General features: G+C 39.2%; 3 protein-coding genes and 3 pseudogenes across 13 annotated transcripts; 2 read left to right on the top strand and 4 right to left on the bottom strand.

Annotated features, from left to right (window-relative positions):
- Positions 1-39,838: 39,838 nt before the first annotated feature.
- On the top strand, positions 39,839-44,915 carry LOC149029153 (uncharacterized). Of its 2 annotated transcripts, XM_089140711.1 has the most exons (6): positions 39,839-40,023; positions 40,812-40,994; positions 41,150-41,540; positions 41,644-41,732; positions 41,906-42,003; positions 44,700-44,915. In XM_089140711.1, exons 3-6 carry the CDS (start codon positions 41,447-41,449, stop codon positions 44,842-44,844), a joined length of 426 nt encoding a protein of 141 aa, XP_088996837.1. In that variant the 5' UTR covers positions 39,839-40,023; positions 40,812-40,994; positions 41,150-41,446; the 3' UTR covers positions 44,845-44,915. The 2 variants fall into 2 exon arrangements, with proteins under 2 accessions (XP_088996837.1, XP_088996844.1); XM_089140718.1 differs by lacking the exon at positions 41,150-41,540.
- Positions 44,916-56,280: 11,365 nt separating this feature from the next.
- Positions 56,281-57,066, bottom strand: LOC149029152 (uncharacterized). Its single transcript, XM_089142333.1, has one exon. The coding sequence runs from the start codon at positions 57,064-57,066 to the stop codon at positions 56,281-56,283; it is 786 nt and encodes a 261-aa protein (XP_088998459.1).
- A 321-nt stretch (positions 57,067-57,387) lies between these two features.
- Positions 57,388-63,794, top strand: LOC149029151 (phytolongin Phyl1.1 pseudogene; annotated as a pseudogene). Of its 2 annotated transcripts, none has more exons than XR_016170815.1 (3): positions 57,388-57,554; positions 57,817-59,148; positions 62,787-63,794. The product of XR_016170815.1 is annotated as a phytolongin Phyl1.1 pseudogene, transcript variant X1 (transcript). The 2 variants fall into 2 exon arrangements; XR_016170818.1 differs by lacking the exon at positions 62,787-63,794 and adding an exon at positions 62,709-62,785.
- Positions 63,795-66,133: 2,339 nt separating this feature from the next.
- Positions 66,134-137,662, bottom strand: LOC149029148 (MBOAT (membrane bound O-acyl transferase) family protein). 8 transcript variants are annotated; one of them, XM_089140642.1, is made up of 20 exons: positions 137,490-137,662; positions 136,506-136,733; positions 134,513-134,568; positions 115,327-115,508; positions 115,179-115,227; positions 114,898-115,001; positions 114,730-114,794; positions 100,230-100,300; positions 89,700-89,813; positions 89,218-89,342; positions 89,005-89,056; positions 84,019-84,081; positions 83,655-83,764; positions 83,479-83,571; positions 83,285-83,366; positions 71,953-72,030; positions 67,797-67,872; positions 67,661-67,710; positions 67,457-67,562; positions 66,140-67,374 (listed from the first exon to the last, which is right to left on the bottom strand). In XM_089140642.1, exons 2-19 carry the CDS (start codon positions 136,603-136,605, stop codon positions 67,491-67,493), a joined length of 1,542 nt encoding a protein of 513 aa, XP_088996768.1. In that variant the 5' UTR covers positions 136,606-136,733; positions 137,490-137,662; the 3' UTR covers positions 66,140-67,374; positions 67,457-67,490. The 8 variants fall into 8 exon arrangements, with proteins under 8 accessions (XP_088996790.1, XP_088996777.1, XP_088996783.1 ...); XM_089140613.1 differs by having other exon boundaries at positions 137,495-137,662; XM_089140627.1 differs by lacking the exon at positions 137,490-137,662 and adding an exon at positions 136,830-137,055.
- Positions 67,881-71,935, bottom strand: LOC149029150 (fasciclin-like arabinogalactan protein 12 pseudogene; annotated as a pseudogene).
- LOC149029149 (ubiquitin-conjugating enzyme E2 28 pseudogene) lies at positions 94,285-98,471 on the bottom strand (annotated as a pseudogene).
- Positions 137,663-144,179: the final 6,517 nt, after the last annotated feature.

The raw sequence follows: 144,179 nt of genomic DNA, 5'->3' as shown, positions 1-144,179 counted from the left end.
GATTTATGACCTCTCACGGGTTGGTTACCGGTCTTGAGTGCCCACAAATCCCCACTGCTACCACGGGTCGTTCGGTCTCAATGCCCTTCCGATTTGAGTCTGATACGACAGGGACATCCTAGCCAAATAACTAGACAATCCTATGTATGTCATCCAATAACCAGGGAAAGTGTCGATAGGAATCTTCGAAGAACATCCCATACTATTCCCTCTGATGCCCAAGGACAGAAGCGTCAATAGGACACTTCCCAATCCCAAGTTATACCTAAGCAATCGCATACTCAAGTCCATCATATCTCATACATTTAATACATCATCATGATAAAAGTTAAATCATAACATCGAAATGATCCATCATGAATACAAGTAACAAGAATAATAAGTCATTATGACAAGAGTATATGAAATCACAATACTATTGTTCTAAAACATGTATAGCAGTCCTATGATATTTGAAAGCAATTAGGAGACTATGTTCACTAAGTAAAAGCACCAAAACATAAGTACATAACCTATGTGTTTATGGAGATAACCATCCTTACCTTAGGTTGAGTTGATGACAAATCAAGAGTTACCAAGGAATGATCCAAAAGTAGCCCTAAACAAACACAAATAAGAGATTAGAGAAGAAATCAGGAAGATCGGAGGTCGAACGGGTCAAAACGGAGCAAGGTTGCTGTCAGTAGCATGTTTGGTCGATGGTCCTTGGTTGATGGCATCGACCAAAGAGGATCGACCAAAATGTCTTCAGGACAGAATAGTGGGTTTTGGGGATTTTGGTCTGAAATTGGTCTTCCGGGGTTCGGATCGATCCGGAACTTGGAGGAATGCTTAAGAACAGTATGAGGACACTACAAATCAAAGAATTTACATAATCTAATGGTCTAAATAGAAAGCCCCAAATTGAGCTACTAAGTTCAAGAGACAAGCATCAGAGCATGGATTGAAATTGATTGCATTAGCTAAGGAAACTTATAGGAATGTGATTAGGATCATATGCTATTGATAAACGTGTACATAGTACACTATATACCTCAGTTTTGTACAAGAAGGCATGATGTTAAGAAGAAAATCAAAGAATGTATATGCAAGGCTTGAAATGAGAGCATAGCATCAATAGATGAGTGAGAGGATCATAGGTTAAGCAAGAGTGGACACTTGGAGTGATGGTTGTAAGGTTGCAGCACCATCTCCAAGGTCTCAAAAGCAAAAGAGGGATAGAAAAGAATAGAATAGAGAGTGGAAGTGATGAATCATACCTTGTAGTTGTTGATGGAGACAAGGAACAATGATTAACAATGAGTTTTGGTGGAATCTTCTTCACAAATGCCTAGGAGGTGCTTTGGGAAGCTCTCCCCACGTTCTCAGGAGTGATAATGATTGGAATAGGGCTCAAAACACAAGGCTAGTATAAATAGAATAGGGAGTATTCCAAGAATCATTAACTTGTCTGTCTGGGAAACTTTGGTCGATGGCATCGACCAAAGAGGATCGACCAAAATATGATTCAACAGAAAAATCAGGTTTTGTTCAGCAACTTCGGACAAGGATTTGGAGGGCTATACAAGGTCAAATTGAATGGGGTTTTCTTCTACAATTCAATCAAGAAGTCTAGTTTCGAGGAATACCTTCAGATTGAGCACGGGAGTTCATTTGGTACTTCAACTAATTCACCCCTCTTCGGTGCGTAGGTTTTCACTAAACACCGACAATGTACCCAAGTAAGGGGTGTCATCGTCAATGTCCATGGGTTTCGGGTCAAACACCATGTCTTCCACAAAGAGGGCCCACAAGGACTTCTTCCTTCACTTCGGGACATTGGATCTACTCTAAGGGAAAGGTTGGGCATAACCTCCTAAGGCTCTCAAGGATAATAACACTGAAATTAAGTCTAATATTAAGGTCTAACATCAAACAAGTCTTTCTTTATCTCAAAGCAATTAGGGTGTCTTGGTTAGGTTTGGGTTGGATTTCACATCCTCACTCATATAACCCTCTTCCCTATGACGTCTTCTCTCACGGTGAGTTGGGACAGGAACGCGAGGTTGGAACCTAAAACCCCTCAAACTCTTCTTTGGCACCATAGTCGGGAGAAAAGAACTTACTAGTGAAAGATCAAGAAAGCTTGGCAGGCTAGTAGGGAGGAAATCTTGATCAAGAGCTATGAAAACGATGGATCAAAACAAAGAAGGAAAGGGGGTATTTATACTACTGGAAGAGGCGTTATTGGTCTTGATCGAACGGTCGCAACGTAACAAGATCAACGGTTCAAAAGAAGAGACACTTAGCCTTCCCGAGGCCGTCATGATGACAATTAACCTTGCCATTTGACGTGGCAACATGGGGCTGGACGCAATCTTTGAGGTAACCATTATCATAACGACTAATCACTTCATACAAGGGTAATAAATGCACCAGGAAAAAAAATCTCTGAAGGCTATCCCACATGTTGCAAACACCATACGAGATAGGGGGCTTGTGATACGAGAGGTTTCTACCCGACTGACTTAAGCTCGGGCTGGGGCTAAACCTGATGCTCGGTCGGGACAGTTACCGACCGTCTAAGATAGGGCATCACTTACGCTGGACTTATATGGCAACAACACTTAAGATGGAAGGTCAACCAAAGGATGATTGATCGGGACCAACAACAAGGAGGCACAATCTCAAGAGCAACAACAACCCTCCTTGGGTAAACTTACAAAATCCAGAAAAGGTAATACATACAGTATAAAAGCAATGATTCACCCTTCCGGTAAGCATCCAATACATTCTGAACATAGCCTTATGTAGCTTTTGCACGAAATCTTAATCTATTCACTGTCTGACATAGCCATCGGAGGCAGTTGCCCGGCATTGGAGCCGGCCCGCGTTTAATGCAGGACTCATCGTCTGGTAGATCAAGAATTATAACTGTGACGCATCACTTTTGATGTTTGAGAGAAAATTCTTGAACCATTGGAGTTGGAATTTTTTTCTTGGGTAAAGAGTTGGAATCTAGAAGAAAAAAAAAGGAAAAAACCACAAAAGAAGAAGAGAACAAAAGGAAAGAAACTAGAGAGACCAACGGACGGAATATGGAATCATTCTCACTTTTATTTCCACTAAGTGGTCCCCACTTCCAATCATCCACCCACTTGACCACTCTAGCTCAGCTTTGGTTATTTAGATTTCATTATTTATTTTTGGCAAAATTTAGATTTCACTATTAAAATAGAATGTATAGCAGGTTTTCTTTTCCATATTTTTTTTTTAATCAGAGGATAAGAACTTCATTAAATAAAAGAGGAAAAAAAAATCAATGCTAGGTGCAAATGTGGCTGGCATGAAAAGTATCAAACCACTTTTTCAGATTCACTACCATCAAAATTGTTCAAATGGTAATGAACACCACCTTTTAATAAAGAGGTTTAGATTCAATTCCCCCTAATGAAATATGTAATACTTTCCACTCCTATACATAAAGCTGCAAATTCTTTTTAATAAAATAATAAATAATTAGTTTCACCCCTTGCGTTATGCCTAATATTAATGTCACCACTTAGTTATCCAATTTATAAGTCAAAACCCTTATTACTAGTATTGTCAATTTTAATTAGTTTTTATTTATTAATTTTCAATATTAATCCCACATCTTAAGTTTAAAACACTATTTAGGAACCATCTCTCAGACTCTGTGAGGTTTTATGATTGGGAGAGGAAGATGTCATAGACGGTAGAGGGAGACAAAAAAAATGAGTCAAGCATAGGTTTTTTATTCAAGGTTGTTCTTGCCCTTTTCAAATATTTGCAATTTATCTTCCTCTCTCTTCCTTGCCGCTTCCATCTAGTTCCTACATTTTAACGTATAAAAGGTTTAAAATTCACCCAACTACAGCCAACGTAAAAGTATTCTAATGGCAACTACTTTCTGATAGCATCTCTGTGAATTCTGTTATGGCCAAATGGATTAATCATATTTCTCCATTGTGTCCGATGTGTATTGATCGGGAAGAAACTGTCTGCCATTTTCTATTTGGTTGTGAGATATCTACGTGTTTGGTTTAACAATTTTGTGGAGTCAATATCATAATCATGTTTCTAGAGAATCATGATTATGTGGAATTAAGTTTTATAAATTATATTTGTGATAAAATAAAATGAAAATAAAAATAAAAAAATTTGTTTGGGTCTGCTAATTCTAACAAGTGAATATGTCCGAAAAACTGTATTGTTACCTTGATTCTAACAAGTGAATCTGTCTGAAAAATTGTATGACTACCCCATGAGTGGATTCAACCTAATTAGTAAATTATAATTTCTTGCACCTTTCTATTCTATTATATATATATATATATATATATATATATATATATATATATATATCGTGCTTTTCTTTTATATAGGGGGTAATAGGTTTGTGAGCTATATATTCCGTGTCCATGGCTTTGACTAAGAAATCCAAACCAACCCACTGGGAGAGAATCTTCTGACTTAGTCCATTGTTGCAGGATGTGGCACCGGGAGAGAATCTTCATATTTACTCAACCTCTCCACTTACTCAAATAAGGGGGCTCATCCCTTGCTTGTTCTGGTGCGCTAACCGTTGTGATCTAGTTGGGCCCTTGCTTCTTTAGGTTGAAGCGCGTTAGCGCAGTAGTTTGATTGCGTATCGCGCTAGCCGCTCACCTTTTTTGGCTTCGCTGGGTGTAATGAATAGAGATCTCCCGCCAGCAGTCTTCTCTTCCTATCACTTCACTTCGTTCGAGAGATCTAATCTCTTTGGACCTCACCGGGCCAAGTGATGGGGAAGGAAGGGGTGTGTGGTCCGGGAACAGCAACGAGAGAGGGCTCGTAGCCCCCCCCCCCTCTCCCTCTTCCCCACGCCTATTTGTTCCCCAAGCCCCGAAGAGATGCAGAACTCTTTTTTTTTTTTTTAATAAAAAAGATGAATAGATAGGGCCATGATACATTCCGGAATATTGTAAAGGAAAATAGACTCTTTTCGTCCCGTCTGCCTGAGGACCTATGTGAATGTTTTGGAATGGGGATGTTCGCCTTTTGTAACAAGTAGACCCACGATACAGACTAATAGATGTTCCTACTGTTACCTGTAAGTAAGATCTTTTCATAGTTGGTCAGTCCCCCACGGCATGGCTTCTCGCTTTTCATGAATGTGTCTCCCCCTTTGCTTATGTGAGTTTGACCCGCCTTTGACTCTACTTGCTTCTAACTCCCTATGAGCTGTTTTACGACCAACCTTTTTTGGAGGGTTGGCGGGACATGGGAGCCTTAGCTCATGCATCGGTTTACCGAAATCACCCCTGCTATCCCACTTCCTTCTATTCAAAAGGCGAGCCGCCCTTAAACAAAAAGGCCAAATTTGGGCTCTTCGACTATATTTATGTTGCCCTAAAGTAGGTAGCCTCGAAAGCCTCACTCATAAGTCACCGGGGTTGACAATGGAAAAAGCAGATGGGCTGTGGAGTCATGGGAATGAGGAAAAGTCGTTATTTGTTGGAATATAGATGCGAATGGCCCGCCCCCACTCCCCTTTCTCCTCCAACCCACAACCTTCTAGAGAGGCCTATACCTAGCCCAAAGCTGGGGGCCACAAAACAGATCAAGCAGGAGTTTCAGTCAGAATCACCCCACTGTGCCGCCGATCTATTGATTCCATTCATTGCCAAAAACAAGGAGCTGCCATTTGAGGAGGGCATTGTGGAAACTTTGGATGCTCAGCCCTGTACCAACGTCCAACTTCGCCCACTACGAGCTTCAGTGTTTGCAGTCGTCGTCCCTCTTGCACCCTGATTTCGAGGCCTTTAGTTGGCTGTTGGAACTTTGGGCTTGCCCCCTGGCCCTAAATGGAATAGGTCAGCCAGATGGCTTATATATATATATATATAGTGAGTGAAATCCACAAAAATCATATAATGTGGACCTTGGGGGATAGATTTCAAGTATCAATATGCACACGCATGGTTCAGAAATATGGACAAGCTTATTCATGATGTTAATAAGGCAAGTCTTCCTTCACAATGGTGCCATACAATACTAGACCAACATTTTAAGTTATAAATGTACATTCATGCTGACTTCTATTAATTTTTGTTTTTTTGTTTTGCTTTGTCTAGGATTCGTAGGTTGCATGCACATACTTTCATGACCAGCTTATTGTTATGCATTTCAGTCTTCGACTATCTCTTGATCTAAGCAACACGGGAGAGGGGGGGGGGGGGGCTTGAGGGGCTTGGGGGTGTTATATTTTTTTTTACAAGACTAGAAGTTTTTAAGTATTGGTTTTGTATGTTAATTACATAATTTCTGTCAATTCTGTCCTTTGCTGCAAACTTATATCACTCGTTATCTTCATGGTGTATGTTGTCCTCTTTATTTTATTTTTTTTGGGATAGATATTTTCATTACAAATCAAGGGAAAACAAAGAAGGGGGAGGGGAGGGAGTCCGGATCAGCGACCCCGACGGGGAGCACAAAACGCTTCCTGACCACAAACATCAGTGGGGCCTACGGTGAAAAACACTTTTGAAAAGAAGAAAAAAAAAATTCACCAGTGGGACCCACTGGTTTTTGTGGTCAGGAAGCCATGAGTGCTCCCCTGACAGGGAGAAGATCCAGATTCAAGGGGAGGGGGTAATGGTTATGGTTATGGTATCTATTTGGTAATTTAATGGTTATGGTATCTGTTTGTTTCACTTTCACGTATATTTCATTACACATACGCTTAATGCCTTCCATGCATATCCAAACTGTTTCAAGTTAAAGAAATACCTTAATGCGTATTGTGTTACCCCAATTTAATGCCCTCTATTCTACTCCATCAATTTATACTGATAAAAAACATGCAACAAGTGAGTCCTGGCCGCCAATCAAGTGAGCATATAAATCTGCATGTACACACCTAGAGCACCATCAATGAATTCAAGTTTCTGTTAGTACGTGAGTAAATAGAGCCTTATACTGCTCTTAAAACTCCATTCGTTCTGGGAAATTTTCATAACCAAAGTTCAAATTAACAAATTACCAAGCAATATCCGTGGAAGTCAAATATGAAATTTGAACCTCAAATTTTGAAATCCCAAATCTTAACGTTCGAAAACAATTACCATAACATGTTAATTTACAGATAAAAGTTCACAATTCCACTTCCATGTTCAAGTTTCTCAAAGATGTATTATCAAAGCTAATTAATTACTACGGAAAGTACAAATTCTAATACCATCTTTGTTCCAAATTCTCATATCATCAACTGTAAATACCAATTGTTCATAAATAAATAAATAAATAAAAAGCCTTAGACGTCAAAAGTACTCAAGTAGCATATTATCAAGTAAAACTTGATTATATGAGATGTATTCTCCTTTCTCTATCAGCGTTGAGATCACTAGCTGGCTGTGGGATGTGAAAAGCTCCTTCACACATAGGCGGATGTCCAAATCAAGCTTTGGAACTTCACTTGTTAGTTTGTTATTCACTAATTCCACCTTTAAATTCAAATTTTAAGGCTTGATATGTTCTACATGGGAAACATGTCTTAAATAGCTAACAACTGAGCAGTGAAAAGACATTGCAATTGAGATGAAGTAATGAATGTCTCTGATAAGATAGTAATGTACAAGAGGATTGCTGCTTTCCTTGCCTATTATAACAACAGAACCTCTTGGTTATGAGATTACCTGCAAGTTCTTTTTTTAAAGGTAAAATTAACTATAAGGTTAACCATCTTTTATTTGGTAGAACATCTATGAACTCCAGTAAGAAGTTGAATCTGTCTGAGCACCAAACAAGCACAATATATTAATAGCAATAAATAAAGAACCTTTCACCCAAACCAAAATGAATTGAAATGAGAATTTAAAAGGAACTTTATCAAGTGACCAAAAAGAGTCAAACATAACCTATCTGAATCAGCCTTGGTTCTTGAAAGTTGAAACACTCTGTTTATGAAAAAGGGTCATATCAAGAAAAATCAGCATTGGTTCTTGAAACAGTTGTTGGGTGATATCAAGAAAAATCATTACTGTAATCAACCAAAAAGAAAAATCGAACATAATCTATCTGAATCAACCCTGGTTCTTGAAACAATTGCAGGGTCATGTCAAGAAAATCATTACTTCAACCAATTGTCAGAATTTCATATGGACATCTAACACCTACAAGCTAAAAATCGAAGTAAAAGATAGAACAACCAATCAGGAGAAACAAGTATAATTTGAATCCATTCAATAAAAATAAAATAAGATAAAACAGTAACACAGTTAAAGTTGTACCAAACATGGTGCTTGGGCCCTCTATATGTAAGCCCCAACGCCCATCTTCATTCAATAAACCACATTTGTCAAATGTCAGAAAAATGTCATGCTATCGCAAAGACAAATGCATCAAAGTCGAAAAAAAAAAAAAAAAAAAAAAAAAAAAACGAAAAGAAGAAGAAAAAGAAGAAGAATCAACAAACAGAAAGTTTTGGGAGAATCTTCTTATTTGGTGATTGGGCCCTCTATATGTAAGCCCCAACGCCCATCGGATTCACATCTTCTGTAATTCCTTTCCCTAAAATTCCCTGTAATTCCCTCCTAGGATTATGCCATGTGGCATTTAAGTAATCTAACGGTTACCAATTCAAACTAAATTAAAATTTATTTAAACCCACCTATAAATTTGAATTTTATTTAAACTCTAGTTTGTTGAGTGACCGTTGGATTACTTAAATGCCACATGGCACAATCTTAAGAGGGAATTACAGGGAATTTTAGGGAAAGGAATTACAGAGGATGTGAATCCACGCCGATCTTCATTCGATAAACCACATTTGTCAAATGTCAGAAAAATGTCATGCTATCGCAAAGACAAATGCATCAAAGTCGGAAAAAAAACAAAAAAAAAACGAAAAGAAGAAGAATCAACAAACAGACAGTTTTGGGAGAATCTTCTTATTTGGTGATTGTAAAGGTATGTCAGATATAGCAAAACAATAGTAATCAAGCATATCTATCTAAGTAAAACTTGATGACAATTGCCCTATCCTCCTCTTCTTTTGTAAGTAGTGCGTTCCCTAGCAAGTAGGCTGGTCTCCAAGTCAAGCTCTATGACTGCGTTAATTGCCTCACTGATGCGTCCAAAATCTGCTCAGCCCTTAGATCTCCTGAGAATGACCTGCAAAAACGAACGTCAGATGTGGCCTGACCGTTGGGATCGGGAGTCCATCTCCGAAGGTTAAGTCAGTTGATGAACTTAATCACAAACGGCTCTGCTTGATCATAGAGCTAATGAATGAATAACGAGAATACGATTCAGAGTATATGTGTCCTTCTACCTTGTAAGTAAGTGATGTCTTATATAAAGTGTACCTTCGAATCTCCTTCGTTGGATGTATTTGAGCCTTCTTCGGATAGTCGTCAGATCTTAACGGATAGATCCGTTGAGTGATAGATCCCTACTAGGTTGGACTAGTAGATGACTCCTTTGATAATACGATCATTATATGGTAGTTATACATATAATAGCGATAAGTGACAGCTGCCAAATGTTGCTACCCATCTCTTTGTTGAATAGTATATTCCGATCGTAGCGGATTAGGGCGTGCTTGTTACTGAGTTAGTTTTCTTCCTCAGCAAGCTATCTCCTGGACCCGGCTCGCTCGTAAGCGAGTTGATTCCTTTCGTCCTGACCGGAGTCGAGGATTGAACCAAGATTGAACCAAGTTCGGTTATATTTTCTCCATATCACGAGCCCCCCAGACCAAGTGTTCGGATGATCCCGAGGGCTTGGTTTTTAACTAAGTTCCATGTCGAACAATTGTTTTGCATAATCCCCAACCCATTAAATGACATATCACATTTAATGCGGCTGTGTCGCTTTTTCCTCAAGCATTGTGAGTATTCTCACTTTTTGTGGGGGTGACGCCACGCGTCCTTTGTAGCCGAAACTATCGTTGCTCACGAAATCGAAACGACAGTTTTTCGAACGCTGTTTTTGATTCGTGAGTTCAAACTTTTGAACCGTCTCTAAATCTCGATCGTTGATGTTGAATCCATCTCGATTGTACACGTCCTCGAACACTCGTGCAAGTGCTTAAAAGCAATTCGTTGTCTTCGTAGGTTTCATTCTCTTTGTCTGGAATTTTGAAACTTCGTCGTCTTCTTCGCGCCCTAACGATCTTCTCGCTCTCGAGCGTTCTGCTACAATGATTTAGTAAGTCTACTGACTCCTTTGCAAAGTTTACTTTCGTCTCCAGGTTTCTTTTTTCTTGCTAGAAACCACAATTAGACTTTTTAGTAATGGAGGGCGGTAGGGTTTCCTCTGAAATTCCTCCTGAACTTAGCGCTGGTAAGGGCAATACTGGTGATGAGGCCTTTGCCTCCGTTCCCTCTGAGTAGTCAGATAGCAACAAGAAAACCCTAACTACTCTCTGGCGTGACTTCGCAGAAGTTAGCCAACAGAGAGAAGCAGAAGAAAATGCTGAGGCTTCTTCTGCCCTTCCTGAGTCTGGACCATCCAGGACTCCGAAGGTGACTGCCGAATCCTCTGGGCAGTCCAAACAACCTATCAAGTCCATTGATGGACCTGGTTCTGTTGCTTCCTCCTTTACCGAGGAGAATCTTCCTTTATCCATCCAACGCTTTGACTTTCCTTCTTCGTACCAACTTAGGGCTCCCACTCCTAATGAGAGGGTTGATTCGGTCCTTCCTAGAAAATTTTCCCTGTACATAGATACTCTGAAAAGCGGAGTTCGCTTTCCCTTCTTCAATACTTTGTTTTCTGCTGTTCTAAATCATTGGGACATTTGTCCCGGAATGCTTCTTCCCAATAGTTGGCGTCTCATTGTCAGCTTCTTGGGTTTATGTTTTGAACTCGGCATCATACCTTCTCTTCCTCTTTTTGTACATTTTCATGTTCTTTCTCTTTCCCATCCTCCTGGCTGGGTTGTGCTTTCCAAGCGCAACTAAGTTGAGCTTGACTGGTGGGGCAGCATCTTGCCAGGGGAACCTGCCCTTCCAATCACAAGGGTGGCGCAAGCGGTACTTTTTCTGCCGAGTGCCTCAATCAGATCTTAACTTCTCGGCCACCTAGAAACTGTACACTTCATACTCTAAGGGCAACCAGGTCCCTCAACTATCCAAAGAAGACAGAGCTGCTGTCAAGAAGATCAAGTAGATTCCATGGTATCAAGAGATACATGGATATGAGATGGAATACAACTCCATTCTTCAATACTGGGGGCTGGCTTGACGTGAGCTTTCTAACTGCCACGTTTCGTTTTCTTGAATGCACTGCGAACTTTTTCAACTTTTTGACTTTCGTCTTTCTTTGTAGTGCCTCCCAGAATGAATCCAGACAACCTTCGGGTGAAGGTTGCTAAGGTCGTTGTGACTACAAAGCAACGGTCTCCTCGAGCATTGACTACAGAACAGGTGGCCTATATGCCTCCTCCAGACCCTTCTTACAAAGGTATTAGAAACCTGAAGCCAGTGGTTGAGGCTTCGGGGAGAGGGAAAAAACCAATGGTGGAAGAGTTCGAGGCCCCCTCTCCCATTCGAACCGAAAGGAAGCATGACTCGGTCGATGCTTCTGCTCCGAAAAAATCCAAGAAGAATAAGGATTCTGAGGAGATCTTCGTCCCTCAGTGGTCGTTGACGAAGACAGACCGAGTCACGCAGGACCACGAGAAGGCTGCTGAATGGAGCTCTCTCAGCCTTATGCCTACCGATCGGAAGGCCTTCGAAACCCTGCAAGACGACACTCTGGTTCGTCTTTCCACGAGGTATTACTTTTCTTGAGTTTTTACTACTTGCTTTGTGATCTCTCCTGGGATATTTTGATAATTCTCCTACCTTTCAAGGAATGCTGTGTTGAGCTTCTATCAACACATGGAAGCATTGAGCTGAGTCAGTCGTAGCGGCTCCTTGCTGCAAACTTGTGAAGAGAATTTGGCGAAGGCCAATTCTGAGGTTGACCGATTGAAGAAAGTAGCCGAAGAGTCAAAGGAGAAGAATGACGAGACCATGAGTTCTTTGAAAAAAGATCTTGACTTGTCGATCAATAGCGTTGCTGCTGCCGAACGCGAAGCCAAGAAGCAGAAAAATATTGCTACCGCATTAAGCGAGAGCCTCGAGCTTCAGGCCCTGGATAACGAACGCTTGAAGAAGATGGCAGTTCCTAGCAAGCCCGAACATCTTTCACAAGATCTTCAGAAGGACTGTATTCGGAAGTATCAGAACATCGTTCCTTTCACTGACCTAATGGATTCATTCAACCTTCAAGCTTATCGAGAGGGGCAGAATGATGTTTGGAAAAAGTTTCTTGAAACTGACCCTTCCTTTAACACAACTCCCTTTCGGGGGGGGTTTGTCACAAGGAAATTTTTGAGAAGCTTGAGCTGCCTTTCCTTGATTGGGTTTTGGAATAGGAGGACCCCATGTCACATCCACCTAGCCGGTACACTATCTGGCATACTCGGGATGTAATCCACAGCCCCAAAGATCCATAGTCCAGGGACCACACCATCCACATCGACGATAAAACAATCAATATTAAACTAAACAATTGATAATAATAGAATCCAGGAATGAGATACCAAAGATAATCAGAGTGCGGAAATAAATATCTTATCAGATAAAATTAAGAAGGCAGTGGGCGGAATCCACTCCTTCAACCAAGCGGAAAGTGAGGTCAAAACTAGATAATTACAAGTCTCAAGTTATAAGGATAAATCAAAAGTTATTACAATTCTTCCAAGTTTAACAAACATAAAAGAAGGGAATGGGCCTCTATGCATAAGTCTCCTCCACAATAAATAAGTTCTCTTCAAAAATGAAGACCATAGAGATACAACATGGCTGCTCCCACACTATCCCAGGGCTAACTCTGATATGCCGAAGGATCTTCTTCGGTACCGTCACCGAAGTCTTCATGGTAGCTAGCCTCCGGATAGTAGTATGGGGTATCCGGGTCCGCCTCGGGGAACATACCATCAAAATAATCACCTGCAGAGTAGTCTAACACAACATTGCAACAGAAAAGGAATGAGTTCAAAAGAACTCAGCAAGGTAGTTATTCCACAACACATAAGCCACATGATAACAATAATAAGATAATGCAGATGATATGAGACATATAATGCAATATGATTCTACTCTAAGTATGTTGGTCATCTATGGTAGACATGCTTTAAGCCGTAGCACCATACTTCTTCAGGTAGTCTCAGTCACTCATCACCGGGGGGAATTGGGTCATGCATCCCTCTCGGACAAATCCATGGTTGGCGGTTTCGATCACCACTCTCTCACATCACCATTTGGCCTAAGTATTGGTGCATGTCAAGGTAAAGCCTAGCCCAATGCAAGTCATCTACTTAGTCATATCATGTCAGTTCCAGATACGTCCATTCCTCCCCTCTCGGGATCCTTTCCGGTATCCTTCACACTAGAGTCACAGATATTACTCACTGGACTCATCAACCCTATTGGTCATCCACAAATAGTAGACAGGAAGCTCTCACGTCCTCTCACGGATCATTTCACCGGTCTTGAGTGCCTGTGAGCCCAAGTCTAGCCATTTGCAACCCTACCAATAAATGGCCCCTTTTGGGTATCCGTAATGCAATTTATGTCCTCTCACGAAGTGGTTACCGGTCTTGAGCGCCCACAAATCCACACTAATACCACGGGTCGTTCGGTCTCAATGCCCTTCCGAATCGGGTCTGATATGATAGGGACATCCTAGCCAAACACCACTAGACAAGTCCTATGTATGTCATCCAATAACCCGGGAAAGCGTCGATGGACATCTTCGGAGAACATCCCATACTATTCCCTCCGATGTCCAAGGACAGAAGCACCAGTAGGGTACTCCTCAATCCCAAGTTATACTTAAGCAATCACATGCCCAAGTTCATCATATCAATTCACAAGATACAACATCATAGTAAACATTTTATTCATGACATTGACATAATTCATCATATATTGAAATTGATAAACATAATAAGGCATTGTAATAAAACAAATATGAACACAATGCTACTGTTATAAGATATATGTAGCAAGTCTAAAATGGTAAGAACATGAGATAGAGACTATATGCACTATGTTAGGAATATAAAGTCAGAATCACACATCCTAAGTAATTGTAGTGATAACTATCCTTACCTTGAGTTGGGGAAAAAGATGGTCCAAGATCACAAGCAAGTGGCCCAATTAGTTTTAAAACCCTAAACAAACATATATGAAGGATTAGAGAAGAAATTAGAATAATTGGAGATCGAACGAATCAAAACTAGGCAAAAGTTGCTGACAGCAACTCTGTTGGTCGATACATTGGGTCAATGGCATCGACCAACAAGCATTGACCCAAAGAGTTTCGGACAGCAAGCTGGGTTTTTGGGTTTTGGCCCAAATTTGGTCTTCCGGGTCTCAAATCGATACGAAACTTGGGGAACAGTCTAAACACATTATAGAGACCTCAATTATCAAGGAATTAACATCATCCAATGGTCAAATTAGAAATCCCCAATTTGGCATATCAAGTTCAAGAGTTGGAAATCATGGCATTGGTTATTACTTAATACAAATTGGGGGAAAACATAGTGAATTAGGTAGGGAATAACTTAGGAGCAATATTGAAATCATATGCAAGGTATAGATTAGGTTAATCATAGGCTTCATCTTAGTTTTGGTAAATAAAGTAAGTTGGTAAGCAACAAATCATGGAAATGCATAGTAAATGATCAAGAGGTAAGTAAATTATAGTAAGATTGGGGAAAACATCAATGTATGAGGTAAAGAAAACTCATGGCAAGGTGTTTGCAAGGTTGCAGCACCTTGGCCATGGTCCAAATAGTAAAAATGAGAATAAAGATGAGTGAGAAAGAGACTAGGAGAGAGAGTCATACCTTGAGAGTAGAGTAAGAGAGTAGAAGTGAGTGGTTGGCAATGATTAGTGGGGAAGATGCTTCACCATTACCAAGGAGGAGTTCTTGGGAGTCTCATCCACGTTCTCAGGTGCCTCCACGATTAGAATAGGGTTCAAAACACGAGGATGGAATAAATAGAGTAGGGAATATTCCATAGAATCTTTAATTCGGATTCAGTAACACTGTTGGTCAATACATTGGGTCAATGGTATCGACCAATAGTATTGACCAAGACATGTTTCTGCAGAATTTTTCCAGAATAGTTCAGCAACTTTAGGTGTGGACTTCGAGGGCTATACAAGGTCAAATTGCATGGGGTTTTCTACTATAGTTCACTCAAGAAGTCTAGTTTCGGGGAGTACCTTCAAATTTTGCACAGGAGTCCGTTTGATATCACAATTGTCTCACTCTTCATCAGTGCGCAGATTCTAACTTAACACTGATAATGTGCTCAAGGGAGGAGCAACATCATCAATGTCCATAGAATGGAGTTCCGACACCACATCATCAACTAGTAGGGTCCACAAGTCACTTCTACCACCACTTCGGGTCTTCGGACCTACAAACACAACAATTTCCTGGTCGGGTCAAGGTTAGGTAAAAACTGGATTTTACACCATATTCTAGCAGACCCATACATCGAGAAGTATCTTACTGATTCGCCGCCTCTTCCCGAAGAACCTCAAAAGCCTGCCTCAGACAATGATCCTTCGGCCGAAAATGTAAAAAACCAATAGGAAGCTATCTTCTTTTTTTTTTTTTTTTTTTTTTTTGTAAGGGTTGGCCCCCCACGGTCTTCTATAATGAAATAGTAATTTGCCTCCTTTTTCTCGGACTCTTCCAATGATTGCCACAATACTTTCATATCCAGGGATTTGTTATTCCCTCACGTAAGAGATATTTAAGAACGAGACAAGTTATTATGTAGATTAACTTGTACCTTAATTGAAGCCAACGCTCGGGACATCAGAGAGATGCGTTCGGTATCGTTGATTCTTCCGAACCTTTTATGACACTTGAACTTTATCTCCCAATTGCTCATTCTTTATGACGAAGCCCAAACGTTTCCTTGTATTCGCGTACAAGTTGCCCTTCCCAAGGAATTGTAAATACTTTCTTATGTAATACTAGTGCGACGGTTGGTATTTGGCAGTATCCTCGTATCAAGTGCACATTGTTTCACATGGAAACTTAGGTCAGCCTTCAAGTTTCGAATTTGAAGCGCCGTTATCTCCTGACCGTTGATCCTGCATTTTTTGGAATTCGAAACGTCTCTTCCATCCTATCCCTTGAATAACTTGGGCTTTCAACCATCGCATCACTCCTTGAGGCTATTTAAGTTCCTCAAGGGTGCTTCATTTTTATTGTGAAACCCAGCCCTAACCTTGACCCGGAAACCCTGTTTTTTGTAGGTCCGACAACCCGAAGTAAAGCGAGAAGTCAGCTATGGGCCATCCCAGTGGAAGAGTTGGTGACTGACTTTGAATCCATGAGTGTTGATGATAGTGTTCTATTTATGGAAATTGAATTCAGATGAAGATCGGATTAGTTGATGGACTTGGAGTGCTCTCTATCATGGTTCGAAGGCATTTCTACCTACTAGGTAAGTCACTTGGTGTGTGTGCAAAACCCCTTTATGTTTGGATTTGATCTGAGCCTTCAATTCCCTGTTTTGGACTTGCTGTTCTGATTGGTCGACTGGACCAGTCGACAAATCCAATCGACCAATGGGTTTTGTCTTTGCTAATTAGGTCTTGCTTGCTTTATTTAAGTCCAATCTCGAGTCTACTTCGTATTTTCTGCCTCCAAACTCTTTGGAACGAACCAAAGACCTTTGCAAGTAATCTCCCTTGCGTTCTTGGTGTTTATATTGACGGATCTTCGTCAAAACTCGTGTTCTTACACAAAAAGGTATGTCTACACTCTCTTCTTCTTCTTCATCTTTGTTTTCTTTCCTTTTTGGGTTGAGACAGTAGAGAAGATGCTGCATTCTCTGTTGCAAACATCTCTGTACTTATCTCTCATGATCTTCCTAAGGATTAATGGCTAAAGCAATGTTCTTAATCATGATCATTGCAAGCTTTTGAAGGAATCATGATCTAAATCATGATCTTGTCTTCGTTTATCTTTGATTTAAATTCTGATCTTCTTAGATCTATTTTATTGATCATATTAGTAGTCAATCGCTGTGTTTTCTTTACATGATCCATGATCTATCAATCTCTAGATTATTTCTCCTTTATCATACCATGCTTTCTTCAAGAATCATGATTGATACATCTATGGTAAGTTTTGTTTCCTTATTTAGATCCATGTTCTTCAGTCTTAGATCTATTATCTTGAAGATCTATGCATGCCGTTCATGATTTCTTTATCAAAATCAATGATCCATCATCCTATTGTTCTTGTCCATGATTTTTACTATGAATTCTTCAAGAACTATGATTTGATCTAATTATGGTAACTTTTGTTTCCTAATTTGTAACTTGAAGACTTGATTCAATTAGTGTTTTGAAGTCCTCTATATACTAGGATGCTATCATAGTAGTTTACCCTTTGTTTGGTACCCTTTTGAACCACCAAATTTGGTTCTATATTGTCACACCCCACCCAGCCGGATCCGGTCATTACCCGAATGCCCGTGGGGGTGATACACCGCAAGATCTAGGTTCAGTGACAAATCCATACAAAACATGATATAGCATAATTAAATGGACAAGAATAAATCAAGTTTATCATACTAAGTTATCAAAACCGAAATAATGGTTACAATCATCCATTACTTCAAAATAAAAGGTATAACATCAGAGTTTTGAAAAGAAAAGAGAGTAGTTTTATTCACAGCGAAAAATAAACTAAACTTGTTCTCTAATGGAATCCAATCCAAAAGAACAGTCCTGATACTGGCATGAAACTCCATGTGCGTCCACTTCTTCTTCGATCACTCCTTCAATAAGATATATTGGTAACGCATCCTCCATTTGGAAGAAGTCCTCATAACCTGCAGCATAATCTAATAGAAAAAAAAGACATATAAAAGGAATGAGTTCAACAGAACTCAGTGAGGTCAACTCAACATCATATCACACATTCATTCTCAAGATTCCACACCACACATATAACATGAATATCAATAATGTAATTAATAACAATGATATGATATGTGAATGATTATGCTCCTAACTCTATCATGAAGTCTCTATGGTAGACACGCATTAAGTCATACACCAGTCTTCTTTGGGCGGTCTCATCACTCTTCCCTCACGGCACTCAAGCACGTCTGTTGGGTTCTCCGCGGTTGTTGTGTAAAGTCTTGTCAAGCCATGGTTGGGGATTAGGTCACCACTCTCTCACAACACCATTGGTATAAGATCTGGCGCGTGTCAAGGATAATCTTAGGCCCAATGCAAAGTCATATGGTCTCGTACTACATATGGTCCGGATATTTCCCCTCACGCCTAGTGCTCTGTTGGTTCAATACCTTCCCACCTATGAATGGAATCCTCAATGGAGGCATCTGTTGGACCCCATTCATTAACCCAGTGGTCATCCACATATAATGGACAGGATGATCTCCATGTCCTCTCACGGGTCATTTCACCGGTCTTGAGCGTCCATGAGCCCTTATCTATTATATGCAACCCTACCTCTCTATGATGATAGTGGGCCTGCTTGACATACAGGACCCAGCCACTAACATCACGGGTTAACCGGCTTCAATACCCCTGCCGAAAGGGTAGTAGTACTCATGAGGTCACCTAACCAAACACTTCTAGACATGCCCTAAATATGTAAATTAGTAATCGGGAAAGAGCCAAGGGCACCATAGGAATGCGTCCCATACCGCCTCCTTTGGTATCCTATGGCAGAAATGCCCAAAGGGCATTCCCCATTCCCAACCACAATATAAGCAATCATATAATATTACTAGGGCAATGGGTGAACCCACAACCCTGGTAGAAAATACAAGGTAGAAGAAATATAATATTTCTCCTCTCATACAATCACATTCCATTCCACAACAACAATAATAGATCTCAAAGCAAGGAGCAACATCAGAAGTAATAATAAACATAAATCATAGCAATTCATATTTAACAAAAGACATAAAATAACCACAAGATAATACTAAAGCAATACAAGATATCAATAATGAAAAGTAACTAACATCATTACACATGTAATATAAAGTTAAGTATATTCCTCACCTTTTACTTTGTTCTTCCTTCAAATCCAAGAATCTACTCCCACAAATTAGTGATTAAAGATATATTAACCTATTCATGCAAAAGAAATAATTATCACAAATTAGAGCCAATTTGGGTTTCAAAGGATATCCTAAAATCTTCCCACAAAAACCCAAATCTGAAAACTAGGCTAAAAAAGGGTAGTTCTCAACCTCACTAGTGAATGGTCACTAATTTGCCACCAACTCGAAGTTTATAATGAAACAAAACTTTGGGAGAATCTAATTGGAAACAAAAGGATCCTACGGGTACTTTTAATTTTATCCAATTTGACCAAAATCAAAATGCCCCAAATCTGGCTCTCATAATTCACCCGTGGGTAACTTAGAGAGTCAAATTCTAAAATCTTGCAAGGAGATAAACCAATACTCCCAAACTCAAGGGAAACATTAATATAAGAAAATATAAGCATCTAGGGTACCTAACATTATTCCCTTTCACAGATCCCTCAATAGAAGAGAAAAGATATCACTCCCACAAACTAGGAAGGGACATTAATACAATAAAGGAAAGCAACAAAGATACCTAACGACCTTCCCTTTCAAGATTTCTCAAAAAGAAAGGAGAGAAAATACTCACAAAATTGTGAGTAAGAGAAGCATTAAAGAAAATTAACCTTTCGTAATGATTTTGCGAAGATTCGGATCACAGACACCTTCGGAAGAATGGAAATCGCTCCTCTCTTTCGTTTCTCCTTTTCTCCAAAGCCTCCGCCTCTTTCTAGCCTCCAAAAATGCGTTTACGGATGAGATAAAACATAAATAGGGTTTAAAAATCCGAATTTCCAATTTTGCCCCTATATAGAAAATAGGGTGGGGGTTGGTTCACCTAAACGGCTCAAACTTCTGGCTCATGGTTGGACCCCCAAACGAACTCCGATTTTGATGATCTTTGGCTCGTTGGAAAGGTCTTTCGACGATCTTCGATTTGATACATTATTTATGTCAATCGGATTCTCCATCACTGATCTACATATATTCCAAAATTACCCTTTTTACACTATCGAGACTAATCTTCTCTCTTCACTTAAACTTTAGGAGAGTTTTTGAGTCATTATAAGGGTCATCTACCAACATTTGTTTAATTTCCAATCCTTCGGGCTCGAATTGAATGGTCCACAATTGTCGCCGAATCAAGGCACAGGTTCTCGGTCTTAAAACCACGGGTTAAAGGGGTAGAAATCTGGGGGATTTCACATATATTCTCAAAACTCTGATTTTGAAGGCCACTGTCTCTGTTGGTTGACTAATTGGTCGACTGGGACAGTAGACCAATCCAATCGACCAATGAGTACAGCAACTCCAGATTTGGTCTGTTTTGGATGTTTTGATATCTTTCCCTTTAGGGATCTTTCCTAATATGTTGTATACAATTGTTTAGGACCTTCTTCTCAAGTTTGTCAAGAGCTTACTTGAATTCTTAAGATTCCTTTGCGAGTTATATAAGGTAAGGATGGTTACTTCCTTAACAACATAAAGTGTATATCTTAGTTTCTATATTTGAATCTTGTTAGTTCATTTCTTTAATTAGATTTTTGCAATGTTATACTACTGTTGTACTGTCTTGATATCAGTAGCATTACTTGTTTATATTAAATTGACTCATGTATGATTTACTTACTAGTTTTATACAAGTTGAATGTTATTATTGATTTCTTTCCATGTATGAAATTACCCTATATGTGATGTTATGAATTAATGCTTGTGTATGCTTAAATATGGTTTGGAAAGGGGAGGTGTCCTTTTGACACTTCTGTCCTAGGACTACTACAGGAATATTATGGGATGTTTCTGGAGATGCCCTTTGGACACCTTCCTAAACTGTTGGATGACATATTTAGGACTGTCTAGTAGTGTTTGGCTAGGATGTCCCGTTATGTCAATCGGAGGGGTATTGAGACCGAACGGCCCATGGTAGCAATGGGGATTCATGGGTGCTCAAGACCGGTAACCAATCCGTGAAAGGACAGGAATCACATTGTGGGGACCATTTATCGGTAGGGTTGCATATGGTTAGACTTGGGCTCACGGGCGCTTAAGACCGGTAACCAACCCGTGAGAGGACGTGAGAGCTTCCCGTTTACCATATGTGGATGACCTATAGGGTTGATGAGTCCGTAGTCAGGGACTATGAGGACTCTAGTGTGAAGGATACCCGAAAGGATCGTCAGGGACGAGGAATGGATGTATCTGGATCTAACTTGATGTAACTGAGTAGGAGACTTGGATTTGGCTAGGCTTTGACCCTGACATGCGCCAGTACTTAGACCAATGGTGATGTGAGAGAGTGGTGACCTATACCCCCAGCCATGGAATGTCCCGAGGGATGCCGGACCCACTACCAAAAGGCGTTGTGTGATGAGACCTTCCTAAAGAAGTACAGTGTCATGACTTAAAGCATGTCTGTCAATAGAGACCAGCATACATAGAGTTAGAATCATATTGCATCATGTGTTTCATATCATATAGCATTTTACTTTGCTTTGAAATCCTACTATATATGTTGATATGGATTAACTGCCTTACTGATTTTCTTTGAAACTCATTCCTTTTGTACAATGTTTTGTTAGACTACTCTACAGGTTCTGAGTATCATGACTGCTCGTATGAAGAAGCGCAAGGAGAAGAGGCATATCTTCATGAAGGTGATTGCAGTTATGACAATTACACTGAAGATTCCGTGGGTGGTTATGCTGCGTACGATGCTTAGCCCGACCATAGAGTGGAAGTGGCCTTGTGCCATTTTTGAGATTTATACTTATAGAGATGTTGTCTATAAGATTGAGAACAATTTAGTTACCTATTGTACCTGCTATTGGGATTAGATTTTATTCTGTTCCTTTTCTTTTAGAACTACTATTCCGCTGGTTGTAGAGTGGGATTCCGCCTCACTTTACTTATTAATTTAGACACTCTGATTGTCTTTCGTACTCTGATTATATACATGGTGTATTCTTTCCTTATTTGGATCTTTGGTTTATCTTTTGTACATTGATTATTATTGTTCATGATTATATTATTGTCTATGTGGGAGGTTGATTACTCGATACTTGGTCTTCGGGGCTGTGGATCACACACTCGGGTATGCCAGGTAGGGTACCGGCTGGGTGGATATGACATTTATCTTCGCTATCCACAAGCTATCCTTGTCTGCTAGATTTGCAAAGTAGTATTTTGTTTTCCTTTGCCGTCTCTGTACTCTTGTCCTCCAACAATATCTTCGATCAGAACCTGAACGAGTAAGTTTTCTCATCTGTTATTCAGTTTTATCATGAACTTCTTCTTCTCCCTGAGTAATCTCCATAGTATTCATACTTGGGGTTTGCTCATTACGGAATTTCCCTGTTGGGTATTCGTTGCTTCATCTGTTCGACAGAAATCTAGGGTTTTCCCTTTTCTGCTATATTTTGTTGGATTTCTCGTACCGACGATACTTGCCTTTTGTAAAACCCAGCCCTAACCTTGACCCGGAAACCTTGTTATTTGTAGGTCCAGTGACCCGAAGTAAAGTAAGAAGTCAGCTTTGGGCCATCCCAGTGGAGGACTTGGTGTCTGGCTTTGAATCCATGAGAATTGATGATGAGGTTCTATTTATGGAAACTGAATCTTGATGAAGATCGGATTAGTTGATGGACTTGGAGTGCTCTCTATCATGGTTTGAAGGCATTTCTACCTATTAGGTAAGTCACTTGATATGTGTGCAAAACCCCTTTAGGATTGGATTTGATCTGGGTCTTCAATTCCCTGTTTAGGAGTTGCTGAACTGATTGGTCGACTGGACCAGTCGACCAATCCACTCGACCAATGGGTTCTGTCTTTGGCAATTAGGTCTTGCTTGCTCTATTTAAGTTCAATCTCAAGTCTACTTCGTATTTTCTGCCTCCAAACTCTTTGGAACGAACCAAAGACCTCTGCAAGTCATCTCCCTTGCATCCTTGGTGTTTTTCTTGACGGATCTTCGTCAAAACTCTTCCTCTTGCATCAAAGGTATGTCTACACTCTCTTCTTCTCCTCCATCTCTGTTTTTCTTTCCTTTTTAAGTTGAGACAGTAGAGGAGATGCTGCATTCTCTGTTGCAAACATCTCTGGACTTGTCTCTCATGATCTTCCTAAGGATTAATGGCTAATGCAATGATCTTAACCATGATCATTGCAAGCTTTTGAAGGAATCATGATCAAATCATGATCTTGTCTTTGTTCATCTTTTGATTTGAGTTCTGATCTTCTTAGATCTACTATATTGATCATGTTAGTAGTTAATTGCTGTGTTTTCTTTATATGATCCAGGATCTATCAATCTCTAGTTGTTTCTCTTCTACCATACCATGCTTTCTTCATGAATCATGATAGTTACATATATGGTAGGTTTTGTTTCCTTATTTAGATTTATGCTCTTAGGTCTATTTTCTTGAAGATCTAAGTATGCCTTCCATGATATCTTTATCTGAATCAATGATTCATTCTCCTATTGTTCTTGTCTATGATTTCTATCTTGAATTCTTCAAGAACCATGATTGATCTAATTATGGTAACTTTTTGTTTCCTAATTTGTATCTTGAAGACTTGATTCGATTAGTGTTTTGAGGTCCCCTATATGTTAGGATACTACTAATGTAGTTTACCCCTTGATTAGTACCCTTTTGAACCACCAAATTCGGATCTTATATCTTAAAACTCTGATTTTGTAGGCTACTGTCTTCATTGGTCGATCGATTGGTCGATTGAGGCGATAGACCAATCCAATCGACCAATGAGTACAAGCAACTCCGGAATTGGTGGTCTGTTTTGGATGTTTTGGTATCTTTTCTGTTAGGGATCTTTCCTAATATGTTGTATACACTTGTATAGGACCTCCTTCTCAAGTTTGTCAAGATCTTACTTGATTTCTTAGGATTCCTTTGCAAGTTACAAAAGGTAAGGATGGTTACTTCTTTAACAACATAAATTGCATATCTTAGTTTCTATATTTGAATCTTGTTAATTTATTTCTTTAATTAGATTCTTATAATGTTATACTACTGTGGTACTGTCTTGATATCAGTAGCATTACTTATTTATATTGAATTGACTCATGTATGATTTACTTACCAGTTATATACAAGTTGATTGTAATTATTGATTTCTTTCCATATATGAAGTTACCATATATGTGATGTTATGAATTGATGCTTGTGTATGCTTAAGTATGGTTTGGAAAGGAGAGGTGTCCTTTTGACACTTCTGTCCTTGGACTACTACGGGAATATTATGGGATGTTTCCGGAGATGCCCTTTGGACACCTTCCTAAATTGTTGGATGACATATCTAGGACTGTCTAGTAGTGTTTGGCTAGGATGTCCTGTTATGTCAGACCCTAATCGGAGGGGTATTGAGACCGAACGACCCGTGGTAGCAATGGGGATTCATGGGCGCTCAAGACCGGTAACCAACCCGTGAGAGGACAGGAATCACATTGTGGGGGCCATTTATTGGTAGGGTTGCATATGGATAGACTTGGGCTCACGGGCGCTCAAGACCGGTAACCAACCCGTGAGAGGACGTGAGAGCTTCTAGTTTACCATATGTGGATAACCAGTAGGGTTGATGAGTCCGTAGTCAGGGACTATGAGGACTCTAGTGTGAAGGATACCGGAAAGGATCGTCAGGGACGAGGAATGGACGTATCTGGATCTGACTTGATGTAACTAAGTAGAAGACTTGCATTTGGCTAGGTTTAACCCTGACATGCGCCGGTACTTAGACGAATGGTTATGTGAGAGAGCGGTGACCTATACCCCCAGCCATGGAATGTCCCGAGGGATGCCGGACCCATTACCAACTGATGATGAGTGATTGAGACTTTCCTAAAGAAGTACGGTGCTATGACTTAAAGCATGTCTGCCAATAGAGACCAGCATATATAGAGTTAGATTCATACATTCATTGTTTGTCTCATACCATATTGCATCTATGCTTGTTTTGTAATCCTGCCATTTATGTTATTATGGATTTAATCGCCTTTACCGAGTTTCTTTGAAACTCATTCCTTTATTGTACAATGTTTGTTAGACTATTCTACAGGTTCTGAATATCATGACTGCTCATATGAAGAAGCGCAAGGAGAAGAGGCATATCTCCAGGAAGGTGATTGCGGTTATGACAATTACACTGAAGATCCCGCGAGTGGTTATGCTCCGTACGATGCTTAGTCCGACCATAGAGTGGAAGCGCCCTTGTGCCGTTTATGAGATTTATACCTATAGGGATATTGTCTATAAGATTGAGAACAATTTAGTTACCTATTGTACCTGCTATTGGGATTAGATTCTATCCTGTTTACTCTCTTTTAGAACTACTTTTCCGCTGGTTGTAGAGTGGGATTTCGCCTCACTTTACTTGTCTGATTTAGACACTCTGATTATATTTAGTACTCTGATTTATATATGATTCATTCTTTCCTTATTTGGATCTATGGTTTATCTTTCGCACTTCGATTATTATTGTTCATGATTATGTTATTGTTTATGTGGGAGGTTGATTACTCGATACCTGATCTTCGGGCTGTGGGTCACACTCTCGGGTATGCCAGATAGGGTACCGGCTGGGAGGATGTGACACCTTTCATTTGTAGTGCCTCCAAGAATTAACTTGGATAATTTTAGGGCAAAATCTTGCAAGAAGACTGCTCCAGTGCTGACGAAGGTTGTTCCCTCTGAAGTGATTGCTGTTGGTGAATCTTCTAAACGTCGGGAGATTGCTGTTGGTGAATCTTCAGATCAGATTCCCACAACTTCTCCTGATGCTTCTCCCAAGTCTCCTTTGCCTAGAGAGACCGTTCGGTCTCCTAAGGGGGATGTGGCTCCCTCAGTCGTTGTTCGCACTGCTAAAACCCCTGCTAGCACTACGTTGGAGTCCTCTTTCATGATGAAGACCCTTCGGGCTTCTAGGAAGATGTGGTCCCTGCAGTCATCGTTCGGGCCTCCAAACCCAACTCTAGTGCTTGTTTGGCATCCTCCTCCAACCCTCCTACTTTGGAGGTTTTCGAAGAGGCCGAGGATTCTGGTTCTAGGAGCACCCTCAGTTGGTCGATGATGTGTTCCATCCTTCCTGGTCGTTGAAGAGATTTGACTTGGTAACAGGCGATTTTGACAAGGCACTAGAATGGTGCACTGCTATTCAAATGCCTGCTGAGAGCAGAGCCTTCTCTACGGTCCCGGATAGGGAATTTATAAAATCCCTGGTGATGTAAGTTTTTCTTCATTACCTTTCATTCTGAAGATCTTTCTTTTGCTCTTGACTAACCCTTAAGTTGTTGCAGGAGTCTCACTGGTAACATCCACAATCAAGTGGAAGCAGCCTTTAGACTCAGTAGACTGAGTGATGATGTGAAATCCAGCCCAAAACCTAAATTAGATACCCTATTTGTTTTGGATGAAAAAGAACTTGTTTGATGTTTGACCTGGAAGTTGGACCTTGAGTATGGTGTTGATATGTTTAGAAGGTCCTAGGAAGTCAAGTCGGACCTCTCCCTTAGTGTAGATCTAAAGGCCTGAAGTGAAGGAAGAAGGCTTGTGGGCCATCTCAGTTGAAGACATGGTGTTCGACTCCGAAACCCATGGAGTTAGACAATGATGCCCCATACTTGAAGACCTTGATTGATCTAGAAAAGAGGCTACGCCTTGATGAAGAGAAGATTGGTTGATGACCTTAGAGCTTGGATAGATATGATTCACAGCCATTTTTCCATGCTAGGTAAGTTGTAGTTTATGTGTTTAAAGTTTCGTTTGATTCCGAGTAGCGGAAGGCCCTCAAATCCCTGTTTCCGGGTAAGTTGACAGCCTGGGTCGACTGGGCCAGTCTACCCAGCCAATCAACCCAAGGATGCTGAACTCGAGCAGAATCTTCTGAATAAGGTTATATTGCTATATATACCATAGGACTTCGTGTTTTAGTATCCCTAGCCTCCAAAACACCTAGAGAACGAAGGGAACTCATCTCCAAGCCTCCATTGGTGTGGAAGAAGATCTACATTCAACTCTCAAGCTTTCTCTCTCTTGTTCTTCAATCAAAGGTTAGTATTCAATCTATTATGTTATTGATTCATTCTTACTATGATCATCCTCTTCTCTAAACTGAGATTATGAGGAAGATATTGCATCTCTGCAATCATATCTTCTACAATCTCTTCTCATTCTACATGCTATGATTTCATATTCATTCTCAAAATGATTTTTATGATTTCTTCTTAAACTATGATCATGTTCTTATTTTGATTTCTTCTAGCATATTAGATGCATCTCTATGATCATTCTTACTCTTGATTTACTATGTTCATATACTAGAATGAGATCTCATCATCTCTAGTTCATCTCTTTCATTCATTGCATGTTTTCAATGAAAACTATGTTTTCTAAAAAATTAGAAAGTATGATTCCAAATTAGCAGTAGCAGAAGGATCTGTCCAGTTGGACTTATCTATTGGAAGTTTTCCCAAGGAGGCGACCGTCCGAATCAATTTTTTGGTGGTTCGGGAACTTCCAGCTTATAATGTTATCCTCGGACGACCATCTTTGTATTTGCTCCAGCTTTTTTGGATTTGCTCCAGCTTTTCTATTGGCTTGGGCCTTTGCATTTCTGCTTCTTCCGGATCATCTCGAACTTCTATAGGTAGGGCAATCACCTTCCTGGGGCCTTCCTTGTCTTTTGAATAGGCAACATAACATTGCCGAGAGATCCTCTGGTCAGAGGAAACTTGACCAATTCCCATGTTAGTCGGGAATTTTATCTTTAGGTGTTTCGTCGAAACAGTAGCACCTATCTTGGACAAAGATGGTCGTCCGAGGATAACATTATAAGCTGGAAGTTCCCAAACCACCAAAAAATTGATTCCGACGGTCGCCTCCTTGGGAAAACTTCCAATAGATAAGTCCAACTGGACAGATCCTTCCGCTACTGCAGATGATCCTGCAAAGCCATATAAATGCGTGGATGAAGACTCCATCAAGTCCTCATCCACCCTCAGCTTTTGATACACTTCATAAGAAATTAGGTCAGCTGCAGATCCGATATCAACTAAAACTCTATGCACTTCTCGGCGTGCAATCTCTACCTTGATGACTATGGCATCATCGTGAGGTAGACAAACGCCTCTTTCATCCTCCTCGCCAAAGGTGATAGAATCTTCACCATTTGGCCTCTTCCGCTTCTGCATCTCTCCGGTTCCGATAAATTTAGATTTTGTCTTTAACCTTCGGAGTGATTCGGGTTCTGGACCTCCGAAAATTGTAAGGATCGGTGATCGAGTAGCATCAATCACCTCCTTGCCTTTCTTAGACTTCAGAGCCTCCTTTGATCATTCTGAACTAACCGAACGATCCCTTTTAGGAGCAACCTCGCGTGGCTCACGTGGCTCCTCTCTCCTTGTGCTAACAAAATTGGACAAATGTCCCTGAGATATTAATCTCTCAATATCTGCTTTTAGATGACGACAGTCATTAGTATAATGACCATAATCCTTGTGGAATCGGCAATATTTTTCTCGATCCTGCTGCTCTCCAGGCTTCAAAGGAATTTTGGGTGGTCACTTCAGAATATTTCGCCTTTTGATGATATTCAGAATATCAGCCCGAGGAGCATTTAATGGAGTATACTCACTTTTATCGGGAGATCTCTGCCGCCAGGCCTGAGGTTTTCCAACCCGATCGCGAACATTCTTCTTTGGCTTCTGCTTTTGCTCAGGAGCCTTCTGTTCCTTAGTGGAGGCTTTGTTGTCTCCCTAACGCGCATCTAAGATCTCCATGACTTCAGCCTGCTTTTGGCATCTCTGTACTAACTCAGCATAAGTTGCAGGCATATCCTGTAGTAATAACTCCAGGAGTCTTCGGTTAGTGAGTCCAGTGAATAGAGCAGTTTTAGCTACTTGCTCATCCAGATTCTCTATCTCCATCGTTACTCTGTTGAATCTTTTCAAATACTCTCTGATCGATTCGCTCTTTCCTTGTTTGATGGTAAACAAGGTTTCTTCCGTTTTCTTGACCTGGATTCCACTCTGGAATCGCCCTATGAATTTGCACGCCAACTCATCAAAGTTTACGATCCTTCCAGATGGGAGGTTTGAAAACCACTTTTGTGCTGCTCCGGTTAAAGATGAACCAAAAACCCTGCAGAGAATTTCATCAGAATTACCTGCAACTGCCATGGTCTGTTGATAATAGCTGATGTGGGCCGTAGGATCTTCGGAGCCATCGAATGTAGAAAAGGCAAGAAAACGGAAGTTGTGGGGAAACTGATATTCTGCAATTGGCTCGGCAAAGGGGGTATTCCGAATAACTGAATAAATATCCTCGGTTATCCTTCCCCTCGCCAACTGTCCTAGTTTTTTATTGATGTTGGCCAACTCCTGACCAATATGAGTCGAGTGATCTTCTACATTACGATCACGACCTCGAACAACACGATCTTCCCGAGCTATCCGATCATCACGAACGGCCCCGTCTGTGAAATCCAGCCCAAACCTAGCCAGGGCACCCTATCTGTTTTGGGTAAAGAAGGGTTAGTTTAAATGTTACACTTTAAAGTTGGACCTTGATTTGATCTTAGCTTGTTGCTTGTAGACCCTTTTGGTTGATGATTTGGTGTCAGAACCCAAGCCCATGGACATTGTCGATGATGCCCCTCACTTGAGAGCATTGTCAGTGTTAGTTTTGAATCTGCGCACCGAAGAGGGGTGAATTAGTTGAAATACCAAATTAGTAACTAATGGTTTTGATCGTGTTTGATGTCTAAACTATGCTTTTTAGTCTTAGATTACTGTTTTAGACATTCCCTCCAAGTTTCGTAGCATTCCGAATAGTGTAGAATAGGTTTCGGACCAAAAATCTGATTTTTGACTCGTACTGTTCATTGGGTCGACTGGATCAATCAACCCGCAATGACAGCAACTCCGTTTTTGATCCGTTTCGACTCCAATCTTTTGGAATTGCTTCTTATGATCTATACATGTTTTGTCAAGCTTGTTTAGGTGATTTTGGATCTGTTCTCTGATCTCTTATCTGAAGACTATAAGTTTGGATTACGAGGTGAGTATTCCAACTCACAATATGCCTATTTACATGTCTTTATGTATTATGACATGAATGCATGATTTAACTGTTGTTGTTTGGTTTTCTTTACATCATGATACTTTTGCAACTACAGTTGCTTGTCCACATCGTTAATTTCATATTAGAATTGATTATTGATTATGAGAATGTGATATGGACTATGATGTGGATATGAGTGTGAATATGATATGTTTGGAATCATGATGTGATGTGGATGCCTAGGTCGTAGTTGTGGAATGGGGAATGCCCTATTGGCATTTTTGTCTTTGGACATCAGTGGAAGTGGTATGGGACGCTTCCCTATGGTGCCCCTTGACTCTTCACCTAACTACTTGTTGACATACCTAGGATTGGTCTAGCAGCGTTTGGCTAGGAATACCCCTGTTATATCAAACCCGATTCGGAAGGGTATTGAGACCGAACGACCCGTAGTAGCAATGGGGATTCATGGGCACTCAAGACTGGTAACCAACCCATGAGGGGACATGAATCACATTGTGGGGGCCATTTATGGGTAGGGTTGCATATGGATAGACTTGGGCTCATGGGCGCTCAAGACCGGTAACCAACCCGTGGGACAACATGAGAGCTTCCCGTTTACTATATGTGGATGACCTATAGGGTTGATGAGTCCGTATTTGAGAGAGTTGGATACGCTGACTCTAGTGTGAAGGATACCGGAAAGGATCCTGAGAGGGGAGGAATGGACGTTTCTGGATCTGAGTTGATATAACTAAGTAGATGACTTGCATTGGGCTAGGCTTAACCCTGACATGCGCCAGTACTTAGACAGCAGTGATGTGAGAGAGTGGTGACTTAACCCCTAGCCATGGATTGTCCAAGATGGATGAAGGACCCTTTGCCAACTGAGGATGAGTGAATTGAGACCTACCCAAAGAAGTATGATGCTATGACTTAAAGAATGCCAAAAATAGAAACCAGAATACATACATAGAGTTAAAAGCACATTACATTTATTGTTTCATATCATTGCATATATGTTTGTTTGTGAATGCATGTGAAGATGCTTATTGTGTTTGGGTTACTTGCTAAGTTCTTTTGAGCTTACCCTTCGGGGGACTTGTTTTTAGATGACATTGCAGGTACGAAAGAGAACCCGTGCCCCAGTACGGAGGACCTTTCCGTACATGGTACAGCTCCAGATGTCCTTGGACAAGGTAATGAACAGCGAGGCAGCCAACACTCGGATTTTGGGATGCACTGACGACTCCTATTGACGGCAGCCGGCATCGTCTTATTCGTCAATGGAATCATGTGCTAGATGCTGATCTGAAGCTTCAAGAGCATGACCCTAAAGCGAAGAAGATGAAGACTGAAGACGAAGAAGTGCCAACTGAGGATGTGGATTAGATTCTCTTATTTCTTTAGACTTTTATTTTACTTGTATTAGCTTAGAGCTTGCTTTAGATTTCGATCTACCTTCCGCATATGTTGTGGGGTATATTTCCGCTATACTTTACAGTTGTCTTTTGATTTAGTGTCTTGTTATTCCGCACTCTGATATTCTTTAGTGATCCTTCTGAGATCCTTTCTTGACTTTTATTAGTAAAATACTTGAGTACAATGATTTGTTTTTGCTTTTGATTATGTTATTGTGCTAAATAGATATGATCGTTCCTAAGCTTGATCTTTTGGGTTGTGGATCACTCCCCGAGTTATCCAGATAGGGTATAGGCTGGGTGGTTATCTGGCGGGATATGATAGATGAGCTTTCCATTCTTCAGGAAGAATCCAAAGCCAAAGATGCTGAGATTGCTCGTCTTGGAAACAAAGCTTGGGAAATTTCCCGAGAGAAGAATTCCAAGAACGAGCATCTTCATTTGGATTTGGATGGTGCAAGGGAGAAGATCCGGCAGCTGGAGCGGGAAGTTGGAAAGCTTTCAGCAGGGGCGAAAGGGTCTAGAGCCGTATCAACGCCTCAAAGGCAAGCTGTTACCCTTTTGCCCGAGTCCCTTTCGACTGATGTTTGCAAGGTGTGCATCTTCAAGTATTTGCAGAGTAAGCCTTTTGTTGACATGCTGAACGCTTATAACTTGCAGGCATACCGGGATGGTGAGAACGAGGTATGGGCATTGATACTAAGGAGAAATCCTTATTTCAACACGTCTCCCCACCGCGCCAATTGTCATCCTAAAGTGTTTGCAAAGTTGGGACTTCCTCTTCCTGCCTGGGCCAAGGATGTGATGGACCTTCCACCTCCGGATCCGGATATAATGCATCATCTTGACGACCCTCATCCTTTGTCTCCTCTTAAAGGATTCAGCTATGAAGAGCTTGCCTTGAATGCAGGTTTGATCAAAGATCAGGCTTCTTCCGGAAAAGCTGGATAAAGAGTATGGAATTGTGGAGGATTTTGTATTTAGAGAATGCTTCGCAATCTTCGAGGGAGATAAACAAATGATAACATATGTTTTCCTGACTTTGTTCTTCTTCTTGACTCTGTGTTGCTTCTAACAAAGCTGCTTCAATCTTGTGTTAGAGTTCTTGACGATCACCGATGATGACTTTCCTTTTTGACCGAACCAAGATTGTACCTCCACACTTGTTATCTCATATGTATATTTGATGTAAAGGTTGGCCCCTTTTGGTCATTTGAAGGAATAAAGAATTAACTTCATCTTTGAACTTTGTCAGTCACTTGAGTCTTTGTTGCAGTAGGTCTTAGTTGTTTCAAAACAATGCCTTTACTTTTTGAGTTTGTCGCTGGATCTGATCTTGAGTGTTGTGTGTTGCCCCCAATCAAAAGACAGTATGTTTGAAAACTGAAATTGTATTGATTGAGTTGAATTTTGTTACATCTTGAATGAAAATGATAGTCTCCTCAAGGATAATATTTCTTCAAGTACATGGCATTCCATGAACGATCCAGCTCTTTCTGCGTTGTCATGTTCTTTAGCTTATAAGCTCCCGAACCGATGGTTTAATAACCATATATGGGCCTTCCCATGAAGGGTCTAATTTCCTTTGATGGCATGGATCTGAAGCTAAGGTATTCCTTAATACCAAGTCTCCTGCTATGTATCAACAATTCTTCACTCGGGAATTATAATGTGACGCTATCCTTCGTTGATAATGTTGAGTTTGTGCTATTGCTTTTGCACAAACTTCATCTAATAAGTAAAGGCTATCTAGCCGTCCTTGTTTGTTCGCTTTTTCCTCGAACTCTCTTTCCCGTAGTGTTCCAGCCATTACTTCAACAGGTGCCAACGCTTCAAATCCATAAGCCAGTTTAAAAGGAGTTTCTCCTGTTGTAAAATCCAGCTTTTAACTAACCTTGACCCGACCCGGTCATTGTTGTGTTTGTAGGTCCGAAGACCCAAAGTGGTGGTAGGAGGGACTTGTGGGCCCTGCTGGTTGAGGACGTGGTGTCGGAACTCCAGTACATGGACATTGATGATGCTGCTCCTTCCTTGAGCACATTATCAGTGTTAAGTTAGAATCTGCGCACTGTTGAAGAGTGAGACAGTTGAGATATCAAACGGACTCCTGTGCATAATCTGAAGGTACTCCCTAAAACTAGACCTCTTGAGTGAACTGTAGGAGAAAACCCCATGCAATTTGACCTTGTATAGCCCTCCAAGTCCACACATAAAGTTGCTGAAATATTCTATTAAATTCTGCAGAAACGTGTTTTGGTCGATACTATCGACCAAATGTATCGACCAACAGGTTTGCTGAACCCAGGTTTAAAGATTCTCTGGAATATTCTTTTCTATTTATTTATTCCTCGAGACTGGAGCCCTATTCTAGCGTTTTCAACATCTGAGAACATGGGAGAGCCTCTCAAGAACTTCTCCTTGGTAATGGTGAAGCATCTTCTCCATTAATCATTGCCAACCACTCATTCTCACTTTCTTGTTCCACTCTCAAGGTATGACTCTCTCTCCTCATCACTTTCTCACTCCTCTTTTCTCTATTTTACTGTTGGGACCATGGCCAAGGTGCTGCAACCTTGCAAACACCTTGCCATGAGCCTTCTATACCTCATATAGATGTTTTCACCGATATGACTATGATTTATTCACCTCATGATCATTAACTACACACTTCTATGATTTATTGCTCACCAACTTGCTTTATTTAGCAAAACTAAGATGAAGCCTATGATTAACCTAATCTATACCTTGCATATGAGTTCAATGTTGCTTCTAAGTGATTCCCTATCTAATCCCCTATGTTTTCCCCCAATTTGCATTAAGATATAGCTAATGCCATGTTTAACAACTCTTGACCTTGATGAATCAATTTGGGGGTTTCTAAATGGACCATTGGATTATGTTAAATTTTTGATAATTAGTGTCTCTATGTTATGCTTAGACTATTCCCCAAGTTTCGTATTGATCCGAGACCCGGAAGACCAAATCTGGGCCAAAACCCAAAAACCTAGCTTGCTGTCCGAAATCTTCTTGGTCGATGCTTGTTGGTCGATACTATCGACCAAATGTATCGACCAACAGAGTTGTTGTCAGCAACTTTTGCCTAGTTCTGATTCGTTTGATCTCCGATTGTTCTGAATTCTTCTCTAACCTTTCATATATGCTTGTTTAGGGTTTTAAGACTATTTGGGCCACTTGCTTGTGACCTTGGACCATTCTCTTCTCCAATTCAAGGTAAGGATAGTTATCAGTATAATTACATAGGACATGAAATTTTGACTTGGTATTCCTAACTTGGTGAACATGGTTTCTATTTCATATTCTTATCATGTTAGACTTGCTACATATGTCTTTCAACAGTAGCTCTGTGTTTACATTAATTTTATCTCAATGTCTTATCATATTTATCAATTTCAATATATGATGAATTATGTCAATGTCATGAATCAAATGTTTACTATGATGGTTATATTTTATGAATTGATATGATGGACTTGGGCATGTGATTGCTTAAGTATAACTTGGGATTGAGGAGTACCCTACTGGTGCTTCTGTCCTTGGACATCGGAGGGAATAGTATGGGATGTTCTCCGAAGGTGTCCATCGACGCTTTCCCGGGTTATTGGATGACATACATAGGACTTGTCTAGATGTATGGCTAGGATGTCCCTATCATATCAGACCCGATTAGGAAGGGCATTGACACCCAACAACCCGTGGTAGTAGTGTGGATTTGTGAGCGCTCAAGACCGGTATCCACTCCGTGAGAGGACATAAATTGCATTACGGTTACCCGAAAGGGGCCATTTATTGGTAGGGTTGCAAATGGCTAGACTTGGGCTCACGGGCACTCAAGATCGGTGAAATGATCCGTGAGAGGGACGTGAGAGCTTCCCGTCTACCATTTTTGGATGACCAATAGGGTTGATGAGTTCAGTGGGTAATATCCGTGACTCTAGTGTGAAGGATACCGGAAAGGATCCCGAGAGGGGAGGAATGGACGTATCTGGAACTGACATGATATGATTAAGTAGTTGACTTGCATTGGGCTAAGCTTCACCTTGACATGCGCCAATACTTAGACCAAATGGTGATGTGAGAGAGTGGTGACCGAAACCCCCAACCATGGATTTGTCCGAGAGGGATGCAGGACCCAATTCCCCCGGTGATGAGTGAATGAGACTACCTAAAGAAGTATGGTGCTATGACTTAAAGCATGTCTACCATAGATGACTAGCATACTTAGAGTAGAATCATATTGCATTATATGTCTCATATCATTCGCATCATTTTATGATTATCTTGTGGCTTATGTGTTGTGGAATAACTACCTTGCTGAGTTCTTTTGAACTCTTTCCTTTTCTGTTGCAATATTTTGCTAGGCTACTCTGCAGGTGATTTCTCTGATAACACATTCCCTGAGGCGGACCCGGATGCCTCATACTACTATCCGGAGGCTAGCTTCAAAGAAGACTTCGGTGACGGTACCGGCGCAGATCCTCCGGCGTATTAGGGTTAGCCCTGAGATAGTATGGGAGCAGCCATATTGGGTCTCCGAGGTCTTCACTATTGAAGAGAACATATTTATTGTGGAGGAGACTTATGTGTAGCTACCCACCCCCTTTTTGTGACAATTAAACTCAGAGGAATTGTAATAACCTTAAATTAAATTTCGTAACTTGAGACTTGTACTTATTCAGTTTTGACCTCACTTCCGCTTATTTGAAGGAGTGGATTCCGCCCACTGCCTTCTTAATTTATCTGATATGATATTTACTTCCGTACTCTGATTATCCTTGGTATCTCATTTTCTGAATTCTATTGTTATCAATTGTTAGTTTAAATATTGATTGTTCATAATTGTGTTATCGTGGATGTGGATGATGTGGTCCCTGAACTACGGATCTTCGGGGCTGTGGATCACATCCCGGGTATGCCAGCTAGGGTACCGGCTGGGTGGATGTGACACCTGTGGGTGTTCGAACCGTAGTTCGATAGGCCCACAGTACGTTGTGCAATTCTTCGACCTATAAGGCTTTATCAGCTTCGAGTCTTCTCTTTATTCCCTCAAGTAATGTTCGGTTTGTAACCTCTACTTGGCCGTTGCTTTGGGGGTATGCCACTAACGACATACGATGCTCAATCAAATAAGTTCCGCAAAATTGTTCAAATTGTGGATTATCGAATTGAGTGCCATGATTGGTCACAATTATTTTTGGCATCCCTAACTGATATATGATAGACTCGAGCACGAACTTCTCCACCTTTCGTTCAGTGATGGTTGCCAGGGCACTAGCCTCGACCCATTTGGTGAAGTAGTCAATCACTACTATAAGATATTCTCTTCCGCCCGATGCCTTGGTGAAATTTTCCATAATATCGATTCCCCACATCGCGAAAGGGATGGGATCTAGAATCGAAGTCAAGGTTTCAGCTGGGCGTTTAGATACTGTAGCATGGTTTTGGCAATTGCTACACTGACAACATATTCCATAGCAGCTTGCTGAAGCTTAGGCCAATATAGACCAAGCCTCAAAATTTTGTGTGCCAGGGCCAGACCACCCAAGTGAGCACCACAAATTCCTTCATGTACTTCGGTCAGAGCTAATTCCGATCCTTCGGGACCCAAGCATCTCAAGAGGGGTCCAGAATAAGATCTTTTGTATAGCCTTCCGTTCTGCATAATAAATTGTGCCGATCGCACCTTGATTAATCTTGCTTCTTTCGGATCTTCTGGCAGTTTATCATCTCTTAAATATTCCACAATCGGATCCATCCAGCGTCGTTCCGCTTCAATATAGGATATTTCCTTCTCCCGATAACTTGGGAATGTTATTTCTTCTATGTAGACCGAAGGGTCTAAATTCTTTTCCTTGGCATTGGCTAATTTGCATAGCTCATCTGCCATCGTATTTTCTTTCTTAGGATTTGACATACTTTCAGATTCCTAAATTCCTTCTGCAATGCTTGCACAATCTCTTGATATTTTTGTAACCGGAGTTCTTTAACGCCATACTCCCCTTGTACTTGATTGACAATAAGCTGTGAGTCACTAAAAATAGTTACGTCTGCTATTGTCAATGCTTTTGATAATCGAAGTCCAGCTAACAGGGCCTCGAACTCAGCCTCATTGTTACTCGCTTCAAATGCGAATCTTAATGCATATCGAATAATAAAACCTGTTGGACTCTTCAGAAGAAATCCAGCCCCTGCTCCTTGGTTATTACTCGAACCATCCACGTATACCTCCCAAACAGTTGGAATAGTGGATTCGGCAATTTCCTCCACCGGTGCAGTAGTCTCTACTACGAAATCGACCAATGTTTGAGCTTTAATTGCCGTTTGAGGCTTAAAGCTTACTTGGAACTCACTGAGTTCGACCGAACAAGCTACCATTCTTCCAGACAAATCAGGTTTACGAAGAACTTTACAAAGGGAAAAAGTAGTAAATACCTCGATTGGATGAGCCTGAAAGTATGGCCGTAATTTTCTAGCTGCTATCATAAGAGCCAGAGCCTGCTTTTCGATCTGAGAGTACCATGTCTCTGCGTCGAGTAATATGTGGCTGGCATAATAAATTGGCCACTGCTTTTTGTCTTTTTCCCGAACGAATACCACGCTAACTGTCGAAGGGGATGCTGCTAAATACAGCTGTAAAACTTCTCCCTTCTCGGGTCTGGACAATAGCGGTGGTCTTCCCAGTGTTCCCTTCAGATCTTTGAAAGCCTTCTGACACTCATCAATCCATTTTGTCTCCTTACTACCCTTCAAGTCTTTGAGTGCTTTGAAAAAAGGTAGGCACTTTTCTCATGACTGTGAGATAAAACGATTCAACGCGGCTACTCTCCCCGTTAAGCATTGCACATCTCGAACAGTCTTGGGGGCTTCCATATCAATCAAAGCTCGTATTTTGGCTGGGTTAACCTCAATACCTCTTTGTGATACCATAAAGCCCAAAAACTTGCCCGACAAAACTCTGAAGCCGCACTTTTCGGGGTTCAGCTTTATTTGATATTTCCGTAGTACTGAAAATACCTCTGCTAAATCTTCAATGTGCTTTGTTCTCGCAGTGCTTTTTACCAGCATATTGTCAACATACGCTTCTACGTTCTTCCCGATCAAGTTTTTAAGATTTTGTTGACGGCCCTCTAATAAGTAGCCCCTACATTTTCAGGCCAAACGACATGACTTTATAATAAAAACTCTCACGATCAATCATGAAAGCCGTAAACTTCTTGTCCTCTTTGTTCATGAGGATCTGGTTGTATCCTGAGTATGCATCCATGAAACTCAATGTTTTATATCCTGTTATTGTATCTATCAACAGATCAATCCTGGGCAATGGGTAATAGTCTTTTGGGCAAGCCTAGTTGAGATCTGTGTAATCTGTACACATCCTCCACTTTCCATTTGCCTTTTTGACCATTACCACGTTGGCTAACCAGATCGGACACTCAATGGGTTCAATTGCGTACCGAAACAGTTTAACCGTACCTAACCGTGCCGTCTAAAACCCCACCGTACTGTACCCTTCAAAATTCGGTACGGTACGTATCGAAACCGATTTTTTTCGGTACGGTACGTATCGAAACCGAATTTTTTCGGTACGGTTTCGGTTTTAAGTACTCATACCGTCGGTATGTACCGAAACTGTACTGAATTGGTACCGTACCAAATTAAGGGATATAAATTGTAATTTTACAACTAAAACACTTACCTTTATCCTATCCCTAATTCTCTATTTCAGTTTTTCGTTTCATCATTCACTCATCTTCTTAGATTTACTTGTTTTGTCTTTATTAATTAGATTTACTTTCTTTATCTCTGTTAATTTCAAATTCTATCGATTGGTTGATCATAGTTTCATTAGGATCTTAATGAACTAATAACAAAAGTGGCATAAGATCATTTGTACCAAAATTGTACCGCATTAGATACCGTGTTTAAACCGTTTTTCCGTACCAATTTAATACCGAAATCGTACCGAACCGTTTTTGTAAATACCGAAACCGTACCGTATTGTTTAAATTCGGTGTTCTGCTTTTCAATATTCAAAGTTGGTACTGTACCGAAAAACCGTACTGATTGTCGGCATCTTAATCATTAGGACAAAGAAAAAAAATTTAAAGTTCGCATTTTATGGTAGTCCGTTTTAAACTCGTACCAAACGTGTATGATACGGTACTAATATTTTTAAAAGAAATCTAGATTCTACTCGACAGCTTTACTTCCTCTCTTTTTTCAACGTAACTTCTGCAGCCCTAGCCCTGTTCTTCATCTTCTCTATCTCCGGTGACTCGGTTCATCTTGTTTGCAGCGGTTCATCATTTCATTTTATTTGGTTCGGTGTCTCATGGTTGTGCGGTTGCGAGAAGCAGAGCTGTCAAGGTGAGAAATATGAATCGATTTTCCCCCTTTGATTCTTCTATGTTTATAGTTTTCTTATTGCTTTCACCCAAGAACCAATAGAGTCACTGTCAATCGACTCAATGCTAACCAAATTAGTCCATCATTGACAATGAATAATTTGTGGGGAAGGTAATCTGATCGCTTCTCATCGAAGAAATGGCTTCCTCTGACACATCTGCCAAATGAAATTAATCCATCGTTAACAATGAAACCCCCTTAATTGACAATAGTCGTACTTCCAGAACTCCTTCCTCTTAAGTGAACTAAATATTGGCCATGAAGATCAAAATATCTTTTCCTATGTTGTCTAATCCTTCTAGCTCCTGCAATCATATCTCTGCTAGAACCTCTGATTCACTTCAAGGGCATCGAGAAAACACTGAAACATGTTGAAGAAAGTCGGTGTTTTATCATGAAATATAATTGAAGAATGTCGGTTTCTTTTCTGGATTTTTGAGAGGTTTCAAATAACTATTTAAGCAGAAATGAATTGACTTGAGGATGATGGGAAATGCGCTAAATCTGAAAACAGGGGCAAAAGAAGATGAATGTTGGACAAAAGTAGAAGATTTTAGGTACCTTGGCATTTGAATTTAAATTTCAGATTCTTGGGTAATTAATGTTCGAAATTCCAAGCTCATTCTTCCTTTATAGGATTTTTCTTGGATGAATATCTTGCTTTATAATTTATTAACTTTCTTGCAGAATTATTTTCTTTAAGAAACCCATCCATTCTTTGCTGGCTGTGATAATCTTCCTTTCTACAGTTCCTTCATTGGTGGTCAGCGTAAATAATTGTCAACTTGTTGGGGGTGTTCAGACCTACTTCTTATCTACTAAAGAAAAGCAAGATCTGAACATCCTTGCCAGGAGTTGCTAGTTTTCATAAACATTCCAGTAAAAGCCAATCACATTGTGACAAGGATAGAGCAACAGGGAGATGAGTGCAGGTAAGTTCCTTCATTTTCTGGCAATGATTTTATGAGGAAAGATCTGGAGATAGTATGTTAATGAATTTAGGCCTGGTTACTTCGTTTCCCTTTTATGCTTATCATCCGACTTTGACAGACAACTGATTTTCTTAAAAAATCTCATGGGCATACAGGTGATGAAAAACATTGTCACAATATTGCTGCACACCCTCCCCTGGATGTGGTTCAGCATGCCCTTTTTTATTTGGCCATGTGAAAGAGTGATGTGGAAATTCTGTCAGTTGGATGTTTAGAGAAATGTTGTAGATTGGACAATTGTCAAATGTCAGATGGATTCAATTAATCCTTTATATGTAGGCAGACACTCCCTTGAATGTCCATGCACCCAACAACAGTTCAATCGTAGTCCTTGATTTCTTCACCACCTTATTTTGCCACTTACTAGAGTTGGATTGGCTGAAATTTGATAGATGGAGGACCTTCGGGTCCACCTGTGTCCAAAGTTTCAGCCCCATGTAAATTCTGAATTGCCAGTTATTGGTGGGCTTACTGTTCTACCAGCAGGTGAGGGTGTGCCAAGCCCCTGGTCTCAAATACGTTTTCTGGTGCCATTTGCTATTTTTTTGTTATTTTGATCACTGGTAAAAAAACACTCACATCATTGCAGGTGGTGCATTTGGTGGGAACCGAGGATTGAGACCAATGCCACCAGAAAAAGGCATTTTTCCTTTGGATCATATGCATGAATGTGACTTGGTATGTTACATGATGTTCTGATTAAACCTCATCAGTTTCCTAGTGCTTTGGTAATCATAAGCAAGTAACATTGCAAATGATCGACTTGAGTCAAATCCGTAAATGTTATTTTTGCTTGATTTCACTTAACTCAGTTTCTAGTTCACTAAGTTTGAAAACTGATGATGTTGCAGGAGAAGAAAGAGTATATTACTTGTCTCAAATCCTCTGGCCATCAATCTGAAAAATGTAGGCTCTTCTCAAAGAAGTACTTGGAATGTCGAATGGAAAGGTTAGTAAGTCCTATATTTGTCCATAGAAATGGAAGACTACTTTTTTGTTCTTTAGGATAGAATAAACATTACCTAAATAGTTTATAGAGGTTGCTAGTAGGCAAGTTAGGCACCACATTATTCATTTAAGTGCTTAGTTTGTATCATAGAAAAAAATTCAAGGGAAACTCAAGTTTCGGTTGGGTGAAAATGGGAAAATGATAAATTTCGAGGAAACTTAGGATTTTTTCATGCAAGTTTCGACATTAACTTTCGACAGGTTTTAAAGAGTATTTTAGGGTGGGGACTCTATATTTAAGCTAATTAGAGTATAAAGAACACATTGACACATACATTTTGCTAAAAAAGTCAAAGTAGATATGTCATTCAATGTACATAACATCAATATAGAGTTGTCTGAAAAGTACACTATAAACTTAACTACTAACTTCAAAACATAAAATACGAAGTAACTGATAATAAAAGGAAAGTACAACTTAGTGCCAAGAGGAGTGCCTTGGGGGATCCATCCTCTCCTCCAGCCAACGCACATAGACATCCCTTGACAATTTATGCCTATGGTTGTCAAGGTAATCGACAACTATAAATTTATAAGTCTGGTCATTAACATGCCTATGGTTGTCAAGGTAATCGACAACCATAAATTTATAGTCTGGTCATTAACATGCCTAAGATAATCAGTGTGAGGGAATACACAATTTGGATAGGGAAGTCTTGATGGAGGGGGGTATTTGTCATGGTATTTGGGGAAACATGAAAGAAACAAAAAAATTGAAAATTTGTGGAAGTTATGAACCTTGTAAGAAAAAGTATCAGGTTTCCACAAAATTTCCTAGGTTTTCACAAAATTTCTCATATTTCACATGAAATTTCCTAGGTTTCTACGAAATTTGGGATTTTTTTTCTTCTCATGAACCAGGTGGTCCTATTGAGTTGAACTAGGTTTTGACAATTTTCAATAGGTTTCGAGGTCTTGACAAGTTTCGACGAAATTTTCAAGACCGAAACTTGGGGATTTTTTCCGGTCCCCTTGTTTTTCAATTTGAGGTTCTCAAAATGGGAAATTTTCGGTGGAAATTTTGTACGTTTTGACTGAATTTTGTTCTATGGTTTGTATCCATATGAGTGACTGACAACATTTGGAGACACGAGAAACTAATGAAGTGTCCAACAAATCTTAGCCTGTATCCAATACTATAAAGGAACTAGGAAACATTGTGATTCTGTTGTATTTGGAGGTGCTGCTGCTGTAATCAGCGGAACACTATGTAGGATTGAGAATATCTTGGGTTCTACCATTACCAAATCTAATTTTATATTCATTATTGGAGACGAATATGACAACTAAAATTTGGTTTTCCAGTGTGACATCTCCACAAATATGCTCTGTAGAATTTTTTTTAGTGAGTTTTTTTTTTTTTTTTTTACAGGTGGCCCAAGTTAGTTGGGGGGGGGGGTTGAAGCTTCAGACATTGAACTGAATTGCCAAAACATTACTCATGGCCCACTTCAAAATTACGAGTTACCCAAAGTTAACACTTTGGGCGTGATTCTGTTAAGTCAGTTAAACTTTGAAAGTGAAATGACCATAATGCCTTTTAAGTGTAGTGTAATGACTGAATTACCCTCTCATACCCAACCCTTAGGTGGGTGAAGGGAGAATATTCCTACACCTTGCCGAAAACCCCCCCTACACCGCCGAAAACCACCACACCCCCTGTCCTTGCTAGTGACCACCACTCCCACTTTCCCCCCTTTCCCCTTGCCGGAGGTAAGTTGTGTAGGCTATTGATGTGCTTGATACTATTGGCAGTGTTGATAGGGCTCCTCTTTGGGTTCGAAGTGTTCAAAAATGGTTTTAATAAGTTGAAATCCACCATTCACTAAAGCGATCCTCATTTTTCTTAAATCGATGTTGATTCATTTTTATTCTTTCTGTTGGTTACCCTCTTTTTGTTGGTTTAGATATTTCTAGGGTTTTATTAAGTTCTTGTGTGTCGAACAAAGTGTTGATCTGTACATGTTGGATCTGAAAATTTGAATCTCTGTTCTATAGTGTTTCTATATTTTTAATTAATGACCAAAAAAAAAAAAAAAAAAAACATTGGAAAGTGTGCTGAACTTCATCTAGTATACCGTGTAGATTATGGTATTTTGAGGGTGAGAGAGAGAGTGGTTGTCTCGTTGGACTTTCCTAGCAAGACTCACCTTTGGTAGCATCAAGCAGTGGGAGGGGGGAAGGTGGCGGTGGTGGTCACCGGCAGGGGTGGGGGTGTGGTGGTTTTTGATGAGGGGTAGGAAGAAGATGGGTGACCCTCCTAAGGGTTGGGTATGGGAGGGTAATTTAGTCATCACACTACACTTAAGGGCATTATGGTCATTTCACTTTCAACAATTGAATGACTTATCTGAATCAAGTCCAAACTCTTAACTGTGGGGTAAACTGTAATTCTGAAGTGGGCCACAGTAATATTTGGCACTTAAGTGGGGTGCTTGGAGTTTTACCCCCACTAAAGTGGGCCACTTGTAAAAATCTCTTTTTTAATTGAAGAACTTTCTAGGGTTAAAGGTATTTAGGTAGTCTAATTTTTGCCTCTTATTTGCTCTTTTGGGAGATTACCCTCTCCTCTATAATTCCTTCAGTTTGTGAACTTTCACCGGGAAACCTGACCAATGTTACCTTTTGGATTACTAGAAACTTAATGGCAAAGCAAGATATGACTGAGCTTGGATTTGGGAAGGAATCTGCTGAGGCGGCATCTGAACAGACGGATGAAAAAGTTGGAGCTAGGGACAGTGCTTTGGCTGGTGTTCAGGGTAAAAGTGTAGCTACTACTTGAGAGACTGAAGGAAACTGCCCGTGGAATTTGGGTTCTGAATTTTGCCTTCAATAATATATGAAGAGAATGATCACAAAATGTCATCAGGCATCAGCCGCAAATATAGTGAAACAGCATAGTAGGTCTTTTCCTCTTTTGCAGCTGAATTGAGAAATACTCTTGATATTGAGTGCTAGCATTGGTCTTTTCCTCCTCTTTTGCAGGTATATTCTCCCCAGCAACAGTTGATAACAATTAATAAAGGAATTGGTTCAATGGTTAGTCTGTGCATCAACTTCTGTTGCATCCATCAATCTTAAAACAAATCCTGGCTAGAATTTTCAATCTCTGGGGCCGTATGTTGTGTAGCCTCATTTGTAGCACCTTGATGTCTCGTAACAGTATGGTTTCTGATTGAAGAAATTTTGGGTTCTCAACAATCAGTTGAGAATTCCCCTGGCTGATATGGGATTGGTTCACAATAGTATCTGATGATTGCTCGTCCCTTTGTGCTGTTACCAGAACCAGGAAAAGCTAATGTTTAGGGTGTCAATTAGTTGCTTCAATCTTGGCTTGATTTTCTCCTAACTCAATTGAGTATGGCATGATCAGCGCAAATTACAACCACTGCAGGTGGGGTGGTATGGGTGATACGGGTATCGAGAACAGTGATTTTTATGAGGAGCTAACAACCAATCGCTTGGGGCAGCCATATGCCTTTGATGTCTGCTTGTATAGCCTTGTTTTGGAGGTTGGGCGTTTACCATTTAAGCCCTTAGTTGAAGCATCATTAATAAACAACTTATGCGACTCTGCAACCCTTCCATCTTTTGTGAAGACCGTCTCTCTTAACGCTGAATGTAATGACATAAAAATGGACTCTGAGTCTCTTGACATTTTTATCGCTTATGCAATAATCCCTTCTTTGCAAAATCCATATATTAGAATGTTGAATGATCACGATATCTGGAGAGACTCCTGGTCTCAACACATTTTTTATTTAGCATTCTAGTGGCTTTTGTTAATTGGCTAGAACTATATAGGCCGTGGGTCAAACAGTGTTCTTTTGGTAAACGGGTCAAAGAGTAAATCCTCTTAGAAGCTTTAGTCGGCTGCAGTTCTTTCATCTTTGCAAAGATCTATCAGAATGTTGAAAGTCATGACATTGGGGGAGCTTGGGTTTTGGAATGAATTCACCGTCATATGGTTAACCAGCAACTATTAGCGATTCCGGTTTCATGGCAAGTCGCAGCGTATAATCTGAACTCAAGTTGGTTTTTGGAGTTACTCGCCCTCACAGGATTGCAACTCTTCGTCCCGTCTGTTAGTAGCATGTGTTGTCGAAGACATGAGACTAAATGTCATCTTCACCTTTCTAGCTTATCATAGCGGTATGTTCAAGGTTCCAAACTCAACAGTGGCTTTGTCCTATCACAACGATTTGAAATCAAAGCTCTGAATTTTGTTGAATAATTGTTCGAGTAAATCTTGAATGCGCCCTCAAGGGGTTGATCTGTTCCAAGTAAAGGATTTTTTTTTTGTGGTGGGTTTTTTTTAGCCCATCAATGTCTATAATTAAAAAAATTGGTGGGGGGAGGGGGTTAATGTTGAGAGACTATTGCTATTAAATTTAGATTGTTGTTTTTCTTAGACGCATGATAGAGAATGATCTTTACTAAAAAAAAAAGGATTATAGAAAATGACTCAAAAAATAAAATCAAAGACGAAATTCGTGTAGGACGAAATTCGTTCAAGAAGAAATAGTTATTAAGAGTTACACATTTGAATTTAAATTCTATTGTATCCAAAACTCCTGAGAGATTATCCTCAGGGAAAGTTTAGGGAGGCAGTTGCTTCCTCCATCTATAAATATCTGCGTAAAGTTATTTGTGGACACTGATGAGCACATTTATGTGTGAAATTTTAGGGCATAAAGTATGCATTTTATACACTTAGAGTGGAGTTATCTTGGGTTTTATGTTGTTTTTGCAGATTTTAGGACTTTTCAAGATTTTAGCAAATATTTGGAGTTTTGGGCTTGAATCATGCAATTTTACATGTCGAGAAGTCCATTCAAATTCTCAAATGCGAAAATGAGTCTGATGTGGAGCATGATGGGCTAGAGATGTGTGATTATGGGCCAACTTCGAAATATTGAAGAGATAAATAAGGCAAATTTGATTTACGGCTGAGATTATAAATTATCAATCAAATCTATAGAGATATTATTGAGAAAATCCAAATGGAGATTAGAGTCCTTGCATACTTCAATATCTTATTTTCTATTTGGGATTTAATTAAAGAAATAAAAAGAGGAAAAATAATTATATTTAGAGAAGGAAGAGGCAAAAATCCCGTTTTTGAATGTTTTTGTCCAGTTTCGATCAAACCCTTCATCGAACGGTCATAGATGTCCGATCATGCTGATTTTTGGAGGAGAGCTTCACGATTACTTAAACCTCAAATCCAACGGTGGAATTATGCATCTGATCTCTCTAAGTTGGTGCGATTAGTACGTCAAAACCCTAATTAGCTGAGTCAGATAGGAACCCTGAGTTTTATTCAAATTCAGCCGTGCCTTATATCTCATGTAAACTCTATAAAAGGAGAGCATACTTCATCAAAGGAGAACGTGTTAGAGCTTAGTAGAAGCACTCTTTCTTCTCTCTTCAGTTTATTTAGGCTTTGTTTAGTTTTCTTTGATTGCATTTGTGAGAATTTAATTTCTAGATTGAATGTTTAGGTTTGATTTTTTTATGTAATGCAATTCAAGTTCAAGTTTCAAGTTTTTAGACTTGTTTTTCTCTGGGTCTAGCAATTGCAGATTTAGATCATTCTAGATCTAGATCTGGTTGTTAGGGTTGGTTGAGATTCGAATCGTTTGTTCAATTCGCAAGTAAGTAACATTTATTAATCTTCTCTCCTCCATCCATTTTCACTTCTATCTACCCCTCCATATTCTTAATTTAAGATTTACTTTCAGCATTTATTTATTGTTCTCCCTTCCCCTGGATCCTTGATCAGAGATGCCTACAGTCGTGCCTCTCTTTGGTTAAGGCTTTCTTTTCCTTTTATTACTTTGTTTATTGCTTTGTTATTTACTTTCTGAACTGTTTTTTTTTCTTTAATATCCGTTCCCCCGATTGGTAGACTGTAAGCTACGGCAAAGGGTCCACGGTCAAAATCATTATTATTATACTCCCCTTCCCTCGATCCAGAGCTGACACTCGGATCACTTCCCTTTTCCTTTTATTTTTATTGTTTGCATTTTTTTCCTGTCTTTTATTTATGCATTGGTTGTGTTTAATTTATTTTTCATTTCAATTCGATTGCATTAGATGTATGGATTATGATCGTTTAGTTTAGTTAATTAGTTAACAAAAATTGAATCATTCCACTCTCGCATTACTATTAAGAAGTTGAATTCTAAGTGGCATATCTCCTTGAGATCGACTCGTTAGTTACACGATACCGTGCACTTGCGGTTACTTTTAAATTTCAAAAACAAGTTTTTGGCGCTGTTGCCGGGGAGGTATTAGTCCACTTTATTTTTCTCATTCTTAGGTAAATCGAAGTGTTTTTAAAAAAAAAATTTAAAAAAATAAAAAAAATTCAAAGATATTACTCTTAACTAAAGTAGAAACAAAAACGTATAATAGTCCCCACCTCCGGTCCCCGGATTCGAGAGGGGCCAAACCTATACGGCCGGCTATACGGCAACCTTACGGCTTTGGAAATCATTGTTTCAATCTTTGTGGTGGGAAATTCACTACTTTCCCTTTTGTTTTTGTTATTTGTTTTCTTCTTTAGGTACTTTATTGTAATATATATATATATATATATATATATATATATATATATATATATATATATATATATAATTTAAAACCAAAAAAAAAAAAAAAAACTCATTCTTTCATAAGAGCCATTAATTGCATTAGGTGTGGTTAGTGCATGTGTGTCTGGACTCATGATTCTACAAATAGAATTGTCTGAGTGTCTACCTTGACCATGGAAAACCTACCTCCACCTAAGAGTCTTAGGGATAGATTTTATCCAACCCGATCTACACAACCTTCTTGCATACGTTTACCTGAAGTGAGGGGTAATAATTTTGAGCTCAAATCTCATTATCTATCTATACAGCGCTCAGCTATACGGCAACCTTACGGCTTTGGAAATCATTGTTTCAATCTTTGTGGTGGGAAATTCACTACTTTCCCTTTTGTTTTTGTTATTTGTTTTCTTCTTTAGGTACTTTATTGTAATATATATATATATATATATATATATATATATAATTTAAAACCAAAAAAAAAAAAAAAAAACTCATTCTTTCATAAGAGCCATTAATTGCATTAGGTGTGGTTAGTGCATGTGTGTCTGGACTCATGATTCTACAAATAGAATTGTCTGAGTGTCTACCTTGACCATGGAAAACCTACCTCCACCTAAGAGTCTTAGGGATAGATTTTATCCAACCCGATCTACACAACCTTCTTGCATACGTTTACCTGAAGTGAGGGGTAATAATTTTGAGCTCAAATCTCATTATCTATCTATGTTACCCCTATTTCATTGGTTACCTGATCAAGATGCATATTTGTTCCTTAGGGAGTTTGATGAAGTTTGTGTCCTTATGTAGGTACAACAACTTACTGATGATGCCATAAGACTACAATTTATTACCTTTGCATTAAAGGACCAAGCCAAAAAGTGGCTTTATAGCTTACCTTTGGATAGCATTACCACATGGGAACAATTTACTATCCTATTCTTGAAGAAATTCTTTCCTTTCTCTAAGACAAATTAAATAAGAAATGATATTCTTCAACTTCGTCAGAAATCCAATGAGTCATTTGCCAAGGTAATGGAGAGGTTCCAAAGCTTTCTCCAAGAATGCCATCACCATAGTATAGAATTATGGCATTTATGCCAAATAATTTATGAGGGTATCGATTATCAAACAAAGCAACTCTTGGAATCTATGTGCCCCATAGGATTTACATCATTCACTGATGATTCCGAAGCTTGGGAATTTCTTTTAGACCTAGCAAATAGGACTAGAGAATGGGAGTCAACCCAAGAATCTGAAAGGACTAGTAGGGGATATTTTATTGGTAGCCAAGTTCATAAGGAAGTACAAATAGATAGTCTTTTGAGTTAGAGACTTTGGTAGTTAAAGCTGCACCACCACCACCTAATCAAGCACATTTTATTGAGAAATCTATTGCTGTGTGTGCATGGTGTCAGTCTCCTACACATGTAATTAGGGGTGTCAACGGTTCGAGTTGGGCCGGTTTCGGACCAGGCCTAACGGTTTCGGGCTGAAAAACACTCAGCCCAAACACAGCCCATTAAGAAAATAACGGTTTCGGGCCGGTGCGGTTTGGGTTTGGGTTGACTAACGGTTTGGGCTAAGGATTTAAAATTGGGTTTACTAACGGTTTGGGTTCGGGTTTACTAGCGGTATGTTTTGAGTACTTTGTTGATGTGTGGAATTTATCAAGAACATGTAAACACATATAAATATTAAGTTCTCTCCAAGTCTCTTGTGTTCGGTGTTCAAACCAAAAACTTTTTCTACAAAGAAGTAAAAATTATAGAACTAATATATACAAATGAAAGTTGGCATCTTGATAAATTTTAGTGGGTTGTCTCTGCTTATTCTACTCCCTCTTCTTAATACTTGTAAAAATGGATCAAAATAAAGCATTTAAAGATTTTCAAATGATAATACAATTGCTAAATATTCACTAAACCCATCTTTCAAATGGCAAAGGCTTTACTGGCTTGTTGTTTGCATGTTCCAAAGCAAAACAATTAAGGAAAATAAATGAACACTTGGAGTTTTCTTGTCTTTTACATTTAAATTTAATTTATTTCATTTATTTATAATGGGTTTAACGGGTTGGTTTGGGTTCGGGCTAGTTTTGGGCCGAAAGGTTCGGGCTAGCGGGCCACACACGGGCTGGCCCGGCCCAGCCTAGCCCAAACCATTGCGGGCTGAAGTTGTTCAGCCCAAACACAGCCCATTAAGCTTCGGTTCGGGCCGGTCCGGGCTGTAACTGGCCGGTTCGGTCCAGTTTTAACGGTTCGGGTTAGGTTTTGACACCCTTACATGTAATTGAGGAATGTCCTAACTATTCTGGAGGCCAACATGAAAATGTCAGTGCGATGTTTCCACACCCGTACAGTGTCACGTACAATCCTGGGTGGAAGAATCATCCTAACTTTTCATGGTCTCAAGGGCAAAACCAAAATGGATTAAGCAATTATTCCACACAAAATCACTTTGGTGCCCCTAAAAAACAAAGTGCCCAATTTTCTCATAATCCAAATGTCCAGTTCCCTCAAGCCCCAAATTTCCAAAATGCCAATTTAGCTAGGTCTGTCAATCCACCTATTGTACCTCGTATGCCTCACATTGCACAAAATCAATCATCACCTGGTTTCAACAGAGGTAACAATCCAAAGTTTTCTCGTCTCTCTTCCTTAGAGAATAATATGGAAGTATTTTCCAGCACCTTCATGACTTCTATGCATAATATGGAAAAACAAATTTCCACTCTTACAAGTGCTTTGTCTAAGCGAGAAAAAGGTAAAATGCCTAGCCAACCTGAGTTAAATCCTAGGATTCAGATTCAACAAAAACCACCAAATCAAGTCAATCAAGTTGAATCCTCCCATTCTTCTTTAGCTTCAATTAATTCTCTATCTTCATTGAGAAGTGGGAAAGGGTATTTAACAGGTGAGTCACATATTAATGAAAATAGCGAGATTAGTGACCACTGTGATGAGGAGAATGTTCAAGTATCTCCTAATAAAAGTTTGTTTGAGGAACCCATAGAAGTTGAGGATGAGCTAGTTGCTTTAGCAGTACCTAAGTTTGGTGAACCATTATCAGAAACTATGAGAAAAGAGCAAATTTCAAATGAGAGTCCTTATGTTTCTAAGGCTCCTTATCCTAGTCGTCTAGTTAATAAGAAGACTGCAACTATGGAGAAAATTTTTCATGTCTTCAAAAAAATAGAAGTGAATATCCCTCTTTTGGATGCCATATCCTAGATCCCCGCCTATGCAAAAGTGTTGAAAGATTTATGCACTCATAAAAGAATCACTAGCATTCCCAAAAAGACGTTCTTGGCAGGTAACATTAGTTCCATAATTACTCAACCTATAGCAGCCAAGTATAAGGATCCAGGGAACCCCACCATAGCTTGTGTCATAGGCAATACACACATTGAACATGCTTTACTTGAACTTGGTGCAAGTGTGAATCTTTTGCCTTACCATGTTTATAAGCAACTAGGATTGGGAGAATTGAAAGCAACTAGAACTACTCTTCAGTTGGCAGATAAGTCAATTAAGATTCCTATAGGGATGGTTGAATATGTTTTACTGAAAGTGGGAGAATTCATTTTTCCAGTTGATTTCATTGTGCTAGATACTAAACCTTTTTCAATCAAGGATGAAATCCCAACAATTTTAGGAAGACCATTTTTGGCTACTAGTAATGCATTAATCAATTGTCGAAATGGCCTCTTAAGGTTTTCTTTCGGAAATCAAACTGTAGATTTTAATATGTTCAGGATAGGGAAACAACCACAAATAGAAGAAGAGATCAATATGCTTGATGAATCTTTTGATTTTCCTAATGATGTGATTACCAACTTTGAGATTGATTTTGATTCTGAATTTCAAGAATGTATGGATATGTTGGATGATGATAGTGAAACTTTCTTTTCTAAAGTCTTAAAATTTCACACACCTTTGGAGCCTATTAAACCTCTATCCATCTCCATCTCCATTCCCAAGCCTTCAATAATTGAACCCCCCCCCCAAGCTAAAATTGAAAGAGTTGCCTTCTAATTTGAAGTATGCTTTCCTGGGACAAGATAATCATCTTCTTGTCATTGTAGTCTCTGATTTAACTTCTGACAAAGCAGAAGAGTTGATCACACTGTTGAATGATAATAGAGAAGCATTGGGTTGGTTTGTCACTCATATCAAAGATCTAAGCTCTTCCATTGAACAACATCATATTCATCTTATGAAAGATGCAAAACCTTCTAGAGAACCTCAACGTATGATGAGAATTTTCTTTAACATTGTGAATGTTTTTCTTGAGATCTTTAGAAATGATTTTTCGATTCACGATTTTTCTTATTTGGAGTGTCTTCCCCATCATACATTGATATTGAAGATAAGATCAAAGCTTCCCATGATAAGCACATCTTGACTGAAAGGTATGCCCCTCATTTGTCTTCCTTATTTAGCATGCATGCATTGAGGACATTGCATTACTTAAGTGTGGGGGTTAGTATACATATTCTTTCAATTGCTATGATGTGTGAAATGAGAGTGATTTTGGTACCCATCATGAACACATAAAAATCCTGTTGAGAGGAAGGTAACTTGTATATATGTTGAGATGAGACTTTCCTTAGAAAAATAAAAGGCCCTTAACTTAAGGTGATGGACCATCTATGAGTTTTGTGGGTCCTTGTTTCTTTGGCTAGGAGTTGAGATCAATTTTGTGTATGGCATGACAAAAAAAAAAAAAAAAAAAAAAAAAAAAAAAAAAAAAGAGTAGAAAGTGAAAGTTGAATTCCTTGGAACTAGACAAGGGCACTCCGACTCAGGAATCGAGGTGGCTTGATCGAAACTCTTAGGAAGGAGATTATTGAAAATAACTCTCGCATCACTGTCTATGTGGGCATATGCAAAGCAATGCTACAAAGTAACTTGGGTTTCTGGTGTTTGCTCCACCATGTCATTCAAGCCAACCGTAGTGGAGTAAAGTAGAGTTCACTACTCAAAAGAAAAAAGAGAGATAAATACAAGTGTCATCAATGCTTTGGTAAAATTGTTTGGTCAAAAATACTTCAAAACCTTAGTCCTTGGTCCCCTTACTTTATGAGTTGTTTTGCTTAAAGGAGAGGTGTACTTGAAAGATATAAGGTGAGTCTTTGATTGAGATATATGCTTTGTCTCAAGAATCAATATGGGGTAATAAAGTTCAAGTGTGGGGGATCTTAAATCAATGGTGAGAAAAATTGTCATAGCTATTGATCCTGTATGAGTATTTACCAATTGTTAGAGTTAGAATTTGCAATGTTTTATTTTGAGCTAAAATTGGAATTTTGGATGTACATTCACTGCAAACATCCACGAGACAAACTCGTCCTCTAGGGGTAACCTAGTGGTTTAAAGGCCTGTTGCACATGCTAAGTGTAATCGTGATTCCTACGAAAGTGAGTTTGGATTTATTTTGTTGCACTAGTTTCTTACCTGCATTTGTATTTTTCTTTAATTTTTGCTTGAGGACAAGTTTAGTCTAAGTGTGGGGGAATCTGATGAGCACATTTATGTGTGAAATTTTAGGGCATAAAGTATGCATTTTATACACTTAGAGTGGAGTTACGTTGGGTTTTATGTTGTTTTCGCAGATTTTAAGACTTTTCAAGATTTAAGCAAATATTTGGAGTTTTGGGCTTGAATCATGCAATTTTACACGTCAAGAAGTCCATTTAAATTCTCAAATGCAAAAATGAGCCTGATCTGGAGCATGATGAGATAGAGATGTGTGATTATGGACTAACTCCGAAATATTGAAGAGATAAAGAAGGCAAATTTGATCTACAGCTGAGATTATAAATTATCAATCAAATCTATAGAGATATTATTGAGAGAGTCCAAATGGAGAAAAGAGTCCTTGCATACTTGAATATCTTATTTCTTATCTGGGATTTAATTAAAGAAAGAAAAAGATGAAAAAGAATTATATTTAGAGAAGGAAGAGGCAAAAATCCCGTTTTTGAATGTTTCTGTCCAGTTTCGATCAAGCCCTTCATCGAACGGTCATCCGATGTTGATCGTGCTGATATTTTTTGGAGGAGAGCTTCACGACTACTTAAACCTCAAATCCAACGATGGAATTATACATCTGATCTCTCCAAGTCAGCACGATTAGTACGTCAAACCCTAATTGGCTGAGTTAGATAGGAACCCTGAGTTTTATTCAAATTCAGCCGTGCCTCATATCTCACCTACCTCTATAAAAGGAGAGCATACTCCATCAAAGGAGAATGTGTTAGAGCTTAGTAGAAGCACTCTTTCTTTTCTCTTCAGTTTATTTAGACTTTATTTAGTTTTCTTTGCTTGCATTTGTGAGATTTTAATTTCTAGATTGAATGTTTAGGTTTAATTTTTTTAATGTAATGCAATTCAAGTTCAAGTTTCAAGTTTTTAGATTTGTTTTTCTCTGGGTCTAGCAATTGCAGATTTAGATCATTCTAGATCTAAATCTGGTTGTTAGAGTTGGTTGAGATTCGAATCGTTTGTTCAATTTGCAAGTAAGTAACATTTATTATTAATCTTCTCTCCTCCCTCCATTCCCACTTCTATCTACCCCTCCATATTCTTAATTTAGGATTTACTTTCAGCATTTATTTATTATTCTCCCTTCCCCTGGATCCTTGATCAGAGATGCCTCCGGTCGTGCCTTTCATTGGTTAAGGCTTTCTTTTCCATTTATTGCTTTGTTATTTACTTTATGCACTGTTTTTTTTTTTTAATATCCGTTCCCCTAATCAGTGGACTGTAAGCTACGGCAAAGGGTCCACGGTCAAAATCATTATTATTATATTCCCCTTCCCTTGATCCAGAGCTAACACTCGGATCACTTCCCTTTTCCTTTTATTTTTATTGTTTGCATTTTTTTCCTGTCTTTTATTTATGCATTGATTGTGTTTAATTTATTTTTCGTTTCAATTCGATTGCATTAGATATATGGATTATGATCGTTTAGTTTAGTTAATTAGTTAACAAAAAGTGAATCATTCCACTCTCGCATTACTATTAAGAAGTTGAATTCTAAGTGGCATATCTCCTTGAGATCGATCCATTAGCTACACGATACCGTGCGCTTACAATTATTTTTAAATTTCACAAACAGACACCAACCATCAATCAAATGACAATTAAACTAATCTTTTTTACTTATCTTAGTTTAGATTTTGTTCATTTCCTTAGTGCTACTGTAGCAACGATACATGTCCGTGGCGTCAAGAAGGAGCTTCACGAGTTCAGTTGTCTTTTCCCAGAAAGCATTAGAATCCTCTATACGTTGAGGCATATAGAACTCACACGTTCTAATGATTCGTATCTTCCTTGGATCAGTTGTAGACTCTAGCACACCAGTACACATTCAAGAAAAAATTGGCCAAGCACAAGGCTTTATCTCTAAAAAATACATATATAAACACATTCAAGGCAGTGATTGGACTACGAGTTTGGTCTATTATAATGAAGTTCATTGTGTGTGAGTGAAAACAGCAACTGTTTTATATAATGAAATTTACTCGTTTTTTACCCAAAAAAAAAAGCACCCAGGCGGCTAGGTACATTTGTGGGACTATGCTTTATTTTTTTTTTTTTTTGGTAAACTGAGATTCAATTAGACTGAGGGCAAGTAAAAGCCAAGACATCCTGAGTACAGAGATCAAGAAGCCAAGGAACGGAAAGAGGCCAAACAGTCCTACAAGCCAGAGACTGGGCCATCCTAGCTAGATTATCGGCTACACAATTAGCCCATCTAGACACAAATTGAACCGACCAAGATGGTTCACTCGAGAGAAAATGCCGAATATCCTCAACCACAGGAAGAGCATCTAAATCCACCGGAAGGAAGGGGTCATCGAAGAACTTAACCAGGCATTTAGAGTCAGATTCAAAACATACGTTCTTCAAGCCTTTGCTCTTCGCCCAGAGCACAGCCTCCCTGAGAGCCGACGACTCACCAGTAAGGATGGAAGAAGAAGAAGCAGGAATTGAAGTCGCAAAACAACACAGACCTTTGGAGTCCCTCATCACAAAGCCAAAACCAGCAATGTTATCTTCGGGAGACAAAGAGAAGTCCACATTGATCTTGAGAGAAAGCTCAGCCGGCGGCGACCAAGCCCTAACCACCTCTTCGTTTGAGACATCAGGAGAATTTAGAGTATTCCAAAATTCCTGCATAGCATTCCAAGATCTATCAATGATGCGATTAGGGTTCCAGATCGTGCCATTGAAGCAGAGGTCATTTCTCACCTTCCAAATAAACCAGCAAGTGAAAGCAAAAAGGCTGAAGAACTCCTTGCTCAAAATAGGATCAGGAAACCGCAGATTACCCCACTGGTTTAGGATATGAGGCAGTGATTTTTGATCTTGAGATTCAACGATTCCAGAGAGCCCCATCCCAAACCATACTGTCCGAGATAAATCGTAGTCAAACAACAGATGATCAATGGACTCTACCTCTATTCCACATCTTCTACAGGTATGATCAATTTTGATTTGTCTTCTTTGCAAATTGGTGGGACTATGCTTTAAGAAGCTTAGTCCAACCTATTTCAACTCTGGGGAATATTTATATGCAATATAATATTCCATGAAAGATTTTTATTTTTATTATTAATACTTTTGTAGGATGAGGAGATTTTTATTATTATTATTTTTTGGTAGCATATGATAAAGAGATTTTGATAGTAGCGTGAAGATGGAGACCTCTCTATGTATAATTTCTTTAAATTACAAGAGATTATGATTGATTACCAGAGTAATAGACAAGAGAGAATGATTGACTTGGAGTCTTAGAAGTCTACGCACCTAAAAACTACAAAGGATCATTTGGTCTTTAAATTGAGATGAAAATTTTCATCTGGTTGTTCTTCTGATAATTGCAGGTGAGCTCTCTTAGCTTTCCGTAGTCTGAATTCACTTCTGTCCTGTTTCAGTTTATTTTGATTTTTTTTTTCTGTCGTTCATTCATTTAGTTATTCTTGGATGAAGTTAGCATTTAGCCCTTTTTGGTATTTTTATTGAATCTCTTCTCCACTTTGGATCTATTCTGCAGTATGTTTATGGTTTTTCGCGTCTCTTCCTTTGACAAACTAAGAAGTTTTCACTGGGTTTTTATTTTTATTTTTATTTTTTTGTTTTGTGCAGTTTGGAAACGAATCTGAGTCGTTTGTTGAAGACAATCTGCTCTATGGGATTCCAAGTGAGTGTGAAATCCTAGGAGAAGATTGAATTTACTTATCTCTGGGTTTGTGAATGGACATAAAACGAACCTGATTACTATGTTGGACCTTAATATACCTGAATTTTGGTCTTTTATTCGGTTGGACCTTTTTCTTGTGTTTGAGCTCATCTCCCTGGAAATTTGGTGGTATCTCTTGGATACTTGTAGTATTGTATTCGAGTATTTTATTGAATCGTTTGACGACTTCATGGTCGACCTTGAAAAATTCATTGCGTATACCTCTTGGATCTCGATATTATAGGAGACAAAGATCGATTGGTGCACTGATTGAAGTTCTGAACATTGAAAACCAACATAAGAATTGTTTCTGTCAATTATCAGGTATTTTGGTCAGTGCTAACGTCTTGGTATCTTTTGGATTGTTTCTCTGCTGATGCATAGTTTTCTGAGGCCGGCTTTGATATATTCAAATCATGGTGTTTTATTGCTGTGTTGCCAAGGGGAATCAAATCCTCTATAGCTACAGCTGCGGTGACCCTGATATTGAGAAATTGGCAGTTTTGTGCTTGGATAGGGCTCCTGCCTTCCATACCTGGTATTTTCAAAGTGTTGGTAAAAAGACTTATGGGTTCTTAATGGAGGACGAATATGTTTACTTTACAATTGTTGAGGATAGTCTTGGAAATCAGGGGGTCCTTCAATTTCTGGGGCATATAAGGGATGAGTTTAAAAAGATTTTGAAGGGCGGTTCAAGGGGCAGTTTATCAGTTTTGAACTCAGTCTGCCTTCAAGAACAATTGGTGCCTGTCATCCACCATTTGATAAACTCACTAGAGCAGGTCTCACAATCTCAATCAACCGGTGACTGGATGCCTGAGATTCTAGAGTCACAACATCCAGGGCCTTCACCATCTCCGGAAGGTGGCCAAACTCAAGATGCCACTTCTAGCAAAGCCCCGTTGCTTCGGAAATTTAGCAAGAAAGAGAAGAAGAAAATGAAGGATCGTGTAATTGATATTAGAGACAATGGCTCTGAAGGGCACCGAAAGTCAATGGGTCGGGGAATAAATGTTGATTTGTCAGCCACTGAATCTGATAATCAAGGCATGGTGGTGTCTTCACTCTCAGTACAGAAGAGTTCAAGCTCAATGAGAAATATAACAGATCCACAACATTCTCGATACGTGTGGTGGCGCCGGTTCTGGATTATCATTGTTGTTGATATAGTTATCTGCTTAATTTTGTTTGGAGTATGGTTAAAGATTTGTGGCGGCTTTCAATGCTTTGCTGGTTAGGTATTCCCTCACTTTGTTGCAACAGAGAGTTGAAATTGAATACCGGAGCTGAATTCTGTCCATTACTCATCTGTTATATAGGATCCCAGTCTCCATGTAAATATCAGCACAATATTGGGTTGGCTTCTCAGTGAAATGAAGCATCAAGCATCCTTATCACTGCCATGTCATCCTAGTTATTATGATCTAGTGGTGGGGATTTTCTTTGGTCATTTGTCATACCTATGTGCAGTTCTCCAATCATTAGAATTATATTTTTGTCTTCATCTGAGCATGCTTGTTGGGTAAATATGAATTCTTCTACCCTTTTCCTGTGATTGTTGTTCATGTCTTTTAGATATATGTACGTGTAAGTTTAACCCTTTTTTATTATTATTATGTGTTTGACAACTGTACTTTTGGTATTATTTCTGTAAGTATCTGTCAATAACTTATGTCAAACTAAATAATGTACTTCACAGAAGGTCCTCTTAGATCAAGAAGAATTATGGTTTAGCACATTCTACATCACTAGATTTCCAAGCCGTCTGCTTTCTCTTTTTCAATTATTCTACTGTTCTCCTTTTTAATTATTCACTCTTTGGATTGTTCTTTGAGCTGAATGTACTCTGTAGGCTCAAAGAGAGATTGACTAAAATAATCTGAAGTATTTAAAGTTTGGTTTAGTCAAGCAATCATGAGCAGTGTCTATTTACTTATAATTTATTTTTTCTTTTAGGAGGATTGCCCCTTATTTCTGTTTGTTGATTGTGTTGTCAATGCCTTGAGTGTATACTGTTCACACAATATGCAACAGAATGTGTGGAACATCTATATGTTCATGACTGGTGGTGGCAATCACGTTAGCTTTTGATCATCATTTAGCATGGTCTCTTTGATAAAGAAATTCACTTCTTTATTGGGGGTGGAGTATGTGTTTAAGCTGATATCAGTTTGATGCCGAAGTTAAACACTTATTCACTTCTTTATTGAGGTGGAGTTTGAGCTTAAATTGATATCAGTTGGATGCCCTAGCCAAATACTCCCAACTAGGCCACCTACATTTAATCAAAATTCTTTTGTGAAGCAATTATTACATAATCTATACATAAAAAGCAGACGGGTTTCCTTTATGTCATTGCTTTGCCATTGAGTGGTATGATTTTGTTGATATTTTTGGGCATTAACTGGGATCTTGATTGTCCAAGCTTTAGTTCTCCAGATTTCTTAATAGTGGACCCAAATGGTTGAAATTAAGTGAATTCTCTCTGCATGAGTGACAGAATTTACAACCAACTTTAAATTATATTTCTTTTTTTGTATGGTATGACAATCCTGAACTGTCGGCTCAGGTGCACGAGGCTTCTACCATTGTAGGCCTTGGTGTAACTGTGAAGTGGTACCACTGTGGCCAGTGGTCATGGAGTCAAGTCCAGAAACAGTCTCTTTGGAAAAGCATGGTATGACTGTGTCTGTTTTTAGTTTATTTACTTTATTGAGTCAATTAGAGTGATTAGGAGTCATATTATGAATCAAATTAGGAATTTCAAAAATCTATATATGTATGTAACACATGCTTCATGAATTAGAAATGATTTGAGTAAAGAATATGAGTTTTTATTTCAAGTAGTTTTGGTACTGTTGAGCAATGCATATGGGATTGAAATCCCAAACCTGATCACTTCTCCTCTTCTATTCTCGTATCCTCTCTTCATCCTACCTAGAAGATTGATTACATCTCCTTTCTCTCCTCTTCCATCTGTGTGGTTTCTCCGCTTAACGATGCAGTAGCAGCCCTTTCTAACCTAGAAATCTAACCCAAATCTGCTGCCAACTCAATTGTTGCAGACTGATAGGCTCCCTTATATCAATTAACATAAACCATTGGATCCTTTCCAATCTAGAACTGCATTACTTGTTCCCTGGGTACAGCCTATTTGTGTCAATTCCGGACTGCAAGTGATGTTGCATTTTCCCACAGATTTGAATGAATGAGTGGTATTGTTTTTCTAATACAATAACCACTTTCCAACATAGAAACCAAAGACTGATGTGCACCAGAATACAGTACAAGCAAAGAACTAACAGAATGGAAACGAACAAACTAGAACCATCAATTGCAGAACAGAGGTCTTATGGAAGAAAATTAATAATTAATGGTGGCTAGTCAGCTGGACTTGATACCCTGGTTGAGTGGAACATTAACCATTTAGTGATGTCTACTTGGAAACATTGATGATGTTCAGAGAACAAATCAGGACCTCAACTGAGGAATCCTTGTATATCTGGATTCTAATCCATTAACTAGAAAGCCCAGAGTTGAATATTGTCAACAATTGGTCAGCTAGTTGAAAACTAGGAGTCTGAACAGAAAAATAAAAGAATAAGAAATGCTTAGAGATCCACCTAACCTTTCCATGTTGGGGCTATTGGAAATCCATCTAAAAACACTATGAATCCACCGGGTATAGAAACACAAAGCTTCATTGCTAAAATAACTCAAATCCTGGATGCTTGAATGGCTGCTTATGTGGATAAAATTGAAGTCCCTTAAAATCTGACTCCTAACATACTGAAAAGAGACTAGACGATCTAATAGTCAATCTAGCTATGCAATTGAGCAACAAAAGACATAAACGTCTCCTATTCCACCTAGGAATTCTACTTGTTCACACCACCTATCGAATGTCTGTTGCAGTGAAAACTGATAGGACCGAAGGCACAACACGTATACCTAGTCTTATTTCCCCTAAAATAAGCTCATTGATGTGATTTTGCCATGCCAATTTCTTGGCATGGAGGAGTTACAGATTTTTACATAGCTAAAAGATAAATCCCATGCCTCTCTCCATCTTAACGTTGGCATATTTTTGTTTCAGACAGTTGCCTTACCTTCATCTCCCCTAACCATCACTCCCCTCTTTTCCTTTTTGATATTTGAATGCGTCTGATGATGCCCAGACCTAGATGTTTACAATCTCTTCTACTTGTGCCCTATACCGAAGAAAGAAGAGTTCAACTTCTTGCTTCTATGTTCCTTTGCTTGCTTTAAGAGCCTGCTCCTCTGCTCTATGTTGCACTTCCTACTTGCCTCCCTCCTGAGAGGTTTCTGCCTGATTGTGCGACACAGATATCTCCAATACAGTTGAAGAGGACAAAAAGCCCTACCAGCATTAGGTTTTAGAATTAAAAACACTTTTCAGCATTCTGTAAGGGGTAGTATTTTGTATAATCTTGGGTACCATGAGCATGTGCATCGAGACTAGTATTCATATGCACAAAGATTTGGGTACAGTTAGGATTATGGGTATAAATGACTTTCAGTATAAGAGATATGGGTGAAGGTTCAGGTCTCCAGTCCAGATGCTGCCCATGTCTATCTTGATTTCTTATTGTGGAATGTCACATGATTTGGTTGAAATATTTGGGTTCTAACACTAAATTCAGAGCTGCCTTCCCCCCCCCCCCTCTTTTTGGCGTATGTGCATATGAATGATGCATACAGTAGCAACTCGTAGCATCCGCATTCGCGACGTATGTTTTTCTGAGAGAACGTGTGGTTCTGATTTACCCTTTGCTAGGCCAAATATGCAGAGCACAGAGAATTATGTTTTGGATAAGGCCTCAGGGTGGAATCTAAATTTGAGATGTTTGGGTAGTTTCCACAGGTAAATTACATTGAAGTGGTGGTTCGCTGCTCTGCCATGTTAATCAAGGTTCAAGCGTAGTAGAAAGCTGCTTGAAGTTTAGGAAATATTATCATGAAATGAAGATCTTCAGAGGTAGAGCTTCCATCTCAAATTGAATTGCTCCACCAAGTGGTTTTTGAATAGGATTGCTGAGTCTTAGTGGATCACCTCAAGGGTAATCCCTCGTCAAACCCCGCTGAAGTATGACGGATTATTGATGAATGATGACATCTTCACTTTCAGCCCTTGGTTCCCCCTTTGGACTTTCACCATTTATCTCTAGAGATGCTAATTGTGTAGCTGATGCTCTTGCTACAAAAGATATGTCCTTGGCAAGTAGGACACATTGGCCTGTCTCCATTTCTTGGTCTGATGATCTTTGTACTTAGGATGCCTTGAGCTTTACTTTGCTTGCCTTGGTAGTAAAAAGAAATTGAATTGCGCCAAAATTTCTTGGTTCTGTTCTTTTCTTTTCAATAAAGTTTTGTATGTCAAAAGTTCCATTTAAGTCCTTTTATGTGGTCGGACACCCAGGGTAGTTATCCTTCACTCTTTAGACTTCTGTTGAAATGATTCCCATGTCTATTGTGGATTAACTGACTTGAGTGTTCATGTGTACTTTCCTTCTGCATCGCAGTTCTACCTTATTAAAGGAAAATCTGATATACATTATGAGTCCTTTTGCAGTATTGGAACCCTCTCTATAAATTGCACTGTGAACTTTTTTTTTGATAAAGCAAATTTTATTAAGATAGGGAGAAACCCCTGTTACAACCTACTCCTAATTTATCAAACAGTAGCAACCACACTAAATTGGGGGGATAGAAATAGTAAGGAAGGCATCTTGGGTACGTGCACTTACCTTAGCCAATTGCACCGTGAACTTGCTTCTAGTAGAAAAACCACTTTGTCAAAGAAAGCTCGCTAAATTTGGGTATTACTTTTACATTTTTCTATCACACATTCAAGATGGAGATTTATCTCTAGATCCGTGAACCTTCTTCCTAAAAAAAAAAAAAAAGAATGTTCATGATAGTAATGCTAACATGAGAGTAGAGGAATCGGACTTACGAGAAGGGGTGAGGGGGCAAAGATGGAATATGTAATCATCAAGCTACTAAATAAAAATGAATCTCAATTCAGTTGTAGTATGTTTTTTTATTTGACAAAAATACCCCTATTTATTTTCAGTAGTTACATTTATTCAACTAACACTTTTTAACTTGGAATCTTATGCCTCTTTACAAATAGTCACTTCCTTTGTATTCATCATATAAATATTATTCCCAACAAGAAAAAAATTGATAGCTCCTTGATCATCAATGCCTCATTTACCTTCTTTCTATAAATATTCTTCTCAACAACAAAACTTTCACACATAAAAAAAGGGTAACAGAAGACGTGCGCGTATGGGAATTATATGAAGAGTCTAGACTTGAGGAGGAGATTATCTAGACTCTTCTTGGAGACCAACCTAAAAAGAGAGACAAAAAATCAATAGGAAAACCAAAAGTTATTTAAAATTATGATTTTTTTATTTTTTTTTGGTTAGGTAAAGGAGCTCGGAAAATATGTCTACCTCTAAAAAAAACTAATTGATTAAGTTTAATCAATGATAATCTGTTGAAGAAAAACTAACTCACATTAAATTCTATTCGCCTTTATAATATATGGAGGAAAAAAGATCCGCCGCTATGACAATTGGAATTCTCATCTTTTCTCTCCGTCTTCTTCAAAATAAACCATAATTAAACCTATGAAATTTTTTTACAAATAAAAATTAATTTTACTCAATATATTAGATTAAGAATTGCATACCTTAAGAAGGAAAACAAAATCCATTCAATATATTAAACTAAAAATTTCACATGAATATTTTTTTGAAAAATTACTCCATCAACAATTTAAATTGTTTCAAGAAAACAAACCAAAACCACGTGCATATACACGTGAAATTTTAGCTAGCCATAATGAAAACATTAATCCTTAAAATACGCCTTTTTTATTTTTTATTTTTAACCATAACATTGGAAATATTATAAATCTCCCTGCAAGCCTATGCTAGTTAAGCTTCATTATTTTTACATTCGAAGTGAAATTATATTATATAAAAAGAGCGCATATTAAGGGAAGGATTGATCCATTTACACATCTAATGTTCACAAACGATTGCTTGCTCTTCTTGATGTGAACTTAAAGAGCGTATACTCTTTGAAAGAAAGCATCCAGGCATATTGTAAAGCTTCTGGACAAGCAATAAATTATAAAAAGTCCAATGTGTGCTTTAGCCCTAACACTCAGTCAAAAGTGAAGAGGTGGTTTGGCAAGATTCTTAAAGTGTCCCAAGGTGATTTGGGGTTACCTAGTGATTTCAGGGTGTCCACGTTGCACTTTCCATTTTTAAGTGATAAAACTGAAAACAAGTTTTATGTATGGTCCAAAAAACTTTTGAATCATGCAAGCAAATAAGTGTTGCTAAAGGCTCTTGCATTATCATCAACCACTTATACTATATCCCATTTTAAGATTTTGAAATCCATTCACAACAAGATAAAGGCAGCAAACTTTTTCTTGGAGACACAAAAGAGAAGTCATCTTATCCATTGGATGTCATGGAAAAGGCTGTGTAAGGATAAGAGCCAAGGAGGGATTGGACTTAAAGACCCATGAACGCAAAATAGAGCACTAAAAAAGGGGCTGATCTAGAAGATTGGTATAGGTGATTGTACTAATGTGTGGTAGAAGCCATGGGTTCCATCCCCAAAGAATTTTAGGATTTCATCTACCATGCCCGACGATTGTGGAATCTCTACGGTGGCAGACTTGATAGATCAGGACTCTAGAACTTGGAAAAGCAATGAGATAAATAGGTGGCTTAATCACACAAAGACTGCAGCTATCTTGAGCATTAATTTGCCTTATTCCCTCCCAGGTGAAGACTCCTTGATATGGGGTGGAGCAGCAATGGAACATTTGTGGTTAAAGATGCATACAAACTGCTATTTCAGCATAAAGAAATAGAGGAACAAGAAGCCCCCTCATCCAAGAACCACAATTGGGAAGCATTGAAAGAGGAACATTAGAAGGAAGTTTGGAATTGTAAAACACTCCCTAAAACTAAAAATTTTATATTAAGTACTTGCAATGAATCTCTTGCTAATGGTGTGAACTTAACTTCAAAGAAGAAAACTTGTAGAAGCAGGTTGCGGCGAATACCGACAAATAGAAGAAACAAGACCACATGTCCTCCTTCATTGCCCATTTGCCAAGAGAGTATGGTTCGAATCACCCCTATCTTGGAGGATCTTGGAGGATAATTGTAACTCCTTAATGGAGTGGATCTCTACATGGTAAGAATTCAGCAAAACATATGCAACAGAGGCAGATAAATTAAAATGTTTGATCTCTTTTGTTGGTTGGTGTCTGTGGCGAGCTCGAAATGATCGAGTGGCATGTACAAAAATATGGAAACCTGAAGAAATTGTTGAGGCAACAATTAGAACTTCAAAATAATTCTGGGAAAACCAGAAAAAGAGCAACCTAAGTGCACCATCAAGCTCAACAGAGGATGCTTTAGGTGAGTAGCAGGCTTGGTTTTCTCACCCCAGTGATAGTGTCGAAGTTAATATAGATGCTTCATGGCTAGAGAGAACAAAAATAATTCTGTTGGGAGTTGTCATCCGGGATCATGGAATTGGCTTCATTGACCCCAGGAACTTATAATTCTATTGAAGAGGATGAAACAAGTGCTATTAGAACAGGCCTTTTGGAAGCTTTAGCGTGTGGATATGGGTCAATCATTATTGAATCTGATTGCGAACAGCTAATCTATCAGGTATGTCCAAGATTATAGCAGATCTCCTACCTAGGAAGACCCTTTCGGTTTCGAGTCAGAAAGAATGGCCACTTTCCACTCTGTGGTCGTTTGAGTTATGTTCACCTTCCACTCCTTCCCGACTTCAGTGAATTTTGTTCTATTGCCAATAATGTATAAGGTTCGATAAATATAAATTGTTATTTTGCAATACTGCAAGGGCGCAACCGTAATCATCCCAATTTCAATTTATCACCTGTGAATTGTCAAATATAGACCATATATACCTTTCTCAATGGTGCGTGAACATGGTAGGTGACTTTCTGGAGGCTTAAACGCTGACACAGCAATAGAGTTTACGTGTGACTTACGATATGCCTAAAACTACCAAACACATAAGATCAGAAAAGAAGCCATTGACAAGTAAACTTCGCTTAATTTTTCTCACTTTTCCAAACAAGAGCATCAAATTGGTAAGAGTAATCAACATCGCTGGGCGTTAAGTGCAGAAAAGGAGCCATTGATGAGGAAAGCTCACTTAATTTCTCACCTTTTTGACAGTGGAGTCAAATTGATTTATAGGGAGATTCTTAACTGAAAAAAGGAGCTGCTCGTCTGTCTGTATCCCGAGCCTGGACCTGGACCTGGACCTGGACCAACCATTCAATATTACCCATTAATGAGATACTGCGGATAACCATAGCATCAGTAGCACGGGCATTTTCTCAGGACTGTGCCGAAATCCTGACATTCCACAGAGATTCATTAGACACGGTCACAATCAAACAAGTAGATGCAATCCAATGTGGAGGTTTCCCAGTTATACCCGACATGCTTTCATCGACAATCTAGTAGACAAGTTACTTCAAACTGGCCTCAGGTTTAGAACGACCTTTAGACTGACCTCTCGCATCACGAATGTGGAACATAAGCTGCAAAGGCAACAAAAAAAACCATGTCCTATACTTTTTAACTAAAGCAAGAATCATTTAATGCCAGTTGAACGAGTAAAATGCTTCTAGTTATGTACCTTGGTTCCAACATAAAATGTAGCAAACATGCCACCAAGAACAGGAAATCCTGTCAAACATTGGGAAGTTGCATGAGAATAACTAAAGTCTATGACCTTATTGCATAATTTTCGAAGGAAAGGGTTATTCATATACCATCTTTCTGGAGGAACCGAGAAATCAACCATCTGATACCTGATGGGCCAATAACATAACCAACAAGGTTGGCTACCTGCAGAAGTTATCGAATTTCATGAAACTGAATAATCATAAAAAAAAATCCTCGACGTATCCCCAGCACAAATGTAGGAGAGAAAATTATAGCGCTATGATATGTATGTCATCGCATTTTCTGTGTGCAAATAAAATGTTAGGTTATGCCTTCTAGTGGGGCGCACAGCCTGGACAGTGACCCAAGCCTGGCCCAATGTCTAGGAAGTCGAGCACAGACCCTACCAAGCATAATAAGTTTGGGATTGTTGATTCAAGCCCAACCAAATCAAAGTCATTTAAGCATCCATCCCGCTTAGGCTTTCTTGGGTTTGGTTAACTTTAGGTGGATTATTTGAGGTAAAGAATACTGGAGACCTTAAAACTCAGAACAAAGAGGTGCATTTACTTGAATAAAACAGTCCTCTAGCAGTAAATACAAACATCTTTAAAAGAAAATTCAATCCTTCATGCATTTTCATCTGTAATAATCACTATAACTAATTACCTATCTAAGCTCAAGTGCAAGGACCAAGCTTGACCACCATTAAATGTACAGAATTTATAATTGTAACTTGGTCTCACTATGTAACACATGTATACAACAACAACTTGTTCTTCCAACTAATTGGGAGCAGATATTATTAATAATAACAGTAAATGAAGAACATAGCAACAACTTAGCCTTAATCCAACTCACTGGGGTTGGCATCTTGGATCCTTTCCCTCTAATCAACTTCTTTGACACTACAATTGAACCAAGACTTATGCCGTGAATGCCTTCTCCACCCGTGCTCTTTTAGTACCATCAGCCTGAATCAAATCACTCCTTTGAAGCTTCCACTGAACATGGCCATGCCAACTCAGGCAACTTCCTCATAGTTTATATTGAGCTACTCCCAGATCAGCTACAGTATGATCATTACTTGAATAAGTATTTTATGCATGCCCCCTAGGTTTGGACCTTATCTCATTCACAACCACAGTGCCTGGCACCGCCCTGCGACGGGTGGAATATCAAACAGATCAAATATACTAAGGGTGTGGGTTGCAAATAAACCCGAGAGTTAAAATTTGTACATTACTTCTTAGAAATAATTTTGGAATGGTCATATTACCCTTCAAATGGACAATATGACCATCTACCCAACTCAACTCACCGTTTACTGATTGATCCAGTCCTAGTAGAGATGAATTGTACCAAGGAATCATGAATGTCAGTCATAAAGCAATGGTTGCAATGATCAGTAGACTGAAAAGGATATCCAATAAAATCCTGTAAGCCTTACAGTAAGGGGATCTGAGGAAGGTGACTTCATCTTTTTGGCTGTGGGTGGTGCAGGACCTGACATAGGTATGGAAAGAAATCCAGGAAGTACTTAAAAATCACCTGATACACTGTTAACTACCCATCCATGTATATGGTTTTGGCAACAATGATATTAACAACTCTGGTTATGTTAAACTATTGCCTACAGTGGCAATGATAAGTGGGAATCAACCACTATCAATGTTCCTGGCTTCAGCACAAAGAGGATTGCTCACAGTTTGAATGATGAGAGAGGAACATAAGTGGGGGGTATCATGAAAATGAATCAGCTCCACCTTGTGCTCATATGTGAGGGAATTGACTGTTCCTGCTTGAAAATTAGAGAGAAGGCATTATCCGGTGGAGCAAAGACATCCTTTGTTTAAGCTGTTGAGCTGTGTGCTGTCCTGGTTTTCAACTTGGGTGCTCCTTGCTCACCTGATCACTATACCGTACTGCCCTGCATTCCTTAAGGATTGGAGTGATATTTGGTGGGAAAAGAAGGGCCTGGGGCAGTTGCAGGTGTCTGAGATGAGGATGTAGAGAAGTGGAGGGTGAGTGGTAGGAGAAGTTGTTTTAGTTTCATCATATCTTCTTCTGAGGCTATAGTGCTAATGACCTATTTAGTGAATTGCATTGACTAGAAAACAGGTGAATAACACTAAGGACAGGAAGATTAAAGAAGACAAAAGAAATGACAGTGATGGATTCGAGAGGGAAGGGAGACCTTTATGGAGGTGGGAAAGATGTGATATGAACTTAGGTGATTAGTGTAATTTAAGTTCAGTTGGCCAGGGAACCATACTATTTCACACCCTCTAATGATTGCTGTACTAATGTATGTGTGCCTTCTAATTGAGGAAAAACTTGGATAGAACAAACATCTTCAAGAACATTTTTTGCTCAACTGGAGTTGCAAAGCTAGAATCATGCTTTGGGGAATAAGGGGTTCAAGGAAGGAGACGAGCATTTCTGGTATTCCACTTACCACCTAATATAAGTCATTACACACAAGACGTAAAAGTGTCTGTTCCTACAAAAAACTATCAATTAGTATTTAGTAGTATTATTTTTCTGGACCTAAATGTTATTCAGCCAATTTTTTCAGACCAAAACGTTATTGAGCATCACTTAGCTTATCTACAAGACACTTCCTAAAAGACCAGGATTCTGCACCATCTATCATAGCCAATTGTGTGATTTTCCTGCAAAATTTTCCTTCAAGCTTTAAAAGGTAACTAATGATCGTGTAACACTCCAAATACACCGCTTCACTTCATCCATCCTATTTCATTTCTCTGTGAAACATTATCTTCTACATCATGTATCCTACTAATGGTTGATCCCAAATGTCAAAAATGATCATTTTATGAAATATTTAGATTATTATCCGTCATAGAGTTATTAAAGTTGCAGACTGTTTACCATGTCTTCAATCTACTAATCGTATAGCCTTTTGATTCTAAGGTTGATCTCCAGAACTCAAGCTTGGTGTTAATTTATACTTGTCTCATCCACCACAACAATGTCATTAGCAAAAAGCCTGCACCTAGGAGTCTCAATTTGGATGTCCCTGGAACTCATCCATTAGAGGAAGAAACAATCACTTGTTCAATAGATAATGTCTTGATTAATGATGTCTGGCTCTCCATACTTCCATGCTCACTCACTCCTAGGCATCTCGGACCATAGTCCTACAACCTTCTCATCCACGCTTTCTCTTCCTTTTGCCCCAAACCATTCAAATGCTTTGAGGTCTTCCTAACCACTCTCCAATTTCACAGTCCTCAAGGCCTAGACGAAACCAGTCCACCACCTTCCTCCATCTCGCTTGCTTTCACTTAAAAAAAAGGTTCCTCGAAGATTTCCCAAAGCCTAGAACTTTCGAGTCCCGATCCTCTACCCACATGGAGTGGAAAAATTTCAATACACATTGTTGGAGGCTTGAAACATGTCCAATCAAAAAACAAAATCCTCCTTTTAAGAAAATTCCAAAACAGTAGGAATCCATATCTTCTCTTCCCCTTGCTAAAAAAGAGGATTTCAAGCCTCCAACTATGTGGATTGAAATTTTTCCTCTCCATATGGGCAGAGGATCTAGACTATAAGAACTTTCCTCCTCCAGCAATATCACCTTGAGAATCTCCTCTTTCCATTCTACCCTAGTCAATGTCTAAACTTTGATCCATCAAGAATTTTACAACCTCCCACTTGTTGAGGAAGAAATGAAGCTCTCATCCAAGCTCTCTTCTTCCCAATACAAGACACTCCTTAGGCAAAAAACACAAGTCAAATGACTTGAGCATGGTTGCATGGCAGCTCCAACTTGGGTTATTTCCACCAAGCATGGTCTAATTCGAATTCTATTACTCCCCTCCTCAATAGTGTTAATTCCCCTGATGAAATTTGGTTTCAACACAAAGCAACAGGATTCCATTACATGGCCAAAATAGGTTTTCAAAAACCCAATAGAAAATGACATGCTCCAAGTCCAGAGCCAAAATTCAGCCAGAGTATCTGAAACCAAAATGAAAGTTAAAATGCTGGTTCTGGCTGATATTTGGCTAGTACAAACTTCAGCCTAACAAGTTGACCCCATTTAGTTGGGATAAGGCTGAGTCATCATGGTACACACTTCGGCTAATAAACACTTCACCATTAACCAATGAGTGCTGACAGTCACCTAATAATATCAGGGGAAAGAAAAGCTTGCAGAAGTTGGGTGGTTAAACGTTAAATATCAATCACTGACTCACCTAAAATTCGTAAACTACAAACAAGATGATAACATACCATGAGGCACGTGATAGTAATAGCACCAGCAACAGCATTGAGTTCACGAAGAACCAGCTGTCCAAATGCATCCTTGGCCTGACCACACAATTTTTTTAAGTTAAACAGAGCACAAAAACAAATTTATGATGACAACTAAGGAATAAAGAGAGAATTAAAATGAATAGAAAAATGGGCCATCAAGAAATAAAATGAATAGAAGAATGGGCCATGAACATATAATACAAAGAGTAGAAAAACAAATTTCACAAACTCAAAGAATAAAGCTCCAACTAACTATAGGCTAGGGAGCAAGGAAGCAAAAGTATTAGCAAATAACAATTCTGGAACAAAACATCCATCACAAAGTCTTGCAATATTCAAACATAAGCAAAAAGGAAAATAATAACTTGAAGCAAACTACTTTGGCAATGGTAATTCCCCCCCCCCCTTACTGGAGTATCTAACTAAATATCACTATTTCTTTTGGATTGCCTAAATAAGTTCACCTCTTGTATCAAAATGATTCGTTTTTCTGATCCATCTTTTTGAATCAATAAAAGACATAGCATCCTTACTCAAATTGAAAGACGATATTTTTTTTTACACCTTTAGGTTAAGCTGTATGTAAGGAAAATACCTCAACATACAAGCTAAAAAGCTCAAGCAGGAATTGGAGGCCCATACACGAGGCACACAAAATACATCTGGCTTATCTGACATGCTGGAAAATCATTCTCAAAAACCAGAAGCAGCTTCCCATGATGCAGTTGTCAAGCCCCTGCATAGATATCCAGGCACTTTCCTGGTGCATAAGTGTCCTATTGCCGCAGTTATTTCCCCCTCTAGTGCCTTGAATCACCCACCTAGTAGCCATGACAACTATGGCCATATCTCAAATGGTACTGATCCAAATCCAATCAGGAAAGCTTCACCAAAGATGCTCAAATTCAAGGCATTTCCATTTGGTTAAATTAATTTCATTAAACAATACCCCAATGCCATTTACAGAAAATATTAGACGAGCATACGGAAGTTTTTAGGAAAACCAAACAATTAAAAATGTATCCAACACTTATTCCTTGGGTACGTTTTCTCATCTTCCATTTGATAGGAAGCCTTCACCTGTAATTAGCCCCACCCTAGATATCCCCTTCCTCATAATTGCAAAAATGCAAATGGTGCTGACTACTATCCTGCTACTCTAGCACTTCTTTAAGCCCCAAAGGGGAAACAAGGAGATGAAAGAAAAGGGCAGGGGGCGTGGAGGGCAGGGCAGAAGCCAGAAAGAGACCAGGCTAACACAAAAGAGGAGTGTAGAACCCAGGAAACAACAATGGGCTTCATCCTTGGGGTGTCCACTAAAGGTTTTGGAGACAACAAGGATGGCCTTCTAAGAAGATCTAGATTCAGAGGTCCATCCACAATGATTGTGTTCCATCCAAATATGGGAGATCCAGGCACTAAAAGTCAACCTACTGACTATGCCAGCTACCAAGGAACCACTAAAAGCAGAGGAGGGCCATTTACATTCAGGGTCAACGGATAGGGGACGCCTATTTCAGGGCCAAATGGAAGCAGGGGGAGAAGTGAGAGATGCTTGGAAAAGGGACAACTGCAGAACAGATGGAAGATATCTTCGTCTGGGGCAGAGTAGAAGATGCCAGAGAAGGGAACTTGGATGTCGTGGTGGATGAGGCGGAACTAGGAGGGGAGGTAGTGGGATAGGGCTCTTGAAGGATTGCCTAGGAATATTACCTTTGAACTAGACAAGTTGGCCACTTGGCCTACAAAATGTTTGGACAAGGGGATCTATTGTGATGCCAGGAGGAAAAGGTGGAGAAAAGGACGTTCTATTGACGAGCTAGTTTTTGGTGCTACTATTTCTCATGTCTGGCAGGAGCACAATGTTAGGAGATAGACTACCAAATCTCATTCCATTGACCAGATTTTGAAGCCTTCCCAAACATGCAAGCTCCAAATTATCTTTTTCTCACCAGAAACAATGTTCTGGGTGCATTCCTGGATGGCTGGATTTTGCAGGATACACATCTTCATTTTTCTTGAAGGTGAGCTACATAAAATTGCTGGATTTACCATAATGGATTAGCACATTTTGCTAAAAATTCTGTATGAGAACCTACTCAGCAACCTGTCAACAGATGTTGCTTAAAATGATTAAATTGGCTAGGGGTGTCGGTGTTGCAAGGTGCAGCCAAGAACAAATTAGCAGTAGTGATAGGAATTGATTATTGTAGGATAAACCCTTGAGGGACCATCAAAGAGAACGAATATCGATAAGAACATCAAATCCTACCACAAGATCTTTCCTTGGGAGTTGGGAACAAACAAGATTTTTATTGGGTGATTGAAAATGGAGATGAGATGAGTGCATGGGATTTAACCATTGACCAGCTTGGAAGACTGATTAAGGGAATGCAGAGGTGACTTGGAAGAACACGGGGGGCAAGAATGATAGAGACTACTTCTGTATCAAAAAACCCAATGACTTTGATAGGTTAGGCATATGGTTTAAGGATAAAACAGACTACAACATAGGGATGTCCGGGGATGGGAATGAATTTGGTTTTTGGCATGGTTAGAGAGAAGGGACGCTGGTAGAGGAAGCCAAATTCCCAAGCTCAGATGATGGATTAGAGGAGTCTAAATCAGTATAGTCAATTGCAAAAAGAATTTAATTTCCTAAAACTTGGATGATGGATCGAGTAGGAAAATGAGTTGGCCCTCCTTGGTCTTCTCGGGACCATGGTTATTAAAGCGGCAAAGCGACCAAAGCATTTGGGGCTTCGTCTTGGCGATTAGGCGACTAAGCGGCGCTTAGGCGGCAATAAAGCGACAAAAGCGGTTTAGTCAATATTTTTAATATAACTACTTTTAAACTACTTTTTAATACAAATACTTTTTATAATAAACTAAAGTACTAAACAAACATTCAACAATCACATTTATAAAAATAAAAATAAAAAAAATTCAAGAATCACAATTATGAAAAATTATCCAAAAAAAGAATAAAAACATAACTTCATCTCATCAAACATCATAAGATTCATAACAATAATTATGTAGTATGTACTATATTAATAATCAATGTGAAAAATGAAAATGAAAGAAAAGTAGTATGTACTATGTTAGTAATCATTGAATATGGCTCATGCTTCACATTCTGTTGCCGACAGGCACTTTGGGCCTCGATTCCGAAATGGCTCACATATTTAAATTTATATATGGCATTGTAGAATAAATTATGATTAAAAAATAATAATAATAATAATATGCACAAATTACAAAATGTAAAAAAAGTGGCTGCTTTAGCATCTAGGCGGCAATATGGTGCAAAAGGCGGCAAACCGGTAGTGCCTAAGCAAAAAAGCAGCAAGAAATCAGCCCGTTAGTTAAGCGGTTCAAAAACCGCTTTGCCGCCTAGGCGGCCGATTAAGTGCGCCTAGGCGGCCGATTAAGTGCGCCTAGGCGGTCGCTTTGATAACCATGCTCGGGACATTGCTTTGCAAAATGACTTGGTTGTCATATGCAATAATGCAAATCAATCAGTTATTTGGTCCTTTTCCCTAAATGTCCTTTTTGAAGAAATATCAAATTCTTTGCTCCTGGTGGCCAATTGCGGCCAAATTTGTGTTTCAGAGTGTAGAACTTGTTCGGAATGCAAACAAAAATTGACTTTTTGTATTGGGAAGATTGCTTTGAAACAGTCACATCACTTAAGATCTTTGTGCTTAATCTCTAACTGAGCAGTGTTGCAAGCCTTAAGAATTTCTCAGAAGTTTCCTGCCAAGTTCCAAAACCGCCGGATATTGCAAAGCATCTGGAGTGCCAAAAGAGCATGACTGTAAAGGAATCCAATTAAAGTGATGGGCTAACAATTCTGTTGTATCATTGGCATTGCCATGTGGTTTGGGAAGAGAATTAAGAACAACTTGCTTGAGATAAAGACCACCAATTAAGGGTGAAACAAAGCCTGGTTGAGCAGGTTCTTACAAACCCAAGCTCATCCACACCCTTTAGCTTAGCCAAGGCCCACCCTAACCCCAACTGAGGGTTCAAAAGTCTCAACCCAAACCCTAAGCTGCTGGGTCAGCCCAGCCTAGGCCTGCCTGATTGATCCTGCTCGAGTTGGGCTGGGCCACTTGGCCTTGATTGACCCTGACTTGATTGACCCTGACTAACCTTGCATTAAAAAGGATAATGAAAATGCACACTTTCAGAATTTCAAGTTTGCTAAGACCTTAAAATAAGAAGGTAACATTAAAATTTTCATCAACCTAGACGATTGAAATCAACACACCAATATATGTCCAAAATACCTCCTCATAAAAAGAATTAAATGTACTAATCATATTAACAGTAAATTCAACATCTATGGTTCTTATACAGTTCCAAAACCTAATCTACTAAATCAAAGATAAAAGTTCAATGTCCTTCAAGTAGATGCATTATCCACCTCATTCACCATAAATCATTAACTGGATCAGGGTTAAAATCAGGTTTAAGGGTCGTGTTGGGCTGGGCCAAGGACTCAACCTTAGCCAAGCCCAGCCCTGTACTAGGGTTTACATTTATCAATGCTAATCCACCCTCAGGGTTGAAAACCCAGCCCAAACCCTGCTTGGGTTCAAGGCGGGTTCCGTTTGTCAAGGCCAAATTTACACCCCTACGGCCCTACCTCTAAGCTTAGGAAAACTATCAATAAACTGTTTAAAATTCTTATCAAGATCTGGCTTGAAGAAGATGTAGCATTCCATTGCGAGATATAAGTTCTGGCCTAGTTAATATCATCGGCCATGGGTCTAAAAAACTCTTTGAATAAGTGGACAACAAATACATCGAGCAAACCAAGCTGAGCAATCTGCAAATTTCTGTACCCTCTAAGAGAAAGATACCATTTTCTACTTTTGTGTTGAATAAGGGCAAAAAAATTTGGATGACTGTAGCAACGATGGCATTTATCTATAATAGTTCTGCTGTCATCCAAGCATTAAAAACTCCAATGCTGGGAAACGCGACATTATCAAGTGTGGAAAACCATTTAGCATTCAAAGGCACAAAAGGAGTGGGTGGCAGAGGTGCAAGTGCACCAGTTAGGCTTAGGTTATGTTTGTCATCAGAAGAGCTGATTGGGAGTATGGTGTTTCAGCTGGGTCGCCTAGGTGGTTTGCCAGGTGGCGAATCAGACATGCATAGACAAGGAACAAAAAAATTTCCACTGACAGCATGGTTTGGAGATCGGGCATCTCCTTTCGGGATATGGCAGGTTCCTAAGATTGCAAAATTTGTGAGTAATTCAGAGGGTGGATTTGAATGGCCTAGAGCTGATTACAAGAAATGGATGCCAGAGGTGGGAGGTGAAGGGGCACCAATGGCAGGTAGGGGTTGTGATTGGTCGGAAAAAGTAGGTGGTATCATATATAGTTTAAAGTCAGGCTGTTAGCTACTTATGGCGGAGAACAGGGATGGAGAGTACGCTGGTGGGTTTTCTTTCTAGCAAATTGGGTTGTTGATCTTCTATGATTTTCTGAAGGTCTGGTCAAGAGGTGGTGTGAAGCTTAAGGAACCCAAGGGGAAATTCAGGGGTGATGTGGGAAAAGGAGTAGTAAGATGAGCTGAAGAAGGAAGTACAGACGGGATTTGACTGTAAGGTGCTTCTATGCTTTGGAGCTAGTTACCCAAGTCTTTTTTTTTTTTCTGCTTCTTTTTGCGGTAATGAGGGAGAATGTATTAGTATCTAGACTGATGTTTGAATGATCAATGCTTCTTGGTGTCCCCTCGTGATCTCTTGCTTAAGGCTTGTGACATCAAAAGCCTGTGTAGCAACAGTGTGTATTAATTGCTGCAGATTTGCATGGGTTTGTTGAAGATAATGATTTTGGACTACAGCATTTTAATTCTGCCAATTGAAAGTTTCTTCTACTAGAGACTTTGTGGAGTGTTTTTAACCTTCCAAACATGCTTAACTTGCCTAATGTCTAAATAATCTGCTGGCCCGGGAAATTGAGAAGACATGCAGATGAAAAAAGAGCCAAGTCAATGGACATCATGGAGGAACCAAGAGGAGGCAAGGTGGTTTGCACGGTGTAGGTGTGAAAGTCTGTCATAAAAGTAGAGGCTACCTTACCATATTTCACATGGAATCTTTAGTGGGATTCTTAACTAAGAGAGTAAGGGGGCCAACTGCTGGATAGCCTGCTTGATATTGCTCTCAACGTCTTTGTTGAGAAAACTTTCTATGCTTTCTGCTTCATTGAGTTAACAGGTAGTTATTGAGTCTTATGACTTATGATTATTATGTGAAGCACACTCACAGATATCAACATATCGGCAGCCACAAGGTTCAAGTTATTAAAACTAATAGACTGGCCTAAAGGATTCATCAAAATACTCAACTGGAGCTATCTCCAACACGTGGAATGTTGGAAGACCGAACTAACCCTCAGAGAATCAGGAGATGGAATTTCTGCTTCTCCATTATCCCTTCATAAAAGAAAAAGATTTGAAGGTTAAACTGGAGCAGCTAGTTCTTTTTTGAGCTATTTCATGGCTGTAATCTTTCTTTGGGCAAGCAGAGTTTCCAATTCTCAGACTCCCCTAGAATAGGTGCATTGTTGTTACCTAAGGTTTAGATGCATCTCTTAACTGCCTTGTTATTATCTAAGGTTTAGATGTATCTCTTTTACTGCCTTCTTGTTACCTAACATTTATATGTATCTCTCATACTGCCTGCTTCTTACCTATGGTCTAGAAGTATCTCTTCTACTGCATCCTCGGTAGGTGTTGTAGCCTTGAAGCTTCTTTCCCATCTTTCTCCACCTTTGTATTTCCTTGCCCCTTTCTTTTACCATACTCACTTTTGATATATTCACATGTCGACAAGAAAAGAGAAAATTCATCCAATGAGATACCAGCTCAATATCACCAGTGATGCAGATTCAGCACAAAATTGGCATATTTTTCTTTGAAATCAACCTCAGGTTGACAGATATGGGTGTTGGGCCTTTGTTTAATACATCTTCATCGTCATGGGCCTATTCTATTGGCCCAGAAGTCGAGTCTCTAAGCTAAGTACGAAATAGTTTAATTAATTCCTCTGGTTAATGTAACTTCTGCCTAACTTAAGTTATAGGGGCCAAATAGTCTTTTCCTATGTTTTTACTTCAGATTTAAGTGTCATAGTCTTAACTCTTAAGTCAATTAGTTTCTATACTGAGTGAATTTCTGATTACAAGTTAGAGTCCAACTTGGAGTCCAAATCACATTAGGAGTTAGGACCCTGGCATTATGTATAAATAGACCCCTCCACATGATTTTTTTTTTTTGGGGGGGGGGGGGGGGGGGGATCTGATTGAATATTCAATAAGAAAGGCTTCTTTTCCAATGGTTCCTCCAGTACTTATTTGGAAGTCTTGGTTCTGTCACTTGAGAATCATAGATCCAAGGCTGAGAAGGGTTCTTCTAAAGGTGAAAACCACCTATGACTGGTTGAAGATTAGAGTTCAACCTTCATTCCCTATTTTCGAGGCTCCATTTAGGTATTATTGGCAGCCTACATCAACCCTCTTCTCCTCTCACATTTTTTTCTTCTATTTTTCTTGAATTTTTGGATTTCCCAAGAAACTCAAAATTCAAGGTCAGATTTGCGCGAACCTAACCATTTAGACTCGTCCATACTTTACGTACATCATCCCCCAACCCTAGTGACCTTTGACCCCAAATTTGAACCCATTCTCACCTTCTACTTTCAAGATATAGATATTTTCTTGAGTTTTTGTACAGCGTGCTTAGACTCGACTATTTTTGTAAAGATATGAACCTCTCAAAATAGTTTTGCTGGAAATGTAAGTCATAATATAAAGATATGAACCCCCAAATTTGGTTGGGTTTATATGCCTAAATTGGAACCTGTAAGGGTTCTTGTTTGAAGGGTTAGGGAAGGGGTTTGCACAGCACGTACTTAGACTCACAATAGAAGAACAATACAGAACATTAATTCAAGCAATGAAAACCATAAATAGCATGCATAAATAAATTCAAAGGCTTAGGGAAGAAGAAATCAGATGACCCTCTTTAAAAGATATCTCCACATGCCTCATTGAACCAAGCTGAAAGGTTTTGTTGTCTCTGTCTCTAGTAATAATGAATGATGGGTGGACGTGTTATGTCCCCATCAGATGATTTTTGAGTGAAAAAGAGTTTAAAACAAGCAAAAATGGCAAACCATGAGGGAATCCCCAAGATTTTGACCATAGGCACCTTCGAGTTCTGCAAAGTTTAGGACTTCCCGCAGATTACAGTCAAAGTTTCGACCATCATGGTCAGAAGAAGATTGATATTTATACTTTAAGATATGGAATGAAAAATTATAGGAATCGGGCAACACTTGGAGGGAATGTAGGTATCCCTTACGTTTTGTTGGGATTAGATGGCTAAATTGAAAGACATAAGGGTTCATGTTTTGGGGGCATGGAAATTCAACGAGAATATCCATATTTTGAAGTTGGATGGTCAAAATGGGATTAAACTAGGATCTAAGGTCACCAAGGTTGGGTAGGGTGGGGGGGGGGCAATGTACCTAAAGTGTGGGACAGATCTAATGGCTAGATTGGCTTAGATCTAACCTTGAATTTTGGATGCCGTGGGAACTCCAAAAATTCAAGAAAATTACAAAAGAGAAAAAAAGGGTTGATAGCAGCAGGGAACTGATGTAAGCTACGATCTTAGAAAAAATTCGAGGGAAACTCAAGTTTCGACCAGGTGAAAATCGAAAACCTAGGTGGGAAACTGGGAAATTTCGAGGAAACTTAAGACTTTTTCATACAAGTTTCAACAGGTTCTAAGGAGTATTTTAGGGTGGGACTTTGCATTTAAGCTAATTAGAGTATAAAGAATACATTGGCTGTATTTTTGCTAAAAAAATCAATGTAGATATGTCATTCAATGTACATAACATCAATGTAGAGTTGTCTAAAAAGTACACTATAAACTTAACTACTTAAACACATAACATTCAATATATAATTTCTAACTTAAAAATAGTTGACAATAAAAGCAAAGTACAACTTAGTGCCAAGAGTGGATCTATCCTGTGAGCTGAGTAGTACTATGCCTGTAATATCCTCTCCTCCAACCAACAAACATAAACATCCCATGACATTTTATGCCTATGGTTGTCAATGGATGACATTTTATGCCTATGGTTGTCAAGGTAATTGACAACTGTAACTTTATGAGTCTGGTCATCAACATGTTTAAGATAACCAGTCTGAGGGAATATGCAATTTGGATAGGTAAGTCCTGATGGAGGGGGTATTTGTCGTGGTATTTGGGGAAACATGGAATAAACAAAAAAATTGAAAATTTGGGAAAGCTACAAAATTTACAATAAAAAGTCCCAGGTTTCCACAAAATTTCTCAGGTTTCCACGAAATTTCCCATGTTTCCCATAAAATTTGGTGAATTTTTTTTCATGAACCAGCTGGTCCAGCTGGGTTGAACCAAGTTTCGACAAGTTTCAACGAAATTCGACAGACTTTTTTCCGGTCCTCATGAGTTTCATTTCGACTTTTCAAAAATGCAAAATTTTGACAGAAATTTCGCATGTTTCGACCGAAATTTGTACCATGGCCACGAGTAATAACTAAATGGAGACTTGAAGATGAAATCATGGTTGTCAAAGCGTCCACCTATACGCGCCTGGCGGCCGCCTAGGTCCATTTTTTTGGTCTAGGCAACGCCTTATCGCCTTGCTTGGTGTCGCCTTGTTTTCGTTGTCCTCTATCGCCTAGCCTCACCTTGTGGCCTTGACAACCATGGATGGAATACTCAGATGGAGATTCAAGGTTGAACTCTGATCTCCAACTAGCCATAGGTGTTTGGGCCTAACTTCAGCGTTAGAAACCTTCTCAGCCATGGATCTTCAATTCCCAATTGATAGAACCAGCACTTACTAACAAACACAAGTGGAACTACTTGAAGAGAAGGTTTTCTTATTCAATATTCAGTCTTCATCTTTCCCCATTGAGTGGAGAGGTCTACTAATAATATCTGGAGTTCCAATTTGATTCGGACTCCAAGCTCAACCAACAACCCCAACTCGAAATTAGAAACTAACTCAAACTACAAACTAATTAACTTAAATTAGGACACCTAGAACTAAAAACGTAAGAAAAGACTATTCTGCCCTCATAACTTTAGTTAAGCACAATTTACATTAAATAAAGCAATTAATTAAACTATGTCTGCACTTAGCATGGGCACTAGACTTTTAGGCCCATAGAATCAGCCCATGATCATACAAAAGAATTAAACAAAGGCCCAACACCCACATTTATCAACCGTAGGTTGATTTTAAAGAAAAATAGGTCAATTTGGTACCATATCTGCGATTCTGCATCAATTTGAACTTACTTTATTCGATTTCCTTGAATTCCATGAAATCTAGCATTTATATATTTTTGTGTAATTCATTGACTGTTTCTTAGAAGTTGTGAACATGATTGTTAGACAGTCCTACAACATATTTCATGAGATTCACAGGCCATTGACATGAAACATCGCATGGTACTCAAACTTGTCAATGTTTGGACTGAAATTTCACACAATATATTGGTTTCTCGTATAGTTGTCAAGAACACCTAGGCAGCACCTTGGCATCCAGGCGCTTTATTGGTGCCTCGGCACCTGGTGTCACCTTGGTCACCTAGGCAGCACCTTGTTGCCATGTTGGTGTCACCTCACATTTTTTTCTCCCTTATTTGTCTTGAATCGCCTGGATGCCATGACAATTATGGCTGTGTACAGTTTCACTAATATTTCAGTCAAAACTGTTCAGCTTCTTTACAATAAATATCACATTTCACAAGAAAATGGGTCAAGATTTCCACCCATCACTTTCATTTCATCTAGTCTCAACATGTCCCTGTAGAAAACACTGTTTTCAATAATTCTTGGCCAATAAGAACAGATCACGTATGACACATGATATGTGAAATGGTTTACAATTTGATCATTGGTGTGATACACTAGTACTACTAAACATTGTGATGAATAGGTTACATAAGAGAATGCAATAATGTAAAGTGTAACTTATCAGAACTAAAAGTTGGACTATGTAGAATATAAAGTTGCAGAAAATTTGTACTATTTGGGGTTTCAGTCAAAACCAAAACATGAAAATTTGGTTCTGAATCCTAATAATATAATGACAAAGGTCTTTAGGTAACATCCATGATAAAAAGTTTCATGAGTGCCGTCGAAAAAAGTGTTAAACATAGGATAACATCATGATAAATTGTAGACAAATTATTTTATTTGCCACTAATATTACCTGAAATGCAGTAACTGCTGATTTCATAATTATTTCGGGAATAAAGAATAAACATGTTAACCACGCCCATGAAATAAGTTTCCTACAGAAAAAGGGAAGGTAATCAATAGATGCAACAGAAGACCCAATATTTCAATCTCCAACAGAGAGGTCAAAATATTACTTAAAAGAACGATGTTTGGAAGGAAACTAACCATTCTAAATCATGCCATACGGCTACAAACGTGAATATAACCCAAACATTGAGTAGTTTTTTCTGAGAACCACCAAGAGGAACGTACAAGTACCTAAAATACCAGGCATGATATTATACTTATCCAAGGCCACTTTTAAGGGGTAAAGTTGTAAAAAGAACGCCAGAAAAAAATACCTGACAAGCCATTTGTTGAAGGAAGCATGCCAATTTTTCCAAAAGCTTTCTAAGTCATAGCAATTATTTATACATCGTGGCATATTTTCAGGGGCCTCAACACCTCCAACCTATGATAAATAAGTGTCAATGAACAATCACAATTAAGTTCATCCAAGCCACCAAAAAGCTTCACATTAATGATAATATTGAAAGATAATCCAGACAACCATAAACCATACATTTCAACCCAAAAAGCAACCTCTGATGCTAGAGTAAGTCCATCCAGCATAACAGCCCGAGGCAACACAGAAGGTTTGAGGAAGAAAAAAATAACAAAAAGAAATGGAAGTGTAAAAATTGATATATTCAGGATTCCACGTACCAATGCCCAAAACCGAAAATATCTCCAGATTAGCAAAAATTTAAGCCACATAAAATTAAGGACCTGCCAAAGTATGAGAATGAGGTTATTGGAAATTCAACATCCATAACATAGTGCATATTTTCATATAGAAAGATAAATGGAAAACGTGTATATCAATGAACATAAGGAAATGACATGATAATTTCAATATAGCTTTTCAGCACATTGTAGGTGTTCAAGTATGTGAACTATAACAACCATAAAACCAAAAAGTTGACACCACCAAAGTATATGCAATGGTAAGTTTGTAATAGAGGTCTACCAATTGTAACTATTGGTGTCTACCCCTACTGTGAGTGATGGCATCCATTGCTAGCATCCCTGGTTTGGTGCTGCCACCATTCAGGACCCCTCCCCTGCTGTCATACCTCTCTGCCACCCAGCAGATTCGCCTTCTCCGTCCTTTTCAATCATGTTCCTCCTGACCCTCTCCCCATTACTTAGGAGGCATGGCCTGGGGTTCCATCATTAGCCAGGAACCAGTACCTTCCAGAGAGGGTCTCTCACTCCAATGGTAGGAAATTCAACGATTGCTCTATACCCTACTGGCTTTGTGGCCAACAAGATATGGAGTTAGCACTAAGCTCAAACTCTTTGGTTAGGCATGTATTGAACGCAGACTCCCATTCAATATAATTAAACTCTCTGATCAAACTTTTTTTCATTCCTTCAATGGTACAAACTCTAAGAATTCTACCTACCTTACTGGTTTACTAGCCAACAACGACAGGAGCTGGCTTCAGCACTTTGCTCAGGCATTTAATCCAAAGATGACCAACCCATTCTTAAAATTGTCTGATGAAAAATGACAAGACAGATTCTATAGAGGGAAGTACCATGCAGGCTGGATGGAAACCAATTCTTCTCGAACATTGGGTCCGTCACCTTAAATTCCAATGTGTCAACTGTCAACCTCACACCATCCCTCTGTAGATCCAATGCACATAAGTATAACTACTTACAGATAAGATCATAATTCCTAAAAACAAGACAAACCAAACTAAAACCCAGAATGTATAATAGGACAATGACCAAATCAAAAACTGTATGAACCATGGACTAAATTTTGACTGAAACATGCAAAATTTCAGTCAAAATGCCTGCATATTTTCAAATCACTGGGCAGATTTCTGTTCGGTACAATGTTTCCACCGAAATTTTACAGGTTTTGACCATTTCACAGGATCAACTGAAATTTTGCAAGTTTCAACACTCCAACTTGTTTTTCCTTGGTTTTTGCTGATTTCTATCCCATTTTCACCTAATTGCTACAACTCCTTTGCCTTCAAACACCTCTTTTGCTTTTAAAAACCTCTTAAGCCACAACAACCATTCATGAGCCATACCCAACAATTCCAAACTTCCCCTTTTTTTTACTTTTGTTTCGTTCATGTCATTTATAATCTTTTATAAATGTTTAGTCTAGGACTATTATCTATGATCGTGTGTTGTTAAACTTATTTTTTTATTCTTGCTACTATTCTTTTTTAAATTTTTTATTTTAAAAACTATTTCATAAATTTCAAAATGCATATGCATACATGATATATGGGCTTGAACTTAATATATGTGAGACATCATCACTTGATCTAGTTGGTCATAATATTTTGTTGACTTGTTGTATATGTATCAAGCAATTCATGTAAGCTGATGATTCTATGCTTGTATGCAGTACAATTTGTACTCGTCGGAACCAGTCATCTGTTAGTATACTTGAATGATAGTTTTTTATTGGTTTTTTTGGAAAAATACTAGTTCCATACTTCCATTGTGTTTATTATACTTCAAATAGGTAGGAGGCAAGAAATTAGACGAAATAGAGGTCATATAAGGCCCAAAACGGCAAAACCTAGGGTTGAAATTTCAAGAAAAGTATCTTCCGTTGAAACTTGGAGATTTTGGTTTTTGCCTGGGATGAAACATAGGTTTTGACTGAAATTTGTGCCCTAGTATGAACCAAATGTATGTTTCAAACTGCCAATGTCTTGCTTCTACATTCTGTTTCTCCTAGTTCCATGTCAATTTTTGATGATTTAATGTGGCTATATTCATTTGATGACTTGATGTGACTTATATTCTAGTAAAACCTAACTAGATGCAAGTGAATGTCATCAAAATCATTCTAAACGAAAAAGTTTTTTAGAAATCAAAAGACAAGAAGATTTTACTGCACTTTCATTTTTTGAAATGTTTTACCAGATCAAAATTTATGAAATTTGTAGATTTGAGAAAAAACCGCATCATTATGATGTTGAAAATTGCACCTCATCTGAAATCCAGCTTTTGTTCTTGAAGTGGGAGGTTGACTATCTATCTTTTGAGTATATTTATTTACACTAGGCATGGGCCTTGAGGCAATCAGTGGACCACCATTGTAGCTTGAGGTGAAGGTATTGAAAGAGCTTCTCAGCGAAATTTTTGGCCCCATGGTTCACCCTTAATTTTTTTTTTTAAACTAGTTTTATTGGATACTAATAAGGGACATCCACGTATTTATGACTAGTATCTTATGTAAATGATACAAGTTACAAAAGCATTTAGACATAACTAAGTTACAAATAAGCATTCGTCCTAGTTTTAAGGCATTGTTCAAAAATAATATACACTAGCAAAACTTAAGTCAAAACAAGAATTACAATTTTGAGTGTGTTTTTCACTTTTTCTATGAAAATAATTCAGCAAATTGTGTGCAAGCAGGTCAGAAATAGGCTACGCAAATAATTGGGGGAAAAAATCAGCATTTAGACCTTGAAACTGCCAACTCAAGATGCTTGGGAAAAAAGAACATCTTGCTGGTAGATAAAAGTCAATCCCTCATTTTGATCTCGTTTCTTCATTCATTGCCCATTTTCAGTGAGAATGAGATGGAGCCTCTTGAAAAGGGCTAGGAATGGACATAAAAGAGAAAGAATGAGACAAAGGATTGAAAACCTAGGGATAAGGAGCCATATTATACTACAATAAAAATAGGAGGATGGGCGCACACCAGATTTTGAATAGCACGTGGTAAGTTTAAGGAACGTTCATTGTTAGGAGTAGACTAACCAGGCAATAGAACAACTGGTGGGGCTTGGAAACAGTAAGTCTGATTTGTTAGAAGACACAATGGCAGGCTTGAGAACCTGTTTTTTTCCTTTCTATTGAATATGAACAAAAAACTTGATTGGATTGTAGTGGCATTTAAACTTGCTCCCTTGAACGGCTGAATCCTACTTTCTTTAACTAGGGGTCATTATTCCAAACTAGTTAGATCATCAAACATTGCATCTTTCAAGGAATCTACAAAGGGACCTTCATGGGAGCATATAACTGAGGAACCTTTGCTGGAACTATTCTCCCCCGAAAAAGGTAAATCAGTTGAATAGAACGGCACTTAACTCCTTTAACACCACATCCATCACAACCAACATCTTCTGTGAAGCAGGTGATAGCACTTGTATCCTTTTGGGTTGGCAAAATAATTAAGGTCAAGCTTGCCTAACATGATGATAATAGGCAAAGGCAATACACATAAAAACCTTAAGAGGAAGAGTAAAGCCAATGGATCCCAGGAGAAGATCAAGAGAGAAGTGCATGGTCCAACATATGAGAATACATCCAATTGTTGAAATAAACAATCAGGAGGAAAACATCACCCTACAAACAAGCACAGATATTTATAGCAAAAAATAGGGAGAAAGCTACTTCCAGGAGATGGCGATTTTTATGCTTAGTTACTCCATTCTGCTCAGAGGGAACAACACAAGTAGTCTAATGGATGAATCTTTGATCACTAAGGTAAGGCTGAACAGCACCAACCATTGGTAGGGGTGTCAACACAACTACTATGATGGATAATACTATGACCTCTGAGGCAAGGCTGAACAACACCAAGCATATACTATGTTCCATTACCAGACAGTAGCATCTCCATAAAAGCATACAAGCAGGCGTCAATCATCAGTAGCATCTCCATACAAGCGTACAAGCAGGCATCAATCATCTTATGAACCATTGAAGCAATGAAACACATCACTTTTCTTATGGAGTAAGTAAATCCATGTAGTTCAACAAAGAAACCAATAAAAGTGACAAACTGGTGAAATCCAAATGTAGAAAGACATCGGGCAGGGCCCCACACAGAATGGATAATACCAAGTGGAACTAAGTTTCTATTATCAGAATTAGGATAACTGGGTCGACTTTGCTTTCCAAAAATGCAAGCATAACAAACCATGCGGGATGACCCAAACAACGAGGTTATTGAAGTAAAGAAAATAGACAAAGTTACAGCGGATCAATAGAAGTTCTTAAGCAACTAAAGCCCACACACAACCTGCCACTGCCAACCGTATGTTCCTTGTGCAAGTCTTGAAAGAGACAATCAAACAACAACATCCAAGCCTTATCCAAACTTAATGAGGTAAGCAGCATTGATAAAAAAAGAGATGATAAATTGCACACACACACAGAGACACAGATACATAAATGACACTCTTACGTCAAAAGGGGGGGAGGGGAAGGCAAGTAGGTACTTGTTAAATTAAGTTTGTGCTTTTTACCTCTCAAGGCATTCTTATGTTAGTGTGGACGTACTGATGTAATCTTACATTTTAACTCAAATTAGTTAATATAGGGGAGGAATTGATCATCTCGCCAAACATTCTCGCTTTATTTTATCTTTTATTCTCTTCTTTTGTACCATTACTTTAAACTCAAGAATGTTCATGGAGTCTTTTTATACAAAAAATAATAATAATAATAAAAATAAAAATAAAAAAATCAGAAAAATATATTAAACAAAGAAACAGAAAAATGAGATACAGTTTTGTATAGCTGGGCATAAGTCAAGGGATAGTCACAAGGATATAAAATTAACTAAAGAGCTATTACTGTTAACTAAAGAACAGAACTACCAAGAATGCAGCCAAGCAGAAACTCAAAATTTTAAAGAACATTCCTTACCCCATATCCCACAATGAAGACCTCAAAAGGAGATAACTGTTTCCAAACACCACTAAGCAGCACAAAGACAACATTAGATCTCAAAATAATGATAACAGTAATAGTGGTAATCATAATAATAAATAAAAATAAAAATAATTAAGTCTTCTTTTAGGTGGGGTGAGGAAAGGAGGGGGGGGATATAGCCTCGCCTTCCTAATTAGGGAAGTATACCTAGCTGCAAAGGCATTATAATAGAGAAAATGTGTCATTAGCTCCATGAGGAGAAGACTGAGAACCCATCTGATTCCATACCAAACCACCTTTTCTGCAGAATAATTTTTCTGTGGTATATCCAACTGCATGACCATAATGGCATGAATTAATGCCCTCACTCAGAAGAAAACACAAGATAATCATAATAACAATGGAGCTTAATAAAGTACCTCAGTACATGATAATAATGAATAACAGGTTCAACAATAAGCAAAATATTGAACATCAATTTATGACTATGATGTTAGTTACCATATGTATATTTCTGTAAACAACTCATGGTTTACACTATGTTATATGTCTAAATCGATTCAGCGACTTGCAATAGAAATGCAGAGACAAGGCATTTGCTAGATTGAAATACAAAATCATTCTCCCATGCAAATTATGCACTTTAATGGAACGTTAGTATTATAAGGAAGAAATTTAGAATGACAAACCTGGGAAGCAAATGCATTGAAGCTTATAATTGGTCCAGCAATGTAAAGGGGAGCATATACCAAATAACATAGGTAAATAGCAAGTGAGAACTTGTCTTTGTCGACATTTTTTTCCTGAAAGAAGAAAAAAAAATTCAACAAATATAACTTTTAGGGAGTAAGATACAAAAGTTATAAAATGAAATTATATCAAATTCCTCCCCGAAATTAATTGACAAATAAGTTTTCAAAGAAAATTAGGTATATCTATATTTGAATGACGAAGATCAAGAACATATTGCATTTTGATTACAGGGACAAGCTCAATATATAAAAGGAGCTTAATAAACAAAATTAGAGGTTTTGATTTCTAGGATCAAACACCATGATGTGATCAATCTAATCAATAGATGTTACTCATACATTAATATAGTATTGGGTATGGTCCACAATATTAGTATCTAATAATTTCACTAGGAAGGTATGACAATCTACCCTTTTAGTGTACTGTAATTCATTAAGGCAATCTCCCTTCTTTTGCATGTCTGTGCCTCCTTTTGTTGGCTGGACCCTGTATTTGGTTTATCAAACCCCACTCAAAATGGGATTATTAATGAGGCCTGACCTGATACCGGATGACTTGCTCGTCCATGGAGCCGCCTATGACTCCCACTGATGGCAGTGGTGGATAGTAGTAGCCAGGCATGGGCTGCAAAGAAGATGGCAGCGAGTAGTAGTAATTGCTGCTGGAACCAGAAATGGGCAAAAATGGTGGTGCTGGGCAAAAAGTGCCTGACGATGAGGTGGTGGTGGGGATGGCAATTAAGGAGGCGGAGGTGGCCGAGAGTACATTGGGTTGCAAGGCTGGTCACAGGTGGAGATCATGAGCTTGGATGACTCTGTAGGCTCCACATCTACCTATAGGGCTTATGGTCCTTATGGTGTCCCTCCCGCTCATGGACATGATGGTTCGGGTATGTCTTATAAAAGTTCGTACTATGGGCACAATGATGGATTCACGAGCTTAGATGAGTCTAGAGGCTCCACATCTACTTATGGGGCTTACAGTTAAGGTCCTTATGGTGTCCCTCCCAATCATGGACACGATGGTACAAGTATCCCTTCCGTTGGCGGTTTCAGTGATTATCAGCCAAGCTTGGCCTCGAGGATAACCGAAGTTGGAGAGGAATTCTTCATGTTGAAATATACGCAAGTTTGGGCTATTTTACTATTCACGTTACTGTTCACGTGAACAGTATTATGCTAATAATGTTATTCTACTTTCTATTTCTAATGTAAGAGTCTTGCTACATAAGTTTTGGGAGTTTTTAGAAAGCATAGTGTTGGTGCAAATTTTGCCGTGATCCTTAGACCGTGAATCTAACACCAAACCAGTCAGATCAAGATTGATCTGAGTCGATTTGAACTAAGCTGGACTCTCGTTTCCTGTAAAATAGGGAACTCGTTAGAAACGGAGCCGGTCGTCTTGATCGGCGTCGCATCTCCGACAATCTAGTCAGTAATCGGTAAAGATTAGGGTTTCAATGCTCTTTGAGAGCTCCTGAGAAGCTTTAATGGAGGAAATCAGGAAAGAACGAGAGTTTCAGTAGATCTGAGTGTCTTACCTTTTGAATGTGCATGTCGTCTCCTTTTATAGATTTTCTAGCCTGATCTCCTTTTAACTGTGATCGTCAGATCATAATGATGAATTGGATGGTCATGATCAAACCTTTATTTGACTTCTGGGCGGACCCATTGATGGCTTTGTTTTATCAGCTTAAATCAATCGAATCGACTTAAAACCGGAGCAAACCGGCTTGAACCGGAGTTAGGATATTTTATTCACAACATGAGCCCCCAAGCCTGCTGATCAGGTTGAACTTGTATGAGACTCTAGTCAGGAGGTTTGAATCTCTCTCCCAAATTACTAGAATATTCTGCATCTTGTATTGGTTGTGAGAATTCTTCAGTATTTGAACTCATCTCCAATTATGAGGGATTACTTGGACGCTGAGTTCATCCTTCAGTTGAGAGAGTTCATCAGAAATTATGAGATCAATCTATAGCTTTGTAGAGCTCATCAGAATTCTGACCTCATCTGTCAACCTTGGAGCTCATCAGTATCGTCCAGTTCAACTTAGCTGGAGAGATCAATCAATAGATACTGGATTCAATCAGAACTGTTCCCTTCGCATTTGACTTTTTAAATCTCAACTGCTTTCCTCTATACGCTTAATCTTTCTCATCAAATCTCCACTTTCCTTTCCACGTGGCAAAATCTTGATTTATCAACGTTTCGTATTCCTTCCAGAAGTCATAATTTCCAAAGTTGCAATTTTGGGTTCCCAGGTCATTATTAATTTGAACGCTGATCTTGATCCGTTTTTATTTTAAAAGAACAAACCTATAATCTCCTTGGAAGTAGAACCATCCTTTGTAATCATCAAATCACTGTGCTCAGCCCCCAAATCACCTCGAGGATCAGCCAAAAATCTTTATTTGTCAGACCTTTCTATCTCCTCATAAATGCAACTTTTCAGCTTCTTTGACGTTATCCTCTTTCCCGTCGTTTGATCATAAATATTTACTTATTTTCCATCAAATGATTATAATGCTTTTCTTAATCTCATTCATACCATCCACATGTATGGTCGCAATGTTTCCAAATCCACCGATTAACCCCAAGCGTCGATTACGAACAGTTATAGCCGTTGATCTGAATCATCATATATTTCCCTCCAATTTTCAAGAAACTTTCATCACGTCATTTCATCTCCGTATTTATTCACCCTTTGTCATCCGCCTTCGGCCATAACCTACTTTTCTTCCTCGAACACAAACTGCAATCATCTGCAACTCCTCCATTATTCCTCCTGTGTTTTATCTTCATTTACTAAACCTTCATTGTCATTTCTCTTCTCCATGGATCCTTCTATTAACCCTTCAGCCCCCAGTACCTCTAAACGAGTTAACACTTCCTCAAACGTTAACTTGGAAAAAACCCTAAGTGTTTTTTCTTCTGAACAGACTCCGTTAGACTGAATTCCTACTCCCTATGCCCAGGATGAAGAGATTATTCCTTACGTGCCTCTGGACACCACCAAAGAGAAGTTGGATTCCAAGTATGCTGGACCAGAATGGTACTCAACCAAGGTCAAGAAGTCTCATTTGCCCTCTTACCATCAAGATTATCAATTTCCTTCCAACGCCAAGATCTGGGTTCCTGAACCTTTTGAACGTCCATACGATGTCGGCTCTGGTGTTATTGCCATTTATCTCCATCATCTTGATTCTGGATTCAGAGTTCCTCTGATTCCCATAGTTCAATCTTTGCTTGACTACTACTGTATCTACCCTTGTCAACTTACTCCCAACAGTTGGAGGTTAATTTACTATTTCTTTGCTTTCATTCGTAAAATGGGGCGCACCCCTTCCATTGAACTTTTCAGAAATTACCATACCCCCAAGTTTCTTGTGAGCGTGGTTACATCCATTTTTCCAGAAGAACATGCATTGCCAACGAATTGGGTGAGAAAACCAAAATCTTCACCATTTCTTCCATACCCCATGATAACAAGAAATGGAGAGAGAAATACTTCTTCTGTGCCATCCCTACTCCCAACTATCGTTCTCGATGGTGTTTTCACACAAAGAAATCCCTTCTTCCCCTGAACCAGCGTCCTACACTGAATGAATATGATCATGAGACATGGAGCCTGATCTCCTCCGAAAAATCAATTGATGCAGCCGACCTCATAACTGATGCTGGTCTGGCTAGTCACAACCTCTTACCAGGTATATAAAAAATATATTATTATTATTATTATTATTATTATTATTATTATTATTATTATTATTATTATTATTATTATTATTATTTTACAATTATACATTTTGATCTCTGCTTCTTTTCCAGGAACTGATATTTATCAAATCCCTAACATTTCTGAACTCCGAAAGGCTGCCTCAGAAGAGAAAAAATCTGATTCCAAACCTAAGAAGTCAGGTAAATCTGATCCCAAACCTGAGAAATCAGGTATAAAGAGAAAACATTCTACCATTCGTCCTCCAAGTGATCGAAGTCTTAAGAGATCCTTTAAGAAGAAATCTGTGAAAAAGCTGTTGAGAAGAAAACTCCACCTGATCAGCAAAAGGTGGACCAAGTACAAAAAGATGTTGAAGCTGACCAGGTACAAGAAAATGCTGATGCTGAAAGTTCTAATATTTGACTTGTTAAGGGCCTGTTTGGTTACATGAGTCTGGAGATTTCAAATATCTAGAGATTTCAAATCTATAGATTTCAAGTCTATGGAGTTATAATTTATAAAATTAGATGTTTGGTTGTGGAATGAAATTTGTGGATTCATCCTAAAAAATTATTTGATCAACGTGATTTTTGTGAATGTACAAATGTATAGCTTTTTTGAAATCTCTGGATTTCACCCCTTACCCATAAATCTACAGATTCACGTTTTTAGTGTAAAAATGTGAATCTCTAGATTTCATGAATCTAGAGATTTTTACAACCAAACGGGTAAAATTCTCAAATTCATGAATCCAGAGATTTGAAATCTCTAGATTCATGTAACCAAACAGGCCCTAAAGTGGTGGCTAATGAAAATCCTGCTGGAAGAACAAGGACCCTGAGAAGTAGACTTCGCTCCGTGGGTCCTTCTATAGGTCATGAACTCACTGCCACTAAGAAGAATAAGAATAAGAAATCTTTTGTTTCTCCTTCTGCTGAAGTCCCAGTTGAGAAGAATATCTCCAGGAAGAAACTCCCGCAGACACTGAAAAAATGGCCGAGGAGATTGTTGAACCTACTTTTTCTCCCAAAAATGAAGTTTGCGCTCCTCCCATGTCACCTCATCTTCCTCATGATGATACTGCACCCCCAGAGAAGATAATTGAAAACGAAAGTCAAGGTAAGGAAACTCATGATTACTTTCTTGATTAGCTAAAGAAAATGGCTGAAGAGATTATTACTCATGCTGCAGGTAACATCATTGAACAAATAGCTAACCAGCTATTTGATGAGGATAACCCTGCTCCTCTTGAAGTTATGCATAAAGAGAATATCCCTAAGGATATTCCTGAAAATGATACTGCTATTGCTGATAATTCTCCTGCTCTTGCTCCCCCCATACCAGATCTTGTTTTTCCTGCTCCTGTTTTGATAATGTTATTCCAAACATCAATGTTGTTCCTGATGTTGCTGAAGAAAATGTTCAAATTGCTCCACCAAATGATGAATTTTTAGATGCTGCTCCTATTTTTGACATGCCAGTTGATCCTCCTATGGGACCTGAGGGTCAAGAAAATGTTGCGGCTGAAGTTATTGACATACAAGTCGCTTCTAATGATGCCGCTATAGATGTTAACCCTCACGAAGTAATTGAAGCTGCCAATCCTCATCCAATTGGCCCTGGACAGTTGGAAGATGCCCAAAGCGTTGCTGATTCTGGGGACCATTTTCACCTCGTTTGGGGTTTAAAAGAGAATCATACTGCCAATTGGAATTGGGAAGTTGCCCGAGAATAAGGAACCAAAGGTAGAATCCCTCATGATAAGAAAGAGACGGCTGGCATGTCTGATGTTGGGCTTTACACACATGCCTAGGGGTAAAAAATAAACCTATATCCTTTTTGTTAAGATAAATTATTTTCCTTAGGTTTTATTTCACTAAGTCTTTCTCATTTTGTCTACAGATGTTTTGGTGCTGCTTTTAATGCTTTCTCCGAAGTTTTGGAAAGAGAGAAAACTCTTAATTTGGAAAACGAAAACTTGATCAAATGGAATTTTGAGTTGATTGAGGAGGTACAAGAACTCAAGAAAAGCTTGAAACTCTCAGAAAGAAAATTAGAGGCTGCCCAATTAAAGGAAATGGATTTGTGTACTGAGATAAATAGTTTACAGGATGATTTTCGAATCTGTTCTGATCTATGCACTGATTTGCAAGAAGAAGTTTCAAATTTAAAGGCTTCCGTAATGAAATATAAGGAAGATCTCCTGCAAATTGAGATGCTGAAAAATGATGCCCTAGAGAGGGCCAGGCTTGCTACTTATGAGAGAAATGAAGCTCAAGGTAAGTTGGAAAGGGCTATTGTTTGGTCCAAAAGTTTTGAGAAAGAAAGAAATGACCTAAAGGTCAAGTTCGAAGAAGCTGAGAGATTAAAATTGAATTTGGAAAAGGGAAACAGGCGTCTGCAACAAGCCTTTGATTCCCTTTCCAAAGAGAAAACTGATCTGGAGGCCCAGAAAGATAATCTGAGATTGACTTTGAATGAGATTTCTTTGGAAAAGGATAATCTTAGAACTTCTCTAGGTGAAGTTTCTAACGAAAAGGACAGTTTGGCTGCTATTTGGAAGGAAGTTATCAAAGAGAAGACTTCCATGGTTCAAAGTTTTCAGGCAGAGAGAAAACAGTTAGAACTTGAGAAGAAAAAGATGCAAGACGAACATCAACTTGTTTTAAGTTCTATTACCTCTGCGATTGAACAGGCGGGAGATAACCCAGCCTTCTTGGGATTTTGCAAGAGTGTGGTGAAGGTCTGCTCTGACCAGATTTTTTCTGAGATACTTAAAATTTGTCCTGGTGTTGACTTTAAGCTGCTTCCCCATGAGTTTCTTCCCTCCCGAAAGTTCTTTGATCTCAGGAATTTGAGATATTCGACTCTGAAAATTCTTCTGAAGAAAGTGAAGAAAGTGAAGATGAAGACAAAGATTTTGGAGAGGAAGAAACCTCAAGCTCTAGTAGAGATGATGATTTCGATGATGAATCAACATCCAAGCAAGATGATATGCAAAGTGATGATAAGCAGGTTAACAAGAGTTCTCCCGCTGATAATACTCCTGCGGGTCCAGATGTTTGATGTTTGAGAAAAAACTCCTCTCTTTTTTTATATCTTTTAAAATGTCTTTTTTGATGTACTGATCTCACTGGTCCTTTTGACTTTCTTTTCTTGATCAGTGAATCTCTCTTCTTTTTATAAGATAACCTCTTTTGTCTATTGACCAGACCCTTTGTCGTTTAGTAGTTGAGTGAGTAGAATCTCCGCAATTTTAGAATCTTCAATCTGTGTAGTAACTCTTCTTGATCAGCTTCGGCAAGCATGATCAGGCCTCGGAAGGTTGGCTTACAAGAGCCTGACTTACGGAAAGTCAGGACCACCCTCAGAAGGAATGATCTGTGATCAGCTTCAGAAAGCATGATCAAGCCTCGGAAGGCTGGCTTACAAGAGCTTAACTTACGGAAAGTCGGGACCACCCTCAGAAGGAATGATCCGAATATCAAGTGGCTTTCAGAACTTTCTATTTTAGGAGCTAGGAAGTTACTAAAGCTGTATTTTTTTTTGTTTCTTTTTTCTAGAGGACAATTACTTGTCTCTCAAGTGGTATTAGATTCATTAGAAGCTATAAATAAAAGGGCATTCTAGCTAAAATAGCTAGAATCACAGGCCTCTTCTACTGGTTCTTCATCTCCCTTCTCTTCTTCTTCTTCTTCTTCTTCTCTCTTTTCTTTGTTCAAGTTCAACTGCTGTTTTGATTATTAAAAGCTTGTTTTCTAACATGGTATCAGATCTTTTTAATCAAAACAGTGTTGTTCTCAATATTCTCTTCTGAAGTTCTCTCTTTCTTTTTTTTTTCTTTTTTTCTTTTTTTTTTCACATTCCAACAAGGACCACCTTAATTATAGAAGGCACAAAATGCTGAACTAAGTTCAGTCTTTGGACATCCTATAAATTTTCCCCTTATTTACTGATCGGAATTAATCCAGGGGAAAAAAAAACCTAAAGACATATCAAGGGTTCTACCCCATCGCATATTTCTGGATCCAAGCCCGAGCAGTTGACTCATACTTGGCTTTGTCAGTCTTGTACATGTGAGCAATCTCTGGCACCAAGGGATCATCAGGATTTGGGTCGGTAAGAAGGGAGCAGATTGACAGGAGCACCTTGGATATTGTAAGTGTTGGGCTCCGCTGCTCTTTGAGAATGTCGAGGCAGATACTCCCATTGCTGTTGATGTTGGATGGAATACTTTGGTACAAAAGGCAACCTTTGGGGGCTTGAAAGGGTAATCTGGGGGGAAGTGAATGGTTACAAGAAACACGCCCCCAGCAAATGGGTTGTCTTCTGGGCCCATAATTGTTGCTTGCCAGTGAAACATGTCCTCGCCACAGGCCCAACACTACATGACGTAGGAGGGTCCTTCTACAGGTCCTTCAACTCCTTCTGGATTCGTTTTGAAGCCATCAAATACTAAGTCCACAAAGAAGAGTCACCAGGCAACGAACTCTGGAGAATTCATGACCAAGCAGTCTAGGGTTACTCTTGTTTTGTATTTGTAGCAGAGAAGGAGATACGGAGCTTCGTTGTGATGCCTGCTTTTTCCCCGGGAAGGGGGTTACGAATTACGATATCGTCTGCTTCTCTTTGGCGTCGCTATGAACAATAATGTGAACAGTAAAATAGCTCAAACTTGCATATATTTCAAGACTTTGGATATGGTATGCCACCAATATGTAAACCGGCACCGCGTAGCAGAGCCTCATCCCTATCCCTATTCTCATTACCCTCCAGACTAAACTATTCTTGAACTTGGTGATGATGCGACCTATAGAGGTGTTGTTTGTGACTACCTCTACAACCATCAGCATAACATGTCATTGGATGACTATGTAAACTTGCATGATGAGATGATCATAGCGACACACTTGGTCCCAAAAAAGGGGATGGATCCACCAAGGCATAGTACTTGCAATTGAGATGATGGAGGTGGAGCCACCATAGCACATCAGGTAGCAGCACAGCTCAGGCTATTCTTCTTTCATATTCTACACCTTTATTTAACAAAAAAATTATATATATATATATATATATATATATATATATATATATATATATATATATATATAGTTGTACTTTTGTTACATCATATATAATTGGTTCGTTAGTTGTATAATGAATTTTAGTTAGTCTTTTTCTCGCAAATAAATGAAGATCTCTAAGTTATCTTACATCATTTGCATATTTACATTGGTATAAAATCATGTTCCAAACTTCCAGTTTCGTCTGCATACAACCAGCCATGTGCCAATCAAAAGCACCACTCTAGGTGATGTCTCAGGCCAAAATAGCACTCTCAGCGTGTTTATTAGCCTCAAATTAAGCTAGACACCAAATACCAGCCCAAACTGACCTCAAATACCCCCCGAAACTTGGGGGCAAAACTCCCACCAAAACCTTCCCAGATTTCGCTGAAATTTCGGCCAAATTTCAGGGTTTCAGCAGTTTCACCAAAATTTCGCACCTTGGTTAGTTCCCTACCTAGGCAAATTCTCCAAGCTTGCCTGCATGGTTAACTCTATAGCACAGGCCAGCAGTGTAAGAGATCCCAGACCAAAATTAATGGAGTGCAACTCCAACCTGTAGAACTCTTCCAGTGAGGAACCAAGGCAGCAGTAAGCTCAAAGTTCATTCAAAGTTTTAATTAAACCTCTTCTATTCTGTATTCTTCCATGAGGGGTTTACTTAAATAGAAAATTATAAGTTACAAAAATTCAATTCCTTTCTGGAATTGAAAAAGGCTTATAACATTACTCAACAACCTAACAACTCCTAACAGGCCTCAACTAACAATGCCTAAGAGGGCTCAAAACTGATTCCAACTAGAAACATACCAACATTCTCCCAAAGCCATGCATAGGAAAATGTGGACCTAAATTACTTATGAAAAGCCATGCGATTTCACTTAATAATTCATATGATGACTTAACTTGTACTATAAATTAAAAACAAATTGAACCTAGAGACTCCTTATCAAAACAATACTGAAAAATATATGAAGTAGAAACAGAAGTACGGAAATTTGCTTCCTCAAGTACCTATGTTTTAGGTCAATGGAATTGGCTGATTACAAGGCAAACCCAGCCAATGAGGGCCCAGCCTGTACAAGCTTGAGGGGAGTGTTAAGAAAGTACACTAGGCCACTTCTACTGTGGGAATATAAAGGGGTATTAGTGCCAGACATGGAAATCACTCTCCTCCTTTGTACACATGCCCAACAGTTTTGGTGCTCGTTTCCCTATTAGTCTAGGATGGGCACGATTTTGTGAACTCTAGCGGTCTCGGTTCTTCTTCTTCTTCTTCTTCTTCTTCTTCTTCTTTTTCTTCCTCCTATTGCCGGTTATAGGTCTGTGTACTGTGAAAGCATGCATTCATGGGTTTGAAGCTCCCACTAATAGGTCTTCGAATAAGCAGTCTAGCTGGCAACTGGAAGTATACTTTATACTCACATGCACACAGCATTCCAAAATTCCACAATAATTTCTCTCTAGAAAAAAGTAGAAAACCTAAAACTCAGTCGTTGTGGAGGGGGAGCAAGAAGAACTCTTCCAAAAGGAAAGTAGGAATAAACAGGTATGTTAGGAGGTATACTATTTATCTGAACAGACAGTAGGAAAAGAACAAAAAGTTAGTCTTCACAAAAGGGCAGACAGAAAGTAGCTCATTACTTCGTTTAGTTAAAAAAAAGGAATGGAAGGTATACCTTTTGATCAAAAGGTGCATCTTGCTGTGCCCAATAATAGTCACATCCATAGCTTATCATGCGCAAGATTACTGTTATAAGAGATAAACCAGATCAAAATCAAGGAAAGGACAACACACACAAGAAAAAGAAGAAAAAAAAAATATATATATATATATATATATATATATATATATATATATATATATATATATATATATTCAGTATTTGTAACCCTGAGAAAAGTATTTAATAATACAAGGGGAATGAAAAGACACAATCGGATGAGGGACAAATCAACCAAATAAAGATGCATGTATGTATTATGTAACCAAACTGTAACCTAAACAAAAAACAAAATAATAACCCATTGCCACACCCTACTCCAACCCACCCTATACAACCCCCCCCCCCAACCTTCCCCTCTCCCCTAAGTTTGGATAAGGTAGTTTAGCTTCCCTCTCACGGTCTCACCTTGGTCCCTTTTCCACCTCCTCATCCTAGCATTGTATTAGACATTTTCCTCTCTACCTCCTTGGGCAACCATATTTAGTTCCAAGACCATAATACCCCCTCCCATCCTCCCATGTTTGGCAAACACTAAATCTCTGCCAAGTGCTAACTCAACCAATCCTTTATCCTTCACCGTCACATTCAAGTTTCCCTTCTTGCACCATCTACTCGCATGGTACTGGAGACATCCACCATCTATATTTTTCTCATGTCCATTTACTTGCTTCATTTGGCACCTAGCCTTACCCTCCATTTAGCCCCATAGTAGACAGCCCCTCCCCTATGACTGTGAATGGATAGGCTACTCTCCTCCTCTAGTCCTCTATTACGAAATCATTTGTAGACCAGTGTTCAGGGCTACTGTCATGTTTAGATGGAGCATAACATCAGAAGATGGACTACTAAATCTATATCTCTCGATCAGATTTAGAATGCCCTCTTTACTGATGCCAGCTCCAAGCACGCATTCATTTGCTCAAAACCTTTCAAGGACTACCCAAGGAAAAGGCTCATCATCGTCACATGGGATTCATATGTTTCCTTTCTAATTTTTCCTATGGCTTTCACATAGCCTCGAAAGATGGTGAGATCAAAAGAAATCAAGCCCCAGCTCCAGCAACGCCACGCCCACATCAAATACCGGCGGCTATAAGTCGGCCTCCAACTCTATGTGATGTAACCAGCCAAGGAGAGCCCAAGAAGGGCCGAACAAGCACCCGAGCTTGAATTCTGGAACAAACCCAGGGGGCCGAACCAGCACTGGGGCAATTTGGTCATATTCTACCCCCTGGATCAAGTCCAAATCAGCTGGATTAAACCAATTATTTTTTAGAGTCCTTTTCTATTTTTCTTCCATTATTTGGAGTCCCAGTTTGAGAGTTAACTAAGAGTTTTAGTTTGAGTTGAAGTTACTTAATTGTGATTGACTTAGTCAATGCTGGTTGGTTAAGTCCTTGTTTACCTTAATTAGCAAGTCTTTTATTATTTAAGAGTCCAAGTCTTAAAGTAGCTGGATCCCTATCAGTTAAGGAATCCAAAGTTTCAGTTTTGAAGGCTATAAATAGCCTAGAGTCGATGTAGTTTAGCAACCTGTTTGATGAATAAAAATTGAGTTGAAAGAATTGGCTTTGAGAGAAAGTCGTGGGATCCCAAGTGGGTGACCTGCAGCTGGGTGTGACAGTGTTTCTATGACTTAGCTCTTCTTCTCCTCCTTCAAACAGCAGCAGTAACATTAATTCAAGTCTTCCAAGTAAGTACAGGCCCATCCCCTATGAATTAGCCAATCCCTACCCCTCCCCCATAACCACCGTAGCCTTCCCCTTCCTTTTCCCCTCTTTTGGTGATAGTAGCATCCCCTCCCCTCTGTTAGGCCCCTCCCCAGCCCCTTTTGAACCTTTTCCACCACCCCTAGGATCACACCAAGCTTGAGAACCTTCCCTGCAGCTACTTTCCCCAAACAGCCCTATTTCCCTAACCCATAAGATTTCTGCACTTCTTATTCCTTGGAAGAATTCTGCAGAATTTTTAAAAACTCCAGAACTGAAATCCTAATTTAGTTGAACCAGACCTCCATAAACTCTCTAAAAACCTTGAACTCAATTCTGAACTTGCAGAACCAGCAATACAGACCCAAACCTACCTTAACCCTAATTTGAGTTTCAAAACGCGCTTATTCCCCTTTCGAGGATCAAAAGGCCTTATTGAGAAGGCTGAAAATCTCCCATTTACTAATAAGCTAAGCAAATGCCCTTACCTTGTTAGTTTACTAAGAATTACCAAGTGCTTGGCCCAACCTAATAAAGGAAGCCAACAAGCAAGAAATGACAGCACAATTGCCATCTCTTATGACCCCACCATAATCCGAATTCCCAGGGTAATTTGAACTTCAAATATGCAAATTCAAATTACAACTTTCAGACCTAATTCTCTGTTAACGCAAGGTTACCTAAAGCCCTAGGAGACCCTACAACTGCTGAAACATCCTTCCCCTTTTGATGGAAATCCTGGGCAACCCTAAGAATCCAGGAAAATTACCAAAACACCCCTACCCTAAATTCGGGGTTACATCAGTGGTATCATAACTGCTGGTTCCCACCTCTTTAGGAGTCCATAATCATTATAGATGAAGCAATAAGCATGGAAGAACCAACTAGAGACCACTATCAGTCTCATCATTGTATCTACGGAGGGATACGGCAACCACAGAGGCATCAAAAGATGTATGAATTGAGAACTTATGATGGCATCAAGGACCTTCTAATATTTTATGAATGTTCGTATCATCTAGACAAGTTGTTTGAGCGATATTACTATCCAGAGCATGGCAAGATGGGTTTTGCACATAGGCACTCGGTGGATATGCCATTGAACAATGGAACCACAAAAGGTGGCAACCGTGTATGAAGGCACTGAACCAGACACTTGGGAAGAGATGCCAGAGGTGTTGAGCGAATTATTCTTCCCACAAGAACATCAAGTCAGGCAACACCAACCACTCCTTTACTCTTGGAAGTTCACTGAATTTTATAAAAGAGATACAAGAGGATTGGTACTGAAGAGCACACAATGGGGATGACCATATCAGCCACATCAGTCAACGCACTATCCATAGGAGGGATCCACCATCCACCACTCTCTCTACAATTCCTCCCTACCCTCCTAGGACAGACCACAAGGAAACATCCTACACCAACTACAGCAGCCCTAATCACTACAACCAAGACAGCCTAGCCAATGAGTGTCCTCCAAGAAGGGGAGATCTGGTCTCCCAATCCCACAAACCCACCTCTAGAAGAAGTAGTCCTCTGTCCACCTCTAGAAGCAGCCCTCGATAATGGTGATCAAGCCTTGAACAGGCACCAAAAGATTTTCTGCCCCACAATTTTGAGGTGACACCAAAGTTATTTGATCTAGCTCCTACTCCATGTGATATTTGTCATGCCTTCGATCCAACACATGATCTTCTTCTACCAAAAGAAGAGGTAACTCTTGAAGCTACCACAACAGAGACGACACACTTAAGAGGGTCATGAGAGGAAAGCCAAGACATAGAAGGACGTAGCCCATGGCGACAAGGTCGTAGCAACTAAGGAAGGAGTTGAGGCATCCACTCCTCCAGGGTTTCTTTACAGTATTGGTAGAGCATTGCGACCATGGATATCAAGTCCACACCATCACCAAGGCAACCAATTCCAATCCACAACCCTTTGAGCACTCTACAAAAGAATGAACTGCACTAGGTTACAGTCCTGAAGGTACAGTAAACTCCTCTATACTATAAGTTAACACACCAAAGTTTTAACTTGAACAGCATTTCAAGGTTTTTTCCCTGGCTCCACCTCTTGAGACTCTTCTACCACCACATCCTCTTAACCTTTCTGTAGGTGTTGTAACATCCTGCATTCATGTCGCGATGATAATATTATTATTTTGGGATAATTACTATTGGCCCCCTGTACTTTGATTTTTTTACTACTGTATCCCCTATACTTTTCAAAATTACTAATCCAACCTTTAACTTTGTCTACAATTACTATTGCCCCCCTACCGTTAAATTCCGTTAGTTACTGATGATGTGGCACCTTTATATTTTCTCGAAAACCCCAAAATACCCTTATACTTATCTCTTTACTTATTTTACTCTTTTGTCAAGTTACAGTAGTACCCTTAATTAACTATGGAGAAAAAAATTACTATAATCCGTTTTATTCTAAGAAAAAACCACCAAATAAAGAAATAATGATTGAATAAAACTAAAATAGAAACCGAAGAGGAAGGAAAATCGAATTCAACTCAAATTGGAAACTGAATATCACCTAAAATATTTTCAAAATAAATGAAGTTTAGTGAAGGAGGGAAACCAAATCGGATTTGGATTTTGCCCATTTCTTTAATTCAAAATAACTAAAGCTTATTGAAGGCGGGAAACCAAATCAGATTTGGATTTTGCCCATTTCCTTAATTCAAAATAAATGAAGTTTAATGAATGTGGGAAACCAAATCGGATTTGGATTTTGTCCATTTCATTAATTCAAAATAAATGAAGTTTACGGTAAATTTGACATTTAATCTTGTTTTTATATATGGGTAGCATCGTCTTTTGATTCTTAATTTTAATGAAGGGCAGATTAGACATTACATATTCAAACTTAACGGCTACTTAACACCGTTATAAGGAAGGGGGCAACAGTAATTTCATAAAGAACAGGGTTTTATTAGTAATAAAATCAAACTAGAGGGGGGCAACAGTATTTAATCCCTATTATTTTTTATGTCCTTGAACATTTTAATACATTTTAATAAGATTTGCATTACAATGGATGTGCGAATGTTGTTTATTAGATGAGGATTCCACCTCTAGGACTTCAGTCATCTGGATACATGGGATTAGAGACTGTCTACAATGCTTAACGTATCATCCTCCACTAAGACTGCTGTGACACAAATCCAACAATTATTTGGGCTTGTTGGAAATTCTGGAAGGGAAGGATAAGAAGTTTCTCCTTTTACGAAGACTAATACGAATCTTCAACCTTCCTTCTTCTGGTCTTTTGTATTATTTCTTCTTTCATAACCACAGTTTTCAAGGCAACCAAGGCGGTTGTGATGTGAACCCGATTCTAGGGTTAGGGTTTCTAGAATAATTTCCCTAGAATTAAGGATTCGCCCAGAATCTTCCAAGCAAATAATCCAATAATTTTACGGGAACCTATGGGTTGTCAGCGTTTTAACAAAATCTATATGGGTGAGAGTAATTGGGAGGAAAGGAAAACGTAGGGTTTTATCAATCTTTGTGGGAGGTCTACCAAGATGAAGATATAATATGGGATATTTGGAAAATGGAACGAAAGCAGGGAATGATCAATGTAGGATAGATCTCTGACAAACCTTTGTTGAATCCTTTCCTTCTCTTCTCTTTTCTTTCTTTCTTTTTTATTCTTTTCTTGTCTTTCTTCTTTACTTTTCTTCTTTCCTTCCTTTTTCTCTTCTTTTCTTTTCTTTTCTTCTTTACTTTTCTTCTTTCCTTCCTTTTTCTCTTCTTTTCTTTTCTTCTTTTTCTTTTCTGTTTCATATCTGCCACTAGGCAGAGTCCAAGAGAGGGGAAGGAGTGGGGCTATCATAAGGGCAAGGGAGGGCGGGGGATGGGTTGGGCAGGGGCAGGAGCTAAGGGGTGCTGGAAGGGTTGGGGACGCTGCTTCAGGAGACTAAAGTGGTGCACAGAACAGGGGAGGGGCAGGAGAGGGGCCAGGGTTGTCATAGGACGAGGGGAAGGGGCTGCCTAAGGTTTGCGATGGGGTTGGGAGGTGAGGAAAGAGGGTAGGGCTGTTGTACTTAATTGATAAAGGATGCAGTTGTTGTCAGTGGCTGCTGGAATTTTGTTAAAGAAGAGTGCTAGATAGGTTACTGATTATTGGAGAAGAATGCTTTCTCAAAATCCCCGTGACCCCCTCAAACAGGAACCTTGGTCCTCCAAACTCAATTTTCTTATTCACATAATCAAGCTTAACTTACAAAGAAAGAATAGGCCTTAATCTATAGCCCACTAAAAAGAACTCAAAACTAAGTGGGACTCCTTTACAGATTAGGATCCCACCACAATAATCACAACCGTCGAACTGAAGGTCAAAAGATTTACGGGTCCCTAATAGATAGATACTGAAATAAAAGTTGAAACAACTTAAAACTCTAATAAGCACATGCTCAATTCTACTTAATTAAAACTCTAATTGACACATGTGCTACAGTTCAAAAGAACTAAGAACACCTACTCGCTTACTAACTCAAATCAAAACTTTAACCAAACTAGACTATAGAATTACATTGGAATTAAATTCTAGCAACTAAATAGGACTGAACATGCCCAAGAAAAGCCTCCTAGAGGCTTCGGACAGCCTAGGTATGCTTCTCTGGAGCTCTTATGCACCCCACTTAGGGTTTATACGAGTATTCAAAAACTAATATATTTTTACTATAAGCTAAACAAATAATAAAGAATTTGAAATAAATAACCATTATAACAAATGATTCTCGAATCCGAGATAAATAACTGTTATATTCATAAATGATTTTGTAAATTATTTGACTGATTCTTTATTATACAAGAATAATTAACCTAACAAAAGATTATGGACTAGAGAGAACCGAGGACTTGAGATGGGCCTGAAAACCATGTCTTCTCCAGCACCGTCCCCCCCCCCCCCCTTCCCCACCTTCTCCGCCCTCCATCATCCCCCCTCCTCTTCCCCCTCCCAAACCATGGAACACCCTATTCACAAATCAAATCCCCTTCACTAACAACCTATACCTTTCTTTTGTCCCTCGTCTCCAACAACCTTGTCCCTCTTGCACACTGCCCCTCCAACTCCACTGACCCTGGTATTAACCGATAGAAATCGGCCGTCATTGGCCAGTTCCTAGGCCATGTTCCCCCTCTCAACATTCTCAAGTACTCCCTTGCCAAACAATGGAAAGCTTATGGATACTTACCTACTAGAGTCTGGAATTTTTCTGTTTTAACTTCTCTTCTTTGGATTGTCAAGCCCGATCCTTGGAGGAATCACCCTGGTCTGTTGGAAAGTCCTAAATTTCTCCTTCCTCTCCTCTCCGCAGGGTCGAGTTCAACACTCTTCTCATGTGGATTAGCCTCCCCGGCCTGCCTCTTGAATTTTGGAATTGCGATTATCTCAATTGAATTGGATCTGCAATGGGTAATAACTGAAGCCCCTCAAAGCAAGAAGATGGTCCTAATAACTGAAGCCCCTCAAAGCAAGAAGATGGTCCTAATAACTGAAGCCCCTCAAAGCACTATAGATTTTCTTGAAAAAATTACTTTTGAGGAGGGTGGACTACCACTTCCGCTGCTGCTGCCACCGAAAGAGTCGAAGCCTCAAAAACTTCTCTTGCAAACACCTACCAGAGGAATAGAAGACGACCAAAAAATCCACCGCCGATGGCCAGCTCTTCTCCCCAAGTTCTGCAAGTTTGTACTACTGCTACTATTGCTGCATCTGCCTACGATTCCCTCAGCATAGGTCTGCTCCCTACAAACCAGGAAGCTACTTCTGCTACCGCCAAAGCTCTGATTGGTTCCATCACCTCAGACGTTGCTCCCAAAGCACCTGAAATCACGCTAGCCTCTGTTTGATTGCCTGAAAAGGATCTCTCCATCCTTACCAACCTCAAAACCATAAGCCTGCTGACCAACGCCTCTGCGAAGGTCTTTGTCATCCCAAAATCACCGCCTTAGGCTCTCCTTTTTCCCTCGACCAGTTGTTTAACCGAAAAAACCTTTTTAACCCACACCCCATTGACCAAAACACCCTTAATATCTCTTCTTACTTCAAACCACTCATTCAACCAAAATCTAACTAAGCCTTTAACCCGACGGCCCAAGCCCATCTCTCAAGCTTCTCCTCCTTTTGGCCCGAAACCACTATCCCTTTCTAGGCCCAACTTTTATGGGCCTAGCTTTCACCCAATACTTAAGACTTCTCATATTTCATCTCTTGGGCCTTTTCAAACCACCAACCATCTTATCCCCTTAAAACCCATTTCCCCTACCTAATCTAACACCTCCATTAATAACCTCCAACAGCATCCATCTAACCCATTACGTTTATCCCATCTGGGCCAAAAAATCACCTCCAAGCCCATGTCCACCGTCCCTAAATCCCTGCACTCATCTAGCCCAAACCTCCTCACTACACCCTTAAACACCCTTAACAACCAAATGCCTCTTTCCCCATCTTCTAACTACTCTATTGATCCAGACCTATTTGAAACTCCATCTCCCCTTAGCTCCCCCCTGTGTGAGAATCCCCTATTCAACCCCTTGTCCCCATATGCCATCTTCCCCTCCCCTTGCCCCATCCCCAACAGCTACAATGATGCTCCCCCCTTCATTCCAAATGTTTGACTTCTTTATTTGGATTGTCAGGGGCCTCAACCCCCTTGCAAAACAAGCTGAGGTTAGAAACACCATCAAAACAGCTAAAGTTTCTCTTTGTGCCATTTTCGAGACCCATGTCCATATGGAGAATTCCCATTGGATTGCCTAGTCTATTGCCCCCTCTTGGTCTTTTCTCTCTAACCCCTCTTCACCTCTCAATGATCATATCTAGATTCTATAGGACTCCTCTAGATTCCAAATTACTATCCTTAGATCCTCCCCCCCAGCTCATACATCTCAGTATCCAAGCCAATCACTCCCCCCCCCCCATTTCTCCTCACTATCATTTACAGTTTCAATCGTGCCACTGATCGCAATCCCCTTTGGGAGGATATCCGATCTATCTCTACCTCCGACCCTAATCTCCCTTGGGGTATTGGGGGGGACTTCAATATTATCCGGTATTCCCATAAGCACGTTGGAGGATCCACTCCGAATCTAGCTGCGATTGATGACTTCAACGCCTACATTGATGACTCCAGTATTTCCAACCTCCATTGGTCTAGCCTTCCCTTCACTTGGCATAATCATCAAGCGGGACCTACCAGAGTCGCCTTTAAGCTTGATCGCTTCCTCACAAATTCTTTTTGTCTCCCCTCCTTCCCTTCTTCCTATGCTTCTTTCTCTCACTCCATCCTTTCTGATCATTCACCCTGTTTTGTCCATCTTTCCCCCCTGTTTCCTTCGGTCCAAAGCCTTTCAAATTCTTCGACATGTGGACTTCGAGCTCTTCTTTCATTCCTTGGTCTAAACCTGTCCATTGTCATTCTCTTCCTCTTATTACCTTTGCCCACAAGCTTCACAACACTAAGGAAGCTCTCCGCTCTTTGAACTCTTCCACTTTTGGCAATATCTCTTTTATGGTCTCCTCCAAGAAGCTTAGTCTAAACCTGTCCAATGTCACTCTCTTCCTCTTATTGCCTTTGCCCGCAAGCTTCACAACACTAAGGAAGCTCTTCGTTCTTGGAACTCTTCCACTTTTGGCAATATCTCTTCTACAGTCTCCTCCTGTTGCTCCAATCTTCAGCATATCCAATCCCTACTTCAAAATAATTCCACCACCCCTCCCTTGCTGAAGATGAAAAAGCCCTTTCCTCTGGGCTTTCTTCCCTCCTCCCCTCTGAAGAAAGTTTTCTTCATCAGAAAGCTAGAATTAAGTGGCTCGAGCTTGGAGACTCCAATTCTAGCTATGTTCATCGTTCACTCAAGGCGGAATAACTTCAACTCCATCCCGTCCCTCATCACTAATAATGGCACTTTGATTTTTCACCCCCCAGCATCAAGGCCGAAATCGTCTCTTTCTTCTCAAACCTTCTCCCCCCCCCCCTTCCCTCCCTCCCAATCTCATCAATAAATTCATTGGTCCATCTATCATCTCCTCTCTCGGTGCTATCCCTTCCTCAGAAGAGATCCTCCTTGCCATCCGTTCCCACAAGCCTAATAAGGCCTTAGGGCCTACTGAAGCCATTAGGCCTCGGGGCCTAATGGCTTCAATATGGGTTTCTTCCTTGCCTCTTGGGATTTCATTGAGAATGATCTCGTCCATGCCATTCAAAGCTTCTTCTTTAACCCTTCTCAGCTCTCATCCATTAACACAAACCTTCCTCTGCCTCATTCTCAAGAAGCAAGGCGCCACCTCTCTCTAACTTCCGCCCTATCTCCCTCTATAACCTCCTTTACAAATTCATCTCTAAAGTCCTAGTGAATAGGCTCAAAAAGGCTATACCTTCCCTTGTGAGCTCGAACCAATCCGCTTTTATCTCGGGCCGTAGTATAGCCGATAACATCCTTCTTTGCATTGAAATCATCGACGGCTTCGATAGAGCCGCTCACTCTCCGGTTGCTCTTCTTAAAGTAGATCTCCACAAAGCCTTTGAATCTATTCGCTGGGACTTCATTAGCGACGTCCTCTCTTCCATGGGTTTCCCCCCTCCTTTCATCTACTGGATTGAGACTTGTGTCTCCTCTCCCCGCCTATCCATCATCATCAACGACTCCCCTATGGGATTCTTCCCTTCCCAGGTTGGTATTCGCCAAGGTTGCCCCCTCTCCCCTACCTTTTCTCCTTAGCTTGGAAGTCCTTTCCTGTATCCTCAAGTCTAAACTGATCACCTTCTCATTTCCCCCATCCCCAAGTGCAAATCCCTTAATTTTACCCATCTCGCTTTTGCTGACGATCTCATGATCTTCTCTAAAGCGGATCATCTCTCCATCTCCTCCAGCCTCTCTGCCCTCTTGTAATTCGAATCCCTCTCTGACCTTTGGGTCAACCTTGACAAGTCCACCTCTTTCTCTCCGGTGTCCCTGATCATCTCTATGCATCCCTTCTCCAGCTCTTAGGCTTTAAGCCTGGCTCCTTTCCCGTTGTCTATCTAGGCCTCCCGTTCATTCCTGGTAGGCTCACCAGCCACCACTGCCTCCCTATGCTAGATCATATCCGTAAGAAGCTTCAGCTCTGGAAAGGCAAGCTTCTGTCTTTTGTTGGCAGAGTGGTCCTCATCCGCTTTGTTCTTCAATCATCCTATCTCTACTGGTGCGGAATCTTCTCCATTCCCAAATCGACCAGAATCCTTATATTGTGCCTTCCTTTGGAAAGGGCATGAAACCTCGCGCTTCATCCATCTAATTAGTTGGTCGTCCATCTGCCGCCCTACTTCTGAAGGAGGCCTAGGAATCCGCTGGTCATAGATGTTAACCTAGCTTGCCTTCTCAAGCTTATCTGAAAAATTGCCTCAAAAGCATCATTCCATCTGGGTTAAGTGGGTTTATTCTTATCTTCTCTGGTCTAATTCCCTTTGGACTACTCCCATGCCCTCCAAACCTTAATGGGTTTGGAGGAAAATCCTCTTATTGTGTCCCCGCGCCATCTCTGCTATTTCTACCATTATCTCCTCCGGCTCTTCCACTTTTGGCTTAACCCGTGGCATTCGATGGGCATTCTCTTTAACCACTTTGGTCCCCACACTGTCTATGATTCCCGTATCCCTAAAACCACCCCCTGGCTGCTTTCATCACAAACGGCTCCTAGAATCCTACCCCCTCCCCATTCTCACACAGGTTTGGGAAACTCTCCCCTCTCTCTCTCATTCCACTTGTGACCTCCCCATTTGGCTCCCCTCCCCCACCAAAACCTTCTCCACACCCTCAGCCTGGAATCTCCTTAGAGTCCACAACCCTAAACCCCCTAGCCCCCCTTGGTTTGGTTCAAAGGCTTTCCCCCCATCACTCCCTTACCCTCTGGAGGGCCCTTAATCATGCTCTCCCCACCCAATCCTTCCTTATTAGTCATCACATTCACACAAACCCCAACTACACCCTCTATTGGAATGGCTTGGAGGACCTTGAACACATGTTCTTTTCTTGCCCTTTCTCCAAATCTATCTGAGGAAAAGCCCTGGCTTCCATTTGGCCCCGTTCGAGGCGTTCCTACGGTTTTACTCGTGATTAGTCTTGGATTCTGAGAAACTTTTCAAGTATTTCCATCTATAATCAAATTGGTAAGCTAGTGTATTGTGCCTCTATTCATCACCTTTGGTGGGAGTGCAACATTCGAAGATGGGCTTCCAAATCCCGCTTTATAGATAGGATTTGGAATGCCGCCTATTTTGATGTATCTTCTAGATTGTTAGCTACTCCCCATCCCTCGGTTGATGATACCCCGAGGAACAGGTTTATTGTTGTGTTCTGGGGCCTTAAATCTTCTTTTCGATCTTCAGCTTAAAGACATTGTTCTCTTGTTTCGTTAATATCATTATTTATTCACCCCAAAAAAAAAAAAGATTCAGGAGAAAAACCTCTATATTACAAAATTTAAATTATCTTACACTTTAATATGGGAAAAAATATATATATATGCATGATGTGGTCTACAATATATACAATAGTTGTCTTGTTGCTCAATTTTAACATTTAATTTCTTTTACCTGACCCTTTTTTTAAGCAAATGAAAAATTCACAAAATCTGATTGGAACTTAATTTGTCCACTCTTTTTACCAAACTAATAAATTAATAGATCGCATTATTCCGAATAATTCTCCATCTAATGATTCCCGAATCCAAAATGAATAGCTATAATATACGTATGTGGTTTCCTAGAATAAAATTTGATATTTAAAAAAAAAATTCCCAAAAAAAGACTAGAAACAAAATGTCAAATAGTGATCGCTTTAGTGCACATGGTGGGAGATCTTGCGAGATCTCGCGAGATATCTCGCTTTTTTCCAATAGCGAGACGAGATCTCGCTCGAGATCTCGCCCATCTCGCGAGATCTCGCTAACGGGTCTTTTTTCCACACTTTAGGGGCTTTTTAAAGCCCCTGTCTCGCTCGAGCCTCTCTCTCTCCTCTATCTCGGTGGAAGCCCAAATTTGGCCGGAAAACTCAATTTTTTGCTAGAATTTGGCCAGAATTTGTTGGGGATTCAACATAACAACATCATCAACTCATCTACAACAACAAATTCAACCATATTTCAAGTGATTCAAGCCTATTTCAAGTGATCTTCAAGAAATGTAAGATTTTCCCCCAAGACATTTAAGTATTTAACAATTTATTACTTTGAATCTTTGATAGTTTGAACTTTGATCACTTGTTGACTTGAATACTTGATGTGTAATGTTATTGTATTTGATACTTGATAGTTGATAAATGATAACTCATTAACTTGAATTACTTGATATCTTTACATTACAATATTACACGTTGTCTTTGTCTCTCTGACTCTCTAAGACTCTAAGAGACTAAGACTTTAAGTCTCTAACCTTGCATTTCATAGAATTTCGGTTTTACACATAGGGTCGACTTAGGAGACATAGTTAGGGTTATTTTCTCACAAATCTAAGGCCACCAATGTGTTCAAAAGGCCTTAAATAGGCTAAATACAAAGTTTCAGCCCAACCAGAGCCCTAAAACCCACCGAGATGGGCCACCGAGACTACCACCATTTTTTTGATAGATCTCGACCGAGATCTCGCCATCTCGGTCGAGATCTCGATTTTCTTGAGTGGCGAGATCTCGCTCGAGATCGAGATCTCCCACCATGTTAGTGCATAGACGGCAACATGGTGCACAAGGCAACAAAGCAACAATGCCTAGGCAATAAAGTGGCTTAAATCTCGCATGTTAAAAAGCAGCTCAGCTCCTAGGGAGACGCCTCAATATAAGGGTTCGCAACAACTGTTAATTATTCTAAAGGGGCAATGACCCCTTGTGTACCGTGGGGTCATGCACATGTCATTGTCCCCCCCCCCCCCACTTTATCAGATTCTTTCTATTATAACTTCTTTCCTTTCCTTCTTGTTGATTGGGTGTCAAGCAAGTCTCTTTTAGGATAGCAATATTTGAAGATCTCGTACCCAGATTTGAGGATATTTGAAGAATTCTCTAGTCTGGAATCTTTTTGAGTAGTTTCTATTTTATGAGTGTAATATCTACTTGACGTTTTTATGTACCTCAGTTTAGGAAAGTATTCCTAGACCGACATTGGGTCTTCGAATATTAATAAAGCATGCAAGGGAGGAGAGGCAAGGTAATAGAGGGCAACGACAACCAAGGCAACACCAGGTCACCTTGACCCAAAAGTGGGCCTAGTTGCCTAGGCAGACGCTTTCTCTACAATGCTCTTCTTCTCCACTTTTCTCTTCAACTTTTAAATTCAAGGCTTTGTTAGAAGAACTTTCAATCCAAAAGACCTTTTGGTAAATTTGTGGGGGTGGGGGTGGAAATTGTGCCTAGCTCCAGCTGAGTTGGATGATTTTTCTAGGCTTTTTAGTGTTTGCAATTTATCAATAATTTGGACATGTATATATTGTGGGTTTTTTAGATATTTCAGTTTATTTGAATTATTGTAAGGTAATGATCCGTTCAGAATTTTGGGTTTTCTTATTGTCAGGTAAATGTATTAATCAAGGTGCTCCAAGAATTCGCTAATGCAATACTAGATGTAAGAGAGACTGAATGTAAAAGCAATTAAATCTTAAAAAGTAGAACAAGACTGCTGCTTTGCTACCAAGAAAAAGAGGACGGGAAAAAAATGGAATACTGTCCCAGATAAGAACGTACCAAAGTTAAAGCAAATATGCCATCTAAATGTGCCACGGTAGTTGTCCAAAAAAGAAAAACGCTGTCTGCCTTAAAGAAGACTCAGTTACAAAAAAAGGAGATGCGATCAATAATATATTTATTTTTTAAGGGTACAGTAGTTACCAATTACTGTAGCTGATTACTAACCCAAAGATGGAGAATGAATATCCTTCATAAACACGGTTGCACAGAAGAAAGAAAATGTTGAATACCCAAAGCAAAAGTAAGAAGTACTTTGATCGTGATAGTGTCTGAAGAATCACATAACCAGTAAAATATGGTGAGGAATTGAAGATTACAAAGTGCTACTACATGACTTAATGACAATCATGAGTCTTAGCAAAACCCCAGTAAAGGACTTTACTTTTCCATGTAATGCATGGTGAAACTAACTGAAATTAAGTGTACAAAACTTCCAAGAAACAAACCTTTACTAGAAAAAAGTTAGCTGAGGCAATTGCAATGATGAAAATCACACTGCAAATTTAGTATTAAAAAGAAAAAGAGGAAGTTAGGGAAACCCGCTCAACAGATAAAACATGAAATCTCAACTTTCTTTGGGGAGAAAACACATACCAAGCTCCATGAAGATAGGACAGATAACTCAAAGAAAGAGACAGCCAAACAATTGACATTCCCTTTGATTTTAAACAGTATTTTGCTCTCAAGATATTTGCCACCAATATGAAGATCAGCATAACAAGTGTAAGAATGGGTAAGTTTGCACGAAAGTTTCTCCATTGAGAATCTGACATATCCTACATAAAACATATGCAAGTAAGACCAAATAGTGATGAGGATATCTATTTGAGTAATTGATGTATTTCAGGCATAGACTGCCAGTTCCACCACATATAAAAATTTGGAAGATGAAATTATGCGTAGCAATATAAACTCGTCTGTGCACAAACCACAAACAGATAGCTGGAAGCCACACATAACAATAACATTGAGCTCCATTAAATATTAGGCGAACTACTGCCAGTACATGAAATTCTCTTTGATAATGCCCCACCTCCAACAGCCCACTTCCCACAAAAGAAAAAAGAACACTTATAGATGTTTCTTATCATAGGAAAAAGAGAGAGAAAACCAAAATGCTTCAGTACTTCACAAGACTTTAAAAAGTTAAGACATCATTTGTTTCAGTACATAAAACCAAAACATTATTAAGGAACAAGAAATAGCCAATGGACCTAGATCTCTGTATTTGGATAGGTTTCAAATTTTTTATAGAAAGAATTCTATAGCAGTATGTTAGCTACTGTTCTATAGGATCAAGTATAGTAGACATGAGTGACCCTCAGGCCTCAAATATCTTGGTTTCGCCGAGTTGAATGTAAAGAAGTCAGTATTCCAGTAGGTTATCCGATCCAGTTACTAGATGATTGATTAGTCAGGTGCAATTGTGAGTTGTTTCCAATAAAGGATCAAGGCTGATTTCCCAAAGGAACATACTGGGATATTTGGCTCATAAACATAGCAAATAGCTAACCAAATTCTCTCCCATTCCTCACAAACAACATGCTCCACCAAATAGCTGGTATAATTAGAGGCTACTAAGTCTCTGATGTCTTAGGTCACAGGTGGCTGCAATCCTCTTACCATGGAAAGATGTTGCAACTTGCAAGTTTCCTGCCAGCATTATTTTTTTGGGACAACCCTGGTTTAGGATTTTGTGTATCGTCAATTGCAATGGAACTAGTGAATCACAATTCAAACCAAATAATTACAAACTTAACTCAAATAATGAAGCTGGCAAAGGGACCATGCAATAGTCCTGCATGGACACTTACAACTCATTTAAATTTCGAAGTAATATTTTGAGAAGCACTAAAAACTATATCAAAACAAGAGTTTGAGCACATCACATCAGTATGGAAGGAAATAGGCTGCAGAATGCAGAGTGTAAAACATTTTGAAGAGAAATATCTAGATCAGAACTCAGAAGTGAGGTGCCTCAATCTATTACCATAAAGGGATCAAGAAGGTAAGTAAAATAGTACATCCATGATGGATATTAAAAAAATCAACCCATGTTACATAAAACTATAATTAGGCAATCTTCGATAAGGACAGACTACAACATTGTGTCATACATCGTCTACATCACATCAACAAGTTCCTCTGGGAAAAGAAGAAGAAAAAAAAACAGCTAGTCCGAGTGATAATTTTCCATCATCATGTTGTGACACTTACCACCAGCTTTTGCCCTCAAAAACCTCTAGGCCCTTCTTTTCTTATGCCCAACAGAATGAAAATGGCAGCATTTCCCCAAAGGGATTCTCAAATATGCTCTTAAAAGCCATAATATCAAAGTTATTTCAAAGGGACCTTCCTTAAATATGCATTTAAAAGCCATATAATCAGCAGAGTCATTAAGCAAGGAGCGACCTTCCATTTCTACATGATAATGCATAAATTGCCGACAACATTGTCTTCTTCCTATAAGCGCAAAGCATCATTTATCTCAAGCGAATCCAAATCTTTGAAGAACCAATGTGAAAGGTTAAATAAATGCCATAACCCCTAGCAAGTTACTCTGCCATTGTCTGCCATTGTCTGCCATTGATGGAACCAGTTTACCTAAACCCAGCTGACGATCCTACTCCCCCCAATGCAATGCTAAGGAATCATAAAAGTACTTCATTTTTCATTCTCCATTAACATCCCCCAACGTTGACAAGTGCTTTTGTTGCTACCACGCTACCAGAACAAATGCTAAACTTCATCATATTCAAACCCTCCCCCACCCCAAAAAAAATAAAAAAAATAAAAATTACACCAACCCTTGCTCATTGCTTAATGGATCCTTGAATCTAGTGCATCGTCGAACATGGTGGTTGATCACATTCTTCTTCAAAAGTCAGCAAATTATTTTGGTTCAGATCAAGTGGCTGTTTGTAATGCTACGACAGCCATTATCTCACACTCTGGGAGTCTGGGTTGCCTACTTTGTCCACTCTATTGTCTTTAAACAATGTTTCAGTTGTTTCTACTCTTTGCAAAAATTTACTTCTAATTTCTCAACTAAATCATGATAATAATTGCTCTGTCGAATCTTTCCCATGGGGTCAGGATCCATTCTACAGAAGGGACCGGCAAAGATAATCTATACATGTTGTCACCCGTCTCTCAAGTTCTTCAACAGTTGCGTGATAAAAATTTGTCTCCTTTCATTAATATTCTTAAGAATAACATAGTAATTGTGCTAGTTGTCTGTTGGGCAAGCATCATAAGCTAGCCTTTTCTAAGTATAACAGCAATTTGGTAATGCCATAACAACTCATTCATTGTGATCTCTGAGGTCCAGCTGAACATCAATATTTTAGAGAATATAAAATGATATGTAATTCCCACTGATGATTATGGCTGAAAGTTGAAACACATGGCTTTATCCACTAAAATCCAAGTCTGATATTTATTCTGATTCAAGCATTTTAAAAACATGTCTGAAGGTATTTTCTCAACCAAAATTAAATATTTTTAGTGATGGTGCTCTAGAGCTTACTAAAGCATCTTTCAAATATTTCTTGACAATAGCCAATTGTTTCTCATATATTCATCACATACAAAATGGTTGGGTTCAACTCTATTGTTTCAGGCCGAAATTTGAGATGAAAGAATGAGAGGAATGTAGAAAATAAGTCATATGATCCTGATGTAGAGCTTCACAATTGAATTGTTGAAGGCTATAGCCAACTATTCCACTACCTATAGAAAATATTACAAGTAGAAATTACTTTAGGAAACAAAGATAGAAATGGTATAGAATTCAAAACTCCAAATCCTAACCTACCAAGAATTCCTACCCAGCCCTAGACGCTAATTCTCGATGGCTCTTTTTCTTCCCCTAAAATGCTCTCTTACCAATTCCCCCCAAGCTGGAGCATTTTTATCGTCCATGCCCAACTTGTTACAAATATAGTCAACCCTTGTACTTCCCAAAGCTTTGGTGAACAAATCTGCAAGTTGCTATCCTGTGCAGACATGGTTGGGGGTGATTACACCTTACTATAATTTCTCACAAACAAAATGATAATCTACCTCAATATGCTGATTACGTTCATGGAAGACTGGAATGGATGGTATGTGGACAACAGCTTGGTTATCACACCACAACTTCATAGGTGAGTCCATGAGATCTCGCTCTCAAGGGCAATCTCGCCCTTCAAAAAAAAAAGGAGATCTCACTCAATTTGGCGAGATCTTGGTCAAGATATTTTAAATTTTGGGTGCTCAATTCAAGTGAACTTAAGGGCCATCTCGGGGGTTTTAAGGGTCAGGTTGGGCTGAAATTGGTATTTAGCCATTTTAAGCCTTCCAAACACACTGGTAGCCTTAGATTTGTGAGAAAATAACCCTATTTATGAGTTTCAACTCGACCCTAAGTTCGAAATGAAAATGCTACAAGATGAACATGCAATGTTATAAAACATAAAATATAGAACCATTAATTGACATAAATGAAAATCAAGTGATAAGATACATCAAATAATTTAAATTGTTCAGAACTCCATCCATATGATTACAATACACCATCATTCTTGATTCTCAAGAATACAATAGTTCAAGCTTCAGAACAGAACAAGGTGAGATGAAATCAATCAAGCCCCGCTCCACCACCAACTCCATATCAACATTTCACCTTGCTTAAAGAAGTAAAGAACACCTTCAAATGGCCTTGATTGATGTTTTTTGTTGATCTAGATGTGTTAAAGAGTCCTCTGGAGTGTTGCAAATGAAGATCCAAGATTCAGGCAAAAAATATAACCAAAATCCAAGTTGCAAGTTGCTATCAACTCGAGAGAGAGGGGGTAATTATTGGTGGGTTCGATCGAGACCCCTACTCAAACTGGGTTCTTGACTCAAACGAGATCTCAATCAAGTTGGTGTATTTCTCCGGTCTCAACCCTATTTTTGTCTTGACAGGCTTGAAAACGGAGATCTCACGAGACCTCCCAGCATGGGTGGGTCATCAACAAATCTTAGTTCCTAGAGTAAGTATCTTATCCAGACCAACTGACACATCATATGTGCCATGGCACGATATTCAGAGTCTACACTTGACCTTGCTCCCACTGTTTGTTTCTTACTCTTCCATGATACAAGGTTTTCTCCAACAAATGTGCAATATCATGTGGTTATCTTCTATCAGTTAGAGATCTAACCCAATCTACATCAGAGAACCCTTAAATTTTTTTTATGGCTATGATTGGTGTGAAAAAATCCATGTCCAGGTGCTTTCTTACCACATCTCATGATCCAAATAACAGCATCCCAAAGTGACATTTGTGGAGTAGACAGAAACTAACTTTCTTTCCATACTGCTGACTAGAAAGGCAATGTCAGGTCGAGTCATGGTCAAATAATTAAGATTTTCTACCAGTCTTATATACTTCTTTGGATTATGAAGGATGGTTCAATCATCAAGCATTAACATTAAATTGGCTTCCACTGGAGTATCTAAGGGTTTGGACCTTAGGATATCTCTTTCAAAGAGTAAATCAATTACATACTTCCTTTGGAACAAGAAAACGCCCTTTGTTGACTAAGCAACTTCAACACCTAAGAAATACTTCAATTTACCCAAGTCTTTGGTCTGAAATTTCTCCCATAAATAAGTACTCAACTTGTCAATCCCTGAATGATCTTCTCCTATAATGACAATATCATCAATGTAGACCCCAAGGAACATTCTACCGGAGTTAGAATACCTGGAAAATACAAAATGATCACTCTCACGCCATGTCATTCCAAACTCTAACACGAGTGTAGTGGACCGTCCAAACCATGCTCTAGGTGATTGTTTAAGTCTATATAATGAACTTTAGGATGACAAACTATAACACTCTCCCCTTGAGCAACAAACCCAGGAGGTTGCTCTATATAAACCTCCTCATTAAGAGCCCGTAAAGGAAGACATTCTTTATGTCTATTGGAAACAAAGACCAATGGTATGTGACAGTAAGAGGGATCACATTCTAAACGGAAGTAAGTTAGGCACAGGGCAAAAAGCATCCAAATAATCAATCAATCCCATACACCTAAGAACAACCCTTTACAACAAAAGGTGCCTTTAATCAAGCCAAAGAAACATCAGGATTTACCTTTATAGTGAAAACCCATCAACAACCAATAGCAGTAGTCTGATAGTCTTCTAAGAAGATTAACTCATCATTCATCACAGCAGCCCACCCAGGATCAGATAAAGCTTTAGAAACAGACTTAGGAACCAAATATTGTTCAATGGTGGATAGGACGGTGGTAAACCTAGTGTAAAAATCGACATAAGAAACAAAATTGGAAATAAGGTATTGAGCACAACTATGAGTACCTTTATGAAGAGCAATGGGAATATCAAGATCAGAAGCAAGGGGAGCTACACTGCAAGAACAGAGAGCAGCAGCCATTCTTCGATGGAGAACATACACTTTGGTGATGGCCAACGGTGTGGGAGATGGAGGATTAATATCCTGTGGAAGAACACTTTGAATAACAGAGATAGAAACGACATCATTAAGTTCAGCTAAACTAACAAATTCATCAAAATAAGGAGTAGACTCAACGAAAGATACATCTACAATAATTAAATATCTTTGTAAATCAAACAAAAAAAAACAACAATAATGCTTTTGAGTGCAAAAAATAAACCCAACAAACATGCATTTAAGAGCACCAGGATCTAATTAAGATTTCACAGGGCGATGGTCAGAAATAAGACAAGACTCGTATAGTGACGTTTTCAAAACTGACAAGACTCACGATTTAGACTAGAAATAGAATGAAAACGACTATCTACTAATTTTAAGGAATCTAAAGAAGGATGCCTCAGCCAGCATGGATTTGATGCAAAATGGAAATATTGGAATAGGCGGTGGAAGATGCATCCTTGACCAAATACAACCCATCTGACTCATGGCCTCTACCAAGCGTCTTCTTTGTCTTGAGATCCTAAAATTGACAAAAGCCAAGAAAAAAAGGAACAAAACAGTTAAAAGTGGAGTAAATTTGTGAACTATTAATAAATTAAAAGGCAAATTAGGTATGTACAGGACCAAGGGTAGGGTTAGGGAATAGTAAGTCAGCTAGTACTCATCCCTTTAATGTTGGTACGAGAACCATCAGCTAGGGTAACAGTGGAGGATGAAGCATGGAAGAAAATTCGATCGAAATGGTCGAAATTTTGATCGAAATGCCTGCAAAAATCCAACTCGAAACGAAATATAGTAGTAGGCACGAAAAGTATCCATTTCGTTTCGTATCGACCGAATATTTCAGCCCGATACCATATCGGGCCGAAACGACACTTGCGTAGGCTTTAAAATGTCCAAAATCGAGCTCATTTTCGACCTACCGTCAGTTTCGACTGTTTCGAGCAATATCGCCCTGGAGATTTCGACCTGATTTTGCAATTTTTGCTGATTTCTCTTGCTTTCATCCCATTCTACACCTAACTTCTAGTATTCCATTTCCTTCAAACACTTGATTTGCTCCTCCATTTGTGCATTTTCTCAAATCTTGCAAGGTGAGTAACCAACTTCCTCATTTTTTGATTTTTGTTTCATTTGTGCCTTAAATCATGTTAGATTGCTTCCAAATTTATATATGTTTACTTTAGAGTGATGATCTATGAATTTGTAGTGTCAAAATTATTTTTTGATTCTTCCTACTATTTTTTTATTTTTCTGTTATTAAAAACTATTTACTAAATTATGTATATTGTTAAAAATGTTTATGTATAGTACATGTATAAGCTTCAAATGAATGTATGTGAGAGTTGAGACACCATATTTCTGTGATGGTGTTGAATTAATTTTTTTTTCTGTTAATTATGTAATTTTACTGTATTTAATATATATTTAAATTATTAAAAAAATATATTTAAATATTAAAAAATATTTAATTTCTGTTTTAAATTTAAAAATAGGAGAGTATTAGTGGAAGCATGTATGCAATTTTTTGAGCATGTTGTGGATATTTTTAAGATAGTTAGTGTGTATTTTATATATTTTAAAATTATTTATATATTAAAAAATACTTATATAGTTATACATATATTTTTTTTTTTTATATTTAAAAATAGGAGGTTATTATTAGAAGCATGTATGTCATTTTTGGAGCATATTGTGGAGCTTTTCAAGATACTTAGTGTGTGTTTCTTGTATCAGACACTCTATTTTAAAGATGTCAAACATAGCTTGGGATCATGGGAGGCCACTGACAACTGATAAGAGGAAGAGCGAGTGTAATTACTGCAAGAAACAAATAGGAGGAGGTGGGGCCACTAGATTGAAGGTGCATCTAGCTGGTGGCAACAGGGATGTAACAGGGTGCCTGTAGAGGTCAAGAGGGCAATGGCCTCATATATTAGTGGTGGAAAGCAAAAGAGGAAAGAGAAGAGAACACAGAGGGATGAGTTCGAGGATGCCTGCTTAGATGACCTTCCAGATCCTGAGGGTTATGGTAGGGATGAGCCAGGAGACAGTGACCCTGATCCAGAGGCCGATCAACTGAGGAGGGCGATGATGATGAGTAGGGAGCAACAAAGGATTGATGACATCAGGAGGCAACAGAGGGGTCTGGGTTGTGGGTCCTCTAGAGAGCCAGTAGGTATGGGAGGCACAGGTGGCTCCCAAGTCCCTATAAGGAGGTCTCAGAGTGTGAGGCAGGAGGCTACTATCCCACGGGCCCCTACAAGGGGTCAAGCTGCCTCAGCACATCCTATAGATCCGGATCTTGAGATTCTTCGCAATGATCCGGCCCTATTTGCGAGGCCTGAGCATAAACAAAGAAAGTTGAAGCACTTATGGGGGAGTGTGAAGGAGAAAGTGGGGATGGCTTTCTCTAAATGGACGCATTACCATAGTGTTCCAGCACATACAGCCCAGGGGCCCTACTATAGAGATATGATTGAGCAGATAGGCAGGGCTGGGAGTGGTGTACAGGGCCCCACTCCATATGAGATATATAATGTGTATTTGCCTAAGCATAAAGAGGACATAAATGAGTACATTAAGGGATTAAAGCCCATGTGGAATCATTATGGAGTGACTCTGATGGCTGATGGTTGGACTGGTCCCACTAGATAGTCCATCATCAATTTCATGTTGAATTGTGATGGGAGGACAGTGTTCCTCAAGTCAGTAGATGCATCCGGTGAGAAGAAGGATGCAAAATACATTTACAAATTACTGAAGCAAGTGGTGAAGGAGGTTGGAGTGGAAAATGTAGTTCAAATTGTGACTAATAATGGCTCCAAATACAAGAAAGCTGGGTTGAAGTTGCAGGAGAACTCCAGGTATCTAAAGTCTAAACATATAGTATTAATTTTCATTTGTAAATACGTATATTTACATTACACATATACATGTACACTTTATAACTTTGTATTGATGACTTGATGCCTTGATGGATGGACAGATATAGGCTCTTTTGGACTCCTTGTGCTGCTCACTGCATTGACTTAATGTTGAAGGAGATTGGAAATGTCAAGCTTGTGAAGAATACGGTGGACCAAGCTCGACATGTTAGCACCTTCATATATAACCACACCTATGCATTAAGGATGATGAGGGACAAGTGTCAGGGTGAGTTAGTGAGGCCAGGCATAATCAGATTTGCTACTAATTGGATAGCACTGCAGAGCTTTGAGAGTAGGAAGACTGGCCTTAGGAGTATGTTTGCATCAGAGGAGTGGTTTAACTAGGAGGGTTCTTCATCAGTGGGAGGAAGGAGAGCTCAGTTGACTATCCTTGATGAGAGTTTCTGGCACAATGTGAGGATAGTGGTGAAGATGCTTGAGCCTGTGGTGAATGTGTTGAGGATGGTAGATCAGCAAAGAAAACCTACTCTAGCACACATATTTGCTACAGTAGATAGGATGAAGCAGCAAGTTGCTCAGGTCCACCCACGCGGCAACAAGAAAGTCCTTCAAATCATCAACACTAGATGGGAGTCTATGTTGCAGCATCCACTGCATAAGGCTAGTGAGTTGTTAAGTCTAGTATTTAATTTAATTTTCATTATGTTATCACACTATTAAGCATTAACTATTCCCTTTTATGACATACTTTTTCTTACACACCATACTATTTAAATCCCAAGGACAATCTTGGGATGAGGCAAGATTTGATGGATGCTGTCCAAACTGTAGTGGAGAAGTTCGAACCGGATACAGCTAAACAAGCAGTCATCCTTATGGAGGTGAGATAGTGATTAGAATCATTTGATATTCACAATTCGTAGTTTTATACTAAGTTATTAACCTAGTAAGTAGTAACTACTAACTAGTTATTGTTTTTTCTCTTTAAATATTAGATAAAGGCTTTTAGGGATGCCACCGGTAGCTTCGGTCGTGCTGTGGCCATATCGGGACGGGAAACCGCCCCTGCGGGTAAGTTCATTCATTTATTTCATTATACATTTAATTATTATATTCTATCTTTAATTTAGTTATTTAAGTATTAAAATGACTTGGAGTCTATGTTTGTTGCAGCTGAGTGGTGGTTGCAATTTGGACGTGATTCACACAACTTGAGTAGGATTGCAAGCAAAGTGCTCTCCCAAACATGTTCTACCACTGGTTGTGAGCGAAATTGGAGCACCTTCAGCCTCATTCACTCGAAGAGGGGCAACCGATTGGGTGTGAAGCGTCTAGAGGACCTTGTCTACTTACACTATAATATGAGACTGAGAGAGGATCATATTAGACAAGGGATGGATAGAGAGAGCACCAATATCGAGTTGGCCGACATATTTGAGATGGATGATGATGATAACCTAGTAGTTGACTGGATCAGGGATAGTGGAGACGGATTGCTGGATGAGGATGGAGGTCTTCCCAATAGTCGGTTGCGAGAGGAGATGGGGGCTGATGTGGGGGACTTCATGGCCCAGGAGGGGAGGCCACATGCAGAGCCCGCCCGTCCCTTCGTGCCACACCCTAGTGCATCCACCCAGAGTGAGGATTTGATTTTCTGGTCCGACAATGAGGATGAGGTGACGCAGGCCTCCGGCGATGACGACGATGGTGGTGATGATGGAGGGGATGAGGAGGGTGTGGGACCTCGTGATCAAGATTCAGCTGATCCTAGGGAGAGACCACCACCACCACCACCAGCAGTACGTGAGAGTCAAGGGGGGGGAGGACGACCACCGAGATTCACAAGAGAGAATCAGTTCACCCACGCGACACAGGATTCAGACCATACTGGAGCTGCATCTCGAGGCAAAAATGTTTCCTCTACATATTCGAGGAAGGGGAAGGGGAGACAGCATGGCTGGAGCACAAAGGACACGCCATCATATGGGTCCTACCGTCCATCCGATGCCGAGAGCTTGGTGGGATCTATGAGATTGATGAGCATTGATGATGCTAGAGACTCCTCCACCTCTAGAGGATCCGGATGGCATAGGCCTGCAGAGTCCTCATATGATACTGCTGTGGAGAGTATTGGTTCTACTGAGTCGACTTATGGTTATGGTCCTTATGGTTATGAACCATATGGTGTCCCTTTTGGCTATCAGATTCAGGGTCAGGCCAGTCAGCCACGACTAGAGCCTTATATTTATGGAGCGGCCTATGGAGCTTATGGTGTCCCTCCCACTGTCGATTATCGGAGTCAGCCACTGCGACCTTATCAGTATCCTTATCCTTCTCCTAGTCCTGAGAGCCAGGGGCAGGGTGGTCTTTCATTTGTTGAGCAGATCTTCCACACTATTCCACAGCCACAAGGCCCACCACCACCAGTTCCTTTGGAGATTCACAACTTCCCACCGTTAGGGAATTTTATGCATGTGGATGAGGCCATATACAGAGGTGCAATTCTTGACTATGTCCAAAACTATATGGGGCGGGAACAAACATCATGGGAGTTATATTGTCATTTGTATGGGGTGCAGACGGAAGAGGGAGACCTTGAGGCTTGAATAGAATAGACTTGTAAGTAATAACAATACAGCTTCTTCTCTGATTCATGTACTATTTAGTATATACTTGGAATGTTGGATGTTACATTTTCAGTAGTTTTTTAGTAAACTAGTAGTTATTATAGTGTTTATTATGCTTGAAATAGCTAGTATGCAAAAATCCAAATCAATTTGAGTGCATTTGAGGCTCGAAATTGAGTTTTCAAGAATCAGGAAAAAACTATCCAGTTTTGGTCGAAATTTTGACCGAAACCTCGAAATTTCGACCTTTTCCAAGGTCAAAATGTTCATATCGATCGAATTTTCTTCCTTGGGATGAAGAACAAAAAGAAGAAAAGAAACCTATTGCCCAGTCATATGATCAGACGCTCCTAAGTTGAAGATCCAAGTGCAAGATGTGGATAAGAGGCAAGCTGGACCATTACCTACCTGAATAGGGTAGTAGTGGTGGTCTGCAATTAAGTAGCCTGGAACCGAGTAGAGCAAATATTATCTTCCTCAGTCATTTTTACAGTCTTACTTCAGGTGGAACTCTACTGTCTGCAGAGGTGGATTTTGGATGTGGTGGTTGCGTTGGCAATGTGTAGGGGTTTTCCATGAAGTTTCCAGCAAAAACATTGAATAGTCTTATACGTCCACAATTATGACAAGTTCTAACCTGTCGTGTACTGTCAGAAGAATTTTGAGCACCTAAAATTCTGCCATAATTACTTCCACAACTCCAACCTGTATTTTGTTGTCTAAGAGTATGTCCTCAACAGTTACCACTGGAAACAGTTGCAAAAGCTTATTAGAACTCTCTCTGGCTACATAAAGGACTCTTGAAAAGGTTTCAGCAAGTGGGGACATGATCACTGCCAAGAATCTGTGCTCTAGCTCCATCAAACTCCTTTCCAGGACCTCCCAAAAAACTCATCATAACTATAATTGTTCTCTTTGATTTTGCATTGTTTCCACATCGAAGGAGACAGGGAGAATAGAGTTTAATTCTTCATAAATCCTTCTGAAATATGCAAAATACTAAGTGATATCTCTACCCTTCCTATCTACTCCACAGAAGTCATGTGATAATCAATAGAATCTCACCAGGTTAATTTGACCAGAATATAATACATTCAGATACTCCCATAGTTCTCTAATAGTCTGCAAGTGGGTAACCAAACAACAATATTTTCTGCCACAGAATTGAACATTTTGTTCAAGTATACGGGCATCAGTAATTCCCGACAATCATTATCATCTTTAGGTGCTGGTTTACTCAAGTGATTAGTTATCCATGACCAATGAGAACCACTCTTACTATAGCCCTCCATTGATGGAACTTTGATACCCCTTTTAATTGCTCTTTAGTCAAACAACGGGAGGATGAGGAAATAATTTCAGTCATGGCACCTATATTATCACTATTACTAGATGTAGTTTCTCCCATGAGATAAAAAAAAAAAAGGTATTCCAAAATCAAAGGAAATAGGGATCTGAAGAAAACTAACCACAGTGATTCCAAAAAAATTACCCACAAATAATTGATACTTCAAGGATCCTTCAAAGGATATTCCCACACACCATCTCAAAATATACTTTATCCAAGAGCGGCTTCTGATCCAAAGAATTTATCTCAATCGCAGAAAAGAATTCCCAAGAAAGAGTGTATTGCAGAACAAAAACTAGACTGGCTCCTTTGCCTAGTCAAAAAAACACAATAGCAGGTACTCGCCTCAAAAATCAGAAGTTGCAGATGCAGAAAAACTCCAACCAAAAGAGAAGTTTGCTTAGAAACTTCATCGGCAATTAATAAATCCACCAAACTACAGCATAAGGTGCTGCTCCCTCTAAACTGCAAGCTAGAATAGGCTTTACCACAACTTCAATGCCCCTAATTGCTGCAGAACAAAACTCAGATATGGGAAGATGTGAAGAAGGAGATTGCAGCGCTCCAAGACACAGTAGGCATATAATTTGAGATGAAATAATGAGAGGAACGAGGTGTAGAGCCTCACAATGAGTTGATGAAGACTACAGCCACCTATTCTACTATTTATAGATCATTTTCAAGTATAAATTTATTAGAAAAGGAGATAGAAATCGCATAGGATTTAAAACTCCAAATCCTAACCTACCAAGGACACTCCTGGACAGCCCCAATACAAACGAGAATTAGCACCTAACACTAATTCCCAATGGCTCTTTTTCTTCCCTAAAATGCCCTCTCAAGTCTCAACACAGGCTAACATGCCAAAACATATTGGTTTGAAGCATTTACAACAGCTGTTAACATCATTAGTTGATTACCCTCTCCAGTTTTAAAGGGCAAAACATCTCATGAAAATCTTTTTGGATCCCTCCTGATTATACAATTCTTCAGATTCCTGTGTCTCAATGTTTTCCCATTCTAAACGAACATACTTTAGGTATTTGTGACTCAAAGGATCACACTATTCACCACGGGACCAATTTTCCGACATAGATGCAGAGAATTATGATGCCCTAAATAAAAGAACCTCTAAGGAGAATGAAAGTACGCAAGGCATAAAGTCCTCATGAAATCCCAATAGAAGTATGGAAGAGGTTAGGGATCTGTGGACTAACTTAGGTAACCAAGTTTTCTAATAAGAATATGAGCACAAGGAAAATGTCAAATAAATGGAGGAGAAGCATCATGGTCCCAATTTACAATCATAAATGAAATATTTAAAGTTGTAATAACTATAGAGGCATAAAATTAATGAGTCATACTATGACATTATGGGAAAGTAATTGAAACTCAAATAAAACAAGAATCCACCATTGCTGAAAACCAACTTGGGTTTATCTCGAGAAGATCTATACAGGAAGTTATTTACCTTATTAGGAGACTTATGGGAAGGCACGGAGAGTGTAAGAAAGATCTTCATATAATCTTTATTAACTTAGAAGGGGGGAAAAAAAACTTATGATAGTCGCTAGAGCATTAATTTGCCAAGTGCTAGAGAAAATAAATGTTACAAGTAAATATGTAGACATAACTAAAGATATGTATGATGGTTCACGATCAAGCGTAAGAATAGTTTTTTTTTTTTTTTTTTTTTTTTTTGGGGGGGGGGAGTGGGGGGGGGACACAGGTGGTGAACTTCCGATCAACAACAATTTACAATAGGCCCATATTTATTTCCACTTATAATGGATGATTCATCCAAAAGCATTCAAGATGAGGTACGTTGGTGTATTTTGCAGATGATATTGAAAGATGAGAAACAAGTAGGAATTAATACCAAGTTAGAATCATAGAGAGCAACTTTGGAATTGAAAGGCTTTAAACTAAGTAAAATGAAGACGGAATATCTAGTGTGTAACTTTTGTCATGATTGGATGGAAGATAAAGTGTTGAATCTTGATGGGAAGGAAATTCCACAAAGCAGTTGTTTCAGGTACCTCTACTTAATCATAAATAAAGGTGGTGATATAGAGGAAGATATTTCCTAATGATTTAAAATAGGGTACGTGAAATGGAGAGTTGTGTCTGGGGTCTTGTCCACGTATACCTTTAAAGCTCAAAGGAAAATTCTATAGGACCATCATACAACCAGCTATGAATCTATGATGTATGGTATAGAGTGTAGGGCTGTTAAGAAGTATCATACAAATAAACTCAATGGAGCAGCAATGAGGATGCTAAGATGGACAAGGGGGAAAATTATGAAGGATAAGGTATGAAATGATCATATTAGAGCTGGTTTGGCAGCAGCTCCAATAAATGATAAGGTACAAGAAAGTCAATATAATAGAAGCCTTTAAATGCCCCTGTACGGAGAAGTGATTTAATCCATATCAAAAGAACTAAACGAGCTAGGGGTCACCTAAGATAATTTTAGGAGAAGCGGCAAGAAAAAATATGCATGTTTATGTTGTGACCTTCAGAAATTGAGGTACAGAAAGGGACGATTGAGAAGAGAAGAGAGCCTTAGAGAGAAGGGCAAACAGGAGATTGAGGAAATAATAATTCTCATTGCCTTTTAGGGTTCCTCTTACCTACTTTATACAGCTCCATACAACCGTTAGCCATAGGTATCAAAGTTGATCCGATAATCATTGCAAAGAAACCAAACAACAAAACCAAACAGAAAAATAACTAACCAAAGTACCAAACGCAAAAAGCAAAAGGCAAATGGGTAACAAACAGCAGGGATCAGATCAGCAACAAATATTTCATTATCCTCAATGAGTATAATTCTCCAGGTATGCTGGCTTCTTTCCCCTTCTATGAGACCAACGTGGAAGCCCAGAATTGTGGTCCTCTTCAGCTCCAGCTTGTTCTTGTGTACTGACCTGTCCTTGTCCAAATGGCACTCCCACTGTGTTCATATCAGTTTAGGACTTGTATCTAGCATGGCCTCAAATAGAGCTGATTGAAAGGCAAGGATCCATTTAGCCAACCCCATTTAGTTGGAATAAGGCATGTTGTTGTTGTTGTTGTAATGTTTTCCCAGTCTTAGACCCTATCATGAAGACAAACTCTTTGAGGCTCTAAGTGTATGACTGTGTGTAGTACTAATAATAAGGGCATGTAGGTGTCTTCACATCCCAACAGGAAGAGTATACATATTTAACATAGCACACCATATGACATTTAATTAGCATGCATTCCCTTTTCTCACAAATAACAACCACACAATTCTTAGGTACCCTTTTCAACAGTGAAGCCTCGTTGAATTCACACACAAAAAGACTCTAAAACAGATAGTATTAGGCGACAACAGTACTCCACACCAAGTGCATAATACAACATTACCAGAACCCAAGTAAAACCACTCTGGCTATGGAAGGCCAGTACTCTCTTGCAAGTCTCCTTGCCCAAACCCTATTCAACTCTTTGATACCTTTTTTTACCTCTCTGTTCCCACAAAGAACATAATGAAAATAACTAACTCCTAACTATCAACAAAACGTAACTGTAACACCGCTGACCCATAACTAACTGACCCTACACTGCTGACTCCCCGGTTTCGGGTCTTCTTCCTGGTGTAGACTCCAGGAATAAGGGGCCTATCAAAGGTCACTCAGTACCCTTACCAACACAATTGGTATTCCTCTAGCCATAGCCACTCCCACGTCCATACCCTTCAATGCATTACCACAATCACCCACCTCCTCTCTGACATCCCCTCTGAACCTACTTACCTACTAATACATCTACATCTTCCCTAAGCCCAGAAACGTCACCAAATCCATCAGCACTGCAACAATGTTTACTCCCACCACCTCAACTCAATCCACCATAATTAAATCCTCCACCGCCAAGTCCAACCCAGCACAATTAATTCCACCACCCCCACCATCTTATTCTATGGCTACCCACAGCTGAACCAGTTCACTGCGACCAAACCCCGTTCTCCGTTTTCACCATCCATCATTCATACGACATGCTTTACTGATATCCATTAACTCCATTCAAACTAATCAACCTCTTACAAGGCTACACCCGAGAACTAAAAACAAGTAGCAGTAATGGAGAAGGGTTCAACTAGAAACCTGCAATTGACTTCACAGATACCTTCAGACCAGTTGTGAAAACAGCCACTATACGCACCTTCATTGCGAATGTTGCATCTCATGCTGGAAGCTCCATCAGTTAAACATCAGGGATGACCCTTTTTTAAATGGCACACCAGAGGAAATTGTCTATATGCAGCAGCTACCCAGTTTTCTGATACACAATCCATCATGCGTGCCGTCTATGCAAGGCTCTTAATGGGCTGTGTCAAGCACCCCGTGCATGGTTCCAGCGCTTCAAAAAGTAATTGTTGAGGATTTTTTCAAAGCATGCTAGACATTTTTTTTGGGGCCAAAGATCAACTTATGCTAGACATTAGAATTTGAATTTATTTAAATTTGACTCCCTTGAATCTCTCCAACTGTAACTATGTCTCCAATCCTCATGTAAACTCAGTTCCAATTATCCTAAAAAAATTAAAATTTGAATCCCTTGTATGTTGTATCTCTCCAACTGTAACTACATCTCCCATCTTCATGTAAACTCTGTAGTCTGTAAAAGCCTTTTTAAATACAAAACAAAAGACTAATAAAACAGTAAATTGAGCCATTCAAACTCCATCGCATTTTCAGCTTTCCTAACAAAATATAATCAAGTGCCATTAAGCAATGCATAACAATATATATAGTGTAATATACAAAATAACAAAAACTAGTTGTGGTTTAAAAAGTTTCCACTTGAGTGAAAGTTCAAAGCGAATATTGAAATATCACTAGGCAGAAACTTTCCTGAATTTGAGGAAAAATTAACAAGTTAATATGAAACCCACCCCCTTCCCCCCAACATACTAATATAGGTGCACTGCCCTAGCTGACTAAATATGTACAATTTTCAAGAATATTAAGTGAGTGCATTGGAAGGATATGAGTCAACCATGTTAGAATTAAAGAGATCTTAAAATAATTGATGAGAACATCAATGGGCAGTTCCGAGTTTACCAGTGAAGCCGACATAGAGATCATACCATGATAGCATCTATGTGGATGGACAATGAGTTTGGAGATTATCGGATTGCTAGGATCCCATGGTTCGATGAGGAGCACTGCTCATAGGCAATTTGTCATGTTAATTTTCCTTAGTCTTAGTGAGTTGGGTAGTAGTTTGCTATTGAACTTTTTTAATTTTATGTTTGAGTCTTTATGGGCTGGGCCTAGAATCTATTTTCGCCCAATTTTGAATTAGTTTGGGTTTGGGTTATATTTGTTATTTAAGTTGGGGTTATTTTGGGAATAAAGCATGTAGGGTTGGAAGGGATCAATTCTTTTATTTAAATTTTGTATGGAATTCGTTTTTGGCAGCAATGAAAGAATGAAAACAGAAGATTATCTCTCTCTCTCTTGCACAAATTTCTCTAGCTTGGTTTTCTCTCTCTCCCAGGTAAGTCCTCTCCTATCCTCCTCCTTTCTTTCTTGCGTGATCAAACTTCTCTCTTCTTCTTTTCTTCCCTGTCTAGGATAGCTGCTTTCTTCTTCCTTCTCTCTCTATCGATTCTCTCTATTCTTCTCAGTTTTTTTTTCTTTCTTTTTTCCTTTCTTCCTCTTTCCTTGCTATTCTGTCCATCAGAATTTTCTTCTTTCTCTGTGAACCTTTTTTTTTATTTCTTCTTTTCTTTCTCTCCTTCTCTATTATCACCTCTAGTACAGCAGTCTTGCTATGGTTCCCATCCTAACCTTACTGTCCATTCCTGGGTTTCAACATTACTTAAAAATATTTTTCTTTCTATTATTTCTGTTCCTAGATGTTTTCTAACCCCTGTTTTGCAACCAGGACCAACAGGCAACTTTATTAAGCCTCTCTTTGAATATTTTTAATTTATCTTTCTTCCTTTGCAGTGGTTTCTTTAAAACAAAACTTCCACAGATTCCTTTGCATTGTTAATTGCTAATTCATTGTTAGAAACCTGATTTTGACTAGGATAGTACTATTTTCCTTAGAATTGTTGATATTCTTGCATTCAACTTAGAGTTATGGTGTCAATATCCCCATCCTCTGGTTTCCCCTAGGATTCTTGTTTAGTTGTGTTCATTAGTTAGGACTTATTGTGTTTCTTTCTCTGCTTTAACTGTCTTACAAGCAAGCTTAATCAGAATTCAAGTGTTGCAATTCCTTTTTCTTTTATTATCTATCAAGGATAGGTGTCTCATTCTAAGAGTCTAGTAGCCCACTTTGTAGATCCCCTAGTTTCTAGGGTTTCCCCTACATCAATAATTTATCAGAAGAAAATTGATGGCAACAAGGACAAGTAAATTCCATTAAAAACAATAACCATATGAACAAAAAGCTAAGGCAGGAAGCAGAACATACATTTGGAAGACTTGCAATCCATCCACGTCGCAAACCAAAAAGCCTTCCCAAGTGAGCTGGAAACAAATAGGAGAAAGAGGAAGCTTATACCTTGTCATCATTCCAAACTTGCAACCTAAATTTTGATTTCAATGTCCTATGGCCTTCAAAGCAAGAGATATTCAGGTTGGTCTTAAGCAAGTATCACCCGTAAAGTGGTCTAAGGGGGCACTATCACTCCTTTGAAGCCAGTAACATCCTTTCCTCATTATCCTTATTTTAGCACCTCTAGACTTCAAGTGAAATTCTTGATACCAACAATGAATTGTTTTGAGCAGTCAAACAAGCAAGATGGTACAGAAATTAAGCCGAGGTCAAAATTTTCAAAGACAAGGGAACTGAAATATAGTGCTTGATCTATTCACAAGTGAAGGGGAATGATAGAGAGTAAGACTAATTTAAGAAGAAAATGGAACTTTGCAAGTAGGATGTATCTACTTATTGTGTGATCAACGTCTCCTTTTAAGCTCGAAGCAAAATTTTATGAGACCATCATACGACCAGCTATGATGTATGGTGCAAACTGCAAAGTATTAGGTTGTTAAGAAGCATCACATAGATAAACTCAATACAACAAAAATTAGGATGCTAAGATGGATGAGTGGCAAAACTAAGAAGGATGAAGTAAGGAATGATCATATTAGAGTTGGTTTTGGAGTAGCTCTGATAAATGATAAACTACAAAAAATTCATTTGAGGTGGCATGGCCATGTTCAACAGAAGCCTTTAAATGCCCTATTCAGAGAAGTGATGGAATCTAGAATAAAGGATTTAAAACAGCTATAGGAAAATCTAAAATACTTTAAGAGAATTGGCGAGAAAGGATATGCATGGTTTAGGCCATGTATCTAGTATAGCCTCAAAGAGAGCTGATTTGAAGGCAAGGATCCATGTACCATACCCCTTTTAGCTGGGATAAGGCTTGCTGTTGTTATTATTGTAGCTAATTAAAAACTCAAAAACATTGTAATTGAACTCATCAATTAAGTTCCTTATCCCCTATCATGTTTTCCTAAACAAATCCATGTAATATGGTTGAAAAGTGAGTAAACTTTATTTACCATTCCGCTAAGTTATATTAGTTAATTAAACAATTCTTTTTACTAGTTGCATTGAAATGGAGCTCTAGTAAACCAGCAGCAGCATGTAGGGGTAGCAAAAAGTCCTTATCAAGAAGTCCAATTTTGGGATACCCAAAAGAGGAAACTGTTGGTCCTGGAAATGGAATTGCATGCCATTCTTCGAGGGTTCAAAATTTGCACAGAAGAAGGCTTTCTGGAGGTGTCCATCATACCAGACTCCAAACTAGAAAACTTAATGGAACCATCCAACTGCCTTGGCAAACTCAAGTTACAAGACGGAGAATAGCGCTAAAGGCAGCTTAACTCAAGTTACAAGAGGGAGAATCCTGCAAAAGGCGGTTTCATTATGAGACGAGTAGGTTAGGATTGTGCGGGCAAGAATAAAACCAACCAGCATATTACAAGACAGAGTTCAGCCACAGCAACAAGAAGTATGGTGGGAACCTATGGAGATCCTTAAAAGAGTTGAATCACCTAATTCAGAAGAATGCAGAAGCATATGTTTAATACAGATAGTAATTGAGACTTGTTTTCCTATTTGAGACACTGGTTATGAAGGAATGCTTTCCTTGGTTTGATTCTCCTTACCCACTCAATGCTTGGCGGTTCTAGGAAGATGCCAGCTCTGTACTTTTCCTCAACAATACAAAACTCATTTATTAAAAAATAAATAAATATTTCAATTTTATGTTCCCATCAAAAATTTTCAACCAGATGGAATTTATTTATTGCCCCAGAAAAGTGAAAATAAGGTGGGAAAAAAAACAAAACGTAAATTAGAAAAAGAGACGTAGAAATGAACTCTTAAGTGGCATAATTTAAATAGTAATAATAGAAACAGACAGAGAAGGATGGAGGAGGAAGTTACACACCGTGAGAGAGCTGCAGAGATCGATGGATGATAATCATATAAAAGGCCAAGGCATAGGAGGAAAGAAGTATAAGCTCATACTTCTTCCAGGAACTATCCATTTGACGAAACGTCGCCTTAATATTTGTTTCTGTGCTTCAATCACCGGTGGAATGCAGAATCAATGCTTCAACTTTTGGATGACTGTTTCGAAGAGGAGGGAAGAATGAATGCACACAATGCTTCAACTCTGAAAACAAGATAGCGGGATTGTCACAAGCTGCAATCAAGAACATGCTCAAAATCCCAAATAAAAGATCAACAAAGCTTTTAAAAGAAAAATTACAAATGCAAATACATATTAGAGCCGATCGGGATACGTTTCTACCTTTCTTCGAGAATTAAACACTGCAGGACGACAAGAATTAGGCGAAAGAGTTATTTTAAGGAAAAACATCCTCTTCTATGCACGTCTCTCTACTGTCCACGGCAGTAAATGACCACAACTTCACATGTATCATTCTAAATAACAGGTTGAAATTAAAACACAAATTTTAAGTGAGTTCAGAGGTCATGGGTTCACTAGTGGTATATGTAATATCACTATCCTATATAAAAAAAACAGCAACTTTGTACCCAAAAAATTCTTCTTTTTTTTTTTTCGTGAACCGAAATAAATTCAGTTACAAAACCCGTTTAACCAATACCCACCCAACCCGATTAAACAAAACATTACACCCTTGTTTCCTTTTATTGGAGAAGACTTTGTCTCTTTCTCCTAATTTATCTTTTCCTCTTCAGCAACTCGATATGCTACAGCATTTCCTGACAATTCATTCGGAATATCTACTCTTCTAGGTTTCAAGCACTGAACAAGATGGGAAGAGCCAACGAAAGAGAAAAAGAAGAATTCGATGGGATCAAAATCTAGCAGAACAATGAAGATAAGACTAAGATTCAGTTCTAGAGGAAGGTTTGTACGGAAAACAAAGAAGCAAGTATGCACCTGACCTTTAAAAGGACGGTTTCTCCTATTTAGGGATCACAGCAACAACAGAGAAAAGCGAAGCCCCCAGACTTGGATCAAAGGAAGACACTGGCTAAAAGATGGGTTGTTTTTTTCATTTAAACGGATAAATTCCCAAACAGCTCGGGTTTTTTCACTTGAAATCCGGCAATCTAATTTCAGCATTTTATTTAAAATAATATTAATGTCAAGTTGCGGTGGTGCTTTGGACGGATTTTTACAGCAGCAGCCGCGGTAGAGATTCGGCCACATCATCAATTTTATATTTAACGGTTCAGATTAAAAATTAAAAAATATTATAAACAATTTTTTTATTTTTTTTGCCAATGGAGGAGTAGGATGGTTAGGAACCCACTTCTCAGTGGAGAGGTCATGGGTTCAACTCCTGCTGGCGGCATATGTAATATCTATCCCTATCCCCATATATAAAAAGCGTCTTTGTACAAAAAAAAATATTATTTTTTCCAAATGTGGTATGTTAAAGCGGTTAAAGACCCAACTTCCCTAGCAGAGGTCTTGGGTTCGCACCCATTCGGCGGCATTAATATAAAGCTCCTCCTGAGGAAGTAAATCGTGGTGCGTGCAAGCGCGCCCAGATCAACCTCAGTTCCACACAATTTTAACGTGGTTCGATCTTCAGTATGAAGTCTCCGATAACACTCCCCCTCAAGTTGGATCGAAGATAACATCTGAGGTCAACTTGGACAATAGTTTTTGGAATGTTCCCTTGGATAAAGCTTTTGTGAAAATATCTGCAAGTTGCTCTTCACTTCTTATGAATGGAGTTTCAATAGTTCCATCTTGGACTTTCTCACGAATAAAATGATAATCAATCTCAATATGTTTGGTTCTTTCATGAAATACTGGGTTGGAAGCAATGTGAGTAGTCGCTTGATTATCACGAGAAGAGCTTCATAGGTTGACTAAAAACTGTCAAATCCTAATTCTTGAAGAAGAGATCTGATCCATACCAATTCACTAGTTGCGGATGCCATTGCTCTATACTCGGCCTCAAAGACTGAACGTGCAACCACACTTTGTTTTTTACTTTTCCAAGTGACTAGATTTCCTCCAACAAATACGCAGAAGCAGTAGTTGATTTTCGATCAATAGGATTACCCGCCCAATCAAGCATCGAGAGAATCCTTCAATAATAGTGTTCCCATTTTTCTTCATCCATATACCTCGTCCGGAGATGACTTCAAGTAACATAGAATACGGTCTACCAACTCCATATGTCCTTTGGTAGGAGCATGCATGAATTGGCTCACATAACTCACTGAATAAGCAATATCAGGTCTGGTAATAGTAAGATAAATTAGTCGTCCTACTAATCGTTGGAAACAACCAATATCTTGCAGAGGAGTAGAATCATTGACCACTTTGCTATTATAGTCCATGGGAGAATTAGCTGGTTTCACACCCATTTTTCCAGTTTCTTTTAGAAGGTCAAGAGTATACTTCCTTTGACAAATGAACAATCCCTTACTAGAGCTTGCAACTTCAATACCAAGAAAATATCGAAGTTTTCCCAAATCCTTTATGTCAAAAGTTTTATCCAAATATTGCTTGAGAGTAGTAATTTCCTGATGATTATCTCCAGTGATAACTATGTCATCAACATAGACTAAGACGACAACTATACCGCCAGTAGTTTTCTTGACAAACATTGAAGAGTCTGATCCACTTCTTTTGAATCCAAAAACTATAAGGGTTGTACTTAACTTCTCATACCACGCTCGTGGTGATTGCTTAAGACCGTATATTGCCTTTTTCAATCTACAGGCAATACCATCTTGATTTTTTAATGGATGACCTGGAGGAACTTCCATGTATACTTCTTATAGCAAATCTCCTTGTAAGAATGCATTCTTAACATCCATTTGAAAGAGAGGCCATTCACAATTGACGGCTATTGACATTAACACTCTTACAGTGTTCATCTTCACTACTGGTGCAAAAGTTTCCTTATAGTCAACCCCATATGTTTGGGTATATCCTTTGGCAACAAGCCTAGCCTTGTATCTTTCAATTGTACCATCACTGTTGTATTTGGTTTTATAGACCCATCGACAACCAACTGGGTGTACACCATTTGGAAGTGGAACAATATCCCAAGTATGATTCTTATCAAGGGCCTTTAGTTCGTCTTCCATAGCCTTTATCCATACTAATGAATTCTTGGCTTCAAGGTAATTAATTGGTTCCTTATGATCATCAATGGCAGTTAAAAATGTAAGAAATTGAGGAGAAATACGATCATAACAAATATGAGATTGAATGGGATATTTTCTTGCATGATATGTTGAAAAGTCATGCAATCGATGGAAGGTTTAGAGACTCGAGTTGACCTTCGAACTTGTATAGATGATGTCTTCTCATTCTCAGGTGGAACCAATATTTGTGGTTCTTCTTGAGTATCAAGATTTTGTTGCTCAATGTCGATTGATGAGCTATCTGGCATACTTGGTAATGGGGTAGGAGCAAATTCCTGCACAACAAGTTCATTATAATTATCCATATTCTCCCCCCGAATTTGACTCCTGCCCAGGATAAAACATGTGAGTTTCATTAAAGGAAACATCACGAGAAATAAAAACTTTCTTGGTGGAAGGATGATAACATTTATAGCCCTTTTGTGATGTCGAGTACCCCAAAAATACACACTTCTGAGAACGAGGATCAAGTTTGCTACCATGCTGTGAGTGAACATAAGCAACACAACCAAAGACTCTAAGATGAGTCATTGTAATTGAACGATTATAGAGAACTTCCAGTGGAATCTTGAATTGTAACACACTACTTGGAAGACGATTAATCAAATAACAACTTGTAAGAACCGCATCAGACCAATAAATTTTTGGAAGATTTCCATAAAAAAGTAAAGAACGGGTCACCTCTAGCAAATGCCTATTCTTACGTTCAGCAACTCCATTTTGTTGAGGTGTGCCAACACAGGATGTTTGATGCAAGATTCCCATATTTCTAAGATAGGACTGGAAAGAAGTATTTGTATACTCTGTGCCATTATCTGTCCGCAAGATTTTAATACTCGTCTGAAATTGAGTGTGAACCATTTTGCAAAAATCTTGAAATATCTGCAAAACTTCATTCTTGGATCGCAATAAATATAACCACGTGGCTCATGATTTATCATCAATAAAACTAATGAAATATTTAAAACCATCTCTAGAATCCATAGGAGAGTGCCAAACATCAGAATGCACAATCTCAAAAAACGTACTGGAAACATGAGTACTGTTCGGAAAAGGCAACCTATGTTGTTTAGCAAAATGACAAGCATCACAACAACTGGAATCAAAAAAGAAAGATGAATTCAAAAAATTTAGAATCCTATCAGAAGGATGACCCATACGCCAATGCCAAATTTAGGAGAGACGATTTGCTTCCCTCTCTGAATTGCTGAAGCGGTTTTAGTTTCACGAAGCAACGTTGATTATCTTCATCGAGTCCGTTTTTTGAGAATCATAGCATCTTTAGTTTCTTGTTAGACAAAGGAGGCGTGTCAAGTGCAAACTTGATAAATTGGGCCCACCAATCTGCAACGCTTTCAATTGAAAATCTTGAAGCTCCACGTGCCCTTTGCCAAATTCATGATAAGTACATTGCTGTCTCTTTTTGTGTTCTTTGTTTGCTTGGCACTTGGTTAGTGCTTGGGTCTCACGTTTTTTGAAGCCTTCAGAAAACCTTTTTTTTTGCCTTTCTGCTTTGGGTTTAACGTGTAAACCCTTTGCCATTCTGATTTTGTTTCTCCAAATTAAAAAAAAAAAAGGGAGAAAGGAAAGGCAAAACATCTCTTTTAACCCTTTGCTTGATTATTGATTGGTTGTTGCACGGGTAGAAGTATTCATCATGACTGATTCAAAGGTTTCATACGAATCTACTGGTCGTCTTACCTCCACCTTACTCAATGAGAGAAATTTTTTGACTTGGTCTCGTGCAATAACCGTTGCCTTAGGTGGTCGTTCTAAAATTGGTCATGTTAATGGACAGACCAAAGCTCTTGATATTGCTGACCCCAAATATGGTGAATGGCTTGCCAATGATAACCAAGTTATGACTTGGCTTTTTAATTCCATGGAACCTCAGATATATGAGATTTTTGCTTACTCTGAAACGGCTAAATCTCTGTGGGATGCCTTAAGTCTTATGTATGGATAAGCTGATAATTCCTCTAGAATCTATGAACTGCAACAAGAGATTGCTCATGTTGAGCAATGATCTTCTCAGTCTTTTTCTGACCATCTTGGAAACCTTAAAAAGAAATGGGATGAACTTTGTCAGTATCGTCCCCCAGCCCAAACTATTGATGAATATATGAAGAGAGATGAGCATGACCGTGTCTTTCAACTGTTAGCCGATATTCGACCCGAATATGAAGACTTAAAAAAGACAGATACTTATGAATTCGGAAATTCCCACATTCACTACTGTTTGTGCCACTATTCAGAGAGAAGAGACTAGAAGACGTGTTATGCATTCTGAATCTAAAACAGGGACTGATCAAAGTGAGACTATTGCCCATGTTGCAAAAGCAAATATTTTTCCTAATTACGCTCTCGGAAATCAAGTCTCTTATGGTCGTCATCGTGGGAAAGGTCGTGGAACTCGACCTACTTATCATTGTGATCATTGTAATCGGGATGGTCATTCTAAAGAACGTTGCTGGCAGTTGCACCCTCACTTGCGTCCTAAAGATCAGACCACCACTAAAACATCAGATCCAAAAATTGTTGCGCAAGCAGGCTCTTCAGATTTTCAGGGTTCTCTTGAACATATTGCATCTCAACTACAACAGTTCCTTCAGTCAAATAGTTCTGTTCGCTCAGTAGCTGAATCAAGCAATGTTGCTCACACCACTGGTACTCCCCTTGCCCTTTCCACTTTATCTCAGAATTATTTTATAGTGGATTCTGGTGCAACTGACAATATGTGTCGTTCTTCATATTATTTATCTGATTTGAGTACTGATAAAGTGGACTCCTTCCCTCCTATTACGGTTGCTAATGGCACCACTGTTCCTATTCAAGGACATGGGAAATTGAATTTATTTTCAACTGAAGCAGATGCATTGTTTGTGCCATCTTTGTCTATGAATTTACTATCAGTTAGCAAGATCACTAAAAGTTATTTTCCAAAATATATATATGATTTTTTCTTTTGCGTTAAAGATTTTAAAATTTATTAATTTACAAACTCAACCCCTGTAGGTAGTCGAATCTTTGCCGGCAATGATACCAATCCATATTTACCGGCAAGAACTTCTCGGTTTTGCATCCCTCTCCTCCTTCGTCGTTTTTCGTCACCCTTCCACTCCATTCACCTCTTCCGTCAATTTTTTAACTCTCAATCGCAACGATATGGAGCAAAAAAAAAAAAAAAAAAAAGAACAGCAAGTGTGGGTGAGACCGGTGACCCGGCATTTCGTCACAAGCGTTTTGCTCATCGTTGCCATCTCCAGGGTACTCTTGCTCACACTCATCATCATCACAGCGATTGTTGGTGTCGTCGCATACAATCACAACAACGATGATGAAACCTCGACCACGACTTCAACCTCGTCATCTCCGTCTTCAACATCATCAACCCCCACGATCTTCACCAATTCCATGTGCTTGCTTTTTTTTTTCTTCGCCATCTCCTGCTCCACCGCCACCTACCGTCCGCAACTCCAATTTTGAGTCGCCACTGCAACAACAACTTGTACAACAGAGGAAGAAGAGGTGGAAGAGGAGGAAGAAGTATCATCACTGTCGTCGTCCATCTCCCTCTCTTCAGGTATCTCCTCTAACGCAACAAACCCTCTGCTCTTCTCTTGTAGTTCTTCTTACAGCTCTTCTTGCGTCACTCGATTTCCCGATTCCTGCTTCTATCAATTGAAAAAAGGGGTCAAAAACTGCAACCGGGCTATAGAACCAGAGGTTTTGTTCAAGCTATCCATGGAAGTCGCCATGAACGAGATCACGAATCTGTCGAAGGTTCCGGAAAAACTGATCTCCAAGACCAACAAAGTCAGAGAAATTCGCCACTACTGGATTGTTAGAGCCTTTACCAACATGCCATCGATCGACACAGCGCTTTGATCTCCTTTGTGAGACCGGGTGAGAATGGGACTGATAAGTTGCCATCGCCGTCCAAAATCGACGACATCAAGACATGGCTAAGCGCCGCCTTGACCGACCTTCAAACTTGCTTGGAAGGCCTGGAGGAGACTGACTCGCCGGCGCTGGTGGAGATCAAGAGGGCTATGCAGAACCGGAGAAGTTCTCACTGGTAAATATGGTTGGGTATCACCTGCCGGTAGAGATTCCGATTGTACTATAGGCTGAGTTTGTAAATTAATAAATTCTAAAACCTTTAAAATGCAAAAAAAAAAAACCATATTTATATATATAATATTTTTTTATTTTTAATCTGAACCGTTAAATATTAAATTGATGATGTGGTCGAATCTCCACCGTGCAAGCAAATGATGTTTTCCTCTCTCTATGCTTACATGGAAAAAAAAAAAAAGTCCTCCACGACAAGTTGACCCCTAGAAAATCCCACATCGATGGTTAAAGTTAAAATTGTACATTTTGAGGGTGAAAAATCAAACGCAATTAATTTTTCACCCAATAGAAACCGTCTAACCCATTCCACCCGAAT

This window comes from Hakea prostrata, chromosome 1 (genome assembly GCF_041222555.1).
Source record: "Hakea prostrata isolate BN-2017 chromosome 1, UWA_Hpros_2, whole genome shotgun sequence".
Taxonomy (NCBI): Eukaryota; Viridiplantae; Streptophyta; class Magnoliopsida; order Proteales; family Proteaceae; genus Hakea; species Hakea prostrata.
Note: the sequence above shows the minus strand (reverse complement) of the source record. Positions and strands in the feature narration are given on the sequence as shown.

What these genes read in the sequence shown, in the direction of transcription:
- LOC149029153 (XM_089140711.1), top strand. Translation starts at nt 41,447, where the DNA reads ATGGAGGACCTTCGGGTCCACCTGTGTCCAAAGTTTCAGCCCCATGTA. An exon ending in GCTTACTGTTCTACCAGCAG is followed by an intron (nt 41,541 to 41,643) that starts GTGAGGGTGTGC and finishes ACATCATTGCAG; the next exon opens with GTGGTGCATTTGGTGGGAAC. An exon ending in TTGGAATGTCGAATGGAAAG is followed by an intron (nt 42,004 to 44,699) that starts GTTAGTAAGTCC and finishes TTGGATTACTAG; the next exon opens with AAACTTAATGGCAAAGCAAG.
- LOC149029152 (XM_089142333.1), bottom strand. Translation starts at nt 57,066, where the DNA reads ATGGGGCTCTCTGGAATCGTTGAATCTCAAGATCAAAAATCACTGCCT.
- LOC149029148 (XM_089140642.1), bottom strand. Translation starts at nt 136,605, where the DNA reads ATGGATAGTTCCTGGAAGAAGTATGAGCTTATACTTCTTTCCTCCTAT. An exon ending in GCATATTTGCTTTAACTTTG is followed by an intron (nt 100,301 to 114,729) that starts GTACGTTCTTAT and finishes CTCTTATAACAG; the next exon opens with TAATCTTGCGCATGATAAGC. An exon ending in CAGCAGTTACTGCATTTCAG is followed by an intron (nt 72,031 to 83,284) that starts GTAATATTAGTG and finishes TTGTGTGGTCAG; the next exon opens with GCCAAGGATGCATTTGGACA.